At 38.1% G+C, this 101,837-nt stretch overlaps 2 protein-coding genes across 2 annotated transcripts; both read left to right on the top strand.

Annotated features, from left to right (window-relative positions):
* Positions 1-6,131: 6,131 nt before the first annotated feature.
* c2cd4a (C2 calcium dependent domain containing 4A) lies at positions 6,132-8,843 on the top strand. The gene is made up of 2 exons (XM_007907612.2): positions 6,132-6,891; positions 7,342-8,843. Exon 2 carries the CDS (start codon positions 7,471-7,473, stop codon positions 8,731-8,733), a length of 1,263 nt encoding a protein of 420 aa, XP_007905803.1. The 5' UTR covers positions 6,132-6,891; positions 7,342-7,470; the 3' UTR covers positions 8,734-8,843.
* A 3,730-nt stretch (positions 8,844-12,573) lies between these two features.
* Positions 12,574-99,867, top strand: vps13c (vacuolar protein sorting 13 homolog C). Its single transcript, XM_007907594.2, has 85 exons — positions 12,574-12,909; positions 15,856-15,899; positions 19,492-19,534; positions 22,768-22,863; positions 26,652-26,753; positions 29,094-29,156; positions 31,648-31,710; positions 34,289-34,398; positions 34,589-34,648; positions 36,858-36,917; positions 37,740-37,820; positions 38,557-38,614; positions 39,252-39,379; positions 40,071-40,177; positions 40,843-41,014; positions 41,612-41,674; positions 41,752-41,884; positions 42,720-42,814; positions 43,223-43,365; positions 43,948-44,140; positions 44,501-44,615; positions 44,798-44,934; positions 45,661-45,793; positions 46,573-46,690; positions 47,202-47,337; positions 47,732-47,819; positions 48,118-48,275; positions 49,491-49,644; positions 50,758-50,837; positions 50,999-51,058; positions 52,217-52,382; positions 52,987-53,103; positions 53,253-53,347; positions 53,837-54,004; positions 54,739-55,043; positions 55,588-55,735; positions 56,285-56,396; positions 56,902-57,026; positions 58,059-58,215; positions 58,591-58,670; positions 59,775-59,834; positions 61,824-61,977; positions 62,854-62,967; positions 63,720-63,823; positions 64,234-64,401; positions 64,963-65,267; positions 65,873-66,020; positions 69,779-69,938; positions 70,142-70,263; positions 71,364-71,533; positions 71,809-72,050; positions 72,859-73,091; positions 73,363-73,455; positions 74,043-74,405; positions 74,998-75,087; positions 75,494-75,649; positions 76,453-76,708; positions 77,353-77,513; positions 77,769-77,890; positions 78,231-78,528; positions 78,883-79,272; positions 80,026-80,130; positions 80,805-80,969; positions 81,479-81,607; positions 81,987-82,120; positions 82,422-82,548; positions 82,892-83,127; positions 84,994-85,138; positions 85,386-85,520; positions 85,699-85,780; positions 85,908-85,977; positions 86,474-86,585; positions 86,980-87,093; positions 87,701-87,840; positions 88,522-88,603; positions 88,694-88,807; positions 88,905-88,980; positions 89,201-89,364; positions 91,610-91,655; positions 92,527-92,650; positions 93,386-93,500; positions 96,665-96,756; positions 97,230-97,350; positions 99,000-99,080; positions 99,443-99,867. The coding sequence occupies exons 1-85, from the start codon at positions 12,810-12,812 to the stop codon at positions 99,530-99,532; spliced, it is 11,274 nt and encodes a 3,757-aa protein (XP_007905785.2). The 5' UTR covers positions 12,574-12,809; the 3' UTR covers positions 99,533-99,867.
* The last annotated feature ends 1,970 nt before the right edge of the window (positions 99,868-101,837 follow it).

The following is a 101,837-nucleotide window of genomic DNA, read 5'->3' as shown; positions in this document are numbered from 1 at the left end:
TTCAAACACCAGCCACTCCCTCCCCCTCCACAAACACCACCCTCTCTCCTCTCCCCCACCCTCTCCCCTCTCCAAACACCACCCTCTCTCCTCTCCCCCACCCTCCCCTCCTCCCCCACCCTCTCCCCTACCCTCCCCCCCCTTCTCCAACCACCATCCTCTCCCCCTTCTTCCCCAATACACCGCGAGCCAATTGACCACTGCGGTCAAGTGACTGCAAAGAAAGCCAGTGTTTGCGGCATTAAGATTGTTATCATTGCTGCCGGGGGCCACAGAGGCTTTTTTGTTAAATGTATATGAAGAGAGAGAGAGAGAGAGAAGTCGGTGCAATTTATCCCGAAACATCAGCAACCAGTCAGTCAGGTCAGGTGAGACTGGGTGTCTTTCAGCTCAGCACAGGTGGAGGAGAGGGAGGGAGGCATTTTCTTTTGAGCAGCCAACATCACAAGCACAGGGTGGGCAACTAACTACACACTGCCCCGGAGGGAAGGTGACATGGTCTGTATGGTGAACCCGCTGACTGATGGTCCGCCACTTCATTGACAGATCGATTTTACGCCCTATTCCTGAGACCCGGCGACCTCAGAAGAAGCGAGAGCCTTGTCGCTGACATTACTCACCCCGACCCCCTAACTGGGTGGGTGGGCGGGTGGGGTGGGGGGGGGAAACACATGCCACATGTGTGGAGCTTCTCATCCATCCATGAATGTCTCTACTCCCACCCCAACCTCCTGGACCTCACCTTCTCTTACCCACATGCCTCCTTCTCCCCTTCCCCCGCTACCCTCCCCCACTGCCCTCATCCAAACACCTCCCCCCTCCCCAGGAATCTCTTATTCTGAACCACATTGTTCTTTGCACTAAGACACCCACCATCCACCCACCCACCCATCCACCCACCCATCACTGTGTTAGCATTGGGTCCCCACAGTTGACACTGTAACTGGAGGCTGTGGCTGGAAGGTCCCACGTTTTCATGTCAGAAGGAAAAAAAAAGGGGGTCAAATTGTCTTTATTACCAAGAAAAAAAAACACATTCACGTATGTTGGTGGCCCTTGAGGGTTTCTACACTACTGGATGTATTCCCAGATTTACAAAAAAAATGACATTAGTTGCAGCTCGCAAGGTAAAGCTGGGAGCAAGGATGCAAGTGAATCTTTTTTCTTCAACCCCCCCCACACCCCCCCCCCCAAAAAAGATCTGGGGTACAGTATCACTTTAAGACAAGAAACAAAATGGCATCGGTTAAGCATCTGCTCTGTAGTTGGTGGTGTGATAAAACCCCTTCACAGCTACATTCTCAAATGGTTTACAGCGGCCAGTGGGCAGGAGAAAGAGCTCCCATCGAATACAAAATACACACTTGGTTTCACTTACCCATATCAATGACTTAATGCCAGTTACATTCCTATTGTACTTGTACACATGCAAATCAACTGTGGGCTGTGTTGGACCGAGTTGCACAACCAGAAAGCTGAGACACCAGGTTAACATGTACCCCCTGAAATGCAACCCATTGCGAACCCTCCCTAAAAACCGCCAGTGGCTGGAAGGAAGGAAGGAAGGAAGGAAGGAAGCCCCCGTTTAACCAGAAGCCACATTGGCTTTGCTTCGTGTTGGAATGCCTTCAGTGACCGACAATGATACCGGGAACATTTAGACTGGACATAAAAACACACACACACACACACACACCAGCGATCGGTAATGTGAAATGTACTCATTTCCCCGCACTCCGCGTGGTCACTCCGAGAGAGAGAGAGAGAGAGACGGTGGGGTGGGGGAGAGATTCATTCGGTCTCATTAAAAAAAACACCAGTCAGTGTGTTATAAATTCAAGCTGAATGGAGCCTTCAGAACACCCCGATCTTTTAAGCCGATCGGTTTGAAGCTGCTCAAGTACACACACAAAAAAAAGCCCTGGCAAATGATTTCCATGTTATATTATACAACGACTGCTATCTCCCCACCACGAATGCGTCACGAAGGCACGAAAGATGCTCCCCTCCGATTCATCTTCCAACGCACAGTGTACCTCTGATCCCTGAGCTCCAGCAGCAGTTTGGAACAGTGGGGTAACACGTCTCATCATCATCATCATCATCATCATCATGACAACAAGAATAAAAAAAACAAAAGTCCCACGTTTGAAAAGTTCACACCGACAATTTCTTAGTTAAAAACCAGAGTCACACACACACACACACACACGAGAGAGAGAGCCCCTCCCCAGCTAGAATATTGACCGTAAAAGAGAGAGAGAGAAAAAAAACACGATTTATCTTCTCAAAGAAATTCTGATGCATTATTCGCCCGACCAAGCCACGAAGCGATTAAAATACATACAAGTTGAAGGCGACAATAAAGACGAGGAATTGGTGTCTTGTTTGGGTGAGTCAGTCTTGGTTCTTTTTTTTTTTGCAGCAGCAGAGGCAGAGGCAGCAGCAGAGGCAGCAGCAGCCGCCCGGCGGAGATGCAGTCCCACCCGCTTGTCCAGGCTCCTGGTACTCACTGTCTGATCAGATTGGTTTGGCATTTCGGGACGAGCACGTTTTCTTTCCACATGGTCTTCCGACGTAACGCAATCAAACGGCTAAAATCCCCGCTGTCGCGGAAAGCCTTTTGCGTACAGCAGCGACCAGTGATTCCTGCACTTTTCAGAGGTGGAGGTGGTGGAGGAGGAGGAGGAGGAGGAGGAGGGGGAAAAAAAATCAAAATGTTTCTACGGGAAGAGAAAATATGGCGGCTGCAAATCTCTTTTACCCTATCTATGCTCGTGATAGCCTTATAGATAACCATTTAAATACAACGTGGGAGGGAGGGGGAGAGGGGGGGGGGGGGGGACACGTACATCATATGCCATCATCTCCAAACCATCGCAACCCCAACACAGCCACACTTTGGGGTGGTGGTCTTGGTGTAGTTAAATGGTTGGGGAGAAACATAGGGAGTACACACACATACACATACACACATACACAGGGGTCAACATTTTACAGCCTTTGCCAACACATGGGATTTACTACAACAACAATCCCCCTCCCCCCCCCAAAAAAAAAAACACTCACTCGTTTAACGGTGAAGGTATTTTTTTTGTTGCCTTGAGGTTTTTACAAAATAACACCCATCAATATCTTCAAGAGTCCCGAAATAAAAACAACTCCCAACACAAAACACCATCTGAATCTTTTGCCAAATCAGTGGAGTGGGGGGGAGTGGGGGGGGGGGGGTGGGGGTACCAGAGAAACTCACGCGTGCGAATGGGAATTGATACCCCGATAGAGCGCGCGCGCTCAAAAGGAAAGGTACCTGTGGAATAATTGCCTTAAGCGATCATTGCATAGCTGATAGGATTAAACAGTGGAGAAAAATAACACCTCCTCGGCTCCCCCCCCAAAGCCAAAACAAAAGCTTTCTGGAAATACTATGGCCGGAAAGGCGTCATCATTCCGGGACTGCACACTTGCATTGGTGAAAGGTCAGTCTTTAAAACCGAACCGAACCAGAGGAGAGGAGTGGACAACGTGCGGCGTGTCCACTCTCTGGTTCCACGTTGTCCGAGTTTGTCAAACGTGGCGTGAAATGGGCGCGGCGCACACACACACTCACTCACACACACACACACAACCCCCCCACACACACACAAGTGATGCTTTCGTTCTGCGTGTGTCCTGAGGGGTGTTTGCTTTTGCGTTCTACACACACTCACCACCACACACACCACCACACACTGACCACCACACACACACACAAACTGACCACCACACACACACGCACTGACCACCACACACACACCACCACACACACACACACCACCACTCACTCACACACACACACCACCACTCACTCACCCACACTCTCACCACCACACACACACTCACACAGTAGTTTGAATTGTGTGTAACTTATCCTAAAGAATTGGGACTGCACGTTATTTGCTTCGTGCTGCCGGTGAAGTTACTCACTGAATACAATTGTTTTCCCTTTTTTAAAAAAAATATATTTATCCAGTTTTATTGTCCATGTGCTTTCTTATTTGGACGAGATTTATTAAACCTCTTGGGAGCCTGGATGAAAATTAGGAAGACTCAACTAAAAGAATCTTAAAATTGTAAGCGCTGTTTATTTGAGAAGGTATTCGTTTGCAATGGGCTGTGGTGTGTGGCATTGTGTATGATTCTAAATATGGAATAGATGTATTTTTCACCCAGAGGTAAGGTTGTAGATTTGGAAATCCAATCTGCACGAGCAGCGCTCTTAAGATAACAAATAAGATAACAAACATAAAATAAACAAACTGCTCCAAATGTTGCCAAAAATGAGAGGCAGGGGAATTATGTTGATGAAAATGTGAAAAAGATTCTTTGGAGTTAAAATTCAATATTGATGAAAATAAGCTTCATATTTTCAAACCACTTGCATGTCACCAAAATAAACAATACTTGTCCTTATTTTAGGTCACTATTTTTGTGCAAAATAAAATCCCTTAATAAGTATTTCCCTTCATGTTCTTACCTCTTTTTACTTCTGCTTGTCCCCTTTGCTCAGCAAACTCACGCCTCCTGCATGTTCCTCACCTTCTACCCCAGCATCCTTGGCCAAGCTTTCAGTCGCTGTGCCCATACTGTCTGAACTCCCCTAAATCCCTTCACCTCACTCCTCTGTATCTTTCCTAAAAACCTAGCTCTTTGACCATGCTTACACCCACCCTCTCCTTTCCGTTGCTTGTTATCCGGCATCGTATCTGTATAAAGGCTCTAAATAAATCTTCTATGAAGCTTACAAATAATAGGTCATTTGTTCTATTACAGGAACATTGTACCCTGAGTCTGTAGGGCCATTGGCTGTGACAAACAGTGGACTGTGGAATAAAAGGAGTTTATTTTACACAGATGCATGATAATTCCATGATCCAATTAAGAATTACAAATTATCAGAGGACAAAATCTTACCTTGTGTCTACTTCATGAAAGTAAAAGTGAAAAACTGCTGATCCTATACACATTAGATATCATTTTCAGAGTCACCATTGGCCATCACACTTTCTGATGAGTTTTATTTGAATTTTGAGACCCTACCATATCCAACAATTATGGTGCATTTCAATTATGCTTTCTGTCAAACAAATTCCTTCCCTTCCTCCAATTGTTCATCTTGCGAGCATACATTTTAGATTGTGCTATGGGTTTGAATAATCATTTGAAGGTACAGTCATTCATTTGGAAAGTCATTTTTTCCATTATCCACATGCCACCTTCTGGCCCTTATCAGAACAACAAGTGTGTCCACAATAAAAGACTTTGAAATCGCATTGACTTCATTAATTAGAAGTCAAATGTTATTTATCGTCTGAAAGGATTAAGACTTACTGGACTAAATTGCTTTTTTTTATTGTTCCATGCTTTCTGTTACATAATATAAAAACACTTGCAATTGAATATGGCTTCCAATCACATCATCAAGATGTCTCAAAACACAGAATGTTATTGTGATTTTCAGTGACTGCCTATTTGTAGGCGAACACAGCAGCCGATTTGTGTACAGCAATGTTCCACACACATTGCTGAAGTGAGTAACCAATGGGGAATTGTTGACCAGGACAAGGTATGTTTATGTTTAGATAACCTACAGAACTATAGCAATGTACAACACAATAGGAAGCCATTGTATTAGTCAGAACAGATATACGATCCTCGTCAGTTTGTCTTTGTCTTCTTTTTTGTCTTCCTTGTCCTGCCTCTCCCTCTCAAATTGTCCCTAAAAACCTCCCCCTCCCAACGTGCCCCAGTTCTGACGAAGGGTCATGGACCTGAAACGTTGACTCACTTTTGTTTCTCCATAGATGCTGCCTGACCTGCTGAGCGTTCCCATTGACTTCTGTTTTTGTATTGGTCTTCATGCTTGCTTCTTCAATCAAGTCATTTTTATGCCAATTCTTTGCTCTTTCCCCATGTCCTCTGACCCCCTTCCACTATATGTGCTGATCTAATTCCCTTTTAAAGCCTCAGTTGACTCTTCTGCAGCATCCCATGAAATTCATTCCATACCTTGATAACTTTCTGAAAGAATTTCCCCCCTAAATTCTTTGGCCCTTAGTTACATCCCGAATCGATGCCCTTCACATCATCTACAGTGGAAATAGTTTCTCACAATTTATCTTCTCAAATCCTTTCTTTCAGCCAATTCTCAATGTGTGCCCTCCTATCGGTGACTTACTAGGATTGGAGAAAATAGCAAAAACAAATGGAGGAAACCCCATTTTTTTTTAAAAAAAGGCATCGAATCCATGGAAACACTGGGAACATTACAAACGCTACCGACAGTAATGCAACACGTACTCAGTAGGTGGCAGTGCGTCGTTCAATATACCACATCTGGAAGTTCAACAGTTAAAGCCATCAGGATTAGAAATTGCCAATCACTGTTTTAATCATTTGTTTTTTGGTGCACGAAGCCTTCAAGTCAGAGACGGTTCTTTTCCTCGGCGCCCTTTCTCTTTTCTGTTGGACTTTCAGCAATTACAGGATGTGATATCGCATGCATCGGTTTGCAGGGGGAACGGCTCAGGTTATGAACAGCAAAGCAGCACTTCTGTAACCCCCGCGTCCACGCATCGGTCCCGCCACACAGTGGAGCATTTGCTGCCCTGATGCAACTGGCTGGAAAGGGTTGAATGTCTCCAATTCGGTTGGATGACCCATGAATCACTGTACCCAAAGGCGGAATGATTGGCTGAGTAGGTTCCTGAGACTCACCGGTTGAGTGCATAAGAGTGCAGTGTTGAGCTCCAGGAGCTCTGTGCGTGGCTGTACTGAGCGATAGGGAGTTCGGTGTCGTGTTCGGTCAATCCACTCAGTCCAGTCCAGTCCAGTCCAGTGCTGTCTTGAAAGGTAGGTTTACATGTCCAAACTTTTGGCCCGTGCAAGTTGCAGCAGTTTCGCATTTTTAAAAAAAGATACTATAATATATATATATACACACACACACACACACTGTATTTCGTTATAAATGGTAGAAACTCACCATGATTGTGATCCAGGGACTGTTTCTGCTCAACTGCCAAACAGACCCAGTGGTGTCGTCCCATGAAACTCAAATGAAAATCAAACAAACCTTCTGTTGAGTTCTGTTGAATAACATTTCGAAATAACCTGAATCCCACCCCTCACCAGCCCCTACCCCCTCCCCCCCTGCCCCCCACCCACCCACCCACCATCACCCCAAACATTAACAGATTTAATATTCACATTCATCTCATCAAAAAAAAACACTAACATGTGGTACGTGTGTGTGTGTGTGTGTGTGTGTGTTAACTCTGTTACATGTATCACACTCTACAGCTGATTGATTATTGCTCCGTGGAAGTGATTGATTATTGCTCCGTGGAAGTGATTGATTATTGCTCCGTGGAAGTGATTGATTGTTGCTCCGTGGAAGTGATTGATTATTGCCGGAGACCGGTGACAGCGATGTTCAGTTTGGATCGCAGCCCATCGGAGAGGCTGAACGAAACCTTTTACTCCAAAGTCCTGACTCCTGACCGCATCCCCGAATTCTTCATCCCACCCCGACTCGCCTCGCACCGAGCGGTGGTCCCCGACGCCGGCGGATCGGCTCCGGGTGTTGGACGGTCCCCTCCCGGCGGCCGGAGCGGACCGGGACTCACCGTCCAGGTGGAGAACGTGGACTCGGGATGCGGTTACAGCGACGAGGAGAGCACCGACGCGGACCCCCTGTCCCGGGCCGCCCTCTCGCTGACCCACCTGCGCAAAGCTCAAACCTCCTACGGGTTTTGCGCGCTGTTGGAGAGCCCCCACACGAGGCGCAAGGAATCGCTCTTCCACGGCCACCCGGTGAACCCGAGCGCCTCCCCCGTCCTCTGGAGAGGGCGAGCGAACACCTACAGCACGGGGGTCGCGACGGCCGCCCCCCTCCGGGCCAACTCCTGGGCGGTCAGAGTTTCGTCCCCCGAGATCAGGGCCCGATTCGGCTCCGGACACCCGGGGCTCCAGAGGAAGAGCGCCTCGGACAGTGACACCGCTTCGTCGACCGAGTCCTCCCCGTTCGGCTCCCCGCGCCTGACCAGGTCCCCGCCCGGGTCGTCCCTCTTCAAGGCGCTCGGGCAGGAAAGGCTGTTCGGGAGGACCTTCAGAAACGGAGGCAGAGCCGCTCCAGTCGGGAGCGACTCCCCTCCGCCCACCGACGAGGGGAGTTCCGCCGACACCAGTCCCGACATCACACGCCGAAGGGCTTCGGAGGAGGTGTCGGGCTTCCCGTCCGGTCCGGCGCCCAACCTCCTCCTGGCGCCCCCGAGCGCTTTCCACCTGGACCTCGGCTGCTGCAGAGAGACCCGCGCGACCGAAAACTCGGTGCCTTTGGGCCAAAGCGGTGTCTTGAGATTGTCCGCAGAGTACTGCCGAGAGAACCGAAGGGTACAAGTCCGACTCATCAGCGTCGAGGGGCTGTACGCGGCGTCCATTGAGCCCCAACACATCCACTGCTGCGTAACCCTCTGCCTGTCGCCGGGGAAGGTCCAAAAGCAACGGAGCGCGGCCGTTCGCAAAAGCAGAAACCCCATCTTCAACGAAGACTTCTTCTTCGACGGGGTCTCCGGCGACCAACTCTTCGATCGATTCTTGAAAGTGAAAGCCATCAACAAGATGTCCAGCGTGAAACGGGACCATGTGCTCGGAGTGTGCGAGCTCCGCTTGGGGACGCTTCTCGCCCTGTAAAGTGGTTTGGCCCCTGGAAATGATTCGACTCGATGTTTAACTTTTGTAACTTGTTTTTTTTAATAAAACGCCTCTGAGCGGACCGGGTGCAATCCCTCTCGTCATTTCCATTGGCGGAGTCCCGTGGGGCTCACTCAGCGCGTTAGAGCGCTCGCTTTGCCGGCGTGGGGCCCCGAGTTCAATTCCAGGCAGAGGGCGAAGCCTTGGGCAAGTTTCCTTACTCCACACACAGCCCTAATAATAATAATAATAATAATAATCCCTCCAAAAAAAAGCCAAACCAATAAGAAATTGGTCATTTTCAATCCGCGGCTGTTCGCGGGACACTGCTGTGCGCAATTGGCTGCCGCGTTCGCTCACAAATACGCGGTCAATTCACTTTACAGTGTGTTCTGTGAAGCGCTTTGGGACGTCCTCCCGACGTGAAAAGCGCTATGTCAAACGCAAGGATTATTATTATTATTATTATTATTATTTATAGGACGTAAACACCAATAGAAATATACAAGGATAACAATGCTGTCTTAAAATTCAAACCGTGTTTTGCTCTCGCTGTCACACAGTACTTTACTTCTCCAACTTATTTTCCGTTTGGTTCTATGCAGAGTAGAAGTGTGGGTGGTAGGGCTTAGACTGGGAAACTTTACAGCATTCATATAAGACTGGAAATCATAGACCACTTAGTTTAACATCTGTTCTAGGAAACTGCTTGAAACTTTAAAGGGGATGCTGTCGAAGATCATCCGAAGAGTACAAATGTTTAAAGTGATCGATATGGATTTGGAGTCCTACTGCAGATTATTATTTATGAATCTTTTTCAACTCTTGGGGAAGAACTAAGTTAGCGGATGAGAGCACATTGGAATGCTTTTAGATTTTCAGAAACCAATCAATAAACTTCCTTGTATGTAACTTTCAAAGCAAGTTAAAGTTCATAGGGTTAACGATAATTAACTAATGAAACAGAAAACAACCTTACTAATAAAAAATCTACCTTTAGAGGGACATTAAAGTTTTAGACAAGGTTTGGAGAAGAGGGATGATTTTGAGACTCGGGGCTGTGAATTTTGAGAGAGCCTTTTGGAACAAATAAGTGGGGGGAGCATGATCAAGGACTTTAAAATATACAAATAGAAACATGGAAATCTACAGCACAGATATAAGTAAAATAATTAACATAGACTGTGAGAGCAGAACTCCAGGGTATTGGTATAAAATTAAAAGATCCGAATCAAAACTAAAGATTCGAAGATTCTTCCTGTCACAAAGCAGTGGAAGCAGTTGGTATTGTGTAGATTGAAGCACCTGTTGGAGAACATTATTGGAAGATATAGGAATGGGATGCAGTCTGAGATCAGCGAGTATTCCACAGTACACCATGATGTCTACACTGCTCGTGACAGGGATTGCTATCTTTGGAAGGACGGAAGTCTCGGTTTGAACAGTGGAAATATTTGGATGGATGAATATTTAGTTTTTGCTTGATTAGTTTTGGGGTTCAGGCATATTTGCAGGTGAGCACTTAACATCCGCTTAACAAGTCAAATAAATACATGCTTATCAACCACAGTGGAGTAGAGATCCTAGTGGTGACAGCATATTCTGTGATAATTTGTACAATTCTGATTTGTTAGGTTGAGCCTCATGAAAAGAACACACATGAAAACTTAGTGTAGAGAGAAACTTCCCGAGTCCAGCTCAGTTCAGCTCTGGACAGTACATCGAGCCCCAGTCATAGCAGTAAAGCAGCTCCTGACTATTATCAGCCAAGCTAATAAATTCTTGCACCTTATTGCATACTGCTTTTTAATGTCTGAAATTAAGATAACTATAAATGTCGTCACTTTTTAAAAAAACCTAAAGGCACTAACTTACCAGAGTTACTGGAGTCCTGTAGCTCAGTGGTTAGAGCACTCGCTTTGCAAGTGAGAGACCTGAGTTCAATTCCAGGCAGAGGGCGAAACCTTGGGCAAGTTTCCTTACTCCACACAGAGCCTAATCCCTCCAAAACCAAAAACAATAATAAATTGGTCATTTTCAATCTACGACTGTTTGTGGGACATTGCTGTGCGGAATTGGCTGCCGCGTTCGCCCACAAATATACATTCAATTCACTTTACAGTGTTTTCTGTGAAGCGCTTTGGGACGTCCTCCCGACGTGAAAAGCGCTATATGAAATGCAAGGATTATTATTATTATTATATATCAGAGATGAATAACCTTGAAAAAGTGGTACTGTTTACACCAGAGCAAAGGGAGGAATCTGAAAGAGATTTCTGAATTTATGAATAGTTTTATTAGGGTAAATAGAGAAAGGCCATTTCCATAGATTAGTGAGTTTAGAGAGCATAAACAGATGAGGAAAAATTTTTTTTTTAAACACAGACAACCTATATAGACTACCTTACCAGAAATAGCTGTTGTGAAGCTAAGTTCATCTGAAAAATTAAACACATTGGATAAATATATGAGAAAAGTAATATTGATGGCAAAAGGAAAGAGGAGGAGAATGGAAGAGGAGATAGCTCCAGCTTGTACTGACCCAGAGACGATTAGTTGAAATGGCCTATTTTAGGCTTTAAACTTTTCATGATTTATCATCAGAACTCAGTATCAGGACTACATCAGTATAGTAAGATAGGACGCATTATGTTAAGCTAAGAGAAAAGAGAAACTGGAGCAAGAAATATTAATGGTCACAAAGACATTTTTACATAACACTTTGCTTACTTGACCCACAATCAGTTTTTGCACAAGTTAAAATTTTAAGTTGTGTGTTGGGGAAATTTCTTTGAAAATCAACAGTCCAATACATTTTGATAATTTATTGCAAGTGGCAATCAGTTGAGTCTACCGGACCAGGTTAAGTCTGCTATTTCCATTAAACACAAATAATCTATTTCCAATAAATAGAAGGAAACTGTGACCATTGTGCAGGTGGAAGTCTGGTTGCCACATCATGTAACGGACACGATCAGCTTCATGTTTGTAAACAAAGGGGAAAACGTTTACAAACAGCTTGCAACAACGTTTGTTTCAAATAAACAGTCCTTGCATTTGACACAGCGCCTTTTACGTCTGCTGGACTCCTCGCCGCGCTTCACGGAATGGACCGTCAAGTGAATTGGCTGTATATTTGTGGGCGAAACGCGGCAGCCAATCGCGCACAGCAGCAGTGCGTGTCCCGCCAACAGTTCAAGAAGGGGCTTACGTTCGGCTCGAGGCATCTTTTGCCAAGTGGGTGGCAGCCAGACGAAAAACTGGGGAAAATGTAAAGCGACGCTCGTATTTTTCGTCGCACGTGAAAACAAATCGCATGTCATGCCTTAGTGTGTGTGTTGTGTGTGTGTGTGTTGTGCAACCTCTGTCACGCTCCAACCACTACCACCACCAGCACCAGAATCACACTTCGAATCGTTCCGCGAACGTTTGCGCAACGTGAAGGAAGTGGCTTTCGTGCAGCAGCAGAATTACGTGGGTGGGTGGGGGAGGTGTGTGTGTGTGTGTGTGGGTGAGGGTGTGTGTGTGGGGGTGTGTGTGTGGGTGGGGGTGTGTGTGTCTGTGTGTGTGGGGGTGTGTGTGTGGGTGGGGGTGTGTGTGTGTGTGTGTGGGGGGTGTGTGGGTGAGGGTGTGTGTGTGTGTGGGTGAGGGTGTGTGTGTGTGTGTGTGTGGGTGAGGGGGTGTGGGTGGGGGTGTGTGTGTGTGGGTGGGGGTGTGTGTGGGTGAGGGTGTGTGTGTGTGTGTGTGTGTGTGGGGGTGTGTGTGTGGGTGGGGGTGTGTGTGTGTGTGTGTGGGGGTGTGTGGGTGAGGGTGTGTGTGTGTGTGGGTGAGGGGGTGTGGGTGTGTGTGGGTGGGGGTGTGTGTGTGTGTGTGTCTGTTCAGCCACAAGTCTCCCCAACAGACATTGAGGCAATTTGAGAGCCACTGAAAGAGAAGTTTCGCGCAAGCGCGGCTCCTGTTTGTTTGACCTGAGTCACGCAGCAGCAGCGCTGGGGATCGCGAGTGAGTGACTGAGTGAGTGAGTGACTGAGTGAGTGAGTGACTGAGTGAGTGAGAGAGAGACAACACAGCACAACATGGTGTTTGAGTCGGTGGTCGCTGATCTGCTGAACAGGTTTTTGGGGGATTACGTGGAGAACCTGGACAAGTCCCAGCTCAAGCTGGGAATATGGGGAGGTAAGAGCAACGCGCTTTATTGTTGGACAGACGGACACTGAAGGCCGGAGCGAGTTGTTCACTGGTGTCTGTGTGTGTGTGTCTGTGTGTGTGTGTATCTCTGTGTCTGTCTGTCTCTGTGTATGTGTGTGTACTTGTGTGTGTGTGTGTGTCTGTCTGTCTGTGTGTGTCTGTCTCTGTATGTGTGTCTGTCTCTCTGTGTGTGTCTGTGTGTGTCTGTGCGTGTCCTGTCTCTGTGTGTCTGTGTGTGTCTGTCTCTGTATGTGTGTCTGTCTCTCTGTGTGTGTCTGTGTGTGTCTGTGCGTGTCTGTCTCTGTCTGTGTGTCTGTCTCTGTGTGTGTATCTCTGTGTGTGTCTGTCTCTGTATCTCTGTGTGTGTCTGTCTCTGTATGTGTGTGTGTGTCTGTCTGTGTGTGTGTGTGTATCTCTGTGTGTGTCTGTCTCTGTATGTGTGTGTCTGTGTGTCTGGGTGTGTGTCTCTGTGTGTGTGTCTGTGTGTGTGTGTGTGTGAATCTGTGTCGGTGGGATTGAGATTGAACCTTTCCTTCCGGATGTGAGTGCCTGAGACTGTCAGAGGGGGAATAACCCCGGATATATTGAGTTGATAAATTATTAACCTCTTCTTTTTCAGTCCCACATTCCCACCGAGCAAAGCAGCCCTGTGGTGCACTGCTGGAGTTAGACAGGATCACTGGGCCCAGAATTTCAGGAACTAACATACACAAAATGCTATTTTTAAAATATATATATATCAAAAATAAAACGTTAAGCCCTCCCCCCCCCCCCCACCCTCCTCCTTCCCTCCCTCCCCTTCCCCCTCCCCCTTTTGGCTCATTTACATGTTCTGAAGCACATTTTTTACAATTTTTTTTATTACGGATGCTAAATATGTCGTAAAATTGTGGGTGGCTTGGACTGCGACGTACAAGTCGCTAATGTTGAAATCAGACTCCGCCATCTTCCCGTCCCCCCACCCCCCCCCCTCCAACAAAAAAATAAATGAGTCAATTCTCAGACCCAATCTGTTTAGAGTGCGTGGGAATATAAAGCTGAATGAGGTCTTTTTGGTGCATTTGTCATCTCCCGCTTGGATTACTCCCAACTCACACCTCGCCGGTCTCCCCGACTCCACCATTCGCAAGATCCAGCTCATTCAAAACTCCGCCGCCCGCACACTAACCCGGACCAAACTCCGTACCCTCATCTCACCAGTTCTGGCCCAGGCTCCACTGGCTCCCCATCACCGAACGGATCGACTTCAAGATCTTCACTCTCGTGTTCAAATCCCTTCACTCCCTGGCACCTCCCTACCTCTCCGAACCCCCTGACTCCCCAATCCACCACCCGGCACCTCCACTCGACTGGCCCCGGCCTCCTGCTCGTCCCTCGCACCCTCTGCCCTACCCTCTGGAGGTCGCGCTTTCAACCACTGCGCTCCAAAACTCTGGAACATTCTCCCTCAATCCCACCCCTCTCTCCGCTCTTTCAGGACCTGCCTGAAAATTTTCCTGTTCGACCATGCTTGCGGCCTCCTCCCCCCTCCCCCTGGCTCGGAGCAAGTTGTTTTTGGTGGTGGTGTTTTGGTGACATAATATGAAGCTGATTTGTGTATTTCTACATAGCTTGTGGTTTTCATGTGTGGTTGAAATGTTGCCAAGAGCTAATTTCACACATTTTAAATTTATAGAAGTAGTTGCACCATTGACGAGAATAACAGGCATGAGATAATACATGCATAATGAAAGGCTAACCAAATTTGGGCCTTTTTTTATTGGAGCAGAGGAGATTAAGATGGGTTGCGATAAAAGGTACCATTGGTGTAAATTAAGAAAACAACTGTTTGCTTTGGTTGTGAAATTGGTGATGGGAGGAGGGGATTTAGACCAAGGATTGTTTGAAGAATTCATTCCCGATTTCTGGATTTGAGCTCATAATCTAGGCTTAAATTCCAGTTCAGTCTTTACGGAGAGCTTCATTGTTGGAGCTGCTATCACTCAGGTGAGACATTGAATACTGCTGTATTCAACAGTAAATGTAAAAGAGCCCACAGCACTATTTGAAAGCGCTATTCTCCTGGTTAATGGTTATCATGAGGAATCCTTTGCCATCGAGAAAGTATTTTATCATAATAACAATAATAATTCTTGCATTTGATACAGCGCCTTATCACGCTTTGAGATGTCTCAAAGCGCTTCGCAGAATATACTGCAAAGTGAATTGACTGTATTTTTGTGGGCAAAACGCGGCAGCCAATTGCGCACAGCAGTATGCCACAAACTGTGGTGGATTGAGTGACCAAATTTTTCTTAGTATATTATTTTTTAAAGGGATTATTATCGCCTAAAATTCAGGTTCCTACTTACTGCTAGATGAACAGAAGCAGGTGGAGTAAGGAAACTTGCTCAACGTTTCACACTGCCCAGCTTAGCCATGTTTTCATCCTCAATTTGTAGTGGGAGAGTACTTTGAACATGAAATATACCCTCGAGACTTAATTTCCCCTTTTTGAACAAATAATGATGTGAGAGGAAGAGACCCCTCCAAGATGGTGTTTGAGCACAGGGAGAATATTTTACAGAGGGTTGTTAGGATGTGGAATGCTTTAAAAAAACAGTAGTTGAAGTGGAATCCATAGCAATTTTAAAAGGAAAAAAAAAGTGTTGGGAAAAGACAGTGGAATGGGATTAAATAGTTAGCTCTCACAAAGAGAAGCCATAGACACAATGGCTTTTTGTTGTGCTGAAATATTATGATTCATATCGAAGATACACACAATTGCACTTGATAATTGAAAGAAAAAATAACTTTTTTTTAGTTTTATATCTAAATATGATAAGCCATGTGAAATGATTTGCTTTTTTATTTTTTTACAATGGTTTACAATGCATTGTTTAAGGTACCTTAATTTTCCACATTGCTATAATACTGAATGTTACCCTGTTCTAGGAAATGTGGTCCTTGACAACTTGCAAATCAAAGAAAATGCACTTGTAAGTATCATAAATGTGCCGTATACTGTTTATACTAAAATGTCTGACCAATATTCTTTCGCTAATTGAAAATTTTAAAAATGACAAATTTGCCCGCAAAACAGACTTTGAGACGTCCTCCCGACATAAAAGTGCACTACCAAATTATATATTATTATTGTAAAATAAAAAGGGATTATTAAAAAACTTTGTAGAAGAAATGATGGTAGATCGTGTCCATTGGAGCAACTCCTCCATTTAGATTTACCTCCAAATACAGGATCACTGCACTTATCAGTAATTGATATGAAGCACTCTGAGATGGATCAAAGTGATAAAGTGGTATTATCAAATGCACAGATTATTATTTATTATTCAGCATACTTACGTAATGGGCCAACTGCTCAATTCTACCTCCACTGATGAATATTAATGCCTGGAAGAATTAGTTTGCCCCTGCATCAGAATTGGGCCTGTCTAATTGTGACACCAATTGTTGACCAGTTAAGACACTGCCAGATACATCAGTTAAAACTCAGAATGCTGCTGTACTTTTCTTGCCTGTATGTGAAGGCAGCGAATGCTGATGCATATTTGTATTGCTTGCGGGTTTGAGCATCTGACAAAGAAAACCTTCCAATCTGGGATGTAAATGTACCCTGGGAAATTAGATGCAAGGTATTTTTGAAAGAAAAGTACAAAAACATTGCTATTGTCCACTCTTGATACCTCAACAAATGTGTTAATTGTTTCTGTGTAGGTAAGAATGCTTCATATTGCATATTGAATGGGACTGGTTGTTGCCTTTCAAAAGTACACCTGGGTAAAAGTATGTCAATAGAACTATTAGGTTTCCCTTTTCACATCCCAGGAGTTTCCAGAGTTCTGCCGATAATATGTAAAGCCTTCGCACTTCAATTTGTAAGGGTGAACTTCCTCCTCTACCTTAAAAATTCTGAAGCGGTTTTCCTTCGGATGGTTGGCTCTCCTGTGTAACAACAACAAAATGACATTTGTATGTCGCTTTTCATGTCGGGAGGATGTCCCAAGGCGCTGGACAGTCAAGAGTTTCGGACCCGAGTTGGGGGTTGGGATTGCGGCGGTGGGGGGGGGAGCGGAAGCAGGTGATCGAAAGCATGGTCGAAGAGGAGGGTCTTGAACTGGGTCTTGAAGGTGGAGGGGGCGAGGTCGAGGGAATGCGGGATGCAGTTCCAGAGGATGGGGGTAGAGCGGCAGAAGATCCGCCCGCCATTAGTGGGGCGACCGAGGCGGGGGACGTGAAGCAAGCTGGAGCTCACTGAGTGGAGGGAGCGATCGGGTTGGTAGGGGGTTAGGAGGTCGCAGAGGTAGGGTGTAGCAAGACCGTAGAGGGCTTTGAAGGTGAGGACCAGGATCCCGAACTGTATCCTGTGTGATGGGAAGCCAGTGGAGTTGGGCTAGGATGGGGCTGCAGAGTTCTGGATGATTTGCAGCCTGTGGAGGGTGGAGTTGGGCAGTGAGTTTGCATAGTCGAGCCTTGATGTAATGAAAGTGTGTATGAGGGTTTTGGCGGCCTGTGGTGTGAGGCAGCGGTGGAGCCGGGCGATGTTGCGGAGGTGAGGGAAGGCAGAGGTGGTCATGGCACAAATGTGGGGAAGAAAGGATAGTTGAGGGTCAAATAAGATGCCAAGGTTCCGGACTGGCTTAGCAAGGTGGAGTGTGCATCCATGGATGGTGATGCTGTCAGCGCCTGCGGTGTGGCGGCGCTGACGGGACCCAATCAGGGAGGGCCTCGGTCTTGTTGACGTTCAACTGAAGAAAATTAGCACTCATCCAGGACTTGATGTCCGCCAGACATTCTGTCAGAGCAGCAGTGGTCCTGGAGTCAAGGGTGGATGCAGAGAGTTGGGTTTCATCCGCATACATGTGGAAGTTGACCTCTAAAGAGGAGGGGATAGAGCCCTGAGGAACACCACACGAGACGGTGCGGGGGCTAGAGGAGAAACCGTTTGTGGAGATGAAGTGGAGGCAGTGCGAGAGGTATGATCTGAACCAGTCAAGGACAGAACCGTGAAGGTTGAGGTGAGAGGAGAGGCGGTGGATGAGAATAGTGGTGGTCAACGGTATCGAAGGCAGCAGAGAGGTCAAGGAGGACGAGGAGGCAGAGGGAGTCCTAGTCGCAGATAGACAGAATATCATTTGTCACTTTGACCAAGGCTGTTTCTGTACTGTGGGCAGCACGGAACCCTGATTAGAGGGGTTCATGAAGGGGGTGGCAGAAGAGGAAATAGCGAAGCTGGGAAGTAACAACTCGTTCCAGGACCTTGGAGAGGAAAGGGCGGTCGGACATGAAGCGGTAGCTTGTGAGTAGAGATAGGTCCAGGGAGGTTTTTTTTTAAGGATAAGAGTGATAAAGGCCCTTTTTAATAGGGTGGGAACAGTACTAGTGGACAGGAAGCGGTTTATGATGTCTGAGTAGAGTGGCAAGGAGGTGGAGCTGGGAGGTAAGGCGAGGGGTAGGGATGGGGTCGAGGGAGCAGCTGTTCGATCTCATGCGGGTTATTGTGGTGGTGAGTGAGAGAGGAGTGGGAGACAAGTTTGAAGGTGTGGAGGGAGGGGATGGGGATGGTGTAGCAGACGGAAGGGCAGAGGCAGATGAACGAATCCCCTCGACTTTGGATTCGAGCTCGTGAGAAATGGAGAAAATAATAAGCTTATTTGCTATCTAAAAGGACAAGCTGCTTCCTTGTTCACATGCCTACAGCTGCAAAAAGGTACAGTACATCACAATATATAGCATACTTTTCCAAGTCATCGGGGAATGCAGACTAGGTTCTGTAAAATGCTTTTAATTGACAGATTCAGGTGTTGCCTGTCTCATTTATAGATAGAAGTAAGAGGGAAGTGTGCATTGCACTGATAGCAGTACTGAGTCAATTGTCCTGAGAGATGGTTCATTAACCTTCACTGTGTTGAAGAAAGACAATAGGGACAAACTTTTACCTATAAATGCAGCGCATCGGGAGTGTGAAAAACAGCCACCATGAAGATTGAGAGAGAAGAAAATGTCATATTATAAATGCAAACCCTTATTGGGATGCCTATGCCAGATACAGGATGCTTAGTTCAAATACACTATGAACCATTGATATAAAACAAGAACGTCGCTCACTACTGTGTGGACTGCTGTTTGGAATATATCAAGTACACCTGATGGTTGGCTAATAGCTGTTATCTATCTGATGATTGAGGTGGTACAAGGTGTTATGGTTGTTCCTGATATCATTGCGCTTGATCTCAAGCAGCTACAGAAGTGCTGGAGTGCCCGACAATATCACCTGTGAAATTCTGAGTCTGGAAGGAATTTGGATGGATGCACTTAATGAACCAGGTGGATTAATTTTGCTGAAATAGTTGCTCCTATTAATTTCTTTTCAGTAGCATAATTCAAGCATTGTGTAAATGGTTCTGAGGAATGCAGTATTAACCTGTGTTTTGGTGTTCTGTTTTTATACACTCGATTGTCTTAAGTGTGTTCAGTGTAAAGATTGTAATGTTTCTGCTTATTCTTTGTTGTTACATTACCTGTAAATTACAGGATTTATTTTTCCTCTCTTCCTTGTCCCTAAAACAGAATGATCTAAACGCTCCTTTCAAAGTTAAGGCTGGCCAGATCGGTAAGTTTATCAATCATTGCTTTGCAAATGTTGTGATCCTGATTTACTGTCAACCTCTTTTAGCTAGGTAGTGGAGACCCTTGAGCTTAAACCTCCTTCAAAGCTTCAGATAGAAAGAATCTAATCATTCTCTGGATACAAGTGCAAAATACTATGCCTGCTCTCATTAAACCTGTAATAAATGCATCCTTAATAAGCACAGTCTTGCATTTAAAATGTGGAACTGAGCTGGCTAAGTTTAATGATAGTCTTCTCAATGCAAACGTGCATTAAAATGGGACATTTTAAAAAAAAATTTGAATGTAAGATTAATAAAACCTTTTCAAAATGAACATTTTAATGTATCAAAATCCGAGGACCAAAGTTCCACCTAGCCTTAGCCTGAGAAACTCTTTGTTCTTAAACATTTAAGATTGCACAGAATTAGGGAAAATTTAGATGCCAATCCTTTTTTAGAACTGTGGAAAACATGCTTCTAAATTTAAGATTGAGTCTTCACAATACTGGATCATCGAAAGTTTTAAAACAAATAGCCTCAACAGGATAAGATTAGATGACTGACATTGAATGAGAATACGTATTCTTTTGAATTTATCTTCATCTTAATTTTATCTTGCTAACACTTCTTTCTCATTTGTCTTTCACTCTTTGTATTTTTCTAAAATTAATTTACTATTTGCATATCCATACTTAAGAGTAATTGCAAGCTGAATACTACCGAGTTTAGCTCACTTATGATAGGCTCCAGTTAATTCAGTTAATGGAGCACCTTTTCTGTAGGATGAAAGTCTCATAGTGCTGAATATATGATATGGAGAATTAAGAATATTGACCAAAAAGCAAGATAGTTCCAGAGGACAAGAGCTTAGTGCTTCAGAAAAGCTAACAAAATGCAGTGTTCCCATTTGCAATGCAGTGAGTGGACAGGATGTAATATTTGACTATTAAATGTACCCTCTGCCTTGTTTATTTGGTGTGGTTCAGACAACTTGATAGGTAATGGAAATTGCCATGCAATCAGAGTAAAAACACTTCAAATGCTGTCATGTCAACAAGATTACCGAGATATATAGTTGATAAATTGTTGGAAAAAAATCTCAGTGGCCAGTTTTGATCATACCATCTTACTTTCAGGACTTGACTTGTGGTGGGAGGGAGGAGGCAATTTTTTTGAGGGAAGCAAAGATTATTTTTGGATGTTAAAGATTGTCAAATTGGTGATATGGAAACATTACATACATATGTAGGAAGTGTGTCTTCTGCCCAATCCTCGCCATCATTGATGGCTGAGCTTTCAGCTTCTATGCCCCTAACCTCTGGAACTCCCTCCAACTTGCTCTCTTTCACTCTTCAAGGCTTACCTTAAAACCTACCTCTTCAATCGCACCTGTGGTCTCCTCCCCTTCATTCATTCACTTTCCTGTCATCCATCTGCTATCTCTCATCACAGTTAAGTGCTCTGAGACATCCCACTGAAGGTACTATATAAATGCAAGCTGTTGTTCATAACTCTGTTCCTATATCCTTTTATATCATTCTTGAACTGTTTATTTGGATATTTTATAATCTGTAATAACAATAAAAGATTCACACAGGGAGTGAGATTCCAGTGCATATTGGAGCTAGTATTTAACGAGCAGCGCTAAGGTAAGTTACAATGAACTGCTGTGTATGTGTATGTGTAATAATATTTTCGCTACATTAGAAACACAAAGTGGGTTTACAAATCTGTTATTACTAAGGTAAGTAAAACTAGACAATATTAACGAGGTAGAAGAGTGAGAGTAAACCAAGAATGTTGATGATTGGGGAGATGATTAAAGCATTGGAAATAGGAGGCTCTTTTATGCAACATAAAAAGTCATGGGGCTTTCTCCTGGCAAAAGGATGCACATAAAACCACTGTTTTCTTGCCGTTAACCTGTGTGATGTAGAGGGTGCAGTAATCAAGAGCGAAAGGAAAGGAAAACAAGTAGCTTATTTTCTGAAGTTGAAACGTTTTAAAATTGAAGTTTAAAATTTTGATTTGCCATAACAATTATGCATATGATTTTGCAAGGCAAGAAAGTCACATTGGGTGCAAATTGGCCTGGGAGGTAATAAATCAGGGATTGTGTGCATCTGAACCAAGATTTGCCGTGTGAGAGATCAAGTTGGTTCTTAAGATATTCACTATGCGGCCTAGTTTTCCAAAAGATTAATTTCAGCGTATCTCATGTTTTTTCATAAGCAAGCGAGCAGTGGCTTTTGCATCTTTAACCAACTGAATGAGGTCATGGCATTACATTCAGAGAACAGATGGTTTCTGTTGTGTTTTGAAACTATTGACTTTAAACTGCCCACATGAACATTTAGTTGAATAAGCAAATCTTTGTGACGAAGCTCTATATAAGTCTAATTCAGTGCAAAGAGGCAGGAAATACATTTCAGAAGAGAAATACACTGCGTCATTGCCACATAACTTCTGCTACCTAACTGTTTAATCAACATCAAGGTATTTTAAAAGGTAATTTCAAAGCATATTTACTGATGTTTGCATTAGTTTTTATTTGGGCAGCAAATGTCCTCCCATGTCCTGAACGATCCTTTCAGTTGCTTTGGTCTTGTTTACTCTATTCCACAACGGTTTGTTCCAGGAAATTCTTAAGTAAAGAAGTAACATTAATTAAGATCGTGTTCAAAATAGAAATTGCCAAGATGTAACTAGTGCTGTGTTTAGGGTATGAATGTCATGGCTAACTAAATCACTTCAACACAGAGCACACCATGTACAGCATAATGTATGAAGTCAGGCCAAGCTTGCACTTCCTGTTTAGTACTCCTACGTCACTAGTTCCAGTGTTGCTGTTTATTTGTGTTGTGTGGTATTATGCAATAAGAAATCCTTCCCCCAAAAAAGAACACACATAATCAAAATTAGTTCTGTTCTGGTCCTGCTTCTCTTCCTCTCTTTACCCCCACCCACCCCCCTGAGGTGAAGTGCCTGGTGACTGACAGCTCCCCACAATTAAGTGGGTGACATTGATTTAGCTGAGAAGGGGAGTCTATCCTTCGTCCCAATGCTGCACCAACACATAGCTCCAATCTCATTCCTTGTTTTTTGATTAGAATTGCACAGAAATACTTTTACAACCAAACCTGAGGAAAATGCTGCAAATCTCAATTCTGTACTAAAGTATTTTGTTTTGTACATTCATTTACTTTTGTGTTTCCTGTTGTATTTATCTTTATAGATAAGCTTACTTTGAAGATCCCATGGAAAAATTTGTACAGTGAAGCAGTGGTAGCAACATTGGATGGCTTGTATGTGTTGGTTGTTCCAGAAGGAAGTAAGTGATTTTATGATCAAATGTTATTTAAAAATTTGTTATAAAATTAAAATATGACAAGTATTCTTCAGACTCTTAACTTTACAAAAAAAACTTGTCCATTCAAGCTTCTTTATTTTGAACATGCATTTGAAGATGGTTGTCTGACTTAGCTACCCATCAAATTACAACTTTTCTTTCAAACCTGATAGTAAATTTTAACCCTTGCTCACAATAGCCACCCAAAATATTGATGAACTACCTCAGCTTAATGTCTGGGAGTGATTTTATTTCTTTGATTTTTTAATTTTCCATCTAAAAAAAGAAAATCACAAATGTGTACAAATATTTAAGTACAAATATAACTTCTGTTGGCAAATGAAAAATCCCTACAACTCGCAGAATCTTCTGTCTGAACACCTCACCTTCCCCACTGTTTATAATAATAGTCCTTGCATTTGATATAGCCCATCATTATGTCGCCGAGATTTCTCATAGAGTTTCACAGGATACACTGTGGAGTACAATAGGGTATTGGTTAGAGCACTCGCCTCACAAGCAACAACAAGATTCAACAACAAGATTCCATTTATAGAGCGCCTTTCACGTCGGGAGGAAGTGGATTCAGTTCCCGGGCAGGCGAAACGTTAGACAAGTTTCCTTACTCTACAAGCCTCTGTTTACCTAGCAAGAATTAGGAATCCGATTGTTGGTCGATTGGCGGATCGCTTTTCTGGGGGCTAATAATCTCTACAAAAAAATCAATTAAAAAAAAATAATAATTTGGTCATTCAATGCACGACTGTCTGAAGGACTGTTTGCTGTGTGCAATTGGCTGCCGTGTTTTGCCAGGACACATTTCGAATAATGGCATGGGATCTTTAATGTCCATCTGAACAGGCAGACGGGACCTCGGTTTAATGTCTCATCTGAAGGATGGCAACTCCCAACAACGTTTTGAGACGTCCCAACGATGTGATAAATCACGAAGGATTATTATTTTAGGAGGAAAGCCATTTGTAGCATTGTAGCTTGTGTCTGTTTTGTGTGTGTGTGTGTAAGCACCAGGTTAATTTTTTAATCTCACATTATTTCACAAATGAAAAGTGGAAAGTAATTGTAAGACTCTGATCAAATGTTTGTGGTTCAAATGACATCTTAAGTTGAGGGAACAAAGAGCAGTTTATGAACGTCATCCAAAAACCAAGATTAAATTGCAGCCTTGAATCGACTCCCTGTTATTTGTTGATAATGTATGTTGCACAGTTCAGTTCATGTCCTTATATTTTATTATGAAAGCTGTGTGAGGTACGAATGCTTGAATTTGTGTTGGCAATCAGGAACTATATATTTGAAATCGTGTTGCTGTTACTTTAGTTATATTAAATATTAATATAATAAATGGAGACTTCTGTGATGCGAAGTATCACCTCTGCTCTGAGCATGACCTTGGTTTGAATTGGACTCATCCTGACCAAATACACTTTATACATCGTTCTGCCGAATATGTCACTGAAAATCCTTTCTCACTCAGAGCAATGAATAGCGCTATTCACAAGGTGTTGTCTGACAATTCTTCAATTTGTTATTCTTTTGCTTACCTGAATAGAACACTGCTGTTGTAAGCAGACTTGGGCTTTTTTTTTTGTTTGGTTCACAATGATATTTTTGGGACACACTTCCAGGTTCAGCACACTGAACGGTTTGGTGAAGGAAATACAAGAATGTTGCTCACTTGCATCAGCTGATTTTTGCAAGTAGCCTTTTAAAATAAAATCTGCTTTCTTACCCCTATCTTTACAAGTGATGGTATGGGGGTATGAATTTTCTGGGTAAGCCCTATTAATGCAAGTATTTATCGACCAGAATATTTTAGAGAGAATAGTCCATCTGGGTTTTCCCTCTTCGTCCTTTCTCCCTTTAACTGTCTTTGTGCTTTGAATGGGAGAAAACTATTGGGGTAATTGAATTGATTGAGTTTTTGTTTTGACCTTATCTGGATAGTTGTGGTTGGAGCACAAGAAAAATTAGGTTCCTTACCAGAAGAGATGGGAGTCATTCAAGCAAATACTCTAGTACAGTGGATTTACTGTAATATCTGAATGGCTCTTGTCATTAAGGACTAATAACATTGTTCTTAAACCTAGATGTGAATTTGTAGACATAAAATCCAAGACTTAATATCTCATTTTAAATGTAATCAATCTTCTCAAGACTTTAGAAGCACTTTGCTTGCCAAATTAAAAACGAAATTATATTATAAAATTGTTAATAACAAAGCCATGCTCATTTTCAGTTTTAAGATTTATGATTGGGATTTATCTGGCATTTTAGTACTTAAAGTAATAACATTTTGTACAAAATTGATTTCAAAATTGCAGCATGCTCTTTTTGGAAAGGTCCTGATATTTCTCATTGGTATAATTCAGCGAGGGGGTGAGGAAGTTTCGAAAAGTAGTTACTGTATGTTCCTTCGAATTTTAGACCACTGTTCTTATCGAGTATGAATCATTTAGTATCATTGTTCAAGGACGATATATTTTTATTTGTGAGGCTGAAACTTTAATTTAATTCCCCTTTTGCCCTTTTATAATTCATTTCTGCTACCCATTATTCACGGTGGAGAAGACACACAGATGAATTAATTTAAGAAAAGGCTTGATATTGCAATTGGAAGACGGTAGGCTTGATATTCTGGAAAGATGAGATCAAATGGCTGAAGGGTCTTCTTATTCTGAATTAGTTTGTGTTCTGTTCCAAGGATTTTCAATTTATCAAACTGGCTCCCAGGTGGTATACAGCAGCAAGCCAGGGATGGAGCTATTCCTCTCATTCCCTTTCCTTTATCTTGTGAAGTGTCTGTCTGCACACCTAACGATGGCTTGGCTGAGATTGACAAACTGCAGATTGTACCTTTCTTCTCCATGCTGAAGCAAACTATTGCTGTAACATGTTACTTCAAAACAGTGATTGGTTTATTGTCCCAGCATCAAGTACATTCTCTAGGGGTAAAGTGAACCATAGATGCTGTTAATCCTGTGCATGGCCAATGTGGAAAGAGAGGAGGAATCGATTGCTTTTGAGGTCGGAGCAGAGAGGGAAAGAGCAGGAGGCGCATTTGGGCCAAAAAACATTGAAGGCTGATTCTGGATTATTAAATGGTAAAGGTTTGGGGGTGATCTTTGTACTCCACATGTTTTTTTTTACCAGATCCAGCAATCAACAATGGAAGGCTCTATTTTTTAAAATCTTATCATATTCCAGATGGCTGGTAAACAGCTTTGAAAAAAATAATGAATAGAAAGCTTGAGACCTTGCCAAATAAGTTGTTCAGTACAAGCTTTTTTTTAAACAAAAAGTCCTCTTATTTATTGAGCATGACTGCATCCGTTTTGCCTGGTTTTATTTCGAGCCTTTCACTTTTCAGAATTTTATCATCCTAGAAGAAATAATACAATAAAATTTACATTTATGATTTGCCTTTCAAGTCAAAGTGCTTATAAATAGAAATCCATAATGCAAAAGATGTCTTCAACGTGTTGGGGATAATGAGCAAAAATGGCAAATTATTCATTTAAAATTTGTATTGAAGCTGATAAGATTTCAGGAGATAATGATTGTTGCAAATAGATGGATTGCGTGCTGCCAGGTCGATGGGTTTGGATTTGGCTAAATGTTATGGATTAATTTATTGCATTCAAGAAATTTCACAATGCCTTATCTGTTTTGGGGCAACTGTTTAAACTCCAATGAAGATTATCATTGAGTAATTTCCTCAAAAAAATAATTTTTGTTTCTTTTTCTTTAAGGTATCCAGTATGATGCAGAAAAGGAAGAGAAACAGTTCCAGGAAAATAAGCAGAAAGAGCTATTGAGAATTGAAGATGCCTTGCAAAAAGCAGCAGAAAAAGGTACTTGATCGAAGCGTCGTGTCTCGTCCAGTGTGGTGTGCTGAATATTTTTATGATTTGCACAACAGAAAAGCTGATTGCTGTAGTGTGTTCTGAGAAAAATATTTTCATTAACAATTCAACAACATCAGTAGTCCTCTGATACGGTTCTAGAGTAACACATTATCAACATGATTAAACAAGTGATCAACAACTAGAAATATGTCGTAAGGACATTTATTGACTTCTGTGATGATTTGATCTTTGGTTTTACTGGAAGAAATGGTGCTTTTTTGTCTACCTAGTTTGCAATCACACTGAGCCATAAATATCCCAGGGTCAGTGGTATATTTGGATATATTTTTGCAAATTTCTTGTTTTAAAGGAGTTGGTTGTATTGTTTTAATATCAAATTCATATTCTACTTTAATCGTTCTGTGCGTTTTATATCCTTTATTCAATTACAATAATATGCATCCTGTACAGTTTCATTCTGAATTAAAGAATTGCCACACAACTAACTGTTCAAACCATCACGTGCACACATTGTCAAACACTTGCTATAATTTTTTTTTAACAGATCATATTTTGCAAGACTGCATTAGCAGCTTGTTTCTTTTAAGCCAGTTGGTAAAAAGAACTGGAATGTAACAGAGCAGCAGGAGTATGCTCTTTATTTTGGTATTAATCGAGTTATAGGAATCAATGTTAGTTTATAACCTTGAGAGATTTAAACTGTATACATTCATAAAGTAATTTGCTATTAGGTAGTTCTCTACGTAGTATAAATTTGATTTTATCTTTTGATTGCCTGCTAATTAAGAATACCATTTTCTTTACAAGTTAATGCCCCAAATGTCTCATTTAGATCTAATCTGAGTAACATCATTTTAACTTGGGTTTGTAGAATTGAATCTATTAATTCTTTGTCAGTTGTCTAATGTAAGGCTTTTAAAACTAAAGAGCACAGGTAATAAACAATAATCAATGTGGATTTAAAAGCCTTACAAATGTAGAAGAATGGTTTGAGGAAGTAAGTAAGCAGGAAGGCTGCTCAGGGGATACGAGATCCTTCAAATTTTTGAAGGCATTTGATAAGGCATTTCATTGTTGGAATTAAAAGTGGTTCAGCAATATGAAACAGAAGGTGCTGAACACACTGTTATAAATTATGTGGAGAATATATTTAATGTTATGAAATATGCTGGGTCAATTAAGTAAAGGGTGAAATGTAACCTTGTGATAGATGGATTTTATTGAAGATATATGTAAGGATACACAAATTGAATGAATAAACTAAATATGTATTCAGTGCATGGAGTAATATAGAGAATGGAAAAGGTTTGGGTGGATTATTAATGATTCACATCTGTGCAAAATGGTTGTCAGCAAAGCTGGTGAAGTCAAATTAGCCTTTTAAGAGCTTTTGACGAAGTCGGAAGAAGTTATTTTAACTTGTATGTGGACTCACAAATATATAACATCGGAAAGTCTTATCTTGCTGATCCCAAAGTAAAATGACCTCTTACATTCCTCAATCAATGTATGTACACTATCCGTATATGGAGTCCTGTAGCTCAGTGGTTAGAGCACTCGCTTTGCAAGTGAGAGACACAAGTTCAATTCCAGGCACAGGGTGAAACCTTGGGCAAGTTTCCTTACTCCACACGCCTAATAATAATCCCTCCAAAAAAACCAAAAACAATAATAAATTGGTCATTTTCAATCCGCGGCTGTTTGTGGGACACTGCTGTGCGCAATTGGCTGCCGCGTTCGCCCACAAATATACGGTCAATTCACTTCACAGTGTGTTCTGTGAAGCGCTTTTGGACGTCCTCCCGACATGAAAAGCGCTATATCAAATGCAAGGATTATTATTATTATTATATCACTCAGGTGACTGTTCTTCAGGTGTGAGGTTGGACAGTGAGTGGTTATGAGTTGTTTGACTATGGGATTATTGTTTGACTGTCATAATTCAGTTATCTTCGTGTATTGTTAGTTCAGGTATGATCATTTGGTAGCGATCAGTGGTGTGATATCAACTGTTGTTTTCTAGCTCTTTAGCTAAGGGAGAACAATTGTTACAACTACATCCCTAGTTGAAATCAACAAGGTACAGAACAAGGCGTGACATTGGGAGTTTTGTGTTGCACGGCTTTACTGCATGTTGCCACTGAGCTACCACTTTTAAAAATCATATACTTCAAAATTAGTTAAAATGTCCAGAATTTTTTCCAAAAAGGCAGAAAGATAGTCTACAAAAAAAACCTTTGAAGACCCAGTTTAAATATGGCTGTGATCACTGTCTGTTGTGCATAACGTTACTTGCATCTATTAATGCTGCGTGCTGGGATGAAGGTACCTCTTCAGGAGAATTTTTGTTTGCCCTGGAAAGCTATGTTTATAAAGACATCAAGCCTGGTAGGTACAATTCGAATTAAAGTATTTTTTCCTCCAGTATGAAAACTGGAGAAAGCTGTTAAATTACCTTTTTTATTGTTTGTACAAGTGTGTTTTTTAAAAAAAAAATAAAGAAATGGAAACCCGAAGTGCCTTCCTGTGGCAAAGAGAGCTTCGCTTGTGTAATGAAAAATTAGACTTTGAAAGAGTTTATTTAGAGTGCTTTTTTAGTTTATACTTGCTTTAGTCAGCCAATGTCCACTCAAGAGCAGGAAAGATCACAATATGTGTTTGAAGTATGTTGACATTTTAACAGGCGCAAAAATATTTTCCTGTGCAACAATTGGAAGATTTTTTTTGTATTTTTTTGTCTTTGCTGTTTTTTAAACCAAGGATCAACTTAGCTTTGCTCTCCAAAAGTTTCTCCCATTATTAGACGCGTTTATGCTGCCTTTTAACTGCACTTGCAGGGTTTTATTTCCAGAGAAATGATTTTCCAAACTCTTTTACTTTATTGTGCTCTCGATTTTTCCACCAAGTCACCTGTTCTCTCCTAGCAACCAACATGCATGCCAGATACTATTCTGACTGTGTGCAGTCAGATACGCTATTTAAGAATGTGCCCCTTTTTTAAAACAAAATAATAATTCTAAGTTGAATTGGGAGCAATTGACATTTTTAATAACGGGGTTGTTCTTTTGTAACATTAGATTTTATATAGGATGACCAAAAAGTCGTGTTGCCCTTACAATGTCCAATCAGTCTTAAAGAAATGATGATTTTTTTAAAAAAAGTTAATGGGGTAGGTATCATGACTTTTTAGTCTCCCTGTATTTGGTTTAATTGAGGTTATTTTTTGTATAGCCTCCAGTATTTTATTAGGTTATTTGGATCATGTAATGTGAGATTATTGCAAATGTTGAACATTCATGCCAGGTGGCATTAATGAGTGAACTCTGTTGCACAACTGAATTCTTGTTAAACAGTGGATTCTAGTGACGTCTACCCGGGTAATATAACTGAAAATAAATAATCCGTGCGTATTAAGTATTTTAAATTAGGTATTCAGGATAGGCATTGGCAACAGGATAGGTAAAACCCTTGGATTTCTAACCACAACATGACAGCAAATTGATGTTTTTAAAGCCCTCTTCTATTTCACAGAATAAAATTGTCAAATCAACCAGAATCTGCAGAGAATGCAGGTAAAACCCTCATGACCTCATTTCAGAACCATCTATTTGGGGTGTAGATGACATTTGTACCAAGATCAGGAAGCCATAATGAGAGAACAAGTGAGGAGTACACCGTGGGATGTGCTGTGCGTTGGGGTATTGCTGGAAGTCAACCAGGCAAAATCACTTGCCTTTGAGAGCACTCTCTGGCAATCTTTCTGCAACTTGTCCAGCTAGGACCACCCTGTTAGGGCTTTAGCTTGCAGAGTTAATAGGACATGAATGGAAAGAATCACTGGTCTGCCCCTCAAAGTTCTGCTGCTCCAAATCTAGTTGATGAATCAGGCTGGATAGTCATCAGCAGTGTCTTGGAATACTGTGGACCTGTCTGGCTCAGAATCCAGACTAATGTCCAGCGTTCCGATGGCAAGCTCATAACATACCTGCTGAGTCCGAAGGAGACCCTGCTTACTTTCCTGAAGGACAGCATCTCCAACAATGCAATATTGTATGTGAAATGTTAGCTGAGACTACGAGTTCTAAGTCTCAACCTGGGGTCTGAACCTGCAGCCTTATGAGGTGAGAGTGCTGTTCAATGAGCCAGGCTGATGTCTGATTTGGAATAATGTTTCTTAGATAAAATGGATTTCTTTAATCCTTTAAATAAACCTTCCTTTTTGGTTTCTTTAAGAAATGCAGATATGAAAGAGAATGGTTAGTGAATATATCAAAAATCCATTGGTTCAGTGCGTTCCACAGCATTTGAGAAGAAAAGTGAATAGATGACTCATTTCAAAGTCTTACAGCTTTGGTCCGAAGGCAAGATCAGCATCACAGTTGTGCAGCGGTTTCAATGTAGTTTGATAAAAGTGGTTAAATTGACCTGCAGTCTTTGATCATGCAGACATCAGGAAATATTTGTTTACACAAATGGTAATCAACAGCTGGGATGGGATATCAGGAACAGTAATTGTGGGCTGGGATATTGGAATTTGTCTGCTGAGAAGGCATTTGAAGGTTGGTATACTGGAAGAATTTAGATCTGATGAGTTAAATGAGTTATTCATCCAATTCTCTTACATGAAAGAATGGTACTGCAGTGTTTTTGTGGCCATTGTATCAACCTTTTAAACAAACACTGCTACAATATATTAATGCTGGTGTACTACCACAACATTCAGTGTTTATGTTATTAAGCACACAAAATAAGCGATTACTTTGTTTGAATATAAATATGTTTTGTGCTGGTTAGCAGACTTTCTTTCTAATACTGCATTTTCTAACTCTTACTAATATCTTTTATCTTTTTCTCACTTTTGCTTGCTTGCATTGCTAAGGAATTAAACATAAAAAGTCTAAAAAACATTTTAAGAAATTAAAAGCACAAGCACGTTTGAAAGGTATGTATTAAAATTATGTTTCATTTATTATGTATCTGCGTTATAAGCATTTTTTTTCTCTTTGATTTTCATGTGATACCGTTCCAAAAACGTAGTGTCACCCATTCCAAAAATGTAGTGTCACCCATTCCTGGGTGATTTTTGACTACTTTGTTAATGATTGCATTGACTGTTGGAAAAATGGTTAATTTTATATTTGTTCTGATACTGAAGTACAGCATAAAGTAGAATGGGACTCCTTTTATGACTCCTTTTATAATTTTCTTTTTGGTCAGGAACAAAATAACGCTATAGTCAAGTGATCCCGTGTTACGTAAAGCACGATGGACATTAAATAAGAGGTAGATGCTTTATTCTGAGCTGGATCAGCACTTGGAGCTCTTTGTCATTGAGGTTCATTGAAGAGAAAAGTAAATTGGATAAATACTGAGCTTTCCTTGGAAACGTGTTATTGACGTATTAAAAATGATGTTATAAGGAGCTGATTTTTAAAAAAAATAAGTATTCAACAAAATAGCAAACCCTAAAATATGCTTTAATATAGAGGAGATGTCTCGGAGGAGACCTTACAGAGTTGTATAAAATTATAAATGGGATTGAAAAATTAAACCCACAATACACCAAGAACGTAGAACAAGTGGACACTGTTTTAGAGTTGCAAAAGGCAATTTTAGGGCTAACACCAGGATGTTTTTCTTTATTAACGACTGGAAAAGGTTGCTAGGAACTTTTTTTAAAAAAAAAGCTTGATTCTGTGATGGGAAAATCAAAGAATGGGTATTCTGGAATGATGAATTGGATAGGTACGTGAAATGGAAATATTTGTAGAGCAAAACACAAAATACTGCAGATGCTTATTCATCCAATCTTGTAATCATAGAATCTTACAGCGCATAAGGAGGCCATTTGACCCCTCGTGCCTATGCTGGCTCTTTGAAAGCTATCCAATTCGTCCCACTCTCCCGCTCTTACCTCATAGCCCTACAAATCGCAAGGGACCCTACAGCCTTCTGGCTTCAATATCGATTTCAGCCACTTCAGACCATAACAGCTCAGCGTCCTCCCTCCTCCTCTTTCTGTTACCAGAAGAGTAATCTTCTGTTATCATTACAATCATAACCCCAGACACTCTTTGTCTCTCTCTGATGTGTTGCCTGTTCTGCACTTTTAACATCTCTTCTCCCCAGTTTTGTTTCAACCCACCCCTCCTTTCTGTTTTACACCACTATTACCTCTTTAACCCATCAACTAACACATTCTCTCCTTTGTCTTATTTTTTGTCTTCCTTGTCCTGCCTCCCCCTCTTAACTTGTCCCTAAAAACCTCTCCCTCCCAACATGCCCCAGTTCTGACGAAGGGTCTTGGATCTGAAACGTTGACTCACTTTCCTTTCTCCATTGATGCTGCCTGACCTGCTGAGATTTCCCGGCTCTCTCTGTTTTTGTTTCAGATTTTCAGCATCTGTCGTATTTTGTGTTTTGCCCTAAAAATCTTTTCATTTCACGTACCTATCCAATTCCCTTTTGAAAGCTTCTATCGAATCTGCTTTCCACGACTGATTGTTGAATGAGATCTTATGAATGATTGTTTTGTTCCCAACGCAATTCATTTATGTTATTCAGAGTTTCACAAATTATTTGTCATGGCAATGGTGACTCCCAAGAAGCACTATTTTCAAATTCCGTTTACACTCACTAGTGTCAAAGTTGGAATGATTATTTGTCCATTTTGCCGCAGCTTCTAAGGTTACTTTATACTCTGAGTATGTTCCAGCTATTTCTATTTCATGCCCTCCTTTAATAAATGGATTAGTACTAGAACATCATATTGAGAAATTCACCTTAAATTATTCTGATGGGCACAAACCAAGTTGATTCACCTGGGTTTCTCAGTTTTATTATTTTTTAAAAAAAGCCTGAGTGAAATCTGTAGATTCTTCTTTCATTTAAAACAATTGTGACACTTGTTTAAATAGCAGGTAAGGCCAATGAACTTTGTGTATGGATTGCCTGATCCAGTGCCTCTTTGCTGGATTTGATAGAATTGTTGCAAGATTTAGCCTTTTGCATTGCCCAACATTTTCATATATTTCAACAGGTCTCTTTGGCAAAAATGCTCTACTTCCTCATTTTTCACTTTATAAAAAAAATGAGTATTGCATCCAAGTTCATATGATCTGAGGATTTAATGTTTCAAACCTTATTATTAAATCATCAATATTTGTGGCCTGGTTTGCAATTTCATTATTTAAACCATGTTTCAGTGCTGTTGTTGATTTGATTGAGTTCACTGTTGCACCTCCCGAAACAGATACCTGCTTGAAACTGAGACGATAATTAGATTCAGGGAGGCCGCATGATTTCTGCTGTGTGTACTGATAAAGCAATAACATCACAAAGGTCGTGAGTAGTGACTTCATTACATTTGAACCTTGATGGTTCCTCTAGGCTTCTTTGCATTTAGCATGTACAATGTGTATGCTATAAGATGGGACCCTAAAAGCAGCAGCACACTGTATGCATACACAAGTTCTTGAAGTTGAAGGTGTTTACTGTTGTTTTTTTCATTAATCTTTCAGATAAACCCAAAGAAGAAAAAAAGGATAGCTTTGTGGAAAAGCTTGCAACTCAAGTCATTAAAAACCTACAAATTAAAATAACAAGCATTCATGTGAGATATGAAGATGATGTAAGTAATTGATAGCTATTTACCTGAAAGGTCTTCTTATGATTGCAACTTTTATGTCAATTCTAATTTAGATGTAAAACATGCAAAACGAGATTGGTTTATTATCAGCACAGGTTTCATTATGTGACTAGAAAATCCGTTCTAGTAGATAGTTTAAGTTTGTGGCTGAACTGTTTTTTTTATCTTTCAGATTACAGATCCCACAAGACCCATCTCTTTGGGTGTCACACTACGGGAACTTAGTTTGCAGGTAAGAAACAAAAATCAATTTTTTTTTTCAATTTTAATAATGTTTATTTCAGTTGAAGTGATTCTGTATGCATTGGTAACTTTGATGATGTAATTATTTAACTTTTTAAATGATCTCGGGCCAAAGAATCAGAAAGAGGCTATTCATCCCATTGAGCCCATTCTGACAGCAATGGTCCCATCTGCCTGTTCAGGTGGAAGTTAATGACTGCACAATTCAAAAAGAGAAGGGAGTTTCTCATGGTGTCCTGGCTAACAATCCTTAAATACAATTGGTAGTTCACCTCATGGCTGTTTGTGGGATATTGCTATGTGCAAAATTGTCTGCTTCGTTCGCCCACAAAAATGGGGAATCAACTGGCTTTTAAGTGTATTTCCGTGTATTTTGTGGCATTTTGTAATTGAATCTTTGGATGGTGTAATTAGGACTATGTTGTCCCTCCTTCTGGAACTCAATCCCAGAGTCCCTGTGCCTCACCCCTTCCCTCGCCTCCTTCAAGGTCCATCTCAAGACCTTCCTCTTTCTCTGTCATCTTCCCAACTCTACCTGCACCTCCAGCCCTCACCCCACTCGAATCCAATCCCTTCTCGGGTGCAAACCCTCAACTGTCCAGCACCTTGGGACATCCTCCAGGTGTGAAAGGTGCTATATAAATGCAATTTGTTGTTGTATTGAATATCATGTGTATAGTTACATTTTAAGTTTCAGATTGTATTTTCAAGACTTGATAACACTTGACATTTTTGGAGAATGTTATACAAAGTTTGCAAAAAAAATAGTACTTGTATGTGGAATAGATGGCTGACGTCAGCAGGTGAGCAGATTGCGCTGCTTTCAGTTCAGTGGTACATGAAAAGGAAGGAATTATTAAACCTTCCCAATTAGAGCGCTCGATATCTGAATGCTGAACCATTTCAACAAGGTAATCTGTTTGTTCCTACTTGGAGCCTCTTTATTAATCAGTAACCAGAATGGTCCAGATGGCAGGTAGAAAATGATTGCAGTAAGGAAGACTGGGAATTTATGTACAATCGAGCCATTAAGCGAGCAGCAGCAAATTGAGTGTCTTAAATATTTGGAAGAACAAACTGTTCCTGAAGTGTCTTTTAATGAACTTGTAAAGCTCTTAATTTTATGCAATTACAATTAAGACTACGCTATGTGATCTGAAGTCCTTTCCTCTCCTCTGTTGAGGCTAAAAAAATAAATTAAGGGGAAATGAAAGCTGGATACTTTTTCTAGGTTGATTAAAATACTCAAATATGTGTTATCTGACGGTTCAAATGGAGCACCTGCAACCTTGTGTGAAATGGAATTCTGGGAGTCAGAAGGTCCCAGGTCCAATGTGGGCTCTGAATGAGGACGCTAATATTGACCCCAGTGACCCTGAGTGAGAATGACAAAAAATAAGACTGTGTTGCTTTACCTTATTCTATTGAGATGCCTCTTCTGATGAGTGAGAATATGGGTGTTGAGTAAGAACAACAAAATTACATTAATAGAGCGCCTTTCCGTCGGGAGGACGTCCCAAGGTGCTGGAAGGACAGGATCACACAAGGCTGTAATGTCCATAACCTACCTGCAATAACAATTTGTTGGTCTCAGACATAAACGTAGAAATTTAGGCACTGAATGGTGGCCAATGCTTGAGAAACCATAGTACAGCATGATTCTGTTGTCTCAGAAGAGAAGTGAATAAAGTTGATGGTGGAAGGGGTTGAGGAGAGGGAGGAGTTTTCTTAGATGGATTTTCAGACATTGCAATACGTGGGTCTGTTAAACAGACAGTGTAAAATGTAATAAACATGATCTGGTTTTTATTTTTTTGGAGAAGTCTGTTGTCTGAAATAGACTTCATTTTTGGGGGGGAACTAGAACCTTTACTAGTTGTTTTCCCTCTTAGTCATCTAATTAGCATTTAATTCATCCGGCAGATTAAATCAAATTCAACTTTATAAACTGGATCAATAGTTTTTGTATTGTCTATGTGTAAATTTATAATACAATACAGTACTGTTCCTTACCTCTAATAATAATAATACTTGTATTTGATAAAAAGGGCCTTATTATGTCTTCGAGACATCTCAAAGTGCTTCACAGAATTGACTGTATATTTTTGAGCGAGACGTGACACTTTGTTACTTGAAAATCTTATCTAACTTCTAAATGGATCTGAAAAAATTATTAATAATTGAAAACTTTTTTCCAGACTGCAGATGAAAATTGGAAACCATGTATACTGAATGATGCTGCAAAAATAATCAACAAGGTATTTATTTACCATGTTCAATTAATTTTTTAAATATCTCTCGTAATATGAAATCGATAGCATACGAACAGATGTTTAGCTATTTCGCAAAGAGTTATGTTGTGGTACAAACTATTCAGGCCATGGATCTTTGTCATCTGTCTGTCCAGCTTTACTGTTATTTGGTTGATGCATTATGAAATTAGAAATTGATCTCAAAATTTCCTCTTATTGTAGTATTTTTTAAATGACTAGAAATTTTCATCTCGCAAGATAATACAGTAGAGAGCAGATTATCTCCACTAATAAGAGGGTCTGACCCTGTTATGGATGAGGAAACAGTGTGGATAATTGGTCATGGCTTGACTAACCAAGAAATTCTTACATCAGGAGTAGTACAATTTAGTACCATACACTGTCAGCCCTTTTCTCTCTCTCTGCCATTCTCTCTTTGACATTCTCTCACTTTAGTTCTCTCTCTCTAGGCCTCTTTCTTTTTCTCTTTCTCATGAGTGTTTCTCTCGTTTTTGCTCTCTCTCTCTCTCTCTCTCTCTCTCTTTCTTTCTCTCTCTTTCCCTGCCTAGGGTTTTGTGGGGAAATGAGGCGTCACCGGAAAAATCAAATGCACAATCGTTGCAAACATTTTAATTATCTGTTACTGAATGACATTTCTTTCTGTATACATTTGAAGTGAAGGGCATTTGAACTCATTCATTGAGGGTTTACGATTTTGCTTGATAAATGGATTGTTGGAACAAAATGATGTATTCTAGCTTCTTGATAGTACTGCTGAATGTTGTCCCTTCCTTAATGGAAGCATAACAGCATTTGTTTCTTCTTCAGCTTGTTCGCCTGGATTGTCTTTGTGCCTATTGGAACGTGAACAGTTCACTGCTTTATCAAAGCTCAAGAGAACAGATTTTGGTATGTACTTTCACTGTTTTCTCACCAAGAGTGGAGAGATGCCACCAGCTGGTGGGATACGTGCAATTACAGCCTGTACACACATTGTTTGGGTGAACACTCTCCAATGAACTGCGTCGCTCGTGTCTTTGTCGGTCTGTCAATTTAGTTTAGAACCTATACTTTTTTTTAAAATACTAATTAGTTCAGTCTTTGATTGAGTGTCACAAAATCTGTTACGAGGACATGTATATGATTTACTTTGTTCATGATCTCGTCGTATCTTGAAACACTGGTGTTTTTCCGACTGCTTTTCAGTTTATTTTGTCATTGTGTATCCTCTGAATACTCTTGTGACGGAATTGTAATATATTGACAGAATTATATTATATTAAGAGAATTGTGACAGAATTATTTCTCCCACCTGGTTCATTATAATGGCACTACTTGATCTGTTGTGAAAACTAACTACTTAATTATGACCATGGATCATGATCCTCTTCCATAACCGAGCCCCAATCTCTACAGGCTGGTCAGATTTATTCCCCTATTTGTTTCTATTAAGCTTGTTCCAACATATTTTGGACTATAGAATACCTGTATAAGAATTATTGATGTTGAGGATAATATGTAATTTTACAATTTCAGGGTAAACGTATTCTATTTCTATTTTGACAACAGCTCTGGGATTCTTATAAAATATTCCTTTTGTTGCTTTCCAATTGAACCACATAACACATAGTCTTTATCTTAACAGAGACAGCTGACAGAAGGAATAGCTTCAAGTGCTCATGAACCCAAAGATTATCAGTACAGTAAGTGTCAATGCTGAACCTAGATTCATCAGCGTTATTTATATAATATATAATAATAATTGTCTCCTATTACTTGAAAAAAGAGACAATTTCTTCAACAAACAAGATAATGGAAGCTTTTTAATGAATTGTTGCAGCACTTGTGTTTTGATCTTGAGGTAGTTACCCATCCTTAAAAACAATAAACAATGGTCACTATAGAAAAATTGTGCTTTTACTCAGTTCAGTCAATTGAACGTTTTGAGGAGCAATTTCTAACTTTTCCATTAAAGTGTCTTAAATTTATGCTGCTCAAACCCATTAAATGTTTTGCTTATAGTACAACCTATATTGTACCGAAGAATGTATATTCAAAGAATCTGAAAAATACCTTTTAATTTTGAATCAAAACTACAACTATAGAACAACAGTTCTAATTGTAATTAGTAACACCAAAGCTAAAAATACTTGAACTTGCCGAAACAAAGCTAACATCAGGCTTATAAAAGTTTTCACACAGTAAAACTATTTGATATTTTAATCGAATTGTGCCTGTTCAAAAACCTTTATTAAAACAGGAAATATTCAAAAGCCAATGTTTGCTGTCTGTATGCATTTTAAGTTGTTTGGTGAAACTATTTGTTTTTTGTTCCTCAAGTTTTTAGACCTATGTCAGCATCTGCTAAACTGTGTATTAACACTTCCTCTGATGTTGAACTGAATTCACCCAAAATGAAATTGGACATGGAGGTGCAGAGCATTGACATAGAGATGACTAAGAAGCAGGTAGTGTGATTTACCTGCTGCTTGATAGTTGCACCAATAGTGTGATCGTATCTGTGCTTCACCCAGTGCCTCTCCACAAGATTCATAAGTGGTGTTTCAGAGACAGGGAATTTAGTGAATGACTTTGAGCCTGTGACTCTGAATCAACATATTTGGACTTCAGCATGCTTCATTGGAGGGATGGAGAAATCGAAAAAGATTTATACTATTTATCCAGCATTTGTTGCTCAATACTTCTTAATTGACCCCTTTTCTGTTACAATTTTACTGAATGCACATTTTTGAGGATCACGATGGTACTCCCTCAATCCCTCCGCCTTAGTTAGCCTGAAAACCTTCCTCTTCGACCGTGCTTACGGCCCCCTCCCACCCCCCCCCCCACCCCCGGGCTCGGGTCAGGCTCCACCACTGTTACGTGTTCTGAGATGCTACCCTGGGTTGACGCCACAAGATAAGTGCTTGTTGTTGTGGCGTTGTACGAATTACGTTGCCATTTTCCTACGCACTATCTGGCGATGAACATATGCATTCACAATTTGAATATGACCGAAAGATTATAGGTGTGGGCAAGCTGGGACCAGTGAACCTTTTTAGAACTTATTTCGGATTGTTTAGGTCTAAAATATTGACTGTGTGTATGACTGTTTCAAATGACTAACTCTCACGTGGGCTGATGATTATTTCTTTTCAGTATCTTAGCATGATGGATCTTCTGGAATCTGTGGATTACATGGTTAGAAACATCCCTTACAGAAAATACAAACCAAATGTCCCAGTTCATAAAAATTTCAATAAATGGTAAGAATTGACCACATTTTAACCATCGTATGTAATTTTCCTTTTCATTTTCAGAGCCTCTTTTCTTCTTTGTTTCCACTTTTTTCCTATCCTCAATCCTTTGTTTTTTGAATGCAACTTTGTTGTGTCACCACCGTGGCCATTCTTCACAGGTAAAGACACAGTGAATGGAAATGGGTACCTGTGGGGTTATTGCCGCCTCACACAATCCTGCCCACACCGTGCAATCTTCCATTGGGTTCCTAACAATTAGGAATATCCTTGCTATTTTATCCTTGCTATTTGTTTCAGTCACTTTTGGCTTTGAACAATCGGTCAATAAAAAAAAATGAGTGTGTCCCAGATGAAATTATTTTTATTTATTTTAAAATAATTTAATTGATTTTCTTTATATTTGAGGCAGATTTCTGTTCAGCCTTAGGGGCACATGAATTTGGTGTGTTCAATATTTTCTTTATTTTTATATTGACCACCTCCATCCCAACAACAATAATAATAATAAATAACAAAGCAATTCACTTCATCTACAACCTTGGAAGAGCACCTCCCATTGTACCAGCACGATGCTTCCATTTTTCACACGATTCTTACAGGCCTGTGATGTTTTATCTTTTGTTACAAGATAGTAATACGCTGTATTAATAAAGTAACCATCCTTATAACAGGTGGCAGTATGCAATCACCGGAATTCTGGAAGTTCATATCAGGAGAAAAAGTCAAATGTGGTCATGGAAAACTATCAAGAGTCACAGACAAAATCTGAAAGCCTACAAGCTATCTTACAAGAACAAGTTGATGCAGACCAAGCCTTCTGATGAATTACTGAAACAACTTCAGGTAAAAGGAATCCTAACAAAATGCCCCCTACTAAATATTTGCAATTGTTAAAGCATATGATCTCGTATAAATATTTCCGTACTCTTTTATGCACCAAGTAGTTAACTAATGATGTAAGTGGGAAGTTGTTTTGCTGTCTGCAACAGGTTGAGAAGAAATGTAGATTACTGTGCATGCACAGGATAATGGGCTGGTTGATTGCATAATTGCTGGAGGTGCTGTTTTCCAGAATCAACATTAAATCAGTGTCCCGTCTGCTTGTTTCCACATTGGTTAAAGGTTCCATGACGTAATTTGAAAGGATTAATGGTCATTCATCTCGTAGCTGTTTATGGGAACTTGTTGGTGCAAATGGTGCTGTTTGCTTACAAAGCAATTCACTGCTTTGATATTCATTACTTCTGAGGTCTTTTGTAATGTTCTGACATCAGGTGCTATAAAATTGCAAGTTTTTTTTTAAGTCAGTTCCAAAGTTGATTAGATAGGACAGTTTCATTTTGCAAACATTTTGTAACATATGTTAAAATAAACCATCAATTTGTCAGATTAAGCTTTTCAGTATTGATTGATTTTTGTTTGTTTTGTTTATTTTTTTAGACTCTGGAGAAATTACTGGATGTCTTTAATATCACCCTAGCAAGACAACAGGCCCATGTTGAGGTAACTGATTATTTTACTGTATGTAGTGTGTGCTCAATGGTCTAATGAAATACGAATGGCTTCTTTTTTGCTTTCAGGTAATTAGATCCGGACATAGGATGTTGGGAAAGAAGGGAGCAGAGAAACAGAGTGGAGGATGGTTCAGTGGGCTGTGGGGGAGAAAAGATTCAAAGAAGAAGGGTGAAGAGGAAGTAAAATCTGTACCAGAAAGTTAGTAAAACGTTGTCTTCAGTTTCATTTTGATGTTTGCTGCAGGTAGCTCGAGCTTGAGTTGCTTCTGTGGCCATCAGGTGTCAGCCTGGCTCAATTGGTAGCTCTCTTGCCTCCTAGGTCAGAGGTTTGTGATTCAAACCCCAGGTCGGAACTTGGAACTCCTACTCTACAGGAGCGTATTGCTCTTACAGAAGTGCCATCCTTCAGATGAGATGTTAATCCTGTCTGCCAGTTCAGATGGACTTTAACGATCCCATGTAGCGGTTTAGTGAAATATAAATTGCTTCTACTTGAAAAGGGAAGGCAGTTTCTCCCAGTGCCCTGATCACCAATCCCCCAGATTAAAAAGTCATTCATTTCATGATTGATTGCAAGATTTTGCTATATGCATATTGGCTGCTTCATTTGCATGCAAATGAACAGTCACTACAATTTAGCAGTTCTATAGACAACAGCGCAGGGTGACCTTAAAGTCCTTGGCTTATAAGATCTGTGAAGGGAGGTATTTGTTGAAACATCATTATACTGAGCAGTTGAATTTTCTAATAAATACATTGTGGGTGTACATGATTATACTGTAGTTTAAAGTAATTCTTTTCAATAAACTCTTTTGTGCTTACGCCTTGCACATGGACAATATATTCAAGTAATGAATGGAAGAGTACAAAGTCCACTCCAGCTTTTCTATAGGTTTGGGATCAGAGCTTATCTCTTATTTTAGTATTTTATGACTTTTTTTCCAGAATGAAAATTGTTAAAAAGTTAAAGTCAAATACGTTTTCAGCGTGCTTTTGTGTGGCTCAGAGTTTCTTTAACTTTTTGATGTTTCCAGGTATCAATGACCTAATGACTCCGGAAGAAAAGGCTAAGTTGTACACAGCTATCGGATACAGTGAGAGCTACCACAACTTGACACTACCAAAACAGGTCTGTTTTGCTCTTGAATAGATGCGTTTTGCTCATAACATATACAGTCACTTAACTTTATAGTATATTCTGTGAAGCGCTTTGACACATCTCGAAGACGTGATCAGGCACTATACCAAATGCAAGGACTATTATTATTATTATATGTCAAATGCAAGGATTGGTATTATTATTAATAGTTAAATATGAATTTTATTGACCAGGTGAATTCTGTTTAACAAGTGCATCTTTGATTTTAAATATTAAAAGAACAAAGACACCAAAGAATGCTGTGTATTTTATTTCTTTCTTACGACTTGTGGGGTCCTATGGCTTTGTCGCATGGTAAGAAATAGGGCTCCCCTTGCAGTTGAGCTGAATTCATTTTTGTCATGATGTTGGTTTCATGTTAAAATTGGTGTCTTTCAGTATATCGCAAATGTGCTGATGTTCAAGTTGGTCACGACCTCCATCACCATCCGAGAGGAACCAAATGTTCCAGAGATTCTTAAAGTACAGACGATTGGCTTGAGCATGTGTGTTTCCCAGCGCCCTGGAGCACAAGCGCTAAAGTAAGAATTTGCTATTGGGGAGAAATGAGCAAAACTCCGGTTAAAAGTAAGATGTACAGTTAGCATAACGTTCCTTTTTAGTTTTTTAGCTCGAACATGGAGAAAGGTAAAGAGACCTTTACCAAGGATAGAGTTTCTACTCGTATACTTTATTTACCCCCGAGGCTCTGGAACTGTATCCCCCTGTGCCTTCGCCTTGCTTCCTCCCTCTCCTCCTTCAAGGCCGGTCTCAAAACCTTTCTCTTGACCGAGCCTTCAGCTCCCCTCTCGACTCTCTTCCCCCTTCTCGCTCCCTCCCATCCCTCCCCTCACCCTGACCATTTCCCCCCTCCTCGCTCCCTCCCCTCACCCTGACCATTTGCCCCCTGCTCGGGTCATGACCCAACTGTGCAGCGCCTTGGGACGTCCTCCTGACGTGAAAGGCGCTTTATAAATGGAATCTTGTTGTTGTTGTTGTTGTTGTTGTTGTTACCCTTTATCAAACTCATGTCTTTTGGAATTGTAAATTAGGAAGAATAAAACATTTTAAAAAAAAGTATGTTTTTAAAAAAAAATGTTTTACCAAAATTCTCTTTTTTGCAGAGTGGAAACTCGATTGGAACACTGGTATGTAACTGGTTTGAAACAGCAAGATGTAATTCCATCTCTCATTGCTTCTGTTGGAAGTCCCAAATCCTCCTTACTCAACGTCTGTTTTGAGATTAATCCGGAGGAAAGCAATGCAGATCAGTTATTAAATGTCCAGTCCCAGCCTGTGGAAATGATTTATGATGCTGTAAGTATGATTATATTGCATGTTGTATTTCCCTTAAGTATTTAAAATCTCTTGCTTAATATTACTTGTACAGTACAAACTGGTTGGATCCTGTATGTTGCTTATCTGACTCTGAAATTTCATTCCAATAGCTTCAACGCCATGAACTTTCAATGAATCTTTTTTTAATGTTATCAAAGAGACAATCATGTAATAAGTTGTTTAATAACACTGAACCAAACGTTAGATTTTGGTGATCAGAACGAGTGACTTCACTGCAGCTCATAGTTTTGTCGTCAACCAATACTGTTACATCTTAATCTGAGCATTTCTCTATTGGTTAAGATTATTACACAAAACTATCTACTTTCTACTTTTCAGCAAACAGTAAATAGTTTGGTAGAATTTTTCCAGACTAACAGAGGATTGGATCTTGAACGCCTGACTTCGGCGACTTTACTGAAATTAGAGGAAATCAAGGAGAGGACTGCAACAGGTAAACTTCTTTCAAAGAAAAAAATAAAATGTAGATTATGAAGATAAAATTAATACTGCCTCGTGTGACTTATTTGTTCCAGAATGGAGTTCACAATATTATTGATATCACTTAAAGTGTTTTTTAATTTGTCTCAAAAGTTAATACATTTACAACAGCTTTACTCCTTTTACTTTTCCTAGGTCTATCGCATATAATTGAAACACGAAAAGTGCTTGATGTTCGAATCAACCTTAAGCCATCTTACCTGGTGGTTCCACAGACTGGATTCTACAGTGGCAAATCAAACTTACTTATTTTGGACTTTGGTAGTTTCCAGGTAAGTTACTAGAAATTCGTTGTTACAATTTTTTCGCAAAAGAGTGTGATTTAGGTCATAATCCTTACATTTAATATAATAATAATAATCCTTGCATTTGATATGGGGTCTTATCTTGTCATCGAGACGTCTCAAAGCGCTTTACAGAAAATACTGTAAAGTGAATTGACTCTATATTTTGCGGGCGAAATGCGGCAGCTAAGTGCGCACAGCAGCGTCCCACAAACAGTCTTGGATTAAAGTAATCAATTTATTTTTTTGAAAAGAAATTATTACCCCCGGAAAAGCAATCTGCCAATCGACTAACAGCCGGGTTCCTACTTACTGCGTGTGGAGTAAGGAAACTTGCCCAACATTTCACCCTGCTGGTAATTCAATCCAAGTCTCTCGGTTGCAAGGCTTGTGCTCTAACCACTGAGCTACAGGACTCCATATGCAACCTTATTATCTTGTCAGAACGTCTCAAAGCAGTGTATGATTAAGTATTTATAGCAAACTCATTAGTTGGAATGTGCATATCAAAATCCTACAAACAGCCACGAAGTAAATGACTAATTGTATCCAATTTAATTTTACATTAGTGCTGTTTTTCCACTGAGTGAACTCAATACTGTAGCATTTTTAATCGAAGGATTGCTCTTTTTATTCAAAATGCTTTGATTTAGAGCTGTTTGACAATCTATAAGTAGCAAAGCATATATAATGAACACATTTACTTTTCTACAGTTAAACAGTATCAACCACAGTGATCAGAAAGTGACATCTCCAAGTTTTGCATCACTGGAGGAAATTTTGGATCGAGCCTATGAAAAGTTTGATGTGAAGCTCAAAAATGTTCAGTTGTTGTTCAGCAAACCAGGTGCATTTTTAAAAAAAATCTCTCCGTTTAAATAAACATATTGCTTCCTTTTACTATTTATCCACTTGAGAATCTATCTATCTCACCTTATTCATTTTGGAAAGGTGTGCAGTTTATGAATGACTTGCACTGCTTTGACTAGTGATGGTGCTCCTTCTTCTTTCAGATAATAATAATAATACTTTTAATAATATCTTTCAGGCAATAGGTTAGGTCCTAAATTAATTTACTGTCATGTTTTCCTCATCTGAGATGATATACTTCATTTCCAGGCACTTTTCCCAGAAAGGCATCTTCGTATCATCTAAAAAATTAAAATTAATTTCCTCTATTGTTTGAACCATGTGGTATAGTACGTACTCGCACAGATCCTCAAGATCCCAATCTTGATTTTTGGTGTATTTTAGGTTATTTAACTCTAGGTAGGGTAATTTGTTCAGTCATCCAAGGAGCACTAGTTTTTAATGTACTCTCTTTATTTCTTACAGGAACATATGCAGTTTAATATTTTGGGATTCTTCACTTCCAATGTGAAGCCAAATCACATCAGTGGTAGTACAACCAACGTTTCACACTTATTTAATGCCTCTCACTTAGGATAATGTCTCAAAATGTCTTAACAGAGATAGGGTGGAAACCAAGCAGTTACTTACATATAAAACTTGAATTTCAAGATCAGTCGACAATGAAACCCAAGTCTGTGACACACTTTTGTGTATCATTTTGTGTGCTAAAATCTTAATTAAAGACGTGCTTCATACAGAATCTGCCTCTTTCAGATCAAGACTGGAAGTCTGCTCGGATCCAGCATTCCTCTTCTCAACATATATTACAGCCTATGAATGTTGAAGTGGAGATTGCTAAAGCTATGGTGGAAAAAGATACCAGAATGCCTAAGTATGTTCAACATTAAGCCTGTGAGCCTTCATTTAATTTTCAATTAATTGCAATTCGAAAGGAAGAGAAATATATCCTTGTAACAAAAATAAAACTTTTTCAATTCCTGATTCATGGGAGTTGATGGAGATTATACAGTCCTATGTTCACAAGTGGATAGTTGATATGCTGATGAGCGGTATTCCACTGAACTGCTTTTCAGGAGCAACGGTGAGGGATGTAGAAGAAAAGACAAGTGGATATTGATGGGGATGGGGTAAGGGAAGGGGTCAATTTAGTTTTCCTGCTGAATTTGGGAAACTGACATCTTAGACAAATGTTCTGAGGAACTGAAAAAAAGAATATATTGGGTTAACCGTTGGTTAAAAAGCAAAGGGCGTGAAAGTATAAATATTGTCCTCTAACTATATGAACCTTTTGAGCGATTTACATATTTTATATTCCTGTTCCGATTTGTACGACTTGATATTTTGTGGTTATTGAATCTTAACAGCATTTGTTTTTCTTTCAGATTTAAAGTCTCGGGTGAACTGCCTTTGTTCCACGTCGCAATGTCAGACGAGAAGATAAAAAGTCTTTTTGAACTTGCTGATAGTATCCCCTTTCCTCAGAAGCAGTTCTCTCCTAGATTGCCTACCAAAGCAAAGGTTAGAACAACATCCGGCACTTCCAACCCATTCTGTTTCTCCGTGGCTGGAATTCTGCCACGATTAACAGACATTCCTAATAATTGTGATGATACTTTTGGAATGCATAATACATTCATTTGCATTTAGGAAAGAAAAAATAGCTTTTGTAGCGTTATTTTGAATTTCAATGCATTTTTAGAAACATGCTAATAATGCATGTAGTTGAGATTGCTTCAGTGCTCTCTGTAAAGTATGTTTTTTAAAAAAAATTTCAATACTTTTTTTNGTAATGTTTCAAGGCAAATTATTTAATTCTAGCATACTCACTTGAATGTAAAAGCATACGATTCAAGTAAATATCTCTCTTGACTGAAAGATAAAGATGAAAGGACTTGTACCTTTTTGTCCACAGGTATCTTTATCTGCAAGATCACAAAAGGCCTTTGACCCTAGTCTCGTAAATGTTGGATCCGTAGGATTGCTAGAAGCAGATGATTCAGGTAAGCATTGCACATCCAGTTATTTATAATGCAACACATTTGGGTGCTGTTATCAATTTATTTTTCTATCCTTTAGCATGTCTTTAAATCTTGTTAACTTCTGAAAAATGCAGAGCCCTGTGTAACTACAATCGGTTTGCACCCAGCAATATCCCATAAATAAGCCATGATTTGAATGACCAATTGTAGTTGGCCACTGATTAAACATTGAGTCATTGATATAAAGCGTTTTTATATGTGCAGCCATATCTTGACTCCCGGTGTAAACACATGGATCACTATCGCTCCTGTTACTTAGGTTCTCAAGAATCAGAAGAGGAATTCAGAGCTGAAGATGCTAAATTGACAAGTAAGGAAACACTGGCAGCTGGTGATGCGCCACTCTATGATGATCATAACGAGGATGCAGCAATCGAAGAGCTGACCGATTTGCAGTTGAAGTTTGAGATTAAAGAGGTATAATATTGCCAATTATGTTCATGTTTTTTTTCTCATAGATTGCGTGATTTGTGCTCTTTGAAATCCCACTTTTGTGCGTGTGCTTGTGTGTGTTTGCATAAAATATGAGGGCAATTTTTATCTGCTTTGGCTTTGAAATTGTCTTGGCTCTAAATGCGCCCTTCATGGCAACCTATTGCAGTTGTTAATTGCTCTCTAGATGAAGAAAACATTCCTGGATCTGTCCTGAAATTGCCTTTTGCAACTCTAAACCAAGCTACACTTGTTCTACTGTCTTGGTACATCTTGAAGTATTGTTCTGTTACAATCCCATTTGAAATTTTTTACGACCTCTATGAGTTGCCCTCTGAGTTGTCATCTCTCAAGCTTGAAGAGCCCTAGTTTCTCTAATCGTTGCTCATAGCTCATTCCGTTGACACTGGGAATCATTCTTGTTGCTCTTCTCTGCACTGTCTCTCAGGCCTGGGCAGACCCCTTACTTTGTTCTGAACAGAACTGCATGAGATAATCTAGTTGCAGCCTGATCAGAGCACGATAAAGCCTGAATATGACCTCCCATTAACTGTTTTAGCAATATAAACTAGCATCCTGTTTGCATTATTTATTGCTGTCTGGCACTATTTTGACACAGTGAGCGATGAGCTAACTAACGCCCCTAGATCTCTTTCCGCTTCCTTCTTGGCAAATTCTATCCCATCCATGGAGAACATACATTTCCTATTCTTACTTCCTATATATATTATCTTATGTTTATCTGTATTACACTTGATTTGCCAGTTATAAGTACCTAACCTATCAAGCTCTCTTTGTAGTAGCTTTTACTACTTCTCCTATCCTACAGTTTTTTTTACCCTCTCCCCAACTTCTGTACATTTGTAAATTTAGCTATCTAATGTTGGGTCTGCAAATCCAGGTGATTAATATACACAAGGAACAGGAGGATGAGTTGAAAGTCATTTGGCCCACCCACTCACCTTAATTATTTCATTCAATTGCATTTCTGAGTAACCCTTATGGTTTTGCTTTTCTTAACTTTCAAAAGGAGAACATTATGTGCTTTGCTCAGTTTGGATTGCTTGATGTGTAGCAAAATGACTGCTGTGTTTAGTGGACTTCACGCATGTTCTTCACGTCTTGAGCAGGTCTAAGTGCTGCTTATCGCATAATAGCCAGCTGCTCGATAACTGGAAATCCTTTATCATTATTATGCAGGTAGTTGTAGAACTCACCAGGAAAGAAAACCAGGAGAAACCGTTCCTTGTTTTCAGTGTGTCTCAGTTAGGTACTGAAGCCAAAATTAGAACATTTGATTTAACAGCTACGTCATATTTGAAGAAAATCAACTTGGATTATTGTGAAATTCAAGGTAAGCTCCAAACACACAATGAGCGTGGCCATGGTGCTATTTTTAAGTGGTGATTAATAAGTATATTAATTCATCACATTTTTAGAAGTTGTTTCTGAATCCATTCTGGGAATGGTGTCTCATCTTTCGGTCATCAACAGAATATAATAAAATCCCATGAATTTACAGGATTTCGTTTTTTAAGAATGCAGTCAATATGTCTACTGTGCGCAATGTTGATCCATCCAGTTGAAGCTCAATTAATTCCCTTTTGAAGTCTTAATATAATGAGCATGTTATGTCCTCTGTGGCAAGTTAATTCAGCTTCCTCTGTGCAAAGCTAATTCAGCAATTTTATTTGGATTTGTTGCTATAATATATAAATCCTCACATTTGATAACAGTGCCTTTCGTGTCAGGAAGACGTCTCAAGCGCTTTTTAGCGTATAGTGTAAAGTGTAGTGACTGTTTTGTAAATGATTCTTTAATATATAAAGGATTTTTAATTCTAAGTCTTTATGCTTGATTTAAACTGTATTTTGTTATGTAGTACTGCCCGTTTAAACACAATAATGAGTTACATAGGATGAAAGAATGATATGGCTTGGAAAAGGGTTATTTGGCCAAACTAGTGTTTGTCAGACAACAATTTCTGTTGTGTTGAGGGGATGTTTGAAAATGTTACAAGACTTGTAAAAGTTAGGCAAGACGTTGCCAGATGTTTCAATTGTTTGCTCATACCTGCTTTCGGTAGAGCAGAGACAGCAGAACAAGTGGGTTGCTAAGCGCAATTTTAGCGCAGACACAAGGAAGTATTTCTTTACTTAGGAGTTAATTAGTTACCGGCGCAGGTTACCAGGAAGGGCAGTTGAGATCAGGATGCTGGATTCATTTTTAAAAAATTGTTGCTTGTTGCTGTAATGGACAGATGACAGAGGGTATATTCAAGAAGGATGAGTTAAAATGGACCAAAGGGTCTTTTTTATCTGAACCTATCTTGCACTCTATGTAGGGTGTTGTACTGAATGCCAAGATCTTTCTGTTTGAGTCAAATTTTCAGAATATTTTCATTTTAACTCAATATTTTTAAATAATGTATTCATTTTGTTGAAATTGATGATTTTTTCTTTTTAAGGTGCTGATAATCAACCACTTCACCTGATAAGTTCTGCTGATACTCTGGGATCCAATCTGCTGAAAGTGGAATATGTTAAGGTTAAACTGCATAGCAATTTGTTATATTCATTTTAGTCCAAGCATAATTGGATTTCATGTCTAATATTCACTATTTGATTTCTAGATGTCTAATTTGCTTGGTATGGTGAAACTCGACTAAAATGTAATTTTTTTAAAAAGAAAAAAATAATGTGTTGCAGGCTGATAAAAATGGTCCACAATTCAAAGAAAATTATGACAACACTGAACAGATGGTTAAGGTGAGCATTTTATGCCCCAAATGTTGTTTTTGCATTGAAATCCAGGATATGAGTGATTTGTGATGAATCATTACAACATAAATAGTTTGAAAGAAAATAAGCCATTAGTTATGTAGGTTAATGAAAATACAATAATGCTAGGCTTTGAAGTATTAGGAAGGAAACCATGTATGAACTATATTAGTTTTGTAGTATAAAAATAAAGCATGATCTCATTTCTAATTATTTTAGTTTTATAACATTCAAATGTTATGAAAGATTGCCAGCGGTTGAAAGGCATTTGGCCTACTTTATAAGCCAACACTGCAAATGCACCTTTGTTAAGATCAAATGATAAATGTAGAGAATTACCTCTATTCTAATCTGTGGATGAAGAACTGAATTTATCTTGAACCAGTTTAAATAGATAATTTCATTAACAGGAACACAATACTGCATAGTACAAAAGGATATTATTCGTTCTGGTTACATGGAGATGACTGGGTGACACTACATAACATACAATTCTCTATAATAAAAAAGAAAAGAAGCTCATATGTCAACATGTGTAAAGGAAACAGTGATGGCCAGGACCTCAGCATTGATGTCCCCACTTTTTGCAACTCCCTTAACCCCTCGCTCTCACTCAAAAACCTACCTTTTTGAGCTCCTATTGTCACCTCCCATCTCACCTCCCTTGCTTGGACTCTAGTCCGATACCCATGAAGCACTATATTTAAATGGTTATATTTAAATACAAATTATTGTTGTTTCAGTTGCTAAATTTGTACTGAGTCAAAAGGTAGAACATAGCATGCTACCTCATTAACCTAAAAGGGTGTAACCATAAGTAGAACAATTTTATAGAATTATGTCTTCTTATACTGAATGCGAATCAATTAATTTTCTGGTTAATTGAATGCTGACTGAAAACTGCAGTTTAGTTCACCTTTAAAACAGATAAATTAGTGTTTCCGACGACTCTGACAAATTTACTTCTCCTGTAAGATTCTTCAGGAGAAATGGGTAATCATTTGTAGTTTCAGAACCTTTTCATACAAGATTTATACTGTAATTACAATGCATACAATGTTTTTGTTTCTCTTTGTTGTATTTTTTTTCAAAACCTATCGTGCCAAAATGGATCATGTATTTACTTCATGTTACATTTTTCAACAGGTTACCTTTTCTTCTCTTGATTTTCTTCTTCACACAAAAGCAATACTTTCAACCATAAATTTCCTGACAACTGTTACACCATCAGACCATTTTGGCTCTGTTGATAAGAATCGTGAAGCAAAGGTACTCGCAGGGAGTCAGAACAAAGAGACTACAACAAAGACAGGTAACGTGGCACCAGCCCATATCTCTAATAGATTAGCTGTATGGGAGACTTTTTTAATAAAAAAAACCTTTTAAGTTTAGAGAAAAATTGCAAATCAGCAGTGAACATTGGATGTGTTTGGGGTTCAGATTCTTGAGGATAGGCTGAGGTCAGGCCTAGTCCTGGACTACAACCATTTATATTTTATGGTGCCTCTCACATCAGGAGTTTTATTTAAAGACTTCTTAGAAAGAATTATGATTGTATTATTTTTGGACTTCAGATATATAACAACGACTTGCACTTATATAGCGCCGTTCACGAGGGGTTGTGTCCCCAAACCAAATAACGTGGAAATGTTTTTGCCGACAAGATATCCTTTGAAAAAGTTAGTTTTGGATAATGGATGTTTAATTGTTCTGTAAGGTTCATTGTTTCTAACATTTTATATATACAATGAAGATAAGAAAATATTAAATTGTTGGCTTACATTTTTGTGTATGGGCAAGATTATTATAATATTATATTGTTCCATGCATTTGACCGTATAAAATATAAATATTCACAAATATTTTAAGAACCATTGGGAGGAAAAGTAACTTTTCTGATTGTGCCTTTTTTGCAGTTTCAAAACGTTTGAAGGATACCGATCTGTTCAATTTCAAGATGTTTGCTGAACTGGATGCATTCAATGTGGCTGTATGTGACGAAACATGCAATATTGCAGATATTAAAGTACAAGGTAATGCAAGAAACTAGATTGTATTAATACAAACATGTCAGAGGTCATATACTGTAGCCATTCTCCATTATCGATAACATTTTGACTCACAAAAGCAAGTTACGATACTACTTATTGCTGTGACCATTCAATTATTTATATAACCACAGGAATGGATGCATCGGTTTTTGTGCAGGCCAAGCAGAGTGAAGTCTTTGCAAGACTCAGGGATATTATTGTTACAGATGTTGACTTGAAAACAAAGGTAAGATTTTAGATGTATTGATTGCATTGATAGGGCGGGAAACTATGTGAATGTATGTGTAAACTAATGTCCAAATGCTTATCAAATATGTAAAGGTCTGCGAGTAGCCTGGTATCGTGTAATGATAAAATACCAAGTGAATTACTGTTGATATTCCAAGAAGTCGCTTACGTAAACCATTTTGTTTGACCTCGCACATAAAGTGCAACTATATGTTGCTTCTTATCACCAGTCAATGTGGAAAAAAAATGGCTTATGCAGATATAGGCAGGTTAATTGGTATGGACTTTTAAAATAATGCCAAAGGACCAGATATTAAATGATCAAGCATCCCCAAAACATAACATTGGAAAGATTGACTTTTTCTCTTCTCCCCTCTACCCCCCCCCCACACCACCCCTCCAACCTACATATTTATGAGTAATTGAGACTCCTGGCTAAAGTAATTAAGACCGTGTTTTAAGTGAACATATTTTTGTGCATTTCTAGGCTGTTTCCATTGTTGGAAAGGAAGTCTTCAATTTCAATCTAATCTTGTATCCAAATGCTGTTGTTAGTGAGACCTACACGGATATGTCGAAAGTGGATGGTAAAATCACATTACAAGTGGGATGTATTCAGATTGTCTATCTGCAAAAATTCATTATGTCATTGCTGGTAAGTTCATTGAAACTTAATTCAATTTCCAGTTTATTATTCCTCTAACAATGATGTAACCATTTTTCTCCAGCACCCCCCTCCTATTCAGAGCGCTGAAATAAAAACAGAAGTCACTGGGAACACTCAACAGGTCAGGCAGCATCTATGGAGAGAGGAAAGTGAGTTAACATTTCAGGTCAATAACCTTTCATCGAAAGACGAATTGACACAAGGTCATCGACCAGAAACGCTAACTCACTTTCCTCTCTCCATAGATGCTGCCTGACCTGGTGAGTGTTCCCAGGAACTTCTGTTTTTATTTCAGATTTCCAGCATCTGCAGTATTTTGCCTTTTGTTTCAGCACTCTTGTTTGACTTGAGAATCTCTATTCCATTCTTTGGCAGACAACTAGCTAAGGATCCAGCCTAGAATGAGGTGTGAATCAGGAGGCCAGAAGATTATTTGATTGGAAGTGTGAAACTTGAATGACATAGTGATACTAATCGATTTATTTTTCCTTATTGTGGGATACTTGGACTAAGTGCATGGAATTTTATTCATAAGCGGTTGGATAAATGTTTTAAAAATCTGACAGTCAAAGAATAGCAATTAACAAGATCCCAACACTTCACAATTAGATCACAGATGCTTGTTTTTCGAATTAATACAAAGTTTATTTCTACATTTTACTTGGGTTACAGGTAATACATTTCTCTAACACTAATGATATTGTTAATTGTATTCACTATAGAACTTTTTTGACAACTTTCAAACTGCAAAGGAAGCGATAAGCGCAGCCACAGCTCAGGCTGCAGAAAAAGCAGCCTCCAGCGTGAAAGATTTTGCGCAGAAAAGTTTCCGGCTGTCGATGGACATTCATTTGAAAGCTCCAGTTATCATTGTCCCCGAGTCCTCCACCTCCACGAATGCTGTGGTTGCAGATTTGGGTTTGATAACTGTCCGTAATGAGTTTACTTTAAATCCTGCTGAAGGATTCTCAATGCCAGTTGTGATAGACGTCATGGATATTCGGCTGACTCAGTTGAAGCTATCCAGGTAAATTTTAACTTCATGTCTTATGACAAAATGGATTCTGAGCATTCATTTTAGTACCATGCATCCCACCTATACATGGAAATTCCAGAGATATTTGTTGGAATGGAATGCGTGCTCTTTCCCTGAAGGGTTGCATTTTACTTAACTAATTCTGGAAAATATTAGGCGCAGGTTGGCAAGAGCCCAGGCCTGGGACCCGAGGTGTGGGTTGGGGTATTGCTGGATTCTAACCAGCAAAATGCAAAGCTTCTCACTGCCTGGCAAACTGTCTCACTTTTTGTCCAGTTTGGACCAACCTACCCATTAAGGTTTTGATTTGCAGGGTTAAAGGGAGCTGAGTGTGAAGGGTCCCTGCCCCCAATGACCAGTCTGCCCCTCCAACTCCTTTCGATTACCACAAATGGCGGGCTTGATCCTGCATTCTGTTCCCAAACATGTCACCTTGGAAAATAGATTAAAGCAATGAAAGAAAGTGTCTTCAAATTGAAATAATTACGAATGGAGCTTTCTGTTCGATTCAGTAATTAATGTATTTGTTCATCAGGACTATTCTGCAGAGCACCTCTCCTCAGCCTGATATTCAGATGCTGCGACCCATTGACCTACAATTGTGTGTGAAAAGAAATTTGGCAGCAGCCTGGTATCACAGAATCCCAGCTGTTGAAATCAAAGGGGATTTGAAAACCATGAATGTAGGTAACAATGCATCATGATGTAATTGTAATGATTATGATTATTATGATGCTGAATAATTTCCTTTGCCTTTATCTGATTGTGGGTCTCACGACATTGAGACTTCAGACTGATTGTTCCCTTCCGTCAATTTTGTTCCCATCTCATCTTTTATTGAGGACTCACGCCGTGCTTTGGTTTCCTGGTTGTTAACAGTCCTGTGGTGCCGTGTCTAAATATAAGCTGAGACATTTGTCCTCTTTTTCTATTAAAGCTTTAAAAAACATAACCTATATTTTTTTTAAAAATTGGAACTTGTGGATCAAATATGATTCCATGCAACTGCTATTGCTGACTTGATCTCTAATGTTAAACATATAAGATGCCATGGCGTAATTGCACATAAAATATAATTATTTTGCAGAAACTAATTTTATATTGGTGTATTAATACAAAGCTCTTGAAAGTAGAGATTTGTCGTTTTTGTTCTGGACTAAGCTTTGAATACTTGAGGTGCCACTTCATTTGGCACTCATTTACCACATCTTCTTACTCTGGTTATATTTCAGATTGTTCTCAGTCAGGAAGATCTCACTGTTCTCATGAAAGTTCTTGAGGAGAACTTTGGTGAAGGTGCCAAAGAATCAAGTACATCAAAACCACTCAAGGATGAAGCAACACGTAAAGCCCATTCAGAGTTTTAATCAATCCATTCTAAATACTTTAAGCTGCTTTCTCTATATTCCAGAAATAACAGAAATGTAAATACTCAAATCAAAGGATTGAAATTTGTGGCTCACACTTTTCATTCAATTTTCCCTGATTGTATAATCTGCTAAACTGAATAATTGTAAATTTTCTTCTTACCCAATTTGGGGGAAGACTAATTATAGTCATGGTAATGGAGGTTAAAACCAACAGCTGAATAGAGAAATCAGTTTTTCAAAACCGTCCTCTGAAATGCAGGGAAAATATTGTTGCAAAATGAATGTTGGGTTCCAGAAAATCACAACCTGTCTATAAAATCACAACTTCTGAAATGTTGTAATGAGGTTTCCTTGTACATAATCATTGCAAGGAAATCGTGTAACCATGTGGTACATTATCAATATTTAATGCCAGTGTGATGATAACCTTTGTTTTTGTTTTGAAAATGATAACAATTTGAATCTTTATGAATGAGCAGGAACCCTGAAAGATCTCAAAGAGACATCTAAATCTGAATCAATTGTCATAAGCCAGCTACTGGAAACCACGAAAGAAGAATTAAGCGACATTGTAAATGTTCAGCTGAATTTTGAAATCAAAGAGGTGAATTATTTTCATTATGAGTTTAAATAAACGTCAGTGGAATTCTTGAGGAAAGCCTAATTATTATTTTGACTAGCATTACCAGCAGTTTTGCTTTTACCTGGTGGGGAAGAATGTAATTAGACTCCCTCCACAAGGAGCAACCAATTAAAGCACTCCGAGACGCTACCCCATGTAAATGACCCCATATCAATGCAAGGTTGTTGTAATATAAAAATCTATTCCAATTAGGTGGCTTAACGCTGAAGACAGACGAATGTAGCATCCTTGTATAATCTTGCAGCATTTTGAATCCTTTAATATATGAGAAATTACCCGTTCAATATGATAACATCATATCATGCTTGATATAATACTGTTGATTGTAAAGTCGTGGTTTTATTGAATCGACTGAACAATAATGCTAAATTATATCCCTTTGTTATTCATTTATTGAATAGTCTTACCTGAATGGAAATCATTCCAAAGGCAGTTGCTAAATTACACGGCTTGATAACTGAGAGGCTAAAGATTAATAAATAAGATGCACAAAAGAGAATAAGGGAAAGGTTTTGCAGATAGGAAGGAAATTCTGTCATTTGGTGCGAGTGTGCTACATTTTATGTGTGTATAATATATTTTGTGTACAACCGGATGAATGTATGATTTATATACAGAGAAGTATTAATACAAAGCTCTTGAAAGTTCCATCATGGACCTTCAATGCAGCAATACTGCCACCACATGGCTCATTCACTTGCCATCTGATCAAAGAGATTTGATAGTATTTGGCAAATCCACAGCTCTGATCTTGATTCTGAGGAGGATATCAAATTGACCTATAATTAGGAACTTGGAGTAGGTGGGGGAGGAAAGAAATAATGGTTAAAATGTATACCCCATTTAAAGGTAAAAATTTATATAAGTGCAACTGCAGGCAGAATAGGTACCATTATTAAGGCTTGTGTTGAAGGTTAGAATTATGATTGAAAAGCTGTTAAAATGTTTCTGTTGAAGCTAGAAAAATTCTGTTTTTTTTTGTTGTAATTTCAGGTGGTTGTCGAACTGAGAAAGCAAGTGAAGCAGCAGAAGAATCCCTTTCTTGAATTTCACGTTATGCAATTGGGAACTGAAACCAAAGTAAGAGAGTATGACCTGAGTGCAACTGCATACTTAAAGAGTATCAGTCTGAACTGTCATGAATTTACAGGTAACTGAAACTTGTTCCTTCTATTTATTTCAACATCTTCACATTTGAACAGTTCTATTTGTCTCATATTTCTTTAAGTGAAGATTTTCTTGATCGTGATGTTATTTCCCCATAGTTGCATATGATTTTGGTTTCAAATTTTAGCTATATTTTGACAGCCAAGAGTCCAAAGGTTGTTTGAAACTTTACTAATTTCAAACCTTTTATTGCATTTTTTTTTAAAAGCAGTTCATCCTTGTTACTGGGCATGACTTGTGTGATTTTCATAGACGGGCTGACTGACTTTTCTCAGTGGTGATGTTTTGTTCTATTTAAAAATAGGTTCCTTTTTTGCTGCTCATAGTAAATTGTTGATTACTCTTATTTTTGCTCTAGATTCTAATCACAAACCACTTGGTTTGATCAATTCATCAGAAACAAAAGGTGCAGATCTTCTGAAAGTGGAATATATCAAGGTTAGACATTAAGCTACTCAGCTCTTAAAAGAGCAGTTAATCACGGGCATTGTGGAGTCCTGTAGCTCAGTGGTTAGAGCACTCGCCTCGCAAGCGAGAGACCTGAGTTTGATTCCTGGCAGGGTGAAATGTTGGACAAGTTTCCTTATTCCACACGCCTCTATTTGCCTAGCAGTAAGTAGGAATCCAGTTGTTAGTCAATTAGTGGATTGCTTTTCCGGGGGTAATAATTCCTGCAAAAAAATAATAATAATAAGTTGGTCACTCAATCCACGACTGATTGTGGGACACTGCTGTGCGCAATTGGCTGCCATGTTTCACCCACAAAATATACAGTCAATTCACTTTACAGTATATTCTGTGAAGCGCTTTGAGACGTCTCAAAGACGTGATAAGGCACTATATCAAATGCAAGGATTATTATTATTATTAGTTTCACATCCAACTCCAGTTTACCTCAATATAACCATTCTTATAAGTTACAACTTGTTCTGAATAAATCACAATTCATTTTGTGTTGTAACATGCTTGAATTGAAATTTATATGGTGTTGAAGCATTTTTACCTTATATCATCCCAGATATTGTGTAACATAGCTAGAGCTTGTAACTTCCATTGGTAGAAATAGCTGAATAAAGTTTCTGTAATTCTGTTCCTCAAGGAAGGCATCATTTATTGACTGCAACAGCTAGGCCAGTGTTATCACAAGCTCATAAGTGAGGTTCAGATGATGAATGCTCTTTGGCCCATTTCATCATATTCTTCCAGGATACCCACTCTAACAACTCTTTACAGCTTCATGCTGTTTTTTAAACAAGTCCAGTGTCCTGGCCTCAACCAATTTTCTTAGTAATTTGTTGTTGCAGTTATTATTTACCCTTTTGGGTACGTAAATGCTTCCTGATGTCAGTCCTGAAATTGCCCTTTGCATCTCTGAACCTCGGTCCTCTTGTTCTGCTGTCTCGGTGCATTAAAACAATATTGTTCTGAGATTACATTGTCAGTTTAAAATCTTATATACCTCTAATTTCCCTCGGAGATATATGATCCGCAGGTTGCACCTGTTTTAAGATAAATATAATATCTTTTCCCTTTTAATTACAGGCAAATAGAAATGGACCACATTTCAAAACTACATTTGACAACACTGAACAAATGATGAGAGTAAGTCATTTGCAATATGTTAATGATTTAGCAGTAGCTAATAATCTTAGCTTGCTACTTTTTCCTCTTCCACTCTGTCAGGCTCCATACAAATCTGCATGTAGTGCTTTAGCCATGTACATTTTAGTTTCAACTTTGGACTGGAGCTCTTTGATTGAGATAATAATAATAATAATCGTTGCATTTGATATAGCGCTTTTCACGTCGGGAGGACGTCCCAAAGCGCTTCACAGAACACACTGTAAAGTGAATTGACTGTATATTTGTGGGCGAACGCGGCAGCCAATTGCGCACAGCAATGTCCCACAAACAGTCGTAGATTGAAAATGACCAATTTTATTATTGTTTTTGGTTTTTGGAGGGATTATTATTAGGCTCTGTGTGGAGTAAGGAAACTTGCCCAAGATTTCGCCCTGACCTGCCTGGAATTGAACTCAGGTCTCTCACTTGCAAAGCGAGTGCTCTAACCACTGAGCTACAGGACTCCACGAGATATCTGGAGTTATATCCCTTTTGATAATATAATGCACACCATGGACTAAGATATGGTCCTGAGACAAAAATAATTTTGGACCGCATTCAGCACCCTGGATAAATATTTTCCAAAAAGATCAAGGCTTAAATTGGATAATTTTAATGATTTAGTACCAAAGAAGTGAGTGCATTATTTTCATCTTAATAAAAATGCAACAGATAATAACAAAGTTGAGATTTTTGTTTGTTTAACTTGTTTTGGGAAGCTTTTTGATTTGCGGCATTTTTAATGGGCACCTTCGATTTTACCGAGACATGAGCAGCATCCTGTTTACTGTACCTGCATACCTCATTGACAGTTAGGCACTATAGCTACGTAAACCACCTCTTCATCAATTGATTTTTCTTTGCAGTTTAATCAAACCTTGCAGAACCCACTCTACCAATATTTACATTTATTTGCTCGTGTTTCACCTGTTGCAATATGCTACTTTATCTTCACTCCTTCCCCCTCATCCAAATAAGCTGATCAATAATTTATAATACCTTTGAATCATAGTTAAAAAGCTTATTGTATTTGTGTATGCTTAATGGCTTGCTCAACTTGGCGGCTACTGGCATGATTGTAATTTTCTGTGGACCTGTACAGATAATTTTAATGAAGGGTTTGTTTTAAAAAGCGCAGATACTCTATGTAAACTATACTCTTGAATTTTTGAAGTTTAAAATGAATTTCACTATCTGGAATCTAATGCTTTCTGTATCCTGTATATTGCATCCTGCATTATGTCTTTTAAGTGCTTCTTACTTGTCACAAGGCCAATGATGTGGGGAATTTAGATTATGATGACGTTCATTTAACTGTTTTTAAACACTCATTGCTTGCCTTGGTAATTTTATAATTCCATAATTTTCTTTCCACCTTGAGAAATTTTTAGAACACGTTATTAATTTTAATTTAATAATTTTGTTTTATCTAAAGTTCACACTTTGTTGAAAGTAATTAAACAGCACAATATTGATTTGCTGTACAATGGTGCAAGTGTTTTTGCAAAAGTTGTGTCTCTGCTTCTCATGATCTTTTTCATTGTTTTAATGATTTCCTCAACTTTCTCTAAAGCTTTTTGTTGGGAGAACAATTTGTAAGTGTTCACAATTTGTTTTGATTCTTTTCATGCTGATGTTGCCTTTAGTATTTGTGGCTTAGCAAACACATACATAGAAGTTAGACAATTTAATTTTTTTTAATTATCAATCCATTTCACTGCTCATCCTGCACAAGAAAAGAACATTTTAGGTTTCATATGAAAGGTCCTATGATATTGCAAATTCATTCCTCTTTATTAAATATTGCAATAAGGTTAGCCATTTTATACATCCCACACTGGAAATTATTTTAGTTTCTTCTCATGCTTTTTATTCTTTATTTGCATAGTGTCTGTACTCCATTAAAACTAGGTATAAAGTGGAATAATTTAAGTAACTAATGATGAGATCTTCTTGCATTTATTTCAGGTTGCCTTCTCTTCTCTTGACCTGATTTTGCATACACAAGCCTTACTTTCAGTCATGAATTTTATGGCAGAAGCATTTCCGTCCAGTAGTATCAAAGATCATGAGACAAAAACATATACAGAAGGATATGAAAAAAAGGCTCTGGTAAAAGCAGGTATGTTTAAATAAGATCTTCTCAATAGGATCTTCAAGTGAAGGTGCCGATATTTGCTTTCTTCCCCAAGTCATTTAATTTGAATTGTGTTTTCATCTTTACACATTCACAAACGTGTATCTTTCGAAAACATTTCTAGTAGTTGTCGCAAAATGAAGCAAAAAATAATATTTATTTAATGACACACAAGATATAGCATTCCATGACCTAAAAGTCAAAGAAAACAACTTGAGTTGTTGTATACTCACTTACTTCAATTTATCAATACCACAAATCTAGATTCCATTCCAATCTGCTTTTCTCTCTAATGTGCTGGGGAGGGGCAGTTTTATTTTGAAAACCTGCAGTAATATTGAGCTTTATTAAACTGTAGTTTTGTCTTAACTGTGACCATACAATTCCTATTATTGATATCTCTGTTTCCTTGACTTCTTTGCATCACGCTTCTGTGAACAAATTACTTGGAAATCTCAAGTATCTGACAATAGTTTTCTTTGAACAACTGCTAGGAGATGCACAAGAGAATTTTATGACTTATTTTGTTTCCTTTGAGTGGGAAGCCAATCAACTCTTTCCCACAGTGACCTGGGTCAGACAGCAATGAGAGATCATTGCCTGGGACTCAGATGCCACACAATGTTATTCCAGTGCACTGCATTCCTCTGATGCAATATTTTTATTGCATGATGTGAAAGTAAAGCACATCCTGCATGACTATTCTGTAAATTAAAGTAAATTATCAAAAATTGGCAATTAATGCCATCACTGTTATTTAACATATACATACAGAAATTTTGATTGCCACTTATGGTTCTTGATCTTCAGTCACATTTGGAAATTCTGGAGTCTTTTACTAAACTAATCTTTTTCGTCTAGTATCCAGAGATTCTGAGGTTGAAGTTTTGGGACTCAAGCTTTCTGCTGTGCTTGATGCATTGAACATTTTTGTTTGTGATGAAAAATTCAGCATCGCTGACATCAAAATACGAGGTAAATACTGTAATGTCAATCTTGCTGGCAGATTATAGGATAATTTTAAAGATTCATGGGATTTTCCAAGGTATTTCAAGGTATCCAGTTAATAATGTGTCATTGACACATTCTTGATTAGCGTATTAATGCATTGAATAATTTCTATGAATGGGTGTATATTCTGTTTAGATTAAATTGCAGCTACCTAAAAGCAAGCTTTTTCTTTTTGTGAAGTGCACAATTACTTTTTTTTCATGACACTTCTCTGAAATAATCCTTTAAATGCCATTTGATATCTATCAGCAGTTTCTCAATATCTGTAGATTTCTGAGTAAATGCTGTACACTGTCCAGCGCCTTGGGACGTCGTTCCGACATGAAAGGCGCTATACAAATGTAATGTTGTTGTTATTGTTGTACATTCCACTTCTGAATATCATGCCTGCCAGTTATGATGCACATCACTTTATATCATCCATATTCAGTGGTTTGAAATGATTAATTTTTCACTGCCAGACATAACACCTTGGAAACCCATCTATGCCCAAACCCACACTTTACCCCCGCCCCCCCCCCCCGGATAGTCGTGCTTTGAAGCTGATATCTTGATGAATTTGGGCAATGTTTTTGTTTTATTAGAACTGTTCTTATTTGATATGACATGATTGCTTTTCATTCAATAGGATAATAGCATTAATAGCATTATGAATATTTTAGAACCATCTAAATTAGATGCATGATTATTTTCCCCTTACCCATAAAATTCTCCAGGTATGGATGCATCTGTTTCTGTGCAGTCAAAACAGACAGGAGTTTTTGCCAGGCTCAGGGATATCATTGTTATGGATGTTGACTCAAAGACTCTCCATAAAAAGGTAAGCTGAGTGGCACAAATTACCGTTTAAAATACATAAAACATTCCACAGAAGCAAATTAATTCAATACATTCCACCGGGACTAAAATGCAACAAGTTGCACGTTTTTTTTTACAGAACACTGAACTGAAATAAAAACCTTTGTGAACTCCCTTATTACTCTGTTGAAATTCACATTTCAATTAGTTTTGTAGGAGTGGAAGAGTAATTGTCATTGCACTCAATGTTTATATGACCTTGTTTCTTGTAGGAAAAGAAGTTAAATGTTTCATTTGCTTTTTACTTTTGCTTGTGTACATGCATGTTCACTCTTAATCACTCTATGTTTTTAGTGGAAGTAGTGCTTATTGAAATAAATCCATTCATGTGGAAAAGAGGTCTTATGTTCCATTATTGCACATTTTTTCAAGGCTGTCTCCATCATTGGTGATGAAGTCTTCAGCTTCAAAATGTTTTTGTATCCTGATGCCACTGAGGGCAAGGCCTACACTGACATGTCAAAAGTAGATGGGAAAGTAGTGTTGCAAGTGGGCTGCATTCAGATCGTTTATCTGCACAAGTTCCTTAAGTCACTGCTGGTATGTATACTGCTAACACTTTTATGATAAGAATGTTGATATGGGAAATACTACTTGCATGTTAGGGTCATTATTTGTGACACACTTAAGGATAATACAGCCCTACCTGTTTATGTCAACGTCGCGGGGAGTGAGCAGATTTGGTTGACAAAAGGTAAGTCTCAGCATAAATGAATGAACCAAGTGTTGTCGGTTACTGGCAGCCCAGGTGCACTTTGAGAGTTATAATCCCATTGGGCGCACATTGAGCACCGAGCCGTGTACCTCAGGGGGAACTACACATGCCCCCACACCCCAGAGCTCAAGTGGAGCATTTCAGCACTTGGGCACATCAGAGAGCCAGGCACAGCGCGGGGAAGTAATGGTTAAAACAACCTGCCTTTTGACGTGTGCAGTAAGAACACAATGTTGTTAGGGATGTAAGCATCTGGATAAATCTTTTAAACAAAGTCGACATCTGACATTCAAAGGATAATATAAAGTTTATTTCTACATTTTACTTGGGTTACAGGTAATACATTTCTCTAACACTAATGATATTGTTAATTATATTCACTATAGAACTTTTTTGACAACTTCCAAACTGCAAAGGAAGCGTTAAGCGCAGCCACAGCTCAGGCTGCAGAAAAAGCAGCCTCCAGCGTGAAAGATTTTGCGCAGAAAAGTTTCCGGCTGTCGATGGACATTAATTTAAAAGCTCCAGTTATCATTGTCCCCGAGTCCTCCACCTCCACGAATGCTGTGGTTGCAGATTTAGGTTTAATAACTGTCCGTAATGAGTTTAATTTGCACCCTGCTGAAGGATTCACAATGCCAGTTGTGATAGACGTCATGGATATTCAACTAACTCAGCTGAAACTTTCAAGGTAAAATTGAATTTAAGATGGCTAATTCAGCAGTTATAAAAAATAGATATGTATTTTGTGCTACTCCAAATTTATTCCATTTTTTTCACATTGGGTCGCGGACCATTTGCTCTCATGTTAATCTGTATATTTGATAAAAATAAGATTTATTCAGAAGTTCTTGTAGATGCATGTTAAGTCTCTAGATTAATGTTAAAACGAAACCCAATTGCGTCCCCTTGTCTTGAAATGTGGTTGAGGTTCAAACAACAGAATATCAAAGATAAAATGCAATATATTTCAGTTTTGTTTTCCATGAATGGGTTGGTTTGAAAGAATTACAACAAGCCACAATGTGTTTTATTTACTACTGCACAAACTAACTTATTTTGTGTTTTTCAAATTCCAACCCCTTTTAATTCAAAATTATATGGATGTGCTTTTGATCATTTCCTGTAATGCTTTACTAAGCATTCGGACGCTACCCCACATGAAAAGCGCTATGTAAATACAATTTACTGTTGCTTATTTAATATTTTCAACTTCTCTTTTATTGTTCTTGAGAGAATTTTGTATGTCTCATTTATATTTTTACATTTAAAAAATAAAATAAAATTCCCTTTCAGAACCTTTCGAAACAATGACTCGGTACAGCCTGACATTCAAATTTTGCAACCTGTGAACTTGCTGTTGAAAGTAAAGCGAAATTTAGCTGCAGCTTGGTACCACAAAATCTCTGGGATAGAAATAAATGGTGATCTAAAGGCAATGAATGTAAGTATATTACTTGGAGAGCTTCATGAAATGTATTTTACAGAATCATTTCAACTGCATGCAGTTTATAAGATGTTCCGATTGATTTGAAAACTCAGTTTTACTTCAGTTTTTAGTTGAAGGTCAGTTTTACAATTTGAGGACATGCATGAATGTTGATCAAGTTTTGCTGTGCAGTAGCTCTTATGTGAATCAGTAGTGTAACTCCCTTATTGCAAGATCTTACTTTGACAAAATAGGGGCTGGCTGATTGTCCAGTCAACTTAATAATATTGTTAAATTTAAAAAAAAACAGTTCATGTGTATGGTATGAATTGGATATGGAACTCTTACAATGTATCCGAACAGTTGAATTAAATTATTACTGGAACATTCCTCATAATTCTTGAGGTGTTATGGACAAGTAGCAAATTGTGTATTATATTTTGCTCACAAAATACACTTTATAGTGTATCCTGTGAAGTGCTTTGAGACTTCTCAACAGCGTGATAAGGTGCTATATCAAATGCAAGGATCATTAGCACCTTACTATTGCCGATTCTTGTGAATGAGACGGTGGAAGATGTTTGTTTTCACTGAAAACAAATTTAATATCTGCCATCTGCTAGTATGGATAGTAATGGAGGAATCCTTTTTCCTATTCCTTTCAATAGTAATTGCACTGATGTCATGTCACTCCATCAATCAGTTTGCAAAGGTAAAATATTGCTTATCATTTGTGGGAAAATGATGTAATCGAACCACCTGCAATCTGATATTGTTGGATATGTTTTGCCATAAATTAGCCAGAAAACCTAAAGGTTGCTTCAGAGGATTATTTTTATCTGGTGCACAATACACCAAGAAACAAAATCTACAGCTGCTCTATCACTATCGCAAGTTTGCAGGCTTCTTATAATAATAATAATAATAATCCTTGCATTTGATATAGCGCTTTTCACATCGGGAGGACGTCCCAAAGCGCTTCACAGAACACACTGTAAAGTGAATTGACTGTATATTGTGGCGAACTCGGCAGCCAATTGCGCACAGCAATGTCCACAAACAGTCGTAGATGAAAATGACCAATTTAATTATTGTTTTTTTTTGAGGATTATTATTAGGCGTGTGGAGTAAGGAAACTTGCCCAAGGTTTCGCCCTCTGCCTAGAATTAAACTTAGGTCTCTCACTTGCAAAGCGAGTGCTCTAACCACTGAGCTACAGGACTCCAATTTCTTCAACCTCGAGTAAACGGTGAACACAATGTCAGGAAAGATGAAGAGCAGCACCAAATTCATAGACTTCAAAGGAGCAATCTCCAATATAGCTGCTCAAAAATGCAGCCTATCACTAGTTCATATTAATAAGCGTCATCATAGCCCTGACTTGGGCAACAGCAATCTGCACTATCCAGAGATTTGATATCCCTTCTAACTAGTCAAACATCCTTGACAAATAATGCTGTATTTGTTTATATATGAGCGCATAGCCTGAACTGATGTATGCAAATCAATCCTTCCTTGTTGCCTGCTTATGACGGTGAACAGAATCGTAGAAATGAGTCCCAAATGTTCCCCTGACTTGAAAAGTAATCAGCACCTATAAAGTGCACACTTATGATTTATACATATTCGATATACATAATATAGAGAGCCTAATCATTTAATTAAAATCCTGGTTAGAATTTGCTAATATAAAATCTACACTATGTGAGTTATTGTAGACGAGGTATTTGAACTAAAAGATTTTTTGAGTAACATCTTACAAATACACACATGGTATACAAGGCTTTGTTGCATTAGAGCTGAATAGTTGTATATTGTGCACTCTGTCATTTCAGTCTGAATGTCACAAGTTCCCGAAGTGCCTCTTGAATTAACGTAAGATGGTGCCAAATGTTTACACTTGGGTTTTTAAACTGAGTGCTGCAGAGCAACAAACGCCACATGCTTCTGTTGTCATAACATAACATGTAGGAGCAGGAGTAGGCCATTCGGCCCCTCGAGCCTGCCCCGACGTTCAATCATGGCTGATCTTCTAATCTAACTCCAGCTAATAACCTAACCCTGCCTTATCTCCATATCCCTAATCCCTTTTTCAATAAGAAATCTATCTAACTTAGTCTTGAATATAATAATAATAATAAGGACTGAGCGTCAACAGCCCTTTGGAGTAGTGAATTCCATACATTCACCACCCTTTGAGTCAAGAAGTTCTTCCTCAACTCAGTCAAAAGGGCTGGCCTCTGATTTTAAGGTTGTGACCCCTGGTTTTAGTTTCTCCAACCAGGGGAAACAATCTCCCACTATCTACTCTATCATGCCCTTTGATGATCTTATAGGTTTCTATAAGATCCCCTCTAATTCTCCTATATTCTAGAGAATATAGGCTCAAATTTGTCAGCCTATCCTCGTAATTCATCTCCTTCATCCCTGGTACTAACCTAGTAAATCTACGCTGCACCCCCTCCAAGGCAAGTACATCCTTCCTTAAATAAGGAGACGAAAACTGCGCACAGTAGTCCAGGTGTGGTCTCACCAGGGCCCTATACAGTTGCAGCAAGACTTCCCTACTCTTATACTCTAATCCTTTCATAATGAATGCTATCATACTGTTCGCTTTCCTAATTGCTTGCTGCACCTGCAGACTAACTTTCTGTGATTGGTGTACAAGGACACTCAAATCCCTCTGGATGCTAACACATTCCAATCTCTACCCTTCTAAAAAATAACCCTCTCTACTGTTTTTGCTACCTAGGTGGATGACTTTGCACTTCCCTACATTATACTTCATCTGCCACCTACTTGCCCAATCACCTGACCTTTCTATGTCTCGCTGCATTAATGTCATCCTCTGTGTTGACACTTCCTCCTAGTTTTGTGTCATCCGCGAATTTAGATATATTAACTTCGATGTCCTCATCTAGATCGTTGATGTAGATGGTAAATAGCTGAGGCCCAAGAACTGATCCTTGTGGCCCTCCACTAGTCACATCCCGCCAATCTGAGAAGGACCCATTTATCCCTATTCTTTGTTTCCTACCTGTTAACCATTTCCCAATCCACGTTAATATGCTCCCCCAATTCCATGGGCCCTTAACTTTTTGACTAACCTTTTATGCGGCACCTTATCGAATGCCTTCTGGAAGTCCAAGTAGACCACATCCATTGATTTACCCTTATCTAGTTTACTCGAAATATACTCAAAAACTCTGAGATTTGTCAAACATGACTTCCCTTTTGTAAAGCCATGTTGACTTGGCCTAATTATATTGTGCTCCCCTAAATACCGCACTACCACATCCTTAATCAATGATTCTAAAATGTTTCCTTTCACTGATGTGAGACTAACTGGCCTATAGTTCCCCATCTTTTCCTTTCCACCTTTTTTAAATAGTGGTGTGACATTTGCAATGTTCCAATCCATGGGGACTGTTCCAGAATCCAAGGAATTTTGGAAGATCAGACGCAAGGCCTCCACTATCTCATAAGCTACCTCTTTTTAACCCTGGGATGCAAGCCATCCGGACCATGGGATTTGTGACTTTTTAGTGCTAACAGTTTCCCTAGCACCAATTCTCTACTAATGAAAATTTCCCTAAGTTGCTCCCTGTCCTTATCCCCTTGGTGCATCTCTATTGTTGGCGGACTTGTTGTGTCTTCTAGGGTGAAAGACTCTTCCTGGCTTGTTCCTTCCTGTTTGGAGGAAACCGCACAGTAGTAACAAGCTTCAGCAAACAAAGTGACGGTTCTAGATTTTTGTCTCTCGTTGTTTGCAGGTTACCGTTAGTCAGGAAGATTTGACTGTTCTTATGAAAATCCTGATGGAAAACCTTGGCGAGGTGACAAAGGAACAGGACAGCGCACCTCAGCCGAGAGAAGAAGAACTGAATAGATCAAAAGATAATTGTCCTACCCATGAAACCACCGTATCTGCAGGTCTGTGGCGATTCTTTACATGAAAGTTATTTATCAGTTACTCGTCTTGCGTTAGCTGTACATTCTATGTAATAATGTAGAGATTTCAATTTAAACAAAATTATTTGTCAGCTGTTTGAGAGATTACTTGTAAGTTTTATTTGAAATAACGTATTTTCCTGGCCCAGTTGTTAGAGTGAAATGACTGCATTTCATTTTTGCAGTCTGTCCCAAAGCAAAAATAGAAAGTGTGCCCTTTCTGGAAACCGAGTTGGTTGAGACTCTGAACTTTGACTTTAAGTTTGAATCATTGTCAGTGATCCTCTACACCAAAGACCTTAAACAGGTATGTGCAAACTTTCTTATAAGTTGGAGGTCAAATGGTTTTGTGTCCCTATTCTGCTTGTTTGAAATGTAGTTCTAGAAAAATGAGAAACCTGTTGAGATTAAAAGGTGTCAATGAAAGATTTGTAATTCCATTCACTCATTTGTTTTTCCCGAACCTGGTAGCATCTCCTAACTGTCAACACTTGGAAAAGAAGTAAAAAATTTAAAAAAATGGTGATTACTGTACTTACGTGACTTTCAAACTTGTGAATAAACTTTTGTTTGTACCAGTCATAAATCATTCCCATTACCAATGCATTTGAGCAATATTACAACAATCTGTTGACCTGAAAATGACAGTAGTGACTGAGCATTTGTTATAGTGCTTTGAGAATATTGCTACCGATGCTGTACCACCTTGCAACTGAAAGGACAATATTTTACCTTCCAGCCCCAAATGTCCTGTCAGTATTTTTTGTTTTATTATACCCTCAGACTTGCAATTATTTGAAAATCATAGCAGAGGATGAGGCTCAAGAGAATGTAGATTCTGTACATCATGATCCTTCAGCATCAGGCAATAGTGAAACAATTCCAGCATTCTGTTTGGCAGCATAGTACCCGCCTCACACTCAGTGAGTGGTGAAACTCCACATTAAATGGCCTGGGGGTAACCTCTTTCAATGGATTTGCTCATGCTATTTCTTGTGTATTATTATTTTGAGCCATTTTGTACTGCCATTGAAAAGAAAAGGTGAACATGATCTGTCATTCGCAATGGCACAAGATAGTATTTCAGTATAAAACTACAACATATAAAAATTATGCTTCCTTCAGAGTCTAATGTGTTGTTTGGTCACCTTATTTGTGGAATAAATCTGTTGTCTATTACATGATTGTGAAGCTGTCATTTGTGTTTCTGGATGTCCTATGCCATTTGTAATGCTGTATTTTACACATAGTAAATTTAGCGATTAAAACACTTAAATGTCTTTTCACTATATCGGTTTCAACAGTCAAGTTTAAGAAGCAAATGTATGTTTTGGTGTTTTTATTGAGAATAATGTTCTAAACGTAATGGCAGATGATTTTGTAATATCTGCATTTTTCATGTTGTAGCCCACTGAGCTCCTGCAGCGACTTGACAGTTTACGCCTGGGGGAATTCAGGCTGCATCTCATTACAGCTTCAGGGAAGATGTTTACAGATGGGTCACTCGAAGTTGAAACGAAACTCACCATGTGCACACTTGATGACCTAAGAGAAGGCATTGAAAAAGTTACCTCGAGGTCAGAATCAAATGGTCTTCATGTATTGTTTAAAATTCTCATTGTCTGCTCATCACAATAATAACATTATAATATTCCTTTGCTTATTTTCATTTCTGTGTCCTCAAAATGTTGTCCTGAATGAATACACGGTGGAAGCCAACCAACTCGAACAATAACTGTTAAATTGTTAGCCATTATGAACGGTTGTATAAAATTGCCCAAATCTGCGATTTTCTTTACCGCAAACTAGCAAATTTACAGATAATCCGTACATTATTCTCTGTTTCCTATAGAATGATTGAGAAGAAACAAGGAACTCAAGAAAATGTAATGATTGAGCTCCAGTACAGACAGAAGCCAGATGAGACGTTGCTGACTGCCGTACTTGACCATCTGTATGTTTGTGCTAGTGTGGAGTTCTTACTTGCAGTTGCAGATTTTTTCATCAAAGCTGTACCAGAGAGCTCAGCTCTGCCAGGTGACAAATCTGCCCAGTTGCTTCTGAAACAAACTGGAAAGGCCCCCCTGGACACTGGTTTGTATGATTTTCTTATTACTAAATATTTTATTACTGTTCATCATGCTTCAAAAGGTATTTTAACCTGAATTAAGTATCTTAATCTTAATGTGGAGTCATGTAGCTCAGTGGTTGGAGCACATGACTCATAAGCGAGAGACCTGGGTTCGATTCCCTGCAGGGTGAAACCTTGGGCAAGTTTCCTTACTCTACACGCCTGATAATAAGCCCTCAAGAAAAGAAAAACTATAATAAATTGGTCATTTCAATCCATGACTGTTTGTGGGACACTGCTGTGCACAATTGGCTGCCGCATTTTGCCCACAAATATTCAGTCAGTTCACTTTACAGTATATTCTGTGAAGCGCTTTGAGACATCTAGAAGACGTGAAAAGCGCTATATCAAATGCAAGGATTATTATTTTTATCTACTTCCTGCACAGCTCAGCGGTTTGCATTTATGCAGTTTTAGAGGAAATTAACTTTGAAACAATCCTGCAGTATAACTTTGGAGGAAGTTCATAGGATGGTAACATAATCAGACATGCATAGTACCAGATTGTACTAAGTAACTACCAATGAATATTAAAAAAAATCACCAAAGTATTCAGGATACAGTTTTCCGTGGGTACATTATTTGCAATGAACATTAACTTTTATAAATATCTCATGTTTTGAAAAGCAAGATTCTTACACAAATATATCACTTGAAGCTTATATCTTACAAAGTAAGAGTTTAATCAACAAAGAAATACGATAGGATTCAGATATTTGTGTTCACTATTCAATAATATTTGCAACTAGTTCTTGTTGTAATTTTTTCCAGCCATTGACACTCCAAGACCAAAGATGACTGTGAAAGCACTGATAATGAATCCTGAAGTTGTATTTGTGGCCAATTTATCAAAAGCTGATGCTCCTGCATTAGTAGCATCTTTCCAGTGTGACTTCTCGATAATAAGTGACAAAGAGTCTCAAAAAATGATTGCTTTAGTTAGTGATCTAAAGGTTCTGGCATGCCCGTTCCTTAAAGAGAAGTCTGGGACAAATATAACAACGGTAAGCCTGTGCCTCCTGGAATTTAAATGTCTGTCTACTTGACATCTGTCTACACAGTCATGTCTGCCTTGTTCTGTTTTTAGTACTTCAGACAGCATCAGTTTTGCATTATGAAACAATAGTGTGGGGCAGAAACATTCTTAGTTTTAGCATGTACAGTCTCTTAATTTTACAACTATATTGTGACCTATGTACATACTATAAAATAACTTCTGGACTTAGATCATTGTTACTGTAGTTGATGCTGATCAGTTTTAAATTATATTTCCAGGTGTTGCAGCCCTGCAGATTATTTCTTGACTCAAACCAACCCTTATCAGGACCACAAAATATTGTTTTGAAGGTAGAGGAAGTAGTTGTGAAGGTAAGGTTTCTTACTTTCTTGCATAAAAGTGTTAATCGTAAAACAAGTAAATATGTGGAATGGAGTTACAAGACAGCAACCCGTTTAAGGGATTCAAATATTGCTGTGCAATATCAATGTCAAGCTTAGGCATGTTAGCATTTTCACTTTAAGATTGGGTTATTTTCTAATTCCCTTCAAGTTTTGGATGGTAATCATGATATACTTTCAAGGGATAATTAATTTCAAGGCTGACCAGAAAAAGTAAAGTGGACATTTCTTCTATGGCTACTACACATTGATTTAGGGAAGGGGCATTGAAAATATATTGAATAACGTAAATTAAAAGTTACCTCAGCTTTTCATTGTGTAGATACTGGAAGTTATGGCAACCTATAAATGTAATATCATTTTTTGGGGGGAGGGGAAGGTGATAAGTAGGCTGTGAAGGGATCTTCAATTTGTACTGCAGTATATTTTAAAAAGCTTTGATTCTGTTGTTATGTAAGCAAGTTATGCTTTTGTGAACAAACAAACTTGTAACAGATGTTTGTGATTGTTATCCTTTATGCCACCTTAAAGATTTTGTGTTGTAATGTTCAAAAAAGGTTTCTCCGATTATTCTAAATACTGTGATGACAATTATGGCAGCAATGACTCCCAAATCAAAGGAAGTGGAAGTACAACAAAAAGCAGATGACACATCTAACCTCTGGGCAATAAAGAATGCCCTTCATTGCAATTACTGGTTCCTGGGAGTTGATGTGGCCTGCGAAGCAACAGAAATCACAGATAAAAAGTCTGAAACAACTGGGGAGTCCTTCAAAGTAGATATTGAATTCATTCAAGTAACACTTGAATGTGGTCTTGGGCATCGCACAATCCCTTTACTTCTGGCAGAGTCGACATTTTCTGGAAAAATGCAAAATTGGACGTCATTAATCAGCGTTGATTCGAACATGACCCTTGAGGTAATGTTAGATATATAAACTGTTTTTCTCTATAGAAGGGATAAGTTGCATAGATTGTGAGGGAGAAAAAAATCACGTGTTTGTGTACATATTGATCTGGAACTATTATCTTTTGTTAGTTTCCAAATTATGAGCAATTGTTTGATCTGATTCCAGAAAAAAATGAGGAGTGTCAATAGCTAAATTTTAAATGTTTTAACCATTTAGTTTTGACTTTTTTTGTTTTAAATGTTTCAATCTTAGTCCTGTAACACTGTTGCCTTCGGCTCAACACTTTGCCTCTTAATAATAAAAAAATTGAACATTTACCCTCTATACTGAAGTGCATTAGTCACTCTACATTAGTGCTATTCCAGTGTATCTTTGATTTGGTTTGTTCATGATAGCATGATCTTGAAGGATTTAACAGAAAAGACAGTAAAAAATATGAGTAATTATGAATATGAACTTGAAGCAACAAACTTTATAAAAATAATTACGGCAAGTCCTCATTGTATTCTCTCTACAAATCATTAGATAATTCCAGAAAATAGAGGCATGTGTTTTGTGAGTAACTTTAAAAACTTCATGGTGGCAATTTGTATGATTTTAGGTTCTTTACTACAATGAAATGGCTGCAATATGGGAGCCTCTGCTGGAGCAAGTTAATGGTGGACAAAGAAGGTGGAGTTTGAAATTTAAGGTAACAAGACATTGGGAGGGTTCATTGATGCGTGTCAGACAAATTTAAGGTTCATATGCATAACCTTGTCTTGTAATTGACTTTCCTATCCTTGAAGCTCATGTCCAGTATGCAGTGTCAAATCTAGAGATTTATGTATATTATACAGCGCCTTGGAATGTCCTCCCGCTATACAAAAAATGCAATTTTGTATTTGAATTTGTTCTGGCGTACCATAATAAGGCCCAGCAAAAATTGGTTCTGTAATTCAGTTGTGATTCTGTGATTCACAGCACAATTAGAATGAGCAAATATTCTAATGTTTGTAAATCTTGCTTATAAATTCTTTCAAGTAAATATTTCTGACAATAGGTATGTTCTAAAATATGTGAGATATTGATGTACACTTTCTTTTTAACCCATTTAGATGAAGAAAAACGAGGTACAGGATAAATGTCTCATTCCAGGAGATGACTTCCTCCAAATTCCTGACCCACAGACTGCCATTTCCATTTCTTCAAAGGACACCATGAACATCACCGTGTCCAAATGCTGCCTAAACGTTCTGAATGTTCTTGCCAAGGTAACCATGTTCATAACTTCATGTAGTAATATTGTGTGTGTGTGTGTATATATATATATATATATATATTTTGAGCTCCTTGAATTCCTAAATGCTACTCTGACACTTATCACTTGATGTGCGCAATTGGCTGCTGCGTTTCGCCCACAAAATATACAGTCGATTCACTTTACATCATATTCTGTGAAGCGCTTTGAGACGTCTTGAAGATGTGATAAGGCACTGCATCAAATGCAAGGATTATTATTATTATTGTTGTTACCATTGGGAGATGCGGAGACTGGTCCATAAGTGACTTGCCTTCGATATTGTGACCTCCCTATTGAGGATATCAAGCTTTTATACAAAAGGAACCCGTAAATGTGTGGCTGAATGCCACTGTGGTCAGAGAGATGGAACATGGGTGCAAATCTGTATCCCACCACTGCGTGGCACAGTCTTGCTGGATCACCCTGCTGCTTTCAATACATTTATTATTTAAAACTTTCTTTTAGAATGTCACTAAACTTAGTGACTTTCTTTCAGAATGTTTTTGTGAAAAATGATAATCGAAGACACAATGCCGTTGTTAACAGCTCCCACTACATCTGCTTGCAATCCGTGTGAATCTCATTTATTGTAATTTTAAGAATATTAAATACGACTTCTGAACCGGCAAAACCTTTTAGCGAGTCAATAACTATCAGCACAACAAGTTCACAATAATATACAATTCTTTACTCATTATTAGATATAGTGTTGTTCTACTTTCCAGAAAGAGAGCAAATATTTAGATGATGACGTGTCCATTTTATTTTCCGCAGGCATTTTCTGAAGGAGCTGCCTCAACATTTGATTATTCCCTGAAGGACAAAGCTCCATACACTTTAAAAAATGCATTGGGTATCCCAATGATTATGCAGCATTCTTCCAATCTGTGCTGCATTGGTTTCGATCCAGACGAAACGATAGATGTAGGGCAGACAGTAGAACTTGATTATTCAGCTGTAAAACCCAGAGACCAAGGAAAGCTTTCTGTGTTACAAAGACAAGAAAGTAATCTTTTCACCTTAACTATAGGTACGTTTAAGTGTGACTGAAGTCTTATGTCTTGGAGCAGGAAGGTTTATTTTAAACATTTTTAATAGTAGGTTAGTTAAGCCATTTGTCTTTCACAAGTGTATTTACATATACAGAAATGGTTTGAAAATGAATTTCAGTGGCTTTCCATTTCATTAAGATTTTTTTAAAAAATAGGCTGAGTGATTTTTGGGATGACTTAGTTAATATTACTCTTTTCTGGATCAGCTGGGTGTGGATTGGAGACAGTGGATTGTAGTCTGCACTTGAATCATTATTTAGGCAGACAATCCAGTTCCGTTTTGAGGGATTAATGCCTTCTAACAGATGAGATGTTATTTTTTGAGATGTTAAAACCAATTGAATAGGTATTTTCGGTACTATCGTTCTATTTTCTAAAAAAGCACACTTGAAGTTGGAATGTAAATTCGCTCTTTTTACAAAAAAGTCAAATGTATTGAATAACTAAAGTACAGTATATCATGTTACAATATGTCAAAATAAAATTAAAAGAAATAATGTAATCTAATTGTGCACAAGCTTTAATTCCCGTTTTGACATGAACTGGGTAATAAATTAGAGTGTTTTCTTGAAATTTTCCATGTTTCCTTGTAAATTACTTTAAAATATTTTTTTTTCATCAGTGCCATTTGATTATACAGAAGTAGCAAATATTCCTGTTACTAAGCCTGGCCGACGCTTGTACAATGTCCGTAACCCTTTCAGTGACTATTCAGTATCGCTGTTAGCCCAGATAGATGTGGTAGAAGGCAATAAAAGAATCATCATCAGGTCCCCTCTCCAGGTAATGCAGTGCCTCTTCAATTTACTTCATGTTGCATGGGTTCAGCAGAAATGAAAATGAACATCTTCTTGATTCAGCACATCTCAGTTTTTAATGCAAAAAAAATTGAAGGGCATTTCTTTTAAAAGGCATAAATCAAATTGTAGTTGGCGTTTCTGTTAAAAATGTGACACAAGTAACCAAAAATCATAAATTGAAGTAAATGAGAGAATGTGTAGAAATTGTAACAGTAACATTTTTTTCTTTTATTCACAGATCAAAAACCACTTCTCTATCTCCTTTATGGTCTACAAATTTGTCCCAGAAGGTGGTTTCCTGGAGCCCATTGGAGTAGCTAATCCTGAGCAGGAGTTCCATGTACCTCTGGATTCATATCGGTCAGAAGTTGACTCAAATCATTTTTTGTTTTACTTTGGAAGAGGGAGGAAATCAAACTATTAACTATTCAAAAGCGAATGCAATCCAATTGAATCGAAGGGTTGTTATGGGGAAAGTTCTATTTGCTATGATGTAGGATATCATCTCTCTCACACATGTGCGTGCATGAAAGTAATACACAAGCAAGTGTGATACATTTTGGGGCCACTTGCTAATCTATTGTAGCCAAATGCAAATTTGAATCGTAACGTAACGTGAAGTATAAGATGTCATAACACTGTATGCACTATTATTGCTTTTTGTAAGGTGCTAAATTATTGCGTTTTTTTTTTAAAAAAGAGGTCAATTGTTCCTCAAACCAGTAGGAGAGCTGGAGAACAAGTTCAAAGAATCGACCACATACATTACATGGAAAGAGGAGCTTCACAGGAGCTCAGAAGTCCGGTGCACACTGCGGTGCCCTTCAACTGAGCTAAACTTCCTACCGTTCATTGTAAACACCATTGCTATTCCAGATGAACTGACTTTTATCAGTAGTCGCGGTGAAGATGAATGGGATCCAGCCTATATCATTCATCTCCACCCCACAGTTACAATCAGAAATCTTCTGCCGTATAGTCTGCATTACATACTGGAGGTGAGCTCATTGAAATGAGAGTAGCCTTACTGTCTTGTTTTGCAGTTTCTTTTTACTGAAGCGAATAATATCCTTGCTGATTTTTTTNGTGTGTGTGCAGAATGATCTAAGGCAGCTTGCAGTGAAAATCTTTAGTTGTATTTTTTGACCCACTAAACTTTATGACAGCTTTACATTGCTCGTATTCATAGATGACTTAAAATATAAATTCAGAAAATGAAAGATTTCTCTTTTCCAAGAATTCTCTTTTCTGTGATTGTGTTTCAGTCCAGATGAAGTTTTTCTTTTAAAGTCAACCGTGTTTGCTAGGTTGTGATTTGCTGACCTTCAACAAATGATGTTTCTTTAATTCAGGGAACTGCAGAGTTTCAAGAGCTGGCAGAAGGGTGTTCAGCGGATGTCTTCCATTCAAGAATTAAAGGGGAAATAATGGAATTAGCCCTCATCAAATATCAAGGCAGGAACTGGGTTGGACATCTTAAAATCCAGGATGGACTTTCTGAATTTTTTCCAATGTGTTTCACTGCTGATTCAAAGGATCGCATGAGCATTGATTTGATGGTTCATGTTAGGAAAATCAGCAGGCGTCTGGTTCTGTCTATTCACAGCCCATACTGGATCATTAACAAAACCTCGAGAGTCTTGCAGTATCGTGCAGAAGACGTACACGTGAAACATCCAAGTGATTTCCGGGATGTTGTCCTTTTTTCCTTCAGACGGAAAAATATTTTCAGCAAAAATAAGGTATGTATAATTTCTCTTTGACATTTTTAAATCCTGGAAATAACTAGGAATTTTTAACTTATTGGTGGCAACTATGGTTTAAAAACCTAGTTCGCCCATGTATAAAACTGATGGGTTTGACAGACATTAATATTAATTTGTATTAATAAGACTCCCTCTATTTTAAGGCATTTATACACCTTCTTGTCTAGTTGTATTGCCATTTTATTCACAATCAAAATAAGTCCAGTGATATGTGTCCTTATATAATCTACATTTTAACCACTGTTTGAATCTCGACAGAAAGATTGAAATTTGTTTTTGCAACATGAGGCGAAAATCCGAGTTCTGAAATCTGTTTTTTGCACAGTGCATTGAAATGTATTAGTTGTATGCTGTGAAACGAAGAAATGTTTTAGTGATAAAATGTGTTTTATATTTCCTCTGCTGTGAATGTCACTTGGATACATCGTATTTTTGTAATGAGGAGGCACATTTTTATACTGTGACATCAGATTCACCAAAAGCTAAATTGAGGCTGCCTAAATTTATTGTTGCTTGTGATCCTTATAGTCTGTAGAGAGAGGGATTTCGGGTCTATCTTTCTTGACTTCCTTTGACCGAGGTCCCACAGGTAAAAGGATAGTGTATATCCATTATAGTCCTGTTTGTTTTCCCAATGTTACTATTGATTTTCATTGATTACTTTGAGCCCACATCCTCAAATATTGCACTGTAAAATATCTTACTTTGATTCTGCAATTTATCTTCCAGATCCAGCTGTGTGTGTCTACCAGCAACTGGTCATCTAGTTTCTCGCTGGACACTGTCGGAAGTTATGGATGTGTGAAGTGTCCTGCCAAAAATATGGAATATTTGGTGAGTCTATTTTTCTTGACAGTGCAACTTATGCAGGATGTAAGTTACATCCATCCTTCGGATGATCCGTTAAACTGAGGCCCTGCCTGCCTGTTCAGAAGGACGGTAAAGATCCCATGGCACTACTCAAAAAGAGAAGTGTTTCTCCTAGTGTCCTCGCCAACAAATTTGATCACTGACTCCACAGCTGTTATGGGACATTGCTGTGTGTAAACTGACTGCTGTGTTTTGCCCACAAAATACAGTCACCCTACAATATATCCTGTGAAGCGCTTTGAGACGTCTTGATGACGTGATAAGGAGCTATCATTAAATTAGAAATATTATTAGAAATGGGGAAGAATTGTGTGGGCATCTTCTGAACTTAATGATGTGACTTAACATTAAAAATCTGTTATTTTGGGCATCGGTATTTTTGATTCCTGAATGTTTATATGTTTCTTTTGTTGGTACTGTATTGTTGCAAATGCAAGGTGAAGCTTTATGGCCAAATTGCGAGATACTGGAAAAAAANGTTTAGTTGCATGTGTGACAGTTGAGGGCATTTGCGCAAAATTACAAATATACTATTTCTCCACATTGTGTGCATCAATCATGGACCTAGGAACTACACAATTAATTTACTTGGAATTGGGCAATTCTTGAATTTATTAGCATATTTTATTTTATCACAGATTGGAGTAACCATTAAGATGAGCAGTTTCAATGTAACCAAAGTAGTTACATTAACTCCTTTCTACACCCTGGTGAACAAGTCTTCATATGAACTTGAGGTTGGAGAAGTTTTGCCCAGCGGCCCAATGGAATGTGGGAAATGGCTGTACATTTCAACAGCAGAGGTACCATCTAAAACTGCAGCGTTATAGAGATCAATATTTAGAGACACCATGTTCATTTCTGTCTCTGGATTATGCTTTTACATTCATCGTTTCAGCATTCACATGCACCACAAGCATCCTTTTAGAACACAGAACCAACCACAGCAACATTGTACATCAAGAAATCTTTCATAATGATTTTCAAATACAATTTACACGATAGCACCTTAAAATTAATTGATTGCTGTTATCTTCACTGCACTACCAACAACACAATACAGGATGCAGTAGTCTCTAGCGAATGCTAGCAATTTGACATATTTATTATTGGGGCTAAAGCTAAGGAGCTCTTTATGGTTATAGTTAATACTTACTAAGGTAATATGCAGAGTTGTATCTTATTTGTGGCATCTTTTGGGAACTAGAAAAATAAATTTTGTGTTGCATGTTGAACATAGAGAAATGATGGCAAATTATATTGACGCGCACATGTTATTTACATTATATATTTCTTTTTTCTTAAATCTCAGTGTCTTCCTTTGTGGCCTGAAACAACATCAAACAAACTTTGTGTCAGAGTGGTTGGCTCTGAGCAGTCATCTAAATCATTCCATCTTAACAAACGAGACAATGGCACATTATTAAGTCTTGAACCGTTGGTAAGTTGAAATGCGCTTTTAGTCTCTTAATAATAGCACACTTTGATTTAGAATCTCTTGAGTAACTCGTACTGGTAATACAGTTTGGTGAGCTCTATTTTGCTGTCTGCTAAATTTGCACAATTGTAAATCCTTGTTACCTATTATTCTCTTGGTTTGGGGGGGAATCTGCAAAACCAGGAGAAAATGATTTTTCAGGTGAAGAGGATCATTTTTCATTGCCATCTTTTTAATTGTAGAGGGTTGTATTCAATTTGGGTTCGAACAAAGAAACTGATGTAGGCTGTAACAAATTATTTTGCAAATATATTCTTTAAATTTTAATAGACCAATGTCATGTTTACTGACATCTAATGTCCTTGATTTGTTTTGATTTCAGTGTGATGGGGTTATTGTGGACATAAATGTGGCTGATCACTCCACAGTGGTCAGTTTTACAGACTACTATGATGGTGCTGCACCTGCCTTGATCATTAATCACACCTCTGCAGTGAAGTTTAGGTTCAAACAAAGGTATCAGAAATCCATAAAACACCCTCTCTGTTGCAATTATGAGTTGTGTAATCTTGGACTCTGAATGAAACCTTTATTTTGCTTTATTTTGATACACAATTTATTTTCAGTGCTCTACTTACTGAGAACATTTCATGACCACAGTTTTAGCAACCTGTTGCGTTTGCATTGAATATTTTTTTGGAAAGGCCTAACTCCAATTCAAATGATAGAAAGAGTGCTGCACAAATGTTGAGACTTCATTAAATTTGGAGGACAGCACACCTAACCTGGAATCCTAACCTCTATTTTTACCCTGCAGTGGTGTTCAGGAAGAAGTCATCCTTGATCCGGGAAAGGCTCGATTGTTTACATGGGCTGACCCTGCTGGCAACAGGAAACTTAATTGGGGATGTGCATGGAAAACGGGGGAACTTGATCTGTTCAAGGTGGGTGAGGTTTTTTTTTATGAAAAATATATAGATTTTCCCTGTTGAACTATAGTGCGAGGCACTACCCTGAAACTCCAAAAGTTTTTTTTTTACTTAAAGTGGAACAATAAATAAGTCTTAAAATAAAGTTTCAAAAGATATATTCCACAGTTGAAACAGGGATCAAAATGTTGGCATTGCTCAACACATTTCATCCCTTCATTTTCACTGGAGAAAAATATTTCTTGATTCACTCGTGTGATTGGGAAATATTTAATCAACGTGAACCTAACAGTTAATTTAAGAATAAAATCTGATTGTTTTACTGATGGCGCTGTCTGTGTATTGCTGTGTTTTGCAGGATCAGTTTGGCCAGTTCCTTGGTGACCAGAATACTCAGATTCACTGGGTGTCTTTCCTTGATGGACGACAACGGGTGTTACTCTTCACTGAAGATGTTGCTGTTGTTTCGAAAGCACGACAGGCTGAGGATTTGAAACAATTTGAAAAAGAGATCACTGTTTCACTTCACAGCCTAGGACTGTCCCTTGTTAACAATGAGAGCAAACAGGAAATTGCTTACATTGGAATTACCAGGTACTTGTCTGATGATTTTAATTTTCATGTTGCATGATAATATTTCCACCACTCGACTTAAATTGTTGTTGATTAAAAAAAATATTCAGAGAGGAGCAGCCTGTCTAAATTGTATTAAAGGTGCTGAAATGCCTTGTTTCTATCAGCAGTGTGAAAGAATTAATGCACAATTTGGTTCATTTTCGGCACTGTGTATAGAAGCCAATGTAAAGAGAAACCGCTACACGTGGTAGTGATCAGAAATATGGTGGATACCAGTCCAATTAACTCAATCTCCCTATCTCCTCCTCAAGTTGTATTACTGTTGGCCAATGTTCATTAACACAATAACTAGAAAATAACATGTCTACCTTGTGTTTCTGCTCTCAAGCTTCTTTCTTCTTTAAAATGTAATTACATTGCTTCCTGTGAGAGTAACCTCCAACCCATCCCTCTCATCCTTCGAAAGCAACACCTTTTGAACTTGGGACTCTTGAAGAGTATGATGAAAATACCTTGAGTCAATTATTTTCAAACTTTGAATTGTGTACATATAAGCAAAGGGGAGGAGAGCTCTCTAAGCTTACCTTCATATCTGATTTTTCAATCCCTTTTGTTTTGTTTGATGTTGTGAGATGTTTTGATAACATTGTTCTGTTTGTTGAAAATAATTATACTGTCACATGCTGTATATAGGCAATACCTTTGAAGTGTAGTACCTGCTTATTAAGTTTCAGCTCGATGAACTTGGTTAACATACTGGAGAGATGGCCCACAAGCAGGTTAGCAACAGTACTTGCATGTAGGAATCAGCCCACAACACATATGGAAGGGGTGATTCAAAGTTAAACGTAGCATTGGTATATATTGGTCCCGTATACTAGCGGTTAAACGAGGGGTACTGTAATCTGCATTATGTACACTAATATTTTCAGAGGGAAAGAGTCATGGGTACACCCATTTTCTTTCAGTAAGCAAATTGTATTGGTTCATTGTAGCCCTCTTGCCTTTGTCCAATGTGTTGTCTTGTATGTCTGTGCATGTGTCAAACTGGGTAATGAGAGAAGCCTGCCTGTACAAATAATCATTTTTGGTAAACTTATGAGATTCCATATCAAAACATAGTTATATGTACGCTCTCAGTTTAATGCATGCTTCCTATTTGGATTAATATGCATGTAGTTAACTTTTGCATTCATATTATCCAAGAGGTCGATTTCAAAGTCTCAACTTAGGCATGTTTACACCATTACTCTTCGAGGGGTATTCCAGCTTTTCTTATTCTGTACCAATATTAATAAAAGAATTAATGATTTAATTGAAATGTCATTACAGAGGGCCATAAGTACAGACTAACAAAATGGCTAAGCTTACCAAACAAAGCATAATTGTATCTAATTTTTAATCTACATGTGGTCTGTCAACTATGTTTTTTGTCACGTCTTCGATTTTTGTTTTTCCCTTATGTTTCTCCTCTCTGTCAAAGAAACGTTTCCATAATTGGATCATCAAGAGTAGCAATATTTATTGCCTCTACCGCTATTCAGGCTCCAGAGTAAAAAAATACCCCAGGGCCTTTAACTTTACACCTTTTCTGTTAAATAATGGACATTGTTGCTGTTCCTATTAACTGAGCAGTTGTTATCAGAAAAGTGTTGGAACAGCGCTTGTGGTCGCCAACAATTCTGATTGTTTTAAAGAATGATTTACATTAGAATAGGTCATGTTCAGATGGTCCTCTTGACGTTAAAGGCTCTGTACAAATATAATTATTTGTTGTTGTTTAAACCAAAATTGGTGGATGTTCGTCCGACTAAGTGGCAGTTGAATGTAAATATGCATCCAAACATTCAGTTATTTGCAATGAGCATTTCATTCTGACTCTAGTTCTGGCGTTGTGTGGGAAATGAAACCGAAGCAGCGCTGGAAGCCATTTAGTCAAAAACACATCAACCTTTTGGAATCCACCTATCAGAAGCACTTCAATGCAAGGTCCTTTGAATCCTGGATTAAGTTGGAGTCTAATTTTGAGGTAGTGTATTAACCATAAATGTCGTAATTAGAAAATCTTTCCTATTCCTGCAATGAAAATTTCATTACAACTCTAGTAGTGGTGTTTGGGAACTTTTCAAGATCAAGTTGTTAACTCTCCAGGTAGTCAACAGAAATGAAATTTCTCTTTCCAGTAGCAAAGTATTCATTTTAATAATACTTATACTCTGTGTAATCTTGTGATTTAGTCAGGTTTAATGGTGTGTTTGTATCACTTATTTTTGTAGGTTAATTTCAACACAATGCAAATGCGCTTACCTGCCCAGCACAGGATCAGACGAAACTTCTTGTCAGGAATTCATATTGAATATAAACAATCACCTCATCACAGGAGTTTACGGGCACAGTTAAACTGGTTGCAGGTAATTTATTTTCTGGTGAATCATTTATTGAAGAGTTTAGCTTTTTTTTAAAATTCAGCACCTCAGGAAATGACTATTGCGAATTGCAGTGGGCAGAAAGCTGTTTCCAAAACAGATTCTAAAAGAGAACGATTTATCTATTTCGCAAACATCTGCATTTTATCATTCTGTTTTGCAGGTTGACAACCAGCTACCTGGTGCAATATTTCCAATTGCGTTTCATCCTGTTCCTCCTCCCAAGTCCATTGCATTGGATTCAGGTACATCTTAACTGGCTTATTTTATTATCATCATGTAAATAAGCACTCCGGGACCCTACCCCGTGTGAAGGATTGTTGTAAATATGGAAGTTCAATTCTTATCATAGTTTTATGCTTGTTCTTGTAGAACCAAAGCCATTTGTTGACATAAGCATCATCACAAGATTTAATGAGCACAGTCAAGTTATGCAGTTCAAGTGAGTAACGGAATGTTCAACGGGAATGAGCAGTTAACATAATGGTGATACTAATATAACTATTCTTAGTGAACAATCACATTAACAATACATTAACAAATTAAGGAAAACAATGTGCAGACAAAGCACAGAGCTCAGAGATGTTATCCTGTGTGAAAGGTGTTACAGTAAAACTTGCATGAGTCTTATTTTTATAATCGTATAATTACCAAACGTCGTACATGCACCTGAGTCCCATTCAGTTTCCTCCCAAAAAGCGCTTTGATTTCTTTCTACTTGTCATATTTTATAAATCGGAAAAGCAGCTAAATCGCGACTGTTTCTTGGACCCTAAATCCAATGCAAATCATCTCCAAACACTTACAGGCTGCATTGAAGTACGCATCTGCAGTGTTGATCATTGATTAAGTCGTATACGATATGACTGAAGTACAATAGAATAAAGAGGGAAATCAAAGAGTTTTGCAATACTATTTTGTTTAATGTTTATTTCTAGATATTTCATGGTTCTCATCCAGGAGATGGCAGTGAAACTTGACCAGGGATTTCTCAGTGCTATTATTGCACTGTTCACAGCAGCATTAGATCCTCTAGCATCAACTCAAAAGGTATCTTTTATCCTAAACCTGCATATATTTTTTTTACCTTCAGGCTTCTGGTTTTGGGGATGGGTTTGTATGTGTGTGTCCTGATATCAGGTAGACTTGTTTAGCCTTGATTTGGCGACGGCTCAATTCAAATGTGAATAAAACACATTAATTTGTCAATAGGATATTATATGCACAATTGAAAACTTTGTTTACAAGTTGAAGTCTTGACTTGAGTGTTGTGGGCTACAGAACCAAAAAATATACATATGTAACACTTCAACAAACCATGGAGACATGTCATCATAGTCCTATAAAATTTTTCAGAAATATCTTATTTACCTATTTTCTCTCATCTTAATAGAGTTGGTCCACATATGGTGCTGTGAGGTTTAAGTACTTTTATCTTTTCCAGACAAATCTGATACACCATGATGTAGAAGCATTAAAGGCAGAGTTGATGGAAACCTCAATGACAGATGTTTCAAGTTTAAGTTTCTTTGAATACTTGCATATTTCTCCACTGAAGGTAAACAATATAGCTTGAATAAGTCTTATGGAAAGGAATGATGGACTAAAATGACTGGCTGTTAATGCATGAGTGTATTAAATGTTTGCTTCACAGTAACTACATCTAAATCCTTGGTTGACTCCTCCATTCCTGTTGATTTCTATTTAATTATTTAAATTAAACATTATGATCTTCATTTGTGAGGTTTCATTTCATTTCTCAAACTGGAATCTTGTTCGTCTCTTGATGAATAGTTCAATATTAATATTTTATGTGAAAGGAATGTAACTTTTTGATGTTCTTAAGAAATAATCACAGATTAACAGCAAAACTATAATTAGTAATTTCAGTCTTTCATAGTCATTTTAACTAATGAGCATTAATTATAGCATGCCAATAAAATGCAACTTTACTCCCTACCAGGAGTTGAGCCCAGCTCAATGCTTCTATGCTCACCTTGCTTTAGGAACTTAAGTGTGCTGGTGTTTTTAAAAATCTTCCATTTTCTATAAACATTCAGAATCACATTGTATCATTTTGCTGCTGTCACTGTTAATCCATGTAGAGTCTATGCACCTTGGAAGTTACTGCAGTCATCCTTAATTAGACATTTTTTTCTTAAAAGGTACATTTGAGCATGTCATTGGACTCAGGAGGAGAGGAATCCAGTAAAGATAGGCAGGAAGCAGCACCACTCCAGTCCATTAATATTTTGCTGAAAAGCATTGGAGCTACTTTAACAGATGTGGATGATCTCATCTTCAAGTAAGCAGACCAGACTATTTTTCTTTGCATACGACTAGCTGAATTTGTTGATGAGGGTTGCATAATAAGACTTTACTTCAGGCCTCAAAGGTATGATTAATGGCTGTGTTTTGCATAAGTTAAACTAGGATATTTTAGAGATCTAAATCACAGTATTAAAGAGACATTTCTATAACTGAACTTGTTTTCATTGGCAAATAAGATTAATAGGATATATAATCAAGAGTTTTCATATGCAGACACAGACCTCCTGGAGTTTCATTTCTTTTCATGTTTTTTCAGAAGACAAAGGGACACAATTATTAAATTAAGAAGTAATTAAGAATATTTAGCTTGGGAGGATTGTTCCCCAAGCAATAGCAAACCAATAGTAGGAGACTAAATCCAATCCTTCATTGACTAAAGTCTATAAAAATAACTTAAAAAATGTGTATTTAGGCATTTTCTATATTTATTTGGTGGGGAGGGAGGAAGAAACTTGCAGAATCTTTTCACAAAATCTCTTTTCAGAAAATCGTGAATTATATATATAATATATAAAGATGGTCTATTTAAAAAAATGAACTTAATGTGCTAAATGGCTTCTTTACGTTTCAGATTTTCTTATATGGTTTTAACTCGTGTGTGTGTGTGTGTGCACGTGTTATTGAGTGAATATATTGGCTGGTTCTTATGTTTCAGACTTGCATTTTTCGAAACTAAATGCCAGTTCTATAAGAGAGATCAACTGATGTGGACTGTCATTTCCCATTATTCTGAACAAGTGAGCATAAAAAAAGTTGTCAGTTTAAACATTTTTTCCCACCTGCCTTGATAATACTGTGTTAACCAAAACCGCTTGCTTTTCTCTCAGTTTCTGAAGCAGATGTACGTTCTTGTTTTGGGGCTTGATGTCCTTGGAAACCCGGTCGGACTCATCCGAGGCCTCTCGGAAGGTGTAGAAGCATTCTTCTATGAACCTTTCCAGGTAAGTAGAAATACGATGGAAGTTATTTTGTATTCTTTATGACAGCTGACTTTCTTTGGCGGTTTTTACATAAGAGTAACCTCTTGAATTTTCATAGGGTGCTGTTCAGGGACCAGAAGAATTTGCAGAGGGCTTTGTGATTGGAGTGAGGAGCCTCCTTGGACACACAGTAGGTAAGAATTACTAGCAGTTTTAGTATATGGGTTATATAGGGTTGTCTGTAGAATTGAACTGCTACAAAGGGCTTGTTTCTCGGGGTAAACCATAATCTGCTGGACCAAATAATTCTAAATGAATCCTTCTTTGGTTCCCTTGCATCAGCAAGTTTGTGCTCATAGCTAATACTGATGTCAGCAGATAAATCTGAACATTACTTCTTGGTATTGCATACAGGTGGCGCAGCTGGTGTGGTGTCTAGGATCACGGGAACTGTTGGAAAAGGCTTGGCTGCAATTACTATGGATAAAGAATATCAACAGAAACGCAGAGAGGAAATGAACCGTCAACCCAAAGACTTTGGGGACAGTTTGGCTAGAGGAGGAAAGGGCCTCTTGCGGGTAAGGAGATAAAACCTAGTCCCGTGCTGTATATTTTGATTGGGGAAATGGAGAACCCATGCATCATTGCTTTAAGAGGAAGGCAGACATTAGGCAGTTAACATACCTCTGCCAGGCATCAAGAGAACAATTAAAGACAATTTGGCCCATTAGGTCTGCTTTTTACATAGTGCATGCAAATCCTGTCCGACCTTCTTCACTCCACAGACTACATCAGCTCTTAGTTCCCAGGCAGTTATCAGTTTCAAAGGAATTCATATATCATCAACTGGTATTCTTTAAAGTCTGTTCCATACCTCCACTCTTTTGTGAAAAGATATTCTTCTCATTTCCAATCCCACTTGAAGATTTTTCAGTTTAAATGCATAGTATACCTTCTTACGTCGGTTTGATCGGTGAATCAAACAGTGTTGTGCCTCTCAACAATTTAATGATCTGGATCATGTCCGCTTCAATTTTTTTNCTCTAATAACTCACCTCTATGAGCCTTTGTGACTTAAAGCTCTAAGTCCTGGCATATTCTTGCTCTTCTCTGAACTCAATATCCTTTTGAAGATAGGTAGCTGAAAATGTACAAAATACACCAGCTGTGGCTTCACCAATAAAATCCACTTGGGTTAGAATAAAGTTTTTCCATTTCTAAACAAAAATGCTCCCAAGGTGCAACAATATTTGATCAGTAACTTTGCATTCAGTGGAAACCTTCAGTGAGTAGTCAATAATTACACCCATGTCTTTTTCCATTTCCACTAATGGACACTCTTTCATTGTTTACATGTGTTTACTGTTTCTTGTTCCAATATGCATTACTATATTAATCCATCCATTATTTCATTAGACCATCTGCTTAAGTCATCCACATCTCCTTGAATATTCTTTATCCTCGTATTATTCACCTGTCTGCGTAGCTTAGTAATCTATCAAGAATTTTTTAAAAAAATTACAAGACTCTGAGTCATTCATGAATAATATGAACAGCAGCAGATTAAAAAAGGTCACAAGTCACTTCCCTGTGACAGAGATTTTCCATCATCGCCTCCCTGCTTCCAATTGCTGAGTCAACATTCTATGTAGGTAAACTTGACATTTATTCTGTGAACTTTACGCTTTAATAGTTTTGTGTAGACACTTGAATCTCACTTATAGAATGTTGGAATCCTCATCTACAACTTTAGTTCCTTCAAAAGAATTCCAGTAGATTAGTGAGCGATAACCAGTTGCGCCAAATCAGTGTTGTTTTCCTTATAGCATCTATACTTTTTAAAACTGGCATTGATAGCCCCATAAAATGTTGTGACTGATGTGTTTTAAGTAGTTTTTTTAAAATTTTCTCTTCATGTATAAAGAACTTGAGTTGTAGAGTGTGGACTGATCATGTGTTTAGTGTTAGTTGGAAAATAATTACTTTCTAGTACAATAAAGACTAAAGATGTTAGACTGGAAATAAAGGTAATTTTCTTAACATTCTCCAACATTATATTATATTAATCTTTCCATTATCAAAAATCTCTTAAGTATAGTACAGTTTTGTCCGTGAGCTTATTTAATATCTCCACCTACTGGAGATTTTATTAATTCCATCATGCAGAAACATTAGTCACAGAATGAAAATCACCTGGCTTAACTGCTTTGAAACACACCACTGAGTTTCTTCAGAAACTTAAACGGATTTCCAGTAGGTATGTTAGGAAATGCAGCTTCGCTGTCATTTAATTTCAAAATCTCAATCCAATTTATTAGTATGTGGTTGTAGAAAGTAGTCTCAGTTAGTAGAACTTGCAGAAAACTCAAAAATAATCAATCATTGCGTGTTTTTGAGTTTTTATTCTGTACATTTGAACAGTTTTGAAATTTTGTTCCAAGTTGCTGTCTCTGTTCAGTGTGGACAGATGACATGAGCCAAGCAGCTGGAAGATGTATGAACATAGCCTGTAATGATGAGACTCCACAGCCTCCAGTTTGCATCTCCACACAGGGACGTACATCGTGAAGATTGGGAATTCAGCAGCTATATATTAGTTCACCAGCAAAGCTGGACCACAGGACTGCATCCGGAGAAATTATCAGACCAATAAAATTTTTGAGATGGATTTTGTTCAACAAAAAAAGCAAGCCAAACTATTCAAATTGAGGACATGAAGAAATCTGCCCTAAATCTTCTTCTTTCACAGATACAATATTGATATCTACTGTGAAACAAATACAATGTAGAAATATTTACAATTTATTTTTGAATTTCTTTCAGGGTGTGGTGGGAGGATTTACAGGAATCGTCACAAAACCTGTTGAAGGTATGTTACTCAAACTTGGACGAGCAATGCACCAAACGTCAATGCTTTGGGACAAGATTATAATGAATAGAAGACATTATATTCTTCTATTGAATGTGTTTTTATTAAACTAATCCTTGCCTTTGAATTAGCTTTTTTTTGATGTCAGAGGGAATGTCTGTGTTATTTTGTAGGTGAAATTAATAGTTCCACCTATGTTTGCACTCACACATGGAAATTTCGCTGCGTATAGAATGCTCACTCTTCTTGCAAGATAGGTACACCCTATTTTCCTATTTCCAGAGAATTAGATGCAGATTGACATGAGCCAAGGCTTCTAGACCCCAGAGAATATGTTGGTCAATTCCATATTAAAATGCCTTATTGAGTGTTCTATATAACTGTAGCGGATGGCTGGCCATAAGGGAGCTGTGGAATGTATCTCAAATTGTACTGTGTGAGACCTTATGGCCACTTTTATCAACAGCTTTTCTGTATTATAATCTATTAATAGAAAATATAATAGGTTATGGTTTCAAAACGTTTGGTTATGATTGGATGACATTGACTTTCAAAGATATATAATGACTTGTGAACTACATATTTCTCATTCCTTTGTGACCAATTTTTCATGCTAAATGAGAAGATAATGTGACTTGATCTGTATTTGTGGCTGCCACAATTCGCCCACAAAATACACAGTCACTCCACTTTACAGTATATTTTGCGAAGCACTTTGAGACATCTCAACGACATGATAAGGCGTTCTATCAAATGCAAGGATTATTATTATTATTACTTGTTTATTTGATGAATGGATAACCTGACTGAGTAGTGCTAAGGTTCCGTTTGAGTTCATTCTCATTTTACGACTTAACACTTCGTGCCACAGGTGCAAAGAAGGAAGGTACAGCCGGTTTCTTCAAAGGAATCGGCAAAGGTCTGGTTGGAGTTGTTGCACGACCGACGGGTGGCATCATTGATATGGCGAGCAGCACTTTCCAAGGAATTAAAAAGTAAGTTATTGAACCAAAATAACCCATGTTAAAAGCGAAACTGCACTCCAGTGAGGCACTCAACAATGGGATTAACATGTATTCTATTGTATTCTACGGTTTCTATTTCCACTGTTTGTTTTTGAATAAGGCACAACAACTTGCAATTATATTGTGCACTTAACAACAGGATAGTCACAGAACCCTGTATAGTGGTGAGGTTGGTTGCCGAGAAAGAGAAGGGAGGTGACCATAGGTGTGGTTGAAGAGATAATGTAGGTCTTGAGGTGGAATTTAAAGGTAGATAAAGAGGGGATGATATGATACCCAGTGCAATATCACTTCCCTTGTCTGCGATAAGGTATCCAAAGTTAACATATGGAGTTCCAGAGTTTAAACTTGCAGTGGTTGATGGTATGGAATGCAAAATAAATTTGAGAAGAATTTCAGATTTATAAATTTGAGTTAAACTATCCAGGCTTTCCAAACTTAATAATCATTTTTCAAGTGATTTCAAATGCTGTCTTCGGGCATAATTTTAATTTAGACTGCTCCTGTAAACAAATTCCTTCTTTGCTTTTCACCAGGGATAATGTGATTAATTAAAACTGAAAAACAGTTTGAAAATGATTCTTTTCCACTGGAGCCTAGTCGATATTTAAGGGACTTTATTATTTTTAATGGTTAGCTAATTCTGTATTATTTTAGGAAATGATACATTAAAACAATTACTGACTTTCATTGCCTAACTCTTAGGGTAGCTGAGTCGACTGAAGATGTAAATAAACTGCGTCCTCCTCGCTGCATCCATGAAGATGGGATCATCAGAACTTACAACAGATCTGAATCTGAGGGATGTGAATTGCTTGAGGTAAATATGTCTATTTTTCTTAAATGGGGAAATAGACATTATTCAAATCCCCTTTAAATTTATTTAAGCAATATGAAATATTCAATGGATTTGATTTAATCACAGTATGTTAACACATTCCTGTGTACAATGCTCAATCTTGCTCAATCTTGTTTGAGTGGCTGCCTTGCCACAGCTCTTCAGGTGTGTAACTTGTACTGTGGTTAACATATTTCACCTATAAACACACCTTTTTCTAGAGTAGTTCAAGGGCATGTACATCACCAAGTGATAACTGCACTCAGTGATTTGGTATCCAGTGCAATATCGCTTCCCTTATCTGAAAAAGGTATCCAAAGTTAACATAGCATGACATATCTTATAACCCTGATGATATGGTACCAACATGAACTTTACAACAAATGTACACTTATTTTTTAAATAGTGTCAGGCATGGCATTACAGTTATTATTGAAATGAACTATGTACAGTTTTCAGATACTGTCAGTAACCATTGAAAAATTTGCTAATTTGCACTTCATAAATTTGCACCATCGTGGAAAGACCTGTAATGTGCACTAATTATGCCCAACCTTTCTAATATATTGTTGATTATTTATCCAACTAAAACATATAGGAGCGCTTTTTATGTTGCAATATCACTGTTCGCAGCCGTTGTGTGTACTTTTTTTTCTACGTTCCTTTTACAGACTTCTGCACACAATGAGCACTAAAGATTAGTTATATAAGTTATACAACTAGAACTCTGATCAATCAAAGATTAAAAACTTTCCACTCTATGCATGCATGGCTTCCTTTTAAGCAAAAGTTCTAACTTTCCTTTTTTCATTTTTCCTTCTATACATGCAGCAAGAAATGGAATGAAAGTAGAATATCTTGCATCTTTCTACCTTTGCTACGTGCTTCTTACTGAAACATTCTGCTGATTTAGCTTACAACATTGTATAAATGTATTTAAAGCTTTCATCAATACAGTATGTACTATTCTCACAATTAAGACCATGCACATCATGGCGAATAAATTACGTTCAACTGATTAATTGATTAATTTAATACATAACTACGTCTTGCTAATAAATGTTAATGTTAGCTATGGTGACAGTCTTTATGCCAAATATTTGAAGGAAATAATTTAAAAAATAACTTGAACTTGAGACTGTTTGTCATCTTGTTGCATATTGTCTTCACAGTTTTGACTATTTGCTCCCTTTTTTGTCCAATTGGACTTTAAAATGTAATTCTGTGTTCAGTGCGTATAACTGTATAATTTCTTGTGTGTTTATACAAACCTTATTGCCTGACTCCTCGCCTGAACTCCACCCATTCCAATCCTCCCTCCCTTCAGTTTCAATATTAATTGTGAAAGATTTGGCACATATATCAGTGAGACTATTGTTCATGCAATGTTATGAACGGTTTGAGCTGGAGCACAATTTTAGATTGTTGCAATTTGGGACCAAAATGTTAGATTGCTGTCAAAATTTAAAAAGTGTAACTTTTGCTGATTCAATTTATTTGTGGCGAATAAGACACATTAGGCTGTACAGCTTTAGTGTATATATGTTACTTACATACAGTAGAAATCTGTTAATCAGCATGACAAGTCATCCATATTGGGCTCAAAATGTATCCAAGAGAGAGAGAAAAGTTAGAAAGAGTTAGAGAAAAGGAAGAGAGAAGAACTGACATAGTTAATGCTATAATATAATTCCTGATAGATGTTTTGGGGGGTCATGAATAGCCAATTTGTATAATCATGATGAATTATCTGGATTGATTACTCATCCACAATGGGGCTGGTCCCAATTAGTGTGAATAATTGTCTCACTTCTGTTTCTCTTGTTACTTGTAATTCTGGTGTTTCATTTGTATGCCAAAGCCTTTATGATTAAAATGTACATATCTGATAGTTTTCTGCTTCTTCCTCATCATCTTTGCTTCCTTAAAAGCTGAGAGAATAGTGGGTTGTATTTCTACAACACATTGTTTTCACATGAAATCCAACGACCCAAAAGTGCTTTACAAACTATAATTGATTAGAAATGAAGTAAGTGAATGTTGTTAAATAGGCCAATACAGTCGCTAATCTGTACCAGTGATGGTCCACAAATGAAATGATCAGCCAATTAATTTGAAATTTTAGGGGTAGTTTAATAATAGTAATAATCCTTGCATTTGATCGCTGAGACGTCTCAAAGCGTTTCACAGAATATACTTTAAAGTGAATTGATTCTAATTTTGTGGGCGAAATGTCCACAAAAGATAGGTTGTAGATAAATTGTCTAACTGGAATAATTGGAATAAAATCATTTGTTCGCTGAAACCTGTTTTGCAGCTTTCATATACATTTTAATCTGTGAAATACCTACAAATTGATGGTAGAATGATTGATGATAATCTGTGAAATATAATTGAACCATCAAAAGTGAATTTTTTTATTAACCTTGTATAAATGAGACACTGAGTTTAAGAAAAAACAATTGTGGTGCAGAAATGATTGGAAAGTGGAAATATTCTCATTTAATTTAAGGTTAAAAATGGATCCTAATTGTGATTAGCCAAATTGTGATCTTAATTGTAACTGGTTTCTTTATCTTCGGTATTTAGATCTTTTGAATGACTAACAATATCACAACGCACAAATCTTTATAAATATCATCTGAAGCTCAAGATTAAAATTGCTGCTTTGAGCTCCTTTTACATATAAAGTACAGTCATTGTTGGCAAGCAAGTCTGTCCAAATAATTTTACCAGTAATCGCTTTCTCCCTGAGTCGTGCATCAACTGTGGCTAAAGAGACCTGTTGCCAAGCTTTGCTAATGCTGTGTTGTATCAATTGGCATGAGCAACTGGATAATTCTCCCATCAATACTTTATTGCCCCTCACTGTGGCATTGCTAGTATCAGGAACTGAACAGAGTGGAAATTAAGCCAGTGACAGTGAGTTTGTGCTGTAGATCCTTACATTATGTAACGTGTTTTCGAGACTTGAGGTAAAAGATGATACGCAAGTATAATGGGGACTCCCATCAGTCTCCAACACCACCAAGGGTGATGTATGTAATGTTGAATGGAGGCTTGACCCCCCCCCCCCCCCCCCATATGCTTTGGTTAAGTATCGCTATCTATTTAAAAGTAACTGTTGTAATTTAATGTTATTGCAGAAACTGGAGATTCAGAAGTTTGAAGGAGAGATGTATCGTAGTCACTATTCTATATATGGGAACAAAAATGCAAATCTGCTCATCACCAACAGGTAAGATTTAAGCATCTCCCAATCAATGAGATGAAGTATTTGCAGTTAATCCTCAACTGTAAAAATATAATTTGAAGATTAAAGGAATAGATAGAATTAAAAAAAGTATTGTCTGCTTTAATCCTGTGGTGGCAATTGCCCTGTTTAATTGGTCATTCATCTCATGGCTGTTTATGGATCCTTGTGGATGAAATTGGGTGCAACTTTTGTCTACAGTAGTTGCTGTGCTTAATAATAATAATAATTTCATTTGATATGTTTCACATTAGCAGGATTCACTGTTAAGTGTAGTGACTGTATTTCAAAGCAATAATCTATTAAAATGTAGCTTCTTTCTGTAGTCTTAGGAAACAGTGCAAGGAGCAGCCGTCAACATTTGTGGTGCTTTGCAGACGTAAATAATAAACTTTAAGGTTTATTTTAAGTTGAACTCTTTGCTATCTCACTTTTCATGAATTATGTGGTAATTTCAGGAGAGTCCTGTGTGTGTCTGATGAAATTCTAGGCCATCTTGGAAGTGACTGGAATTACACGTTCGATGAGTTTACACAGCCACCAATTGTGAAAGGAAATGTGTTGAGTGTGTTTGTCAAGGTATGTTTTCTTTATTACACTGTAGACATCAAAATGTTACTGCTCCGGTCAGGAATACCATGAATAGTTGTTTCTGCTGTAAGTTGAAGGTGTGCATTACTATTCTGTTGTAAAAAATGGATATGTTCATGCATTCCTAGACTACAATCACTGCAAATACACATTTTTAATCACAACTTAATTAAAAAAATGCTTTTTTGGATTGTTACGATTTTACAATAAATATAAAGGAGATGTATTGTTAAGTCCTTTGCCACCTCTGATAAACATCAGCTAGATATTTTCAGCCCAGTAACACACAGGAGGATTTATTCCTGTGTCATGCAGGAAATGTGATACGTTGGTGGTAATATTTATAAATTCATATTCAAGCCATCATGAATCTAAAGCAATGTGCAAATTTAATTTTCCAGTTTGACACAGCTTTTCAATGAGAGGTTCATTGTTTGGCAATGTTGTTTGAGGATAAAGTAGTTCACGGCATAGAGCTGCACATTATGACGACAATGTTCAATCATAGATCAAGCTAAATTGAACACAATTTTTGTCAGTAAGTAACACTGAATGTAACAGGAAAAAAAAGGATTTTTGAAAGCTGTATATTGAGGTATTGAAAACTACACTCCCCAGATTTTCCGGTGGGAATCGGACAATGACAACTTGCATTATTAATTGGAGGATGTGGGAATGACTGAAATTGTGTGGGAAGCAGGAAGTCCAGGTGCTTTCCTGTGGGGAGGGAGAAGATTCCGTTTCCTCCAAACCTTTCTATACATCTGCTAGATTTGGTTTCAGAGCAGTGGGTAGCTCTGCCACCTTCTCAGTAGACAAAATGCTTACCCAGCTGATGAAGATAAGGGGATTGGGGATAACTGCAACAATAAATTGCACCTTTCATTTGGGAGGATGTCCCTCAGGTTCTGGGCACTGAGGGATTTAACTCCATATTTAAGTAATGTGAAGAAGTATCTTACTGTACAAATAACCTATGTGCAAGTGGATTATGTTTTTGTCTGGGTGACCTGGGAATGTTATACAATTTCCATTTGGCTGCATATAGTCTGTTTATGTCATGAAAAATGGTAGAAAATTGAAACCCACATCTGCACAGTGTGTAGTTAAGTTGCTTCTTAAAAGGTACTTCTCTACCCGGTCCCAATCTGTATATAGACCTTTATTTTCTTTGCTCTGTGACACTACACGCAGGAAGGGTGCTATATAAATGCAAATTGTTGTCAAAGCACATTTTGTTTCCGAAGCGTTCTAATTAATAATGAGCATCCTTCCATTTGATATAGTGCCTTATCATGTCTTTGAGATCTCAAAGTGCTTCACAGAATGTACTGTAATAATTAATGTATAATTGAATAGATCATATCATTTAGTTCATAGGGTCATTTTCATGCATGAATGCTGGATAATTACTCTTAAATGTTCTCGTTGACCTAACTAAAATGAAGGTAAAAAGATAATGATTTCACCTGTTTACTCTCTGCTCAAGCTTCAAGGAAATTTACCAGAAGTTTATTTACCTCTTTTTAGTGAGTAATATTTGAAAAGTTTGAAGAAATATAAATGATGAAGCTTTTTGATGAACGTTACCCCAAATAAAAGCCTCAAAGTTGTGACATTTCGTATTTTTTTTACAGGATCATTCATTAATAGGATTTTCCATTCCAAATCAGGACTCAGTGAAAACAATTAAACTCCAGGATGGGGACAAGGCAATGGTAAGTACAGAGACTTTGAGTAGAGTTTGTTTCCAAAGATGAGTGGATACAGTCATCAAGAAAGATTGGACATGGCCAAGTTATTCAATTTTATTTATAAATTTGTTTTGCAAAATGATATTACATTTAGAGATAGGTTTTCCAAGCATCACTTATCACCGACTACATTTTAAGCATGTATACCTAATATATTAGGTGTACCAACCAACCTTCATTAAACTTGAGTTCCTTAAATTGTGTAAACAAAATTATTCAATCATCCTGAATTTACTCAGCCTGAATAACTTGAATTCATAAAATTTGCCTTAACAAGACATGAATCAGAACTCATATCTGAAATAATTGCTGATGCTTTGTTGCAGAGGGTTGCCAATGCCATTGAAGAAGCTTGGTCCACAAGAAAGCAACAGCAGCTGGTGAAAAGAAAATCACAAAGATTTTCGAAACATTAAGGTCTCGGTTGCTGCCCTATTGCACAAAATCTCTATCCTAATTTTGACTCTTCTATAAAACTATCATTTGCACTAGACTGTATATTTTCCTAATGATTGATTTTAAAAGTATGAAATCTTTGGTGTTGAGGTGAGCTAATTGGTTAGAGACACTGAGCTCAGGAATGAAGGCCAGTATTTCAATGTAATGTGTGACTGGTGTCAGAATGTAGACAACTATTGTCAATACTCAGAATGTTCATTTTGAACTCTGAAAAAGAATGTATTTGCATGTTAAGAAAAAAATAAACTCAATTGTACTCAACTGTCAAAGAAATAAAATTACCTGGAATGACTAGATTGCTTCTTTATTTTGGTCCTAACACTTTAAAAGCAGTAATCTGCTGAAGTGAGTAAATATTTCACTGTTGCTCTATGTAAATCTGATCAATCCATGGGGGCATTTGGCAATGAGAGCTGATGATCTAATAAAGACTTCTCTCATATTTCATAGATAGGAATAAGTATTTGTATTCTTCACATGAGCAGTTTTTGAATAGTGTTTGTACAGTTACATTAGGCTCTATTTGAAATGTTTTCTGTTGAATGTATTTTTTTCAAAAGAATGCAAATTAAGTTCAGTATAGATACATTTGAGGTAGCAAATTTGGGGAATAAAATAATTGAATGCAAATGGCCCACATTGATAAAAATCTGCAAAAGGAGAATAGGAACAGAGTGAATCCAAAGGTTCAGATACAGATCTCTAAATAATAATAATCCTTGCGTTTAATATAGCTCCTTATTATGTCTTAGAGACATCTCAAAGAGCTTCACAGAATATACTGTAAAGTGTATTGACTGTATATTTTGTGGGTGAAACACTGTGGGATTCAAATAAGACTTGGATTACTTCAATTTTTTTGTATAGAATGGGTCTTTTATTCATTATCAATGGTGATGACGGTGGTACCAATATTAAAAAAANTTACAAATTGATAAGTTAATCAATTTATCTTTTTCTTTCCTCAAATCTCTTCTAAATGTGTAATTCATCACAATGGAGTGGTTGGAGCAGTACAAAGCTTCCTTCAACAGGATCTTTGGTTTTGCTTGATTAGCTTTGGTCTGCAAAACCTACATTTAGTACTGATTCAAAGTGACACAGTGTCTAGGATGGGATGGCTTCTGCCACTTAAAATTGCGCCAGCATTTCTTTCCTTACTCTACAGTTTTTGTTGAGAATAATCCATGCATATAATTAGTTAAAATGGAATAGGGGCTGTCAGAAGGATTTGGCTGAAGGGGTGTGGGAAAACAACATACTGTCTCCACTAATGAGCAACATTTTAGCTGATGAATGAACACGGATACAAACAAGGTTTCGTGCATATAGTTGTTCATTTTACTTCATGCACAGCAGAACAGAGTCACAACGATTTTAACATCTGTATCATGTAACCCTTTTAAGGATTCGAATGAATAAAAACAGATTTAATTATTTTATGTTGGGTCAGAAATGTAAGACCTTTATTCATCTGTAACCTGTTTCAAAATGACAAAAAGCATTCGGAACAATATAAGACTTTGCAATTTTCAAATGTGTGCTTCTATGTGCAAAGTCTGCAAAGTGAAAATACCATCCTTTATTTTTAAGTCGTACTGTCGTATAAAAGGTACCATTGGAAAGAGGTTACCATTGTGAACCTAAATGAAGAAAATTTTGTTCAGCTCTCTCCAGATAGAATTTTGATCCAGGAACTAAACCTTGTAAGACCCTCTCAACTTGATCAATAATATATCTCTGTATTGTCTGTGACTTCAGTTCTGAAATGAACTATTCTTTGCAGTAACAGTTTTACAATTACAGTTGAAGCATTTTAGATTGACTGTTGAATCTGAAAATTAAAACATACCAATTGCCAAAGGCGAAATACTGCTGATTTGCAACCTGAATAATTTAAGAGCCAGAATTATTTATAGTGATGTGTAGAAGATTTCTAAGAGTATAAATATATTTTTAGGAGAAGGATTATTTGAAAGTGAAGAATGTTTTTTGTTTGCAGTTTGATTTAATTACATGTGCAGCCCTCTCACATTTGTCTATGTTTTACGTTGATAATTTAAATTTTAGAAACAGACTACCTTTTAATACAATATGGTACCTGCGATTTGCACATTATACTACTTACTGTAAGTACTGGCTTCACGAGTAACAATGATTAAATTAATGGTGCATGTTAATTTTTGTCACATTACTTACACTAAAGCACAATTATATCTGGATTCCGGATTGTGCTGTGGTGCAAATTGTTTTGAGTGCCAT

The sequence above is a fragment of the Callorhinchus milii genome, unplaced genomic scaffold, assembly GCF_018977255.1.
Source record: "Callorhinchus milii isolate IMCB2004 unplaced genomic scaffold, IMCB_Cmil_1.0 Scaffold26, whole genome shotgun sequence".
Lineage (NCBI taxonomy): Eukaryota > Metazoa > Chordata > Chondrichthyes > Chimaeriformes > Callorhinchidae > Callorhinchus > Callorhinchus milii.
This window is presented reverse-complemented; position numbering and strand designations above follow the sequence as displayed.

Bases quoted from the DNA above. Each gene is read 5' to 3' on its own strand.
- c2cd4a (XM_007907612.2), top strand. From the start codon at position 7,471: ATGTTCAGTTTGGATCGCAGCCCATCGGAGAGGCTGAACGAAACCTTT.
- vps13c (XM_007907594.2), top strand. From the start codon at position 12,810: ATGGTGTTTGAGTCGGTGGTCGCTGATCTGCTGAACAGGTTTTTGGGG. The intron at 61,978-62,853 runs GTATGTTTAAAT...TTTTTCGTCTAG, and splicing joins AAAGGCTCTGGTAAAAGCAG to TATCCAGAGATTCTGAGGTT. The intron at 89,365-91,609 runs GTAAGGAGATAA...AATTTCTTTCAG, and splicing joins GAGGAAAGGGCCTCTTGCGG to GGTGTGGTGGGAGGATTTAC.